A 144179-nucleotide genomic window follows, 5' to 3' on the forward strand; every position below is an offset into this window, starting at 1 on the left:
TATGGAACATGAAATTGAAAGAGAAGGTAGCATCATGTAGAGCTCTCAAGCATGGGTCTACATGGACAGAATGTAAAGTTATCTAAAGATACACGACTCTCAAGAAAATTAAGAAATCTTCTAAACAAAGTATCCATGGGAGGCTCAAAGACACAAAGGTTTTTGTCCAATCATGGAAAATTTTGATTAAATATGCATTGAAATTATTGGAAAGAGTTATGTGACTATACCACTATTTTAGAGGCTAATCCTCATGTGTGAACCCTAAGAGTACGTGTTTGGAAATCATTGGACAACATGGTGATATTTTTAGAAATTTTTCCATAGACGATGATGAATTATAGCTATATAAAGTGATCATGAAAGAGCTCATTGAAGCCATGGTCAATGGATGGGGTGAATCACACATTACTCATTACATGGTTTGTTTGGTCCTCACTTTTTCCAAAATTTTAATTGTAATCAAATTTATTTCTTAGGTTTTTACCTCATGTACCTTTCCTATGGATGCAGCATATTCTTTATACTGATGGTCCATGGTTCCTATCATTGAAAGTTTGGAGTGCTCAAGGATGGAGAGATCATATGATAGAGCTCCAAGTGCTTAATTCAAAAGTACATGCACGGAGGTGGGGTTGATGGAAGAAATGCTTTTTATGACATGTTTGAGTGGTTCTATCGTGGTATGATTGGGTCCTACTATGCTTGCAAATAGATTTAACCCAAGCACTTTGGTGAACTCAAATGAGTAACAAGAGTAGTTTGTGCAAATCTTATCAAGCTTCCCAAAAACACAAAAAGTGGTTAGCAACCATAAGTTGTGTAGGAAAGTGATGGATCACCAAACATACTATACATCAATGTTATCTAAAGCTCAATTTAATATTTTTTGTAGTGTTTTTAGAACATATTCGATTCATTGTTGGCTCATTCTTTTGCTTTAAAGAAGTGTTGCATTCCTTGCTTACGGACCCAGCACTTTTACAATCATGCACATTCAAGTTTCATTCATGCACTAGAGTAATAAAATATTCAAGATGGGGCTATAATTATCAAAATATTTTAAGGCAAAATTTGTGATTTTTTTTTTTAAAGGTGGAGGTGGGGCAGTATGTGGGAGGGGGGGCAAGGGGGCGAGGGGGTAATTATGATGCTTAAAATAAATGAAGCCCTATATAAAGGTAAACATATTCATGACCATAATACCATAGTACTTTCTCCTTCCTTCAAGTTTGATAGCTTTACCATCACCCATATGGCAAGAACAAAGCAAACCAGAGGAAAATTTGATAAAAGAACCAGACTCACGATCCCCATCGAGATATATGTAACAAAATGGTCAAGGAACAATGAAAGAGGAGACAAGAGGAGGAGGAGGAGGGGGAGGGGGAGGAGGGGGAGGAGGAGGAGGAGGTAATAGTATCAATTGAAGACACTGAGGATGAGCAAGTGTGAGGGGAACCATCAAGCCCTTAGGGACAAGCAAAGGAGATCGAAGAGCCTGAGAGCACACCAAAAGAGCAAGCATACAAAATATGATACTTGGATGGATGGGCCAAAGCATAGGAAGATATCAGACAAAACAGGATTCAATTGGCTCAATAGGCAAGGCAACGAAAATTGGAGTAGCAACAACCACCATGACAAAACCATACTATAGATTTCCTTTGAGATCGATAAACTGGTGGAAAGTCCTTGACAAACCTAAAGAAGAAAGCATCTCTTGGAAGAGGTAGAGGCAAAGGTGGAGGTGAAGGTGGAGGTGGAGGTGGAGGTGGAGGTGGAGCAAGAGTAGAGGGTGGCACCACAAAGAAAGGATGGCATGAAGGCTTTGTTTGAGATCAGCAAGTATCAAAAGATTGTGTAGCCTCTAATCAAGAGAGCTCCATTTGCTTGATTAGTTAAGGAGTTCATGCAAGAGTACAAAGATGACCTCTGGATTTAGTCTCTCACACTAGTAGCAGCTCTATAGGAGGCATGCGAAATGGCTTTGGTATCCCTTCTTGAGGACACTAACTTGTGTGCAATATATGCCAAGAGGGTTACAATCATGAGCAAAGAAATGCAATTGGCTAGGTGGATCAGGGGCAACCCAACCTTTAGGCCATAAATGGTTTTGGAAACCATGGTATATTATTGGCAAGTATGCACCGTACATGCTCCACATTGAGAAAATGTGCATGTTGCATCATACAAATGATGTCTATATCTTATAAAAATTTGCAAATAAAAATTACATACTCATTGAAATCTCTCTGCAAATTTTCTCAACGCACATACCGGTGCATAGTTTTTTGATAGCAATGCATCATTCATGTAAAAAATGAGGAAATTTGGATGTCCGATCACAAAAATAATGTAAGATCCTTATGAAAATTTGAAATTATAAGGTCATTACTCATTGAAAGGTCTTTAAATAGTTTCATGACCATTGGCATCATACACCTATGGTATAAGTATACCAATGCACATTATTTTGTAACTACACATTGTGCATGTCCAAAAATGAGAAAATATGCATGTCGCACCACTCAAACAATGCCCAATTATTATTAATATTTGTGAGAATAATGCCATAAAGCACATATACATATGGTGTAAGCATCCCGATGATGAATAAGTTTTTGTCACTTATGTAGTGTGCACTATGCATGCTCGAAAATGAGAAAATGTGCATGTCCCATCCTAGTTTATGTCAATAATTTTTAAGAACTTTAAAATTTTGAATAGCTCTATATAAGGCCCTTGTAAACTTCTATCACCATGAACTATAAACTAAAAGAAATAAATATATAAAATTTGAGTGTTTTTTTAATAATATTTATTATAGCTTGTAAAGGAGATGGCAAAAGATTGTGTTTCTAGGATAGATGTGATTTTATGTTACAAAAGAGAAGCGAGTTGAATTTGCTATGATCCATGATAGTGATCCAAATTTTGTTTTCCATTTTAGAAGACTTGATGAAGATAAGTTAGTAGTAATTATATCAAAGATTCTTAGGCCACATGTCAAGCTGAAGCATGAATGTGGAGATATGGGATGTATGCCCTATAGTACATCTAACAAAGCTTTTATCAAATGGGATAGATATGAGACTTATCCCATAGACATCATCAAGGATACAAAGGACATCTCTTTGGATTTTAGAGTGGAAGATATTCTACCAATGAATTTATTTCCAAATAAGGATGTCGCAAAAGGAAAAGTGTTGGGGTTTAAACAACTAGAGTAGTTTTCATTTGCATGGGTGAGGATTATTAAAGCCACAAATGATGGTATGTATAATAACAAAACCTCCTTAGATGGTCCCTACAATGAGGTACAATATGGAAGGACCCAAAAAACTTGTCTACATGACAAGCTCTAATGTCAATGGTGAATCTTTTATCACACAACTACAGGAGTGATTGTTAACATCCACAAAGTATAGTGGCAGAATGCAGGGTGATTAGTGATTAGAGGTGATTAGGCTTCATGATTTACTTCAATGGTTGCAGCCATGGAAGGAGTACAATGAAAGCTTAGGGGCTTTGAGCCGCAAATAACTCAAGCGGTTTTACAAGCGTCGAGGGGTTTGAGCCATAAATAACCCTGGTGGTTACAAGATCAAGCCGTAAATTGCCACAAATAACCCAAGTGGTTATTTGCCTCAAGGGGTTCGAGCCACAAGTGGCTCAAGATCAGCCTCACCATATAGGCTGTGAGCCTCAAATGGCTTAGGACTCAAAGGTGCAAGGCTAACACAAGCGCTATTTAGTGCTCTTATATGGTTAACATAAGTGCTATTTCCGACACACAAGAGTGGACAGTAGAGGAGAGATGGAAAGGATAGCAAAGATGCCTTGGCACCCTACGAGCCCAAGATCCTTATAAATGTAAAGAAAGAGAGAGTGCTAAAAGGAAAAGGGTTGGCCCTCCCTACAAAAGGTGACTTGTATAAAAGACCAAATGGTTGACTTTGGTCTTCATTGTTGTATGCACAAGTTTGGAATACAAGCTCCCTCTTCTCTTCCAAGAGAGTCTTTGGGTGTTCTCTTGTTTCCTTTGTAATGCCTTTGTGTTTGCCACTCAATCCCCCTTCACTCTCTTCTTCCCTCCTTCTCCCTCCCTTCTCCCCTCTCTTCTCCCTTTTCCCCCTTCCCTCTTTCTCTCGTGGAAACACATTGCAACAATCTGAGAGCCACTTGAGTGACACATGCAGATGGCTCGTGCCTTGTATTGCTCTCACAAGGAGTAGCTTGGAGTGGAGGCTCCATCAGCGTTCCTTCAAGATCCCCACGACATGTGAGTCACCGTCGAGACCATAGTTTTGGTGCCATTGTTGCCGGGGATTTCAAGGTATGCTTTTGCATTGCACTTGCTTTCTTTCATAATCTATCCATTGCACATGTCTTCAAGCTTAACTTGGAGCTTTGTTAGTGGAGTTTTAGGAGAGGAATGAGGAGGGAAGTGTGAGTTGGATGAAAAAGAGAAGGAAAACTATCATTTTATGTTGAAAAGCATTTTTGAGTTTAGGAAGCTTGTTTTTGAGGTTTGTCAATGTTTTAAAATGATAAGAAGGTAGTTTCTTAGATTTCTAAGGTGAGTATGGTGTCAAATCTCACAAAAAACAACCAAGAATGAAAAATCAAGCTAAAAATTGAAGTTGTTTTGTGTGTTGATAGTCACCCCCCTCAAGAAATTTCTCATTTTGCACTCAAATGTTATTTTTCTTTCTTGTTTTTTGCATTGAGTACGTAGACTAGGTAGTTTAGCATCCCCCCATCACAAAAATCCTTGAAAAAAACTCCGAATTTGTGAAGAATCACAAAAAATCAGTCAACGACAAGTGCATTCCTATCCCCACGAATTGGCATCTTAGTGCTATCCCACTGGTCAAACTCCATTGACCTGTGGCCTTAGTGCCTATCCCCATGACCTAATTTTTGAACGCCATCTAACCCATTTCCCTAATTAATGCGTGTCAGAATCAGGTATCCCACAGGACTGATAGTCGTTATAGCGCTATCCCTAATGACCATCGCCTTAGTCTATCCGCACGCGCATCGCCATACTCGTATCCGTCGATCAGCGCCTTAATCTTATCCCCACGCCCGTCGCTATATTCATAACCCACTGATCTAGATATCCCGCCGATCGGCATGTTAAACTCATCCCTGCGATCATTGCCATATTGTTATCCCCATGCCCGTGGCCATACCATTATCTCACTGACCTCATCATCCCTCTGACTATAGTCTTAGCTCATCCCCACGATCGTGGGGATACCACTTGTGTCCTATTCTGCCGACATGTGGCACTACCCATCTTGCCGACCGGCACCTTAGCCTATCCCCACACCCGTTGCCATACTCATATCTCGCTGACCGTCACCTTAGCGCTATCCCTACGACCATTGCTATAGTCCTATCCCCATGACCATCGAGATACCTCAGTCCAAAAAATACAAAATTAAAGTTTCAACAGAGTGTGCCCTTTTAGAGGTCTTATACATGCACTTACGATCTGGAAGAATTTTGTCCAAGAAGCCCATGCCTAAGGACAGTGCTTCAAGCTACGCTCAACCCACCTTTCACCCCAGTTGGGGATCGATCCAAACCGGAAGCTCAATTCCTAGCTCCCACTCCGTAATAGGACCATGACAAGAGGATCCATCTAGCTCTGATGAGACGAAGAGCTTAAACGAGGAGATGCAAGACCCCATGAGTCCAAGGGCTTTCGAGACCCCCTTCACTAGTTTGGCCCCTCCATTTCTCATGTTTCCTATATATAGCGTTCAGGTTAAGAGGTACAGTCACCAACATGTTTGGACGTTTAGGCCGAGTAGATTTGACACACATGGAGAACCCCTTCACCAACATGTTTGTGGAAAGGGAAGGTCAGCAACAAGCAGTGCTTGAACCGCAGCAGATAGGGATTGAAACCACATTTGTGGACCCAAGGCCCATAGCTTTTGCAAGGCACCATCAATGGGAACGCATGGAGGATGAAGACCCATGGATGAGGGAATTCATAGGACAAGACCCTAGCCAAGGAGATGCGAGAGGCTCCCAAGGAGGGGCATCTTATGAACTCCCAACCTTCCAGGTACCCCTGACCTTCGCCGACTATGGGGCACCACAAGTTCCACCCAATCATCCAATGATGAAAGGAACCTCCATGCCAATTCCCTATGACCCACCCCCTCCAAGAGTCTGACTGTTCCCACCTGCACATGTTGCTCCAATGAATGGAGGCTTCGGCGCATTCGCCCCAATGCCAGTTGCCAGTTTCAACAATGCAATGGATTCCACCCACAAGGCCAAGCTACCCCTACGTCCCATTAGGCCCACAATGGCACTGCCCCCACTAGCATCCCAAATGGTGCTATCGAATGAGGCGATCCGCATCCTGGTGAATGTGCTAGGAAGGGGCCACACCACCCCCACCTACACCACTATTTCCAACAGGGATCACAAATCCTTCAAGAAGCCGACCCATAGCCATCTCCAAGTTAATGACCAAATTCCTTGGGGAAGGAGACACAGTCTCCTATGTGGAGCGATTTGAGAAGATATGTGAAGCCTTTGGAGCTCCCGGAGCTCTAGAAATGGCTAATCAATGGTATACTGAAGCCTTTGGAGCTCCCGGAGATCTAGAAATGATCTTAGTTTGGATGGCAAAGCAGGCCAATGGTATAGGGCTCACTCTAAAAGAAAAAGTCAACTAGGAGACGTTGAGAAAAGCCTTTATTGTAGGGTTCACCCCTAGTGGACATAAATGGAGCCTGATTAAATCAGTTATATGAGGTGAAGCAAAATGACAAGGAATCCCTTTGGGATAACATAGCCAGAATCAAGCACCTCAATTCCCGTTGCGAACCATACGAGTGGATGAGCAACAAATGATTGTTGCCCTGCTTCCTCATCGAATTGGCAGACCCAAAGCTGCATGACCACCTAATGGTCATGAATCCTACCTCCTTCAAACTATGCAGCAAGGTAGTTGTCCGTATAAGTGATAATATGATGGATAAGGCTAACTCAAATAAAACCCTGACCCCATCAGAAGTATCACCATCGATCAAGTCTTCTAGTGTGGAGTCAACCAAGAATGAGAACAAAGAGCCCAAGGGCTTGGATATGAGTGAGCTGGCCTCGAATTTGCTGAATCAACTGGGCTAATAGTGGAGGTCAGGAACCTCTAAGGAGGAGCCAAGCAACCCCCACTTGTTTCCATGGAGAGACAACATCTAGTGCGGGGTATGTAATTGCAATCATCCATCCAATAAGTGTCCCTACCTTAGAGCATGGCTAGCCCTCTGTTGCGCACATAGTCATAGATGGGGAATCATAGCTCCCAATGCCAATTTTCGAGGTCCTTGCCATAACCTATGTATCAAGTGAGACCCCATTAGCCCTAACAGCTCCGCCTAATCCTATAAATGCACAAGGTGCTCCTCTGGCTAGTCTAGGACAGTACAAAGCATAGCAGGCTCCACTATCGCTGCCCATATTGGGTCCCCAACCTCCCCCACCCCGTATAGCTCCTGTCAACAATCAAGTATTGGTAGAGGAAGTGCCCAATGATTGGAGGAGATGGATTTGGACCACAGACCCCTTGACTACTACCCTTATGAGGAAGGAAGTGGCACCCTAAGTCACCACCTCCTGCAAGAGGATCAGAAAGTCCCAGTGTTCCAGACTGCCCCCTTGATCGCAAGGGCTAGAGACATAAACTTCGTTGCTCGAAGGCCCCCAATCCAATGCTATGCCTGCCAGGGCCTGCACAGGGCAAGTGAATGCCCCTACAAGGGTTCTTAGAACCCTCTGATGTCATGCTTCAAGTGTCAGGGGCCACATTCCTTAGAGGACTTCCCCTACAGTGATCTTACACCAGTTGCTCCCCCCACGACTAGACCTACACCCTTGTGTGCGGGGTGTGGAATCGAGCTTTATTTAAATACCCCTTGAGAAGACCAACAACCCCAGTCACCTCGCCTACTACGAGCACTAGCCTTAACTTGCTCAGTATTGAACAGGGCTAGGTGGCCACGGTACCCTTGAAGGTCATCACAAGGATGCAAGTCAAAGACATAGGTAGGCCAATGAAGAAACATGGAAGGAAGGATAAAGGGCCCCTATTGCAAGGCCCCAAGGTTTCTCAAATCCCACATGCCCGGTCCCAAAAAGCTATATGGGTGGGTGATGGGGCCGACCAAGTGCTCATTCAAGACGGTTCCGATGAGGAGACAACCACCCTCGCCACCTCCTCTACCTCAGGACGTGCTTCCACCCAGAGTGACTAGGGTGTAGCTCCATGCTCAGATGTAAACAAGCCAGTGTAGGCCCAAGGCCTCGCACCCCCATCCCTATATAAGGAAACCTATCCGGACCCAGTCTTAGAAAAACAATATGTAATAGAGGCTCGGAACCTGGTACAAGACAATCGCCGAGAAAAGTTCGAGCATAGACTCAAGGCGCTAAGCAAAGGGTCAAATACCATCCACCTAGCCCCCCTGGCTAACCACCAAGGGGCAAGAGTGCTCAGGGTGTCAAAAAGGGTAGACAAAGAGGAACGTTTCAAGTTCGGTAAGTCAGAGGCTCCAGATTTGATGTAGCAAATGTTCCAAGAGGACCAAGTATTGCAAAACCTACAGGAAGAAGGAGACCTTTATGGTTTCGAGGATTTGCTATCAGTAGGAGGGGAGACCTCACAAGAACCCTGCGATAGCATCGGGTTTGCTACCTTCATCTCAACCGAGGAATCGCCTCCTTGTTGAAAGGGAATCCTATCCTTTGGCGAGACCTATCCAATTGGATGAATGGATGATCCCTGCCCCTAGGACTTGCTAGCCCTAAGGCTGATCAATCACCAAAGGAGGGGCAAAACTTACCCAAGGTTCCCATCAATAAGTTAGGCCAATACTTCGAAGGTGATGACATGAACGCGGCTATCCCGAGAACCTATCAACACCAAAACGTTGACGCCATCCTAGATGGGGGATTGGGAGTGAGTGTCTATACCAAGGAATGCTAGGTGAAGTGGGAAAAACCTATGCTCGAGCAAACCCATCTAGTGTGAAGTTAGCCGATGGTAGAACTGCACAACCCTTGGGAGTTCTCAGTGATATTAACATTAAAGTATTCATGTTCACATACCCCGTCAAGTTCATAGTCATGGACTTTACCCAACAGTCGGGATATGAAGCCATCCTAGGCAGGCCCTTCTTGTGAACGTCCGTGCTCATACACAATTGGCGTACTGACATCTATTTGTGGGTGGACTTGCACACCTACAAGGCCCACCCATTGTCAAGACAACTCTTCACAGTGGAATTAGACACAACCATCCAGATAGCATCCCTTACCCTATGAGAGGGAAGAGGGTGAGAAAGAGTCCGATGAATTTTTGTATGCACCTCTCCTTGAGCCAAAATTTTCACAAAACTGGATGCAAATCCTGGCCAACATTAATTTTCCAAAGAGAATCGGGTTCTAAGTTATAACACCCAAACTCGAGAAGATGACACCAGTGGTTCCCCCTAGGATGTTTAACATGCTCAAACCCCGCGAGGTGAGCAAGGGGACAACAAAGGTCAAATCAGACCTCCATTGGCTAGCATACATTGGCACCACTACTGCCCATCATGAGTTCTCTCCCAATTGGGGAGCCAGGGTGAGCAAGGTAGCCTCCCCAGTTGGCTCTATAAGTGCCATGAAAGAGCCCCCTTCAGGTCCAAAACTCCCGTTATCCAAAAGCTCGGCTAAGGCCAAGAGGACCACTCCCCCTGAAGACATAGAAGAGGAAGGTGGAGAGAAGGAGGATCTACGATAGGTACCATCCCACTACAAGGCCTACATGATCGAGGATCACAAGATTTTATACCAACAAGCCAAGAGATCCCGAGAAGATGGGTGCTCCCAAGGATATGACAGCCCAGCCCCGCCGGTCAAGGAGGTAAACCTAGCACCGAAAAGGCAAGACCCCCAACTTGTATTCATTGCCACAATGATCTCTTCCCTAATGAGGAGAATGCTCTTATAGCTCTCCTAAGAGAATACAAGGATTGCATGGCATGGAAATATGCAGATATGAAAGGGGTTCCCGTCTCTGAAGTTGTGCAGCACATGATACCCATGCTTGACGGGCCGGTACGTCAATGTCCCTACCCTATGAACCCCAAATACACACTCATAGTGAGGGAGGATATCCAAAAACTCATAGATGCAGGATTCATCTATGAGATCAAGCATACTGACTGGGTGTCACCCATCGTGATAGTTCTGAAAAAGAATAGGAAGATTCGAGTATGCATAGACTTGAAAAAAGTGAATGCCGCCACCAGGCATGACCACTACCCCTTGCCATTCACAAAACATGTCCTGGAAAGGATAGTCATCTAGAAAGCCTATAGCTTCCTAGACGACGGATTCTCTAGATACAACCAAGTGTCCATCGCTCCATAGGATCGACACAAAATAGCCTTCGCAACCGAATGGGGTGTGTACGCGGCCAGAGTAATGATATTTGGGTTGACCAATGCGCCCGCCACCTTCCAACGGTTGATGATCACTGTCTTCAAGGAGTACTTGAGGGACTTCATGGAAGTCTTCTTGGATGACATATGCATGAGCTCAACATGCGATGACCACCTAAAATACGTGAGGCTAGTCTTGAAAAAGTGTTGGTTGTACCGTATACCCTTGAACCCCCTTAAGTGCCAATTTTGGGTTAAACATGGAGTAATTCTCGGCCACAGTGTGTCCCGAAATGGTATCTCCATGGACCACAAAAAAATTAAACTCATCTTGGAATTATGACCCCCCACCAACGCCAAGGGACTACAGTGATTCACTAGCCACACAGGCTACTATAGAGGGTTCATCTTGTTCTACGCGAACATAGCCTGCCCATTATACAAGCTATTAGTATTATTGGAGTGGACCAAGGAATGCTAGAAATCCTTCAAAACCCTCAAACTAGCCCTAGCCATCGCATCGGTATTGAGAGCCCTGGATTGGAATCTGATATTCCACGTTCATATAGATGCCTCCAATTTCGCTATCAGGTGTGTGTTAGAGACCACCAACCAGGGAAGCATAACTTGGACTACCGATGCACTTTGCAAGTCAGCAAACTGAATGAGGCCAAGGTCAACTACACAACAATAGAGAGGGAGGGTCTGGCCATGGTCTATGCAGTCAAGAACTTCAAGCATTACTTGTTGGCCAACAAGTTCATCTTTTTTGTGGACCACCAAGCACTACTATACTTGGTCAACAAGCCATGCATGATGGGATGCATCACCAGGTGGATGTTAATCCCCTTGGAGTTTGACTTCACAATTGCTATCCGTAAAGGGAAGACCCATGTCCTAGCCAACCACCTCTCGAGGATCCCAAATGGCGAAGCTCTAACGGGAGTGTAAGATGACCTCCTTGATGCTTCCCTCTACCTCATTGACATCATCCCTGAATGGGCCATTGGGATCGGTCACTACTTGGCCAATGGCCTACCCCTAGGCCAAGCTCTCAAGAAAGACAAAGCCTGCCGCAAACTCATCAAGGATGCAACATCGTATCAGCTAATTGTAGGCCAACTATATTGCATGGGCAAAGATGGCATCATGCACAGATGTGTGTGTGAGCATGAATACATCAAGGTGCTTGAAGAATCCCACTCTAGAATTGTGGGAGGGCATTTTTCTACTGATGTTATAGCACGTAAGGTGCTCCAAGCTTGCCTCTAGTGGCCGACTCTCTTCGGAGATGCAACCAAATTTATCAAGCGGTATGACCCCTGCTAGCATGTGCAAATCCCACATAAGGTGGACATGATGCCCTTAACTGGAATATTAACTGACCAGCCCTTTGAGAAATGGGGCATAGATTTTACTGGACCTATAAGCCCAGCACATGGCTAAAGGAAACGAGACCATATACATTAGCTTAGCCATAGATTACTTCACCAAGTGGGTAGAAGGGAGAGCCATTGCGAAGGCAGATGCGAGATCCACGACTAAATTCTTATACGAGCAAGTAATCATGTGGTTTGGATGTCCATTAGAGCTAGTTAGCAACCAAGGAACTCATTTCATCAATGAAACTATAGCAATCCTGACTAGCAAATTTATGATTATACATAGGAAATCAATGTCATACTATCCCAGGGTGAATGGCCTACCTAAGAGCTTGAATAGAACCTACTGTAAGATCATAACTTGCATAGTGGAGGCTAGTCATAGTGACTGGAAGCATAAGCTCATCGCAGCCTTATGGGCCTACTATTCATCCTACAAAGTGGCCACGAACTGCACCCCCCTCAGCCTAGCATTTGGAGTGTAGGTAGTTATGCCAATCAAAGAGAGGCTCACGGAGAATGCCTTGGCAGAATGCTTGATTGACCTTGAAAAGCTAGATGAGACGAGGTTGCCCGCAGCCTACAACCTCCGAGTGGAAACGGTAGTTATGCCGATGGAGTATGTAGTACCTAGCCTCTGCCTTACCATCGAAGAGAGGCTCATAGAGAATGCCTTGGCAGAATGCTTGATTGACCTTGAAAAGCTGGATGAGACGAGGTTGCGTGCAACCTACTTCCTCAAGGTGGAAAAGGCACGACGTAAGAAATGGTTCGACTGCAACCTCAAGAACAAAGATCTTGTAGGGGGTGACCTTGCACTCCTCTATAGCATCTGCAATACCAAGCGCAATCTCAAGTATCGAGGCATGGGTCCCTACCACGTGGTGGAGATCACTCCAGAAGGGGCATGCCGGATAGCCACCCTTGATGGAGTAGAAATGGAAGGCTACCTTGATGGGAGCAAATTGAAGAGATATTATGGACCGCTCACACTACCTACCCTTCAACCCATCCATAGAGAAAAAGAACTCAATGCAAAGATAGTCCGGATGCCATCAAAGAAGCTAGGGTGCATAATGCCAAACTTAGACAATGTAAGCAAATGGCATTGCTTAAGGCAATGCTTGAACACTCAGGACTAACTGATGAGCTAACGATAGAACCAGCTAGGTTGCATGTTCAATTGCACGGTTTGGGCTTGCGCATCTAAGCACTCGTGGATTCGAGAGCGAGCCACAAATTCATCTCCCGCAATGTATGGGAGAAGCTACAGGGATGTGCACATTTTTCGAGCAAAAACCTACAAGCAGAAAAGTCTGAGCAATAATATTTGACACCAACCATGCTAGTATATTTATCAAAGGAGTATACAATTCTTTCTTAATTTCTCATTTATGGAGCCATATACTTATTATTTATCATTATAACCCTCATTTTAGAGAACATCATCTATATATGAACAAATAGTGAACACTTTAGAAACTCCTATAAATCCCTCCCTACCCTACTCTTTTTTGAGGATTATGGTAATTCAATCGATTTAAAAGAGTTTCCCTTAGCTTTAGTAATCCCATATTTGAAGTATTGAGAAGCTCTTGTGTAATAATGTATACCATATTCCTTGGATAAGAAGGAAAGCCACCGCCTTCTTTATAGTGTTAAAAACTCTCTTTTTAAAGGTACTCTATGTGAGATTAGCTTAGTCAAAGGCAACCCTATCTCGGAATATCCTTTGATATGCCTTCAATGAAACCTCATTCTGAGGAATTCACAGCACCTTCTTCGGATACATTTCAACTCACTCGGAAGTAACAATGAACCCCAGATACTCAACTCTAACCATGCACATCATGGTTTTCTTTCTAGACTAGCTTTCCTCAAAGTATTGAATACTTTCTTTAAGTGTTCTTGATTCTTAGGAATACTTTTTTAACGAATAAAAAAATCGTTAACAAAGTGTATATTTATGAACTTCATGATGAAGAGGTGTGGTAAATCATTCATAAGCATGACAAATGTAGTTGGAGCATTGGTAAGCCCAAACAACATTACCAAAAAATTGTAATATCCGACTTGATCCTAAAAGTAGTTTAATGCACATCCTTGGCTCGAAACTTGATCTAATGATAGCCACTCTTCTTAAGATATATCTTATTGAAAATTATGGCTCCATGTAATGTATCTAGCAAACCATCAATTTGGGCCATACCTGTGTTTAATAGTGATATTGTTCAATCCTCTGTAATCTATAAAGAGATGGAGGTATCATCTTTTGTCATTTTCAATAAGTCAAATACATAATAGTCCTTTTTTTATTTGATTCTTGTCCTTGAGGTAATCTTTAGACCATTCGACTCAATATCCATGTCGTCCATGTTTGATAAGCCAACACTTTCGAACTCTTTGCGCTCCTTGACAATGTGTATGAATTCATCCACTCCATATGAGACATCACTTCTAAAACCTTTTGCTTTATTGGTACCAATGAACTCATCCACTCCCAACAAGATATCACTTCTCCCCGTTAAATTTATTTGTCACCGTGTTTTCATTGGATGTTGCATCGTTTATCTTATCACTATCAAATTCAAATACAAAATAGTCCTTTGTTGATTTCATTCTTATCCTTGAAGTAATCTTCGGACCATTTGAGTCAATATCCATGTCGTCCATGTTTGATAAGCCAACACATTCGAACTCTATTTTCAAAATATTCCCAAATCTCCAAACCTAAGTACTTTTAAGGAAATGTGGTCCCTACTGAACTCCTTCCTACCATAATATGAATTAGGAAAAAGTTATAACTCTCATATATGTCTAGAAATTTCCAATTTATCTCTCCTATATCTACAAAAATTATAATTATAAGCATACCATTGCATAGATCATGAAATTTTGAATATTTTTCCTTTTTACAACTCCTCAATCTGAGCTAAGGAGCAAAAGTTATGACCTATTCTTTGTAGGCTCTCCAAGGGTATTCCGCCGGCAGAATAGTGTTGGGGAAAGCTCTTCAAACCATATTCCTCTAGTAGAATACACTTAGAGGATCTATTAAAATGATGTTATATATTTTTCTTAGCTCATCCTGAGGAGCTATAAAGAGGATATTTGCTCAAAATTTCATGATCCAACCAATGGTGAAATGAAAAGAAAGGATATTTGAAAGTCATAAAATAAGTCGCCATTTGGACATTATATATGTATATTATATAAAGGTATATTTATATCTATCTATGTTCATCAATATTTCATATTTACTTACATATTCCTTGAAATAATTTGAAATTTTGTGCTTCCCAAAAATGACGAGCTTATATATTTTGATCCCTCCCACCATTTGTCTACTCGTCTCTCGAGGGTTTTCGCTCGAAAAATGGAAACCCCCAAGCTACAGGTACCCCTAAACCTCACCATCTCTTTGATATGCATTATCAATGGCCAACTCTTAAGTACCTTAGGATTTGTGAACTTGGGTCTAATGGTTGTTCGCCAAGTAGTAGACATCCGCTTTTATGTTCTCCCCACAGAAGCAACTAACGAAAAGATAATATTGGGAAGGACCTGTTGTTACACTGTGAATTGTCAAATTGTCACACCTAGTGTTACACTGTGAATTGTCAAATTGAGTGGACGGCCACAACAGTTTCCCTCATGAATGGTGGGAGAACTGTAGTAATTCCGCTTTGTGAACCATGTCCTACTCCTTCTATTGCACCCTCACTGACCCAAGGCAAGGAAGTTCTATAGGAGAGCGGACCTGAAGCTCCGTCCACCTACAACCCACCAAATCCCCACCCTCCGAAGAAAGTCCGACCCCGAAAGAAACAAAGTACCAACCTCGGTGGCAACTAGGTACAATTTCCCATTACTCTACCACTGCTGGTGCCCACTTAGAAAGGCCATGAATAGGAGGTACAAGAGGCTATTCTCTGCACTCAATGCTACTTCAATAGCAACCGACAACTTGAATAGGCCCAAGCAAGGTATGGCTCCCAAATCACTCCAAAAATGTCTCTATCCGGGGCAACCCCACGTAGGAGGAGGACACAATGCCATCCATCACCTCGGCTCCCAGGCCCTAATCCACCCCCTCCACTGCAGCACCCCCCTAAGCGCTAGGTCACCACTAAGCTCTTGGAAGACCAAGATAGTTACAAGGCAAGCAGGTCGTCTGGGTACTGAAGTTCAAATCCCAAACCACAGGGGTTCTGAAGGTAGCAACATAAGAACCTATGTTGACCCTAGATGCAGTACCACAAGAACCTACCATCGAACTGATCGTAACAACCAAGCCTCAGAGTCCCGACTGTGCCCTAATACTATGAATCATACAACTCAACACAAGGATCACTCAAGACAGCAAGGAGCAACACAAGAATCGACCCCTATAATGAGGGGAGTTACACAAGAATCTTCCTCCAAATCCAAAGGCGAACTGTCAAAGGTTGTTTCGATCATACCATCACCAACGGTGCCGCCCAACCCATGCGAGCAAGTGTCTACGCCGAGGGCAATCACACAAGAACCCACGACACAAAGGATCGTCACCATGCCAATGTCTAGGATGAGACACAAGATGGACACATGTTCTACATGGTTGTTAACACGCTATGCAATAGCGCAACATTCATCAACACCGCATTCCACATGATCATCGAGTCCAAGTCTAGGTGAGTCTGTACAGTAGGCATATCACCCCAATGCACCTGCAGCCCACAAGTCACTTCCTTGCACATACACCCACACGTATGCATTGTCAGAATTAGGTGATTAGGGCTAATATGTCATTTCTGCATTTTTTGTATTCTTGAACCTCACAGTCTACCCCACGCCTCACCTGTACACCTCACGTACACAGCCACCTCTTCCTAACCCTTTCCCCTCTCTCTCTCTCTCCTTTCCACTTTCCCCCTTCTTCCCCTTTCTTTACTTTTCTTAGACAGCTATCCCACTGATCGTTGCCATTTCAGTATCCCACCGATCGTCGCCATCCTGTCGGTCGTTGCCATTTCAGTATTCCACCGACCATTGCCATTTTAGTATCCAACCGATCGTCGCCATTCCACTTTCCTGCTAGTCATTGCCATTTCAGCATCCTGCCAACCATTGCCATTTCAGTATCCCACCAATCGTCGCCATTCCACTATCCCACCGGTCGTTGCCATTTCAATATCCCACTGACTGTCACCATTCCACTATCCCGTCGGTCGTCGCCATCCCCCTATCTCGTTGGTCATCTCCATCCTAGTATCCCTCCAATTGTCGCCATCCTAGTATCCCGCTGACCATTACCTTACACCGTCCCCTTGGCCGTGGGGATAGCAAAATGTATATAAAGGAGCTCTATCCCCCTGGGTCGTCGTCGCTCGCCATAGCAGTTTCAGCCAAACTCTATCAAAATTCTATCAAAAATCCCCTAGCCCCCTGCCCTCTATCACACAACAATTCGTCACTCAGTTCATGTCCTCATGCTCCTCCTCTTCCATTGATTCCCTCATTACTCAATTGCCCTCCTTTTTCCCTATGGATCTAGAGAATGAGTTTTTTGAGTTTGAGTTGGAGCTTGGCCTCCACCCCCAATCCCCTATCTTGCAAGTCACCGGTCCCTCCGATTCACAAAGATTGCCCTCGGCCCATGATCTGTATTCCCTCCGACTTCCTAGCTGAAGATTTACAAGCAAAGGAGGATATCTCTACGCAACAAGAGGTACCCACAATAGCAAGCACACCCCCCTCAAGGGCGTCAAGAAAGCCCACCTCGACACCCACACAAGGGGAATTCAAAATTGTGTGCTCACAAATGCACTTGCCGCTTGGAGACGCATCGCTCTAATAGCTCAATGGATGCGCCATCCACTCCCGCTACACATACAAGGGTCATGACTACACCCTCCATTACCACACAGTAGCAGCATATGAAGTGCTTAAGGAGCCGACAGTGCAAGAAGCACTCACAGTGTGACAAATCTGGGATCCGTGGTAGACCGCCTTCCGTGTCACTTGGATATGAGGCTCTTGGGAGAGTTCCTCCAAGCCTATAACTCCAACATGAATGTGGGCATTCTTTGAGATGCAATGTGCACTCCCCACTTCTACCACAACATGGATGTGGTGCGAGCTGCCTTCGGCCTTCTAGTCATCAGTGACAAATACTCAATGAAGAAGAAGATGCCCGAGGCCCTCAATACAATCTGTCAGTATGACTGCAAAGAGCAAGGGGTGCATCCATTTCTCAGAGATCATCAAGCCCAAAATGGAAAAGCCAGCACGGGCCCTCCAATGGTTGACCCAAGTCAGGCACACTAACCACCATCAGTCAATCATGCCAAACATCTTGTTGAGGTTGGCAGAACCCTAGGTCACTAACTGGGCCGATTACTTTTGCAATCAGATGTGAGAAATCCTCAAAACACATGGTGAGGTAATCGGCATCCCAATGCTATACATGTTGATTCTCTATCATATGCTGCAGCAGCAACTGCCTATCGGCTATGGGTTGGCCAATAAGTCAACCACTGGATCGGTACCAGCAGCCGATCAGGAAGAAGCAAAGGCGCCACACCAAAGCGAGCATGAATAGAGCCTGGCACCACTTCGGCCAGTTGCCCCACATAAACTGACCAAAGTCAGTTGCTCACCTAGTATGAGGATCACCAACTGCAAGCATTCCTATGCCATCAGTACCGCCATGAGCACTCAGATCCCAAAGATAAGGGAAAAAGTATACAACACGAGCCCATCATGGTGGACAACCTCCCAGGTGACGAGATGATCACCATTGGCCTCCACCCAAGAGCTCAAGCTATCTCGGCAACCCCCGTTGCACCCCAAGTGTCAGCCTTAGCCACAGCCCATCCACATGATACCACCTCCTCAATCAAGGGCCATTTGCCTTGTGGCTTGTGTGGTGACCATTAGGGTGTGGCTATCATGCACGGAGAGCTGTGCCTGGAGGAGAGTTGAGAGGCATGTTCCTGTTGGGATAAATATGATCAAGGGCTTGCTCTAAGGTGAATGTGTGCATCTAGGGGAGTCACATGTGTGTGTGTGATGATCTCGCACTCTAGATCTATGAAAGCAATAGTCATTCATTGTCATTCTTCAAATCCATGGCCTAAACATCAAGCATCCATCACAGGACTGCTTTAGGACTATAGAAATCTGATAAACTTTGGTCTCCATGCAACCAACAGTAGCGGCCCAGCTTCCTAGTAGCATTAAATTAACACCAAGCATTCGAAGCAAACAAACCAGATTTGAACGAATCTCAAGGAGGCAAGTTGAGTAGGTTGGTTGTTGAGAGGATTCTATAAGCATACATGTCTGTAAGGATTCTCTTGAGAAATATGATAATCTCTCCATATATCTCTTCCTACTATGTACCTACAGTTGCTGATGTCGTTCCATCCTTGTTCAAAATTTGGAGCTATTAGCAATATGTAAATAGGGAGAGTACTGCCTAGATCGCATCTTGATCATACTCAACCTTTCTATTTCATTGAGATGCTTTTGTTTCACTTCCTGTATTTCCACAAGAGACGAATCTGCATTGCAAATTGTATTCAGTTTTCATTTCTTAGAGGACACGTATTCTTCATGTAGATTGGCTATCTACTAATGTGCAAAACATTTGCGCTAATGATTCAACAAGTATATTTGAAGTGGCGATATGGTTTTCAGTGTATTCCTTACAACTACTTCACACCTTCAATGGTGATGTTATTGTTTACTTGTATGTGAGTACATTTCCAGTTGCAGCATATTAGTCTCATATGTGTCTTGTTGATTGCAAAGAGAGCTCGTAGATTTGCTACAAGCTGCTACCATGGGACTGGTTATGTATATGCAGATGAGAAGAAGAGATTTTCAATCACATTGAATTCAAAATTTGAAAGTTTCACGTTGGGTGGTTTATCAAAAGCTTTGACATTGAAGTCATTATGCATTTCCACATTATCAGCTTCAATAACCAACTTTTGACTGTGCTCTTTGCTTTTGTGCACAGAATGTTTTCTGATCAGGAGATAGTCTTACCCCTATTTTCAGTTTGAGGAGGGGGGTACGCTGGAGAAGCAAACCTTGATAGGTTTGTGTGACCACCAGTACAAAGCATTTACAAAGAATGCCAAGGCAAATCTAATTGAGGAAAGTACTTCAAAAAATGCACAATCAAACTTTGTGGTCGAAGATAAAGACTATGCCTTTTGAGCAATTTGTCTTTGAATTTTTGTTTATCATCACTTGGTCAAATTTTGAGGTTCTCTACCTGGAATAGTACTCCAAAAAGAATGTTATGTGTTTTGTCCTTTGTAAATCACCTCTGGTCACCATATGATGTAGGCCATGTGATATGTGTGTTTGGTCTATCCCATTTTTGTAAACCTTGATCCTTGGGCACCTTTGCTAGCATGAGATGCTAGCCATAGATTTATCCTTGACCACCATGAGATGACATGTGTGATCACCATGAGATGGCATGAGAAACTATGTGACTAGATGTATCCTTGACATAGCAAGAGGCAAACCCTTGAGGGGGGGTATGTTGGGATAAATATGATAAAGGGCTTGCTCTAAGGTGCATGTGTGCATCTAGGGGAGTCACATGTGTGTGTGTTTGTGTGTAGTAGAAGCACACCTAGTGCTATGAGGTGTCTAGACCATGACATAGGTGATGATGTAAGTACAAGGCCCCCACATGGGAGGTTCCTTTGATTTAGGAAGTCCCCTTAATATAGGGGGTGATTCTCCTGATGTAGGGGAGGTGCCTATGATCTAGGCCACGTTCTCTCCATTTCTATAAGAGAGAGTCACCTCTCTCACAATCAATAGAACACTTTGCATTAAGTGGTTCTCTTCATCTCTCTAACCATGTTTATCTACGAGCCCTCCTATCTCCAACAGTTTCTACCATCTCAGTAGAATTATGTGTGCTAATTGTGGGAGCTGGGCCATTGCCTCAAATAAATTTTGTTCCATTTGGTCGGCACGAGAGAGTTGCTATGCTATCATGTGGCTATAACCACTTGGTGCCTAATAATGGGGCACGCTGCAAAACTATAGGGCCTCTATGATGCTTGCCCATGGAGAGGCGGAGGAGCCGATGAGCATCCTTTGTCATGTCTACATCAAAGGCAAATACCTGATAATCCTTTGGTGATTTTATCCTTACTTTTGATACAATCAAAGAGCCATGTTGAAGATTTGAACATGACAAGTTTGCTTTGATTTTTAACTGCATTCTTTTGCATTAAATGTGCTTCTAATATGCTTTGAGAGTGGTGAGCAGCTTGAAACTCGTCTACTCCTAAGAGAACATCACTCATTAATTAACACACCTTGCATGGTTTTCACAACACCACAACTTCCTTCACCAAGTTTGTCAATATCCCATGAACTCATCGATGTGTGTAGGGCATCGCTACTAAATAAAACCTTGCCCTTTCTCAATGGGCATGAATTCATCCACTTTGAATAAAACATCACTTCTAAAACCTTTCACTTTCTCAATGTCAATGAGTTGATCCACTCCTAATAAGATATCACTGTGTTGTCTCGATGGTGACTCACCTATCGTGGGGATCTTGAAGGAAAGCCGATGGAGCCTCCACTCCAAGGTACTCCTTGTGAGAGTAATGCAAGGCACGAGCCATCCACATGTGTCACTCAAGTGGCTCCCAGATTGTTGCAATGTGTTTCCATGAGAGAAAGAGGGAAGGGGGAGAAGGGAGAAGAGAGGGGAGAAGGGAGGGAGAAGGAGGAGGGAAGAAGAGAGTGAAGGGGGATGGAGTGGCAAACACATAGGCACTACAAAGGAAACAAGAGAACATCCAAAGACACTCTTGGAAGAGAAGAGGGAGCTTGTATTCCGAACTTGTGCATACAACAATGAAGACCAAAGTCAACCATTTGGTCTTTTATACAAGTCACCTTTTGAAGGGAGGGCCAACCCTTTTCCTTTTAGCACTCTCTATTTCTTTACATTTATAAGGCTCTTGGGCCTGTAGGGTGCCAAGGCATCTTTGCTATCCTTTCCATCTCTCCTCTACTGTACACTTTTATGTGTCGGAAATAGCACTTGTGTTAACCATATAAGAGCACTAAATAGCGCTTGTGTTAGCCTCACGCCTTCGAGTCCTAAGCCATTTGAGGCTCAAAACTTGTATGGCGAGGCCGAGATCTTGAGCCACTTGTGGGTCGAACACCCTGAGGCAAATAACTACTTGGGTTATTTGTGGCCATGAGCTTGTAACCACTGGGGTTGTTTGTGGCTCAAACCCCCTGAGGCCTGTAAAACTGCTTGAGTTATTTGCGGCTCAAAAGCCCCTGATCTTGCAATGTACTCCTTCCATGGCTACAATCGTAGAAGTAAATGATGAAGCCTAATCACCTCTAATCACTGATTACCCTGCATTTTGCGACTATACTTTGTGGATGTTAACATGCCCCCCTTCCTGTTGTTGCTGAGCCACCCTCTGATCAGCCACGCTCGAGGAGGTGGGTGGAGAGGACCATTTGTAGGACTGTGTAGTGGTCTAGTTGGCGGGGAGTGAACCGAGTTAGGTACGAGCAAAACGTCCAAAAATGGGTGGCGTGCATGTCCTTGTACGTGTGGATGTGATGGCCGTGGAGATTATGGACATGGAGGTATAGGCAGAGGTCCTAAAATTGAGTGGGACCGATGTCGGGGTTGAAGACAATCTGATTATTTAGATGGTGGAGCCTATCATCAATCGGCCAATAGGGGAGATCGCAGAGGAGTAAGAGAAGAAGGCGGTTGAAGTGGACCGCTGCAACGACGGCTAGATCGGGTACCGAGCCATACGTGTCATTGAAGGACTTGAGGTGAAGTAAAATCCCTTTTGCATCATCTCTTTTGGGAAGTTGTACTCGTAAAAATTGTACAAAATATTGGGATCCCATTGTTGGAGCTCGTAGAACTCGACGTAAGTCCATCAAGATTCCATGGGCATGTACAAGGGGTGGATTCATCGATCGATGTGGGCATTGCAGTAGTAACACCAAATTTGCTCCTTTTTAAGGAAGGGGAGGTGCTAGTGAGGCTGTAGATTAGCATCAGCATCGGTCAAGGAAATTTTGAGCATCGGGGATGAGGTGGTAACCTCCTCTTGTGCACTTTGGATGTGCGCAACTGGGTGATGAACTGCGTAAGGGGGCATACCTCTAGGATTTCTTAGAGGTGGAGGTGGGAGACTTGGAGTTGTTTCTTCCAATGGTGCATGAGGATACTGTCTGGCAGTTCCTAGAATGATTGCAGGTCGAGTCTCCATTGTACATCTTCCGATGGGGAGGAGGGAGGAGTTTTAGGAACCTTATCATCTTCCATCAACATTGGTTCCTCCTCCACTATCTATGTGGGCGTCGTGTTGACGGGCATATGTACAAAATTGGTTGACTTAAGCAGCATATTGAGGGCCTCTTCTGAGAGGTCGACCAGGGTGGTAGATGAGATGGATGAGGAAGTCCCGTGCTGTGCGCTGGTGGTGTTAGAGGCATTAGAAGAGTACTCTGGAAGATTTGTGCGAGAAAGGGGGGCTGGAAGGGGTTGGGTGGCTTGCTAGGTGGGATCAATGGGAGGTGGTTGTGGAAGCTCAGCAAGAGGGGGGGAAGAATTAAATACTGGGATGGCTTCTTGGCCTTCCTCCTCGGCAACTTCCTCAAGGAATGCTAAAGTTGTAGCACCCGGTTATAGAGTATTATTATGCCAAGGGGATGGTAGGCGGTGGATTGGTAAGCCGCGAGATGCCCTTGCGTTTGTATTGCGGAGGCTTGGCCGTAGGTCTGCATCCAATTGATGTTAGCTTGCAGACTATTTGGAGTGCAAACCCATGGGTTGAGCTCCTCAGGATTGGCTAATTGCATCACATCATCGTCCATAGGATAATTTGTGGACTCCGTGATGATGCGGCACCATGCCTGGAAATTAAGCAAAATTGGATGGGCGGCGAGGGTTTGGAGGTCAGAGGGGAAAAGGAGAGAGAGGCTAGATGGCTTAAGGTCTGAGGAGAAATAAGGCATGGTGAAAATGGGGCAGCAATGATCAGGATTACGGTGGAGGATGGTTTGGAGGGCGTTAGGAGGGAGTGGGGCAATGAGGTCAAGGTAGAAAATGAGATTTTGTGTGCGGAGTGCATCGAAGTGCATTTGGAGTGTTTGGGGGATAGTGCGTGGGGCAAGTGTGTAGGTGGCTAACTGTGTAGAGACCTCCCTATACATCTAAAATTCTTGCTGCTCGCGGTCTTCCAACCTAAGTCCTCTGTGTGTGGGGGGGTACGCAATCGCTCGTTCTATTCTTGCATTGACACAGTCAGCGCCCATTCCTGTGCCAAGAGATCCTACAAGGTTTGGATCTGTGGCGTTCGCAAGCTTCCTGAGTCCGTGCTTGCTATGCCTCTGCTTGCGCCTGTTCTTCATTTGTGGTTTAGAGGCAGGACTCTGATTTGTCGACCTAGTCCATGAGTGTTTGGACCATGGATTTGCTTGCCTGGTGAGCTCATCCTTGAGCTTGGTGATTGACAACTCTAGGTCTCTTCTTTTATGCAGTACTCCTCTTAATAGGCAATGGATGTGATGTGATAGATAATATGAGGGAGAAAAGAGCACAAATACAAAGAATGATGTATAGAGGAACGAAACGGACATATTAGATGCATGAAGAAGAAGCAAGTCCAAGCAAATTCACAAAAGCATCCAAAGATAATAAAAGTTATGAATGAGGAGTATATGGTGAGTGCATTGGTGTTGTAAACATAGATGTACACATTTCATTAACTTGATTGATATCAAGGTAGGTGGAAAAAATGTGTGGCAAAGGAGAGGGAGTGAAAGGAATGTATACCTCCTCACAATGTTTTCTTACTTTCTTCAACATTGCAAGAAAAGGTCTTCAATACTAAAGATCAATCCTCTTTTAAATGGGAAGAGGATTTGTAATAATGTATATCAAACTATTATGGGAGCATCATATGTAACACATTGGGATATAGTTGGTACGGACATAGAAGGAATAAAATTTAGCATTCATAGTAACAAAAGAAAGCCAAAACAAGGAGCAAAACTTTAAGGGAAGAAGCACTTTTGAATGACTTCATAGAGGAAAACGATTTACCTTAATCCCGTTTGTCTCATAAGCTTCCTAACAGTGGATAGGTTATCAAAAAGCACCTTCCAATGGGCTTAAGGAAAAAGGTAAGCCATCTATTTCACTATGAGATTTATTAGCAAATATTTGTATGGGAACCCATTTTGGATGCATTTCCTTGCTTGAAAATGAAGTAGAAGACTATAAGGATCTTCAAGTTTCCACTTTGTACCAAAAGAATAGTATTGTCAAAGTTAATCTTTGCAAACAGTTGAAATGCATGATTTACAATTCTAGCATTCTAGGAGGTCAAAGTCAATCTTTGCAAACACTTTGAATGCATGATTTTGGATTCTTGCAATACAGCCTAGGTGTTGAGATTGACCAGAGAGAGAAAGGCATATTTCTAAGCCAAACAAGGCACATTGACTCTACATTGAAGCAATTCCAAATGATGGATGCCATACATCCCTGTACACCTATTGAGACCGGGCATAATATGTAGCTTTGGATAAGGCTGCATTTGAAGGATTGGGTGACGTGCCTTGTATCTAGCTCATTGGTTTGCCATCAAAGCTGCATGTATGCTTGCAGTATTGCGTTCTTGGCTACTTATGTGTTGTCTATTGTCTTTCTTGTTGGTGTTGCCTGCCATCCAAGAGCATTGAGTCTTTTGTATTGCTTTGTTTGAGCCAATGTTGAGCATTGTTGTAGGCAAAATTTCTAGTTGCTTCACTTTGCAAATAACTTAGTGTTCTTTGTAGAGTGAGGGCCTTTGGCTTCACACTCCTCAAATGTCATAGAGCAACCTCAAAAACTCAAGCAAGCCCCAAGAGCTTGGCACAACAACATTCGGTTTAGAAGTAGTGAACATGATCATGGAGTTTGTGCGAAGAGAAATGCAAATGCCCTCACTATAGTTCTACTCTATGGATGACCTAATCATAACTACCAGTAACAACAAGCTATCTTGGAGGTCAAGGTCAATCCTTGGAGGAAGCTTGAGATGCATGACCTAGTATATTTTGGGTATTGAGATCACAATGAGATTGAAGAAATAGAGCTAGGCATATAGTTGGGTCAGACAAGGTACATAGGCTCCATGTTGAAACAATTTAAGGTGTTAGATGTCATAAATATCCATACATCCATTGACACAAGGCACAGTATGAAAAACATGGACAATGCTCCTTTTTGGATCCCACACTTTACTAACAAGAGATTAGTAGTTGACGTACCTAATGAAATCAACCTGGCTAGATATTTCCAATACAATAGAAATTATTAGCCAAATGGTGTGAAGTGGATATTCATATATCTCAGTTCTACATCATACCAAAGTTGTCAAAATAAAGACCCTTAATTGGTTGGGACTTATGATGCAGATTTTAGAGATTGCCCCGGAAGAAAGTTTCTTTTTTATACACTTTTTTAATGATGCATATCATGGTCCAACAAGAAGCAAGCATTTGTGGCTATATGCATGGTGGAATCTCTTGTTGAGTGTGCATGAGAGGCTATTTGTGGATGGCCTTGGCACAGTCCAAGATGATCCCTTAGTGGTGACAACTAGAGTGTGATTGCATTAGTCAAGAACTTGGAGATTCATGAGAGGTCAAAATATATCAGCATTTGCTATCAATTGTAATGACATGTTCACAAATCCATCATGTTCTCCAAGGATCAACTACCAAACATGTTCACAAAGCCCTACCTCATGAGAACAAATTTTAAGTCCTATCTTCAAAAAACTATTGAAACAAAGCATACAAAGTTCGCTTGCCATGTTGCTAGATGGAGCTTAGACTAATGAATTATCATTGCAATCATAATTCTTACTATTCTTCTCCATTCCACCATAAACCATGATCTATCCATCTCACATTTGTGATTGCCTTCAAACACGACCTCTCCTTCTTCCCATGAAGCACCTACACACAACTTCAATTTATAACACAAACCATGATCCATCCATCCTCATGAGTCATTCCCTCAAGTTGTTTACACACCGCCAAAGGGTGCGCAAGTACAGCCCAACGCGTGAGAACGTGTGGGCGCCCAAAAAGTGTCTTGGACAGTTTGGGAAGGGCGCACCCCATCACACATCACCTGGCCATCGTGGGTTTAAAAAAATTGAGTGCCCACCCATTGGCACCCCCTTTACACACCGCCTAATGGCCGTCCAACAATGGTTTTGTGCCTGAAAAGAAACTGAATGATAGTTTTGAGGCTAAAAGAAACTGTCAATGATCCCCATTGCATAGCTACCCACAAAAAAGAGGAGGACGTGGAGTCAACATAGGATTGGAAGGGTTGGTCATGGGTGATGTGTGTGTAACGAGACACCTGCCCATCATTAAAAAACTCACCTTTTATTGGTTCAAAAGCCTACCGAAGCACCCTATGATGGGTGCCTGTGTACAGAGGCTCTTTACACACACACAGGCTTTTGATTTCCTGTTGAGGCTCTCTATTTTTTGAGACCCTCATGTAAATCTTGCTGATAATATACCTCTCATGGATTTACCAAAAAAAAAAAAGTGTGTAAAGAGCCTCATTATGCACACTCATCACAATCATTGGCTAGTGATTGACCAACGTAATTTGCCCACGTTCGAGTGGCCACACTCCCATGCACAACCACGATCCATACTTTTCCCACAAGTAATATCGGATCTGCTCCAGCTTCATCTGATCAATTCTGTTGTTGCACAGACGAAATTTGCTGTTTTTGCAACTGTTGCTTGCTTCCCAGATCCTTAGTTCCATCTCCATTGCAAATTGCTCCTCAATTGGATTGTTGTCATCGGACACTAGATCCACACTCAGATCACCCACCATGGCGACCCTGCTTGCTGCTTGAGCCATTATCCCACCTAATCACTCACGATGGGATGCACCTTTTCGGGCCTGAATGCTCTTTATGATGTCGTGAGTGGAGGGTCGGATGTGTGGATCAACGAAAGACGCTTTCGGACCGTCCGGCAATTGGGAGAAGGCGGATTCGCGTTCGTTTACTTAGTGAAGGAGCAGCCTGGAGGCCGTCCAGGCGTGCAGCCCAAGAGTTCTTCATGGGTGGCCGGTTAGTGATATTTGGTTTTCCCCTACTTGTGAGGTTTGTGAGAGCGGCGCAACATGCAGACCGCAAGTCATAGATCCACTGGAACACACGATAAATTTGATTTGCTTTTGGTGGGAGCTCTGTGACCTTGGAACCTTTTCTTTTCACAATGCTTATTTTTAACTTAGACCTGAATAAGACATCTGCTATTGTATTTGACTTCTTGACTTCTATCTCTTCGGGAGGAAGACTCTTGATGATTGCTTCTTATATTTGGCAGTCTAGACCAGATTGCTTGTTCGTGGCCCCACAGACTTTGAGCATTCCTAGTTGCATTTCGGGGAAAACTTTGGATCTATCTGAAGCAGTTCAAGCAGCTGTATTGCAGCACCACGATCCACAGCAAAAACGCAGCCATAGACTAAGTTAAGCATCATGCCATCAAAGGCCAGCTTTAGCTTGGATCACAATGAGCAGGCAGCCTTGGAGCAGATAGGAGACTTAGTTGTCGTAACCAATTGGATAACTGTTATCAGTCAGTTGGCATCTCAATTCAATGATGTGTCGTGTCCACATATAAGTCATGTATATATCACGCTCCAAAAGTGGGCGACTTCACAACTGCAGCCCTAAGCTGCTACAGATTTTGTACCAATAAAGAGAGGGGTGGGGGCCAAGCTAGCTGCCTTTGTGGCAGCCAGATTTATGGGTGGATCTGCAGCCCACATGTACTCCACAAGTGTTGACTTCATGAAGCTTTCCTTGCTGTCCACTTGGGAGCCCAGCAGCTCTCAAATCTGCCGACATGGCAGTCCCATTCACTGCCCATGTGGCAGCATTCTCTTACCCATACATCTTGTAGGTGTGGTGCCCCTTGTCGTCCTCATTTTGTGGCTTACAAGTGGGGCAGTGACCAACCTATCCCATTAGTAAATCTCGAAACAGAAAATTGGACGCAAAATTCCAAAAAATATACGTGTAAGGGGGCATTTATCCCAAGAAGTATGAATGTACGTGTGATCAGCTTGGACCAATTTGGGGTAGAAGCTTAAAAAATCACACTTGCACACAACTAGATTTAGATGCTTGTCTAGGAGAGACTAAAATGAAATCGTTTGGTCTTCACAAGCAGTTGAAATGTGGAGGTTGACATTCCTCACTAGCCATCACCCAACCTCTCACACTTCCCCCACTTTTTACAGCCAGTGATGTCAAACATGCAGCTTTGAAGCTTCATAACCACTGAGCAAAAGGTCACGAGCGACTATGTACTAAATTCATTACATATAAATAAGCTGTCATCCACAAGCCCGTGGACATGCTGGCTGACAGCAGACAGGCTGTACAGCCACGTCACCAGGTCATACAGCCACGTAACACAGTCAGCAGACACGTCAGCCGCCTGCCACGTGGCAGTCGGGCAGACCTGAGATAGGGGCGGTTGACACATCCCAGCACTCCTGAAACCCCTGATCTGCAAAATAACCACACACAACATCAGAACTGAGCAGGCTGCTCACCACCCAACCGTGACATCTACGGGATGTGATCCCGAATCAGAAGATGTCCCCCCGAGCCACGAGCTGAGCTACTGGCACGAACTCCCAATCAGATCCCAACCAGCCTGGTGTCCCATACCACCAGGTGGCGCTGTGAAGCCCTGGATCTGCCACTGGGCCTTGGGCTACGCTAAGATGCAGGCGCGCGTCCGCGACACAATCCAGGATCAGACCTAGCACCTGGGAACGAGACTTGCTCCCAACTGCACACTGAGAACTGAACCCCTTGGGCCTCTTTTATAGACTCGGGCCCCGGCGCCAAAAATAGCGAAGACCTATAAATAGTTCATACCCTTGCCACTCAACCCGAGAATCAAGCCTGCCTAGCTCTAAGCCCCCCCAGGCTAACCTGAGCTAGTTCTGTGTAACTAGTACACGTCAGATACCACTCCGTGCACATGACAGCGGTGCAGCAGCCTGCTTGCAGGCGGTTCCAGCATGACTCCAGACAGTGGGGACCAGCCTTCTACTCGGTTATTTTAGGGCCCAAGGGGGGCCTATAAAAGCAGCCCCCTTTGTCCCTCATTTCTCATCTACTCCCCAGTCCTTCAAGCCTTCAGAGCAACAGAGCCAGGCCTCCCCGCAGCAAACCAGCAGGGTAGCCTCAGCCTCTTCAGGGATCTAGTGAGGATTCACCTCCTCTAGGTAGTCTAGTTTCCTTCCAGTTTTGCAGTTGAGGGTTTCAGCCCCTCCTTACAGTTGTGTTCAGCCCTTTGGGCATTCATACATTTCAGTTATTCTCTCCCTCTGATTCTCTCACTCACATCCACAGCATCACTTTGTGTATTGAGTGCATCATCTTGCAGTTTGCAGTTAGTGAGCAGGAAAGAGAGTGAGGAGTCTATCTCCCGCCACATTATTATCAAAGCTTCAGATTCTTTCATGAGACAGAGGGGTATTTTGTCTATTTTTTGTATTTGTCCCTACCCCGGGTAGTACCATACTCCATTAGTCACTCCCTCCTTGCGCATCGGGCCGGCTCCCGTCTTCACCCGTAGGTCTTTACACTTACAACGTGCAATGAAGAAGGGATCCCCTCCCCCCCGAAGAATCAAGAGGTTCAGGTTAGTCAGGGACAACCCCCATCATTTATGGTCTACACAAGATCCGGTAAGGACACCATGAGCACCAGTGAGCAGTCCAATAGAGGGAGGGAGGGTTCAGTGCCTCAACCACCACCACCACACCCACCACAGAATCTTGTAGACACTTCCATGTCTGCCATGACAGCCATGTTGTAGGCTATGATGCAGATGCATCAAAAACAGTCTGAGGATCTCTTCACCCGCATGGCCCAGCTTTAGGAGATGCAGGAAGATCGTGAGCAGGCCGCCAGAGAGGGCGAAAGGCTAGCTCGGGGGGCAAAAGCAGAATGCGATTAGGAGGCTCGGGAAGCAAAAGAAGAACGTGATTGGGAGGCTTGGGAAGCAAAAGAAGAACGCGATCGGGAAGCTCGATCTCTCTTGTTGGCTCCTTGATTTAGATCCGCCTACATGCAAACGATATGCTCTTACTCTCACCCTATTGTGTAACCCCTTACTTGCCAGGAAGGCATCAATCTTGGCAAACCGTGCACGTGGGGCTTGTTTCAGCCCATATAAAGCTTTGTTCAGCTTGCAAACTTGAAGTGCATTGCCCGAAAGTTCAAATCCAAGAGGTTATTTGACATAAACCTCTTCCTGCAAGTCCCTATTAAGGAAAGCTGTTTTCTGTCCAACTGATGGACATTCCAAACAAAATTTGCAGCCATGGCAATAACTGACCTTATGGGGTGATTTGACATAAACCTCTTCCTACAAGTCCCCATTAAGGAAAGCTGTTTTATGTCCAACTTATGGACATTCCAAACAAAATTTGCAGCCATGGCAATAACTGACCTTATGGTGGTCATCCGGGATATACGAGCAAAAGTCTCCTCATAATCTATGTCCTTTTTTTGTGCATAGCCTTTGGCAACCAGCCATGCCTTGTACGTATCAATGGACCCATTTGGTTTCCTTTTCACTTCGAAAACCCATTTGGTACCAATGGCATGTTTCCCTAGTGGCAAATCCACAACATCCCTTCTCAATGGATTGCAATTCATTGTGCATGGCATGCATCCAATGCACATTATCCTTGGCTTCTTCAAAAGAGTCAGGTTTTTCTTCATCAAGAAGAGTACCTGCATAAGCTGTCTCAACAGAAAGAGCCCCCCCTACATGCCTTACTGCACTACGAGTCCTGCTAGGCAAAGGTGCCTCAAGCCTACTCTCCCTGAGAGTCTGTGGCAACCAATTCGGAACTGTTTTGGCTGCATGAATTCTTGCCTGACAACTTCAGCATGAATTCTTGCCTGACACTTCATCCACACCCTGTGGAGGAACAAAATCAGCATGTGGCTGAATCTGGGCATGTGGATCAGGAGGAGGTTGTTGCAAATTCTGATTTTCAGCATGAGCCTCAGTTGGGGGACCAAAAGCTATAGGAAGCATCCCCTCAAAAACATCATATGAAGAAGCTGGAATAGTAAATTCAGTATGTGTATGTGCTGAATTCTCTGAAAAAATAACATCTCTACTCACAAAAATCTTGCGAGAGGCAGGATTGTAGAGACAATAGCCTTTGGTTTGTGCACTATACCCAACAAAGATACACTTTAGTGCCTTACCTGACAACTTATGTCGAAACTCCATAGGCACGTAGGCATATGCAACACAACCAAAAACTCTGAAGTGATCCACTGAAGGCTTTCTCCCATGCCAAGCCTCATAGAGAGTGCTTTCCTTCAAAGCCTTTGTGGGAGCTCAATTCAAAACATAATTGGCACACATGAGGCCTTCAAGCCAAAATCTGTGAGGCAACTTCTTACTAGTAAGCATGCATCTATCCATCTCCATGAGAGTGTGATTTTTGCGCTCAGCTTTGCCATTTCGCTGAGGTGTAAGCCTCACTGTAAGCTGATGCGTGATGCCTTTCTCCTTAAAAAATGCCTCAAATTCATGAGACATATACTCCCCCCCTGTGTCAGTGCGAAGTGTCTGCACCTTGAGTCCTGTCTCGTTTTCAACCATGACCACAAAGTGTTTGAAATGCATAAACACTTATGATTTTTTCTTCAGACCATAGACCCAAGAATAATTGGTGTAGTCATCTATGAATGTAACATAATAGAGATAACCACCAAAAGCAGGTGTCCTCATGCGACCGCAGACATCACTGTGTATGACTGTAATTTACGAGTAGCTCTTACTGCACCACCCTTTTTAAAAGGGAATCTATGCCTCTTGCCAAGGATGCATCCCTCACATGCATGAGGAGGAGATGACTCCAAAGGAGGCAATGCATCAACCATAGCATGCTTCTGAAGTGTCATCAAGCTGCGATAGCTCATGTGCCCATATCTGGCATGCCATAACTCTGCATTTTGCATCGCAGCAGTGGGAGTGCTCACTGAAAGTGCAAGATCGGATCTTTTCTCATAAATGTCAAGTTGAAAAAGATCTTGATACAAAGTGCCAGATAACATCAAAGCACAATCATTCTCTTTGTCTCGGACTGCACAGTTAGCATTATCAAATATGACCTGAAATCCTCCTCGATTGAGAGAGGACACTGAAAGTAAATTCTTCTTAATACCTGGCACATAAAGAACATCAGTAATTCTGAAATATGTGTCATCCATGGAGGTGAGTATGATGTCACCCACTCCACACTTAATAAGAAGAATTGTTTGCACATGTCACCTTCTTTTTAGCGGGTGGTGCATACAGAGATGCAAAAAGACTCTCCCGTGAAGTGATGTGCTTAGAAGCACCACTATCAAAATACCAAGTGTTTAGTGTCTCATTGACACTGAAAGAGCATGCATCCTTTGAAGGGTCATAGCTGCAAGTGAAGAAAGCATACGGGTCATCCTCAAGAGTGGCTGTAGTGTTTAGAGGTATTGATCGATTGATTAGTGGGAAGAAAGTAAATGATTTGATTTCACACACACATGCCATCATTGTAAAAATCCTATTTGACTATTTTTTGCTATTTTACACATCAATTCAAGCCTTGTAAATCCTCTTGACTATTCCTGACATCATTTTCCACCACAAGCCTTGTAACAGATTGGATTATATATTGCACTTCTTCTTCATTAATAGTTAAATTTCACTTGATACAGTCAGTGTATTGTAGTTGATTTAGATAGTGATTTCACAGACACTTGGAGTACATTTCTTGCACCATGTCTACGACAAGCAACCTCAATTTGGAGGCATCTGCTAAGCTAGACAACTCCAATTATGGCACATGGAAATATCGAATGGAGACCAAAAAAGGCATAGTGCTCTTCCACAAAGTTGGTTGTAACATCTGTTTAATGAAAGGCAAAAAGATGAAGGGCAAAAAGGGGCCAAGTTAGAGGTCCTTTAGGTGGAAAATGTGGAAGGACTATATAAGTCTCCATCCACTCCCTACTATGTACTTTTGGATGTTGCATCTAATCCTATCTACTACCTCCTTCCTCCTACGTGTTGCCTACTCTCTCTCTCTCTCTCTCTTCCACTCCCTCTACCCCTTTCCTCTCCCTCTTCTTCTCTCTCTCTCTCTCTCTCTCTCTCTCTCTCCCTTTTGCTCCTCTATTTCCCTTTCTCGAAATCTGTCCCTACCCCTTTTCTACATTGGTATCATAGCCTGATTCTAGCACTTTTGCTTCCTCTTTCCCCTTCATTTTGAGCTACATCAGCACCCCTTCGACAGATTACTATGAAGGCATAATAACGTACAACACACCGGCTGACCGGTGCCACACACCCCTTCATCAGCTCTCTGTAGGCTGACTCGAGCATGCCATACAAGCAACACGAGCCTACTAGTGAGCTCTAATTTGGCTGGGGCACAGATGGATAACAAGTCATAGAGCTCCAATTCGGATGTGGGACAGAGGACGAGCAGGTCGCTGTACGAGGGCTACCCTAAATGGCAGAGTTGTGCTGATTGTTGGCCTACATCTGCTCGCCTGTCGGTCGCCATCCCCTCACCATGAGTAGCCAACAAGAATAACGCAACAGTCCTGCCATTGCCCCGTCACCGTCATCAACTCCCATTACCGTCACCCGTCTATCCTCTCTGCCTGTTCGTGCTTGTGCGCCTCCCGGTTGCACCTCTCATCACCTATCCACGCCATCTCTATGCCAGCCTGCGCCCGTGCGTTGCCCACCTGCAAACCTTAGCCTCTAAGGTTTCAGACTACAATGGGTTAGAGGGTTTGGTTAGTGTAGGTCTGGTTAGGTCTAACTAGTTAGTGGGTTGGGTTACTTTGGTTAGGTTTAGTTAGTTTGGTTGGGTTTAGGTTCAGTTAGTTGGGCTAGGTTGGTTAGTATTAACTAGGGTTAAATGGTCAAGCTAGGTTACCTTAGGTCAATGTCCTAAATGTCTTACCAGTCTTTAGGTTAGGAGTCCTAAGTGCCCTATGTGACTTAGGGATCCCCCCCTCAAAAAAAAAAAAAAAGGGCAAAAAACTCATAAATTTCCAACCTCTTTAAGGGGGTTTCCACAGCCCTATTTTGGCTTATTCAAACCCCGTTTCAAAGCTTCTTTGGTGACCTTTCTTCCAAGCCTCTCCATTGACTTTTTCGTGTTTTCCACACACTATCTCAGGTGCTCATTACAGCAGGGATTTGCTATCCATTTCTCTTTGTCTACATTCGAGCTTATCTCTCCAGGACCAGTCATCATGCCACAGAAGCGTGCCCCTCGTGATGTATTGCATGACAATGATGAGGCTGCTCAGTATGAGCAAGTTCTTGCCACAGTGGTTGCATCCACCACTGGTGGTACGGAGGTTCCTTCCACTCAGCCTCTCTCTCCTGCATCCCGAGAAGTGCAGGCAGTGTAGATGCAGTTTCTGGATGTCCTTTCCTCTATGCTCCAGGGTGCTTTCCGCCAGATAGGACAAGAGTTCAGCCATTAGCTTACCATAGCCATGGCTATGCAGGATACCGCTCTAGCCCAGATGGGACATCATATTAGTCAGCAGATCACATCTGCCATTGCTTTGCAGGATAAGGGTAAGCAGCCCGCACCAAGGGGACCATTCGGACAGTCAGGTTGTTTTGTATGCTCCAGGCTGGGGTTTTATGGCAGATGCCCGTCGTGCCTATGAGCATCAGTCTTCTGGACCATTGCTTGTACCTCGGCATGGGGATTATCTGGACTTAGATTATGCATTTTCTGTGCCACAGAGCATCTTCTTGCAGGATGTCAGGCCATCTTTTGGCTCTCAGCTTTCTGCATCTAGGCAGGCTGAGCCGTCTCTTTTGGGCCGACCCGTTGGTGTGCATCCGGCTAGTGCTCCTTTCACTGCACCAACGAGTATGCCTGGAGATGGCTTGGGTTTATATGGCAGCCCACACCCCTGGGAGAGAGGTTAGTACTCTTCTCAACCCTTTGGTATGCCATCATTTTGGAGAGATGCATTTGGTAGAGAGACCCAGCTCGGCGGGCGTAGTGTTCATGCACCTATCGCTCTGCTAGTGAGCACATATAGCCAGGCGCAACTAGTGCATCATATGGCAGCAACTACTACGCAGTAGGGGGTTGGTGGTGGGCAGCAAGCCACTTTTGATGACATGTTGGCATATTCTTTGCATTCATATAAGGCCCAGGGACTTGAGGCAATCAAACTTGAGATGCCCTTCTCCGATTATGTGAACCTCAAGCGTGATGATGCCCGCACTTCTGGAGGTTACACACACAAGAAGTGACCCATAAACTTTGCATCTCTGTCACTAACAATTTCCAGAGGCAAACCATGATGCTGAAAGACATGTTCAATGAATTGCCAAGCAACCTGCGATGCTGAATACCGAGTCTTAGTGGGTATGAAATGGGCCTGTTTTGCCATTCTATCCACCACAACAAAGATGATGTCCCAACCCCTCTCTGTAGAGGCAATCATGTGATGAAATCCATTGCTATGTGCGTCCATTTGCCCTTTGGAATGGGTAATGGCTGCAAGAGGCCTGCGGGTAACTTGCTGTCCACTTTATTCTGTTGGCAAGGCAAGCATTCAGCCACGTATTTAACCACATCTCTCCATATGCCTTCCCAGGTAAAGCTCTGCTTGATTCTTTCATATGTTTTAGTGATACCTGCATGTCCAGCCATGGGAGAGGAGTGCATTTCTTGCAAAACCGTCTGGCACTAAATAAATCCTGTCTTGGCACCACAACAGCCCATCATGCAATTTGAAATTCAGATAACCCTAACTAGAAGGCCTCTACAAATCTGAAAATATGGGAGCTGCTTTAGAATTCTGCATATACTATTCCTGAATGCCATGAATCCACTCCTGATACATGGTAGAGATAGCAGACAAATTGCAAGCCCACATCGTGGACAAGGCATCTGCAACCACATTTTCCTTCCCTTTTCTGTACTCAATGTCAAAATCATAGGATTGGATTGCAGCCAACCACCTCTTCTGCTTATATGACAAATTTAGTTGGGTGAGGAAGAATTTGAGTGTCCTATGATCTGTTTTCACCTTAATTTTACTTTCGTACAGATAGTGGTGCCATTTCTTGAAAGCGTGCAAGATAGCCAGCATCTCCTGATCATAAACATGGAAATTTAGTTCTCTGGCACTTGCCTTAGAACAGCCCCCAATCCTTTGCCACTGGTATCTGCCTCCACAATGAAAGCATACCTCAAATCTATCTTCGTGAAAAACTGAGCACCTTTGAGTGCATCCAACAGGACATCTATCCTAGGGATTGGAAACCTGTTCTTGATAGTGGCCTTATTTAGATCCCTGTAATCAATGCACATGCGGTATGAGCAAAAGGAGAAGTGCTATGAGAGATGAAGTTCTTCTCAAGCAATTCTCGCACCTGTACTTTCACTTCCTCCCACTCAACCTTAGAGAGTCTATGTGGGGCTTTGTTGATGGGCTTACTGCTAGGCTCCAGAACAATGGCATGATCCACATCCCTCTTGGGAGGCTATTGGGATGGCATATCAGCAAATACATCAGCAAACTCAGATAGCAACTACTACATATCACAATCCTCAACATGGGGAATGCTACCCCCCCTGAGATACTGACACATTCAATGCGTAGAGGGCATGCTCCTTCTTGAGCTCTCTAGCTAACTGCCTTGCTGAAATGACCTGCAATTTAGGAGTGGCAATGCCATGCGATGCTACAGTTCTACCCTTGTGGACAAAGCTGAGTGATAGGGCATTTAAATCCATGCTGATTTTACCCAAAGATTTTAGCCAATTGTAGTCCAGGAAAGCATCTATTGGGCCCATATCCGATGCCAAGAGATCCCCAGCAAATTCATAATCCTCAGAGAGCTTGATTCTTGCATCTTGGCAACAAAATTTACTGATCCAATGCTGTCTGTTTGCCACCTCTACTCTCAGCCCATGATCAATCTCAGTAGCAATTGGTCCCACCTTCTGTGAGGTCTTAGAATTGATGAAACTATGAGTGCTACCGCTGTCCACAAGCATGTGAACAAGCCTGCCATTAATTTGTCCTTTCAATCATATAGTTTCAGCACTTTTGGCACCCATCAAGGCATGCGAAGAGATAGCATAAATAGCTTGCTGCGCATCCCAATAGATCTCCTCTTCAGCCACAGGAGTAATGCCATTTGTATCCTCTCGCGCAAGAAAAGGCATAGCAACCTGATGCTCCACATGAAAGACTTTAGGCCAACGGCCTCGCATGTTACATATGGGCTGAGTGTCATCGGAATGTATACCATGCATATTATGCTCATTAGCACCATCGGGGTCAAAAGGGAAATCAGCCCCCTTTGTGGCTCCAACATCTGGAGTTTCTTCCATGATTTGTGCACCCTTTGAATCATCATGAGTGGCATCCAAAGTCTCAGAAGCATCCATCAAATCCTCATCATCCGATATCTCAATAATCATGCTAAGTTTTGCAGTACCACTATTATGCATTTTGCAAACTTCCCGATGCTCAGGAGTCCACTTCTCACCACATTTAAAGCATAAGTTTGCTCTCTTTCTACTGTCCATAATAGCCCTGGTGTGTTGTTTAAATTCTGATTTTTTCAATCCCAACACTTGGCTTAGCTCCTGGCTTAGCATATGGCATCTTGCTGCCTGTAACTGTGGGAAACCTTGGAAATGGTGTTGCTTCTGATTTTCTGTCATTCCAATCATTCACCTTAGGCTTCTTCTCAGCCTCATTTGCATTCCCATATGCGCTGCCTGCTGTCATCTTATATTTGCTGGCATATTTGGGCTCAAATACCTCTGCCAATTGGGCTGCACACTCGATTGTTTGAGGGTTGTGTGCCTTCTTATCTGCAGCTAGAGAAGGACTTAACCCATGGATGAAACGCAGCAGCTTTCCCTTTTCAGATATGTTCTGCACAAACAGGGAAAGCCTCCAGGTGCGCTGCAAGTACTCTTGGACCGTACTGGTCTGCGACAAGGCATAAAATTCAGCCAAGTATTGATCCAAGACAAGTGGGGATTAAAATGTAGTGACCATCAATTCTTTGAAACCCCTCCAAGTGGTTGGTCTCTCAGGCAAATCCCTCATGCATCGCCACCATCTGTGGGCATAGTCCTGCATATGCATACCCGCAAAATGGATGCACTCCTCCTCAGACTTGGGGTAGAAGCGGAAATAGTCTTCCAGCTTCGTGAGCCACTCCTCTAACTCATTGGGAGTGCGAGTGTCCCTTTTAAACTTATGCACTGTGAGTTTGTCCTTGATATCCTTGGCTACATGCATGAGATATTTACAGCAGTGGGTACTTTACTCACACCTAGCATTGCTTACCATCCCGAGACTGATGGATAGTCAGAAAGGGTGAACAAATGGGTGGAGGAATATTTGAGGCATTTTTGTCATGATACTCAGAAGTCTTGGGATAAATGGTTGTCACTTGCTGAATTTTGCTACAATAGTACCAAGCATCTCTCCATTGGCATGAGCCCGTTTGAGGCAATGTACGGATGCAAGTTTGGGAGGCCTTCTTCAATTGGTGACATGGCTGTGAAAAATCAGCAAGCACGGAATGACTTTGAGAGGATGGATGCCGTTCTGCAGTTGGCAAAAAGGAATATGCAGGATGCCCAAGCCAAGCAGAAGAAATATGCGGATGAACGCAGGAGATATTTGTCTTTCAAAGAGGGAGATTATGTGCATTTGCGTCTCTATAAGAACTGCTATGCCTCGCTGAAAGGTAATACCAACACAAAGCTTGCTCATAGGTATTACGGTTCTTACAGGATCATCCGCAAGGTCGGAGAGGTAGCATATCAGTTGGAGCTACCCAGTACCTCCAAGATCCATGATGTCTTCCATGTATCTTTGCTGAAACCACATGTTGGAGAGCATGTCCATGTTCTTCCAGAGTTGCCACCTATGGATGAAGAGGGCCATCCTCTATGTCCTGGAGCGCATCATGGGTTTCAGAGACCATGTACTCCGGAACAAGGCCTACGTAGAGTATCTTATCAAGTGGTGGGGACTCCCTGAGAATGAAAATTCATGGCAGCCAGAAAGCATTGTCTAGGACCACCACTATCTCCTACCGGATTGATTAGTAGTTGCTGTTTGCTGCACTTTTGGACAGCCATGCTGTGAAATTTTGAGGGCAAAATTCTATGGGAAGGGATGGCTGTAATGGACGGAAAAAAGGGGCCAAGTTAGAGGTCCTTTAGGTGGAAAATGTTGTGGAAGGACTATATAAGTCTCCATCCACTCCCTACTATGTACTTTTGGATGTGACATCTAATCCTATCTACTACCTCCTTCCTCCTATGTGCTGCCTACTTTCTCTCCCAATCTCTCTCTCTCTCTCTCTATCTCTCTCTTCCACTCCCTCTACCCCTTTCCTCTTCCTCTTCCTCTCTCTCTCTCTCTCTCCCTTCTGCTCCTCTATCCCCCTTTCTCCAAATCAGTCCCTACCCCTTTTTTACAATCTGCTCCATCATGTGCATTAGGAGCTGATGCATTTGAGACAGCCAAACCTGAATCCTTTTCTTCTCTTTAGCTATTCGCTTCTTGCATTCACCAATGTAATGTGGCTTCTTGCAGTAGTGACAAATGCCCTTCCTCTTAGGCTTGTCTGCATCACCTTTAGCCTTACAAGAGGGCTGTCCTGAATCAGCTTTATGCTGATGTGTGGGCTGATTTCCATGTTGCTTTTGCTGCCCTTTCCATTTGGGCTTGAACTTAGAAAGCATGGCATGCTCGCTAGCCCGTGTTGCCATGCTCTTTCTTGTCTACTCTTCCTGCAACAAGAGTCCTACCAACTCGTGAAAAGAGAGAGGATTGCTGCCCCCCCTCAATGACAAATTCAGCGAGGTATGGAAAGCAATATAAGACTCAGCAAGAAAATTCAGAGTGGTGGTAATCATCTCTGAATCCGGAATAATCTCATGTATATTCAGCAATGTATATTCAGCAACTGTTCCCTCAAATCCTGAAGTTTTGTGAGGTGAGCATTCATAGAATCTCCCTCATCCATATGTGTATGAGATAGCTCTCTCTTCAGGAAGGAAACTTTGGCATCATTTCTTGCTGCAAACATGCTCTATAAAATCTCCCAAGCTTCCTTCGAGGTCTTGCATGACCGAATGTGAGGAATGATAAACCTCTTGACAGAAAGAGAAATAACTGAAAGAGCTTGTGCATCCCTTGAATCCCACCTTTCTGGTTCTGCTGTGGGAGCCACTGGAGTAGCAGCTGCTGCTCCTACCACTTGTCTTGCATTTTGGCCTCTACCCTTACCTCGAGCAGTAGGAGTGACAGGTGTAGCCACAGTTTCTGGCCTTGTCTCATCTCCGTTGACATAATCCCAAAGATGTCTGCCAACCAAGATGTTGCTAACCATAAAACTCCACAAGGAGTAGTTGGTGCCATCCAACTTATCCTTTTGTGTGAGGACTTCAAACACCTCATTGGGGTTGTTTTGAGCCATTTTTGCCAGAAAAAATGCAGCAAACTAGACAAGTAAAATCCCTTCCTAGGATATAAAATGCACAACCAAAGTCTGCCAAAAAATTCTGCCCACAATGACAATTGCTGTCACAGCCTATCAAAGGCTTGAAATGCACCAAAATGCTCTGCCAATGCCCAAAAAATCTGCAGAGTATATCTGCAAAAAGTAGCAAATGTCTGCAATATGACTCAAACTGAGTCCAAAACTGCTTGCAAAGCTCCCAAATGATCTTTCCACTGTCAGATTGCATCCAAAATGCAAAAGCCCCAAATTCCTGCAAGAAATTGCACCTGAACCCAAAGCCCCAAATTTTGCAATTATCTGCAAAAGCCCCAAAATTTTTCTACAAGTTTGCAGGCAGAATCAAAAAGCCCCGAATTTTTGGAGCAGAACCTGCAACCTGACTACAATGTCTGCAACAAACAAGATGCCCCAATGTGCTCCTAGAATACAAGCCAAACTGGGAGCCAGATTTGTCGGATACAGAGTGGGCCGGGGTGGAGTGGCTACAGGTTCTCATGTTATCACGAATGATCCGTGGTAAGCCATCTGTCCCTCACCAGATCATTCGGGCGGAGTTTAAGTCACCCCCATTATAGCTAGATGCTACATTTCAGGTCATTACATATCTGTACCGAGTCAGCGAGTATGGGGATTACACATCCGGGTGTAGCAGGATACCATGGCTAGCACTGTCCTCTTCTATGGCACTTGCAACAGGGGGAGATCAGAGGTGTTGGTATGCACGCATAGAGAGATGGTTTGCAGGACTAGGGCTCCACATGGATAGACTACCCCCTTTCAAGTACAGCATGGATGCTTCTTTCTCTCCCCTCTTATCACACGAGGTCAACCAGGTTATCCGTGAGGATCTACTACAGCTACACACATTCCGGACTTGGTTGGGCTCGAGTGATCTTTCAGTGAAGCTGGGCTTCTATAGAGATCACTTCTTACATATCACAGCGGAGGGTTTCATTGATCCACTAGGATACACGCAGATTCACCTACCCCACTCGCTAAGGATCTCTCTTGGGTGTTCCGGGTCTCTTCACACAGACTTCGTATCGAGAGCGGCCGAGCAGAGCGGTTACTCAGGGAGAGGCGCATATGCACACTGTGTGACATGCAGGAGGTTGAGACAGAGGGGCATTTCATCTTCAAGTGTCCTGTTTACTATGAGATCCGAGGGCGTTTCTACTGTCTCTTCAGAGATAGTTATGGGATGTTGGCCGGTGTCCTCTCCTACCCAGACTAGCGATGTTTGGCTGGTTTCATTCATGAGATGCTCAGACACCGCGGTAGGATACTCCGAGCACGGAGATAGGAGCAGACTTCTCCCTCGATTGATACCTCTCAGAGCTCTATCACGGAGTTCTTTCAGCCAGATCACATAGACCCCCATGAGGCGAGACCTCAACATGACCGTGACCCGGAGCCTGTGACCCGACAGCTCAGACAAAGGGTTGACTCACAGATCACACTTGGGGACATCCCTTCCTTGTTTAGGGTCGGAGCCCGACTGACGGGGGTCACAGTGGCCTTGGTTAGACGTAGAGCTACGACCAGGAGCCTTTGAGGGGGCAACATCATTTTATTGCTGACCTCATGCCTCCGCTTACAGCCTTATCCTTCCTGATGTCTTGTTGCTGACGATGATGATGATGATGTTTATGAGATGCCGATGATGATGCTGAGATTGATATATATATATATAGCCGGTATATGACTATGTTGTACTTAGGACTTAGTACTTCCATTTTGCATTTTTTTGCATTCTACACTGGTGTGGATGCTCGTTTAGTAGCTCCACTACCACAGCTCATTGTATTCAGGTTTTTTTTGCAGTCTCATAGACCCATCGGTCTTCCGAAGACTTTAGTAAACTTTCTTTCTTTCTCAATTCTTTTTGACTACCTTTGTTTTTCAATACCCATTTGTCGCATAAGCATCATCAGTCACTCCTGCATAATCAAGCAACAGAAAAAAAAATGACTTGCAAATTGCCTCCTAAAAAATGGGAGGGCCTATGATCTATCAGTTTGAGCATATGCTTGTGGAAAGCAATTGATCCATCAAATATGAAGCAAGCATGGGATAACAAAACATTGGGGGAAGCCAATTACGAATATGAAAACAACAGCTTGAAGCAATCAAATTCTGATCCATTTTGCATGGAATTGATGCTTTGGATTCTGTTAAGTGTCTATTTTTCTTGATGATGTGATCATAAGGTTTGCTTATCCTTCTAGGGTCCCTTTGTTTTTTGGAAAATATAAGTTCTGGAAGCTTTATTGATTGTTCATCGAATTTCACTGCAGAGGATGGCTTTTATGCTTTGAAGAAAGTGATTATTCAGACAGAGGAGCAATTAGAATTGGTGAAGAAGGAGATTTACATGTCTTCCTTATTCCATCACCCCAACTTGTTGCCCTTGATCGAGCATTCCATAATTGCAGTCAAGGTGATGCTTCTCTATTGTAGCCTTTGAGTTGTATGTATTTAAAGTGCCATTCTTATTGTTCACTTGCAAGAAGGGTAAGTGGAGTTCTAGGTTCTTTCCTTTGTGTATTCCATGATTATGTACTATTTAGAGGCAGAGGATAACTAGAAGGCCTTAAAAATGTATCATAGAATCCTGGTGACATTTGAAAGTCTTATCTTTCCTCTATGTGAATATCTAGAAATTTGGCAGCTGTAGTACCTTGTGCAGTGGGTCCACTGGGCCCTGGCTCCAGTTTGCTGAGAATGGATACCCATTACAATATCACTGCTCTTATTGTGACGATTGCATGCAACTGGTTTTCAGATCAAACTTTTTGCACTTATGAGAAGTGGTATCTGTGACGGGAAAGAGTGTGGCTGAAAGATACACAAGTTTGAAGCATATGGTGCTTGATTACAGAACCTTTTTGAACTTATGATAAGTGGTATCTGTGACGGGAAAGAGTGGCTGAAAGATACACAAGTCTGAAGCATATGGTGCTTGATTACTGAGACTCTTAGTGACAAGCTCTAATCTCTTAGTCTATAAGGATATGCTTTTCCACAGCTATTCATTACCAATCTGTTCTCATTGTCTTGAGTCCAGGAACATGCCTTTATGCAACTAGTTTGGAATTTCCTGTGGAGTTATGGAAGCCTAATGTCCAGAAGTGCAGCCGGATGAGTCCTAGATAACTCCAGCTTTCTGATAAGACAAATTTCTCCTTGAGCATCAAACTTAGTTCTCTTCTAGCTGTCTCAACCTGGATTTGGGTTGACATGATGTGGGGCAAGGTTTACATATCTCTGGAGGTACCGTTTGTCTTCCAAAGTCATTTAATCTGGACACATTCCCAAGACAGTTTTTCATTTTCATTACGTTGATAATTTATCATATCTCCCCTACAGTCAACTGGCATGCTGCCGTTTTACAAACATTTTGCAACTCCTCGATGATGATTCTTGACTTTGCAAATAATCAGAAGTCACCTTGGCCAGACCTCTTCAAGATTTCTATTGCTACTTTGGGAATTGGCAGTGGGCTCATGATCTCCTAGCTTGGTGAGAATGGATGCTCATATCATACACACTATGTCACTGCCGTTTATCATGATGATTTCTGATGAACATGGTACGGGCTGGATAAATATGCAAAAGTGGAAACATGCAACTGGTTTTAGAATTGAAGTTGGAACCTTATTTATTTATGGAGCACATTCTGAAATGGTATTTGTGGTGGGAGAGAGGGGGCTGTAAACCATAGTCATTTGTAGCTGTAAACCATAGTCATTTATGGTGGGGGAGAGGGGGCTGTAAACCAAGTCAATGCATATGCTACATGATACGGAATAGCTCTCAGTGATGAACTCTTATCTCTGGCTTCCTTAATTACCTGGTTTCTGATGGTCCTGAATTTAATATGGAAGCCCAGTGCCCAGAAGTACAGCCAGAGGAGTTCTAGATAACCTCCAGCTTTCTCTTATAAGATAATTGATCCTTTAGGCAATCAAACATACTCAGACAAGGTCCCCCTAGCCTCCCTCAAATGTGACTTCAATGGATGTCATTCTGGAGGTCTGATTGATCTCCAAGGCCATCTAAAGCTTGAAGTTATTGTCTTTGAATGCTTATCATGTGGTAACTAGTTAAAAAGACCCACAAATTCATTCGATGAAAAGCTCCACGAATTCAGCACTAGGTTCCAGAGCCAAACGGCTGGATCCCCCACAAGCACAGACTCACCTCTGTGTATATCCAAAAAAACGTGAACAATTCATTACAAGAGAGGTGGGAGGGAATCAATGCCCAAAATTAGCAACTGCTCCTTTACCACTACTAGAACTAATGACATGCCATGAGGTGGCATCTTCCAGAGCCCTCCAAACCATGGTCACATGCAGCAATGAGCATCTCCTAGATTGTAGCTATGCTCCATAAAAATAAAGTATTAAACCCCTCTTGGAACATGCACAATTTATCTAAGGCACTCAACCATGGCACCCGTTAATTGTTAGCTCTTGCATGCAAAATAATATCTTAGACTAATCCTAGTCTTTGTGGGTCTCCCCGCCATGCAAACTAATGCACGTAACATAAATTATGTGGTTGACTAGGGTCAAACCACTATAGTCAGGGAACCTTGACCATAGTCTAATCTCTATAATCACAGTCAGCTCGGAATACTTTGGTTGATTGAAGTCAACCATTCTCGGCCGACTCCTTGACTGAAGTCAAGCCTCATTAATTGGAGTCATTGCTTTGATGACATCCCCTCGGCTTCTAATTGGTGACCTCAACTAAAAAGCCTCCTTGTAAAGATCCAAAATCTGTAGACAATCTGACAGCATGTCTTCACCCATCCACTTGGCATTCAATGCCGAATAGTTTTTGAATTTGACAAGGTACCTGTAAGTCACCCTGTCCTAGGGACCTTTGTGTACCATATGGTTCACAATTTGTTCGGGTTGGAGCATCTCCTCCAACTCATCTACCTTTGGTGGCTCTTCCAAGGTAGGCTTTGGGCCTTGATATCTTTTCTAAAAAGACTCACATGAAAGGCATTGTGGATCTTCCAGTGGTCTGGCAGCTGCAGCCTGTATGCTACCTCATTGATTTATGCCTCGACTCGAAAGGGTCCATAATACCTGGTAGGTAACTTTGCATATGCTTTTTCTTTGCCCTTTAACCTTCGGAGCCTAGCTTTCTTAAATTTCAAAAAGAACCCAATCTCCTTCTTTGAGATCCAGTTGTCTTCTGTGCTTATCTACAGCGCTCATGCTTTTCGTGGAATCTTTCAATTGTTGTCCACACTTGGTTGAATTTGGAGGTCCCGTACATACTGATCAGCTGCAAATATCTCGTCTTTTGTTCTAAAGATCGGTGATAAAACCACCTTTCCATATATGATCTCAAATGAGGCTTTTTCTATGGAACTGAACCGTATTGTTGTAGGCAAACTCCACTAATAGGAGGTACTTTTCCCATTCCGATTTCTGATCAGCCACATAGGTCTTCAAAAGGTCTAATACAATTGAGTTTGCTATCTCACTTTGACCATCTGGCTGGGGGTGGAAAGAAGAAGAGAAATTCAGCTTGGTCCCCATGTTGTCAAACAAAGCTGTCCAGAATAGGCTGGTCATTCTAGGGTCTCGGTCACTAACAATAAACTTTTGTCATACCATGATGCTTAAAGTTTTCAGCTAAGAAAATTTGGCCATATGGTCTGCCTTAGTGGTCTTCCATACTAGCATAAAATGGGCCTGCTTGTTGAACTTGTCTATAACAGTCCATATCCCACTAGGGCTCAGAACCAAATGGCTGGACCCGCCTCAAGGGATTTTTATTGTAGTCAAGTTGCCGAGTATAAGCACAGACTGAGCTCTGTGTGTGTGAACAATTCATTACAAGAGAGGTGGGAGGGAGGGGTGTGTGTGTGTGAGAGTGTGAGAGAGTGAGAGAGTGCGAAGGTGAGCGAAGGTGCTAGCTGAGAGCGTGAGGTCGTGAGCGAAGGTGCCAAGATATCCTCGTAGGCCTCTCCCCCTCTGTCCGTACGCCCGTACGGTCGCCGTACGGATCTTCTGGACGGCCATACCAACTGCTACGAGAGGGTCGCAATCCCTGTGCAGATTTACGTGCAAGCCCGTACAGCTCCCTCACCTCGTATTTTTCCGTACGTACGTACGATTTTCTGTCAGTCCTCCGTACAACGCAGTACTTTCAGCGCCTTTAGCATCTCTGTATAACCCTGCCTTTCCTGTACAGTTTCGTACATATTTCCGTGCAGTACATCTTTGTCCGTACAGAACCTCCGTACAGTTTTCTTGCTGTTCCGTACAGTCCATCCCGTACAAGCTCCTCCGTACAGGTTTTTTTGTACAGCCTCTGATATTTTCGTGCAATACTTCTTCGTCCGTACAGTATCTTCCGTACAGTCTCCTTGCTGTTCCGTACATCCTATCCCGTACAAGCCCTTCCGTACAGCCTCTGTTGTACAGTTCTGGACTTTTTCCCTGTGCCTTTCCGTACATTTTCTCTGTCTGCTTCATCTTTCACTCTATTTCTTTCTTGCTTTGCCATATTTCAATCATGGCTTCAGGTTCCGACATCTGTACATATGCTAGAAAAGAAAGACCCACAGAGGCCAAGCACCGTCCTTCTCAGCCTGCATCACAAGATGATGAGCTTACTATGGAAGCTCAATATGTGTTTGATACACTTAAGGATGACTTTCAGCAGTCACGACAGGAATGGGGCAAACCAGTTCCAGAGGTCACATACAAATTGAAATTTCCTTCCCTTGTGAGTCCTCTCAGGAAGCTATCTCAAACCGCGGTAATAATTTTCTTTCCAGGAAGAATCCCAGCAGCCAGTGATGTTGCGCAATGGATCAAGTCTATCCTTGGAGGATGCTTTGTAGAGGGTGTCTATTTTGCATCCAGAGGCTTTTATGAGGTGCACTTATCAGATGCCTTGTGCAAGCAGAGGCTCCTTGAGCTTTCTCCCCTCTTCTACAGGAAGCAGATGGTACATGCCATGCCTTGGTCCCCAAACAAGGATTACCAAAGTCTTATACGACATCATTGTCCTATATGGGTTGAGGTTGTTAACTTCCCGGATTATATGCATGAAGAATTGCCTGGCCTGGCTACTTCATTGGGACAGGTCATTTGTCCTCCACGCCCCATGGGAAATCGTAACAGATTCTGCATCCTCTGGGACACTGACACACCTACCCCTCCTTCTATTGCAGTGGAAGTTGAGGGTGTGCAATTGGGGAAAAAGTTTTTTGACTTGAAATGGGGTGTGTTTGCAGGCGCTTGCTTTGCCTGCCACAAGTTTGGGCATCTAGCCTCTGAATGCCCAATGGTTCTGGATCAACCCCCTCCTAATGCCTTGCCGCCACAAACACGGGAAAAGAATGAGAATTTGCAAGCTAAGGCAGCAAATCAAAATGGAGTAAAGAATGCTAAACGAGTTAATCAGGTGCAATCACTTGCTAGAAAAGGAAAAGGAAAAGAAAAAGAAAAAGAGAAGATGAAGGAATCTGTGGGGACAGATCGGGATGGTTTTCAACAGCCTAAGAAGGTGGTTGTATTGAAGCAACGCCCCTTTCAATCTCGTCAATGGGATGCTTCTTCTCCCTCACCAGGACAGGCTTCCACTTCAGCTCCTGTCCTTCAAAATTGGGTGGGTGTTTTGAAGAAGGGCATCCCCATATGTGATTCTGAAGCAGGGGAGAATGCTATATCTTTCATGGATCATGAAGGCATGCAACCCATGCAGGCAGAGGCTTTGCCTCTCTGATATCTTGTTTCATACTTATACTTCCTGTATATATCTCTTTCATGCATCAAACACCTAAGTGCTTTACATACAATGTACAGAGCCTCTGCAATGTCTCAAAGTGGAGGCTTTTCTGGAATTATGTACATAAAATGCAGCTAGATATTGTTTGTTTGCAAGAGCATATCAACACTCTAAGGCTGGTCATCATGATCACTTTGGCGGCTATGATATATATTATGCTGGTACCACTACCTACTCAGGCGTATGCATAATGGTTAGACATGAGCTGGAGCCTCAGTTAGCATTCAATGACAGCAGTGGCCGATGGATAGTCATACAATGTAATGCCAATGGTGACATTCTTGAGTTTGCATCAGTCTATGCCTCCCAGACCTCTGCCATGAGGGCTCTTTTATGGGATTCTTTAAGCAAGTATCCATGGAGATCCAATGCATTTATCTGTGGAGATTTTAATAATTCCCCTCTGCCGAGAGATAACACCACTTCAAGATCTCATATGCTATCATCGGAAAGACAGAAATGGGATAACATGCTTCTTTCTGTGCAGGCTGGAGATTTATGGCTGCTTCTACAAGGGTCAGTGCCCGGATATACTTTTCATCATAATGCATTTACTACATACTGGGCAAGGCTTGACAGATGGTATTTGTTTTATCCACAACAATATGCAGATTTTAGCCTTCATCTCCTCATAGATTTCTCTTTGGGCTTGTCAGATCATGCCCCATTATGGATAAATCTGCAATTTGGTATGCCACTGGATGATTTGCCGACTCTTTCCAGCAGATTACTGCATGTTAATCAGGCTTATCTCCGACATCAATATTTCCAGCAAATGATCAGATTTGCAATTCATCCCTTGCCTTTGCATGCCCAGGAGGACATGAATTATGCTTGGGACAGTTTTGTCTCTCGTATACAGAATGTTATTAGGGAGTATGGAAACTGGCACATGGCTACATGGAGGAATGAGGTCAAATGGGCAAAAAGGACAGCACAACAATTGACTGAATTTTCACATTTAAGGCCTCGCTCTGAATCAGAAAATGATTCCCTCTCACAAGCCCGGATCAAACTGACTGATAATGATCAGAGGAAATTGCACAAATGGCAGATTAGAGCAAGAATGAAGCCCCTCATGGATAAGGGCTTCTCATCAAAAGCCTTCTTCCAGGGCCTGCATGCTACTCGAAAGAAAAACTCATGTCTAAGGGTAAGGAAGCTAGATGGCTCTTGGACGCACTCTTTCTTTGATCTCCAAGATGAATGCCAAAATTACTTCCAGAAATTGTTCTCTACCCCTTGCTCCCCATCAAATCAAATGACTGATGCGAGGACTGAATTTCTTCAATATGTTTCTGAGATAGTGGAAATGGATGATGCTCTTACATTCGAGAGACCTTTTACTGACACAGAACTTGATAATGCATTGTCCCATCCCATCTCGGCAAATACAAGTCCCCTGGCTGGGATGGTCTTACAGTGGAATTTTATATTTCTTTTTGGGATGATTTGAAAGATGTTCTCTTACAAATGATCAATGTTGCCTGGCAAGAAAATCAATTGCCGCACCTTTGGAAGCATGGCATAATCAAACTTGTGCCTAAAAAAAATCTGTGTGATCATCTGTCAGATTGGAGGCCTATTACTTTGATGCCTGTAGTTTACAAACTCATTGCCAAAATGATTGTGTATAGGCTTCATGGGATACTGAATGCGGGCCTTCATCTTCATCAGTATGGGTTTGTGCCGCGAAGACAAATCCATGACAATATCTCCAATGCATTGACTACAATTGAATATGCTAAGTACTCGAATCAAGATGTGCTCATATTGCAGGTAGATATCACTAAGGCATTTGACATTGTTCAATGGGATTTTATCTCTCAAACCATGACAAAGTTGGGCTTTGGTCCCAAGATAGCAAATGCAATTTATTGGCTTTATTCTGGCTCTACCTCTCAGTGCATTCTTGGGAGTCATCTATCTCGGTCATGGACATTGGGTAGATCAGTCAGACAGGGCTGCCCCCTCAGTGCTCTCTTCTATGCCATTGCGACCCATCCCCTCTTGATGTATCTTGATCATCTTACAAACACAGGACAGATGACTGGTCTTAAAATCCTTGGGGCTGCATCTTTTTTGGCACATGCATATGCTGATGATTCCTTCTTTATGCCACAGAACTCTCCTCGGGAAGTCCGCATGCTTATGACCACATTATCATTGTATGGATTAGCAGCGGGATTGCATGTCAACTTTGACAAATCCAAATTGCTTCCCTTGAAACAATGTGACTGGCATTCTATTCTCTGGCCAGGTCAGGTAGTGCATTCTAAAGATGTAGTCAGGCATTTGGGATATCCTATAGGATGGCATATCACCAGGAAGCAGCAGCTAAAATGGATCTTCCAAAGACTTCAACATAAATTGGAATATTGGAAAATTTCTACTTGGCCACTTCATGTCAGGCTCAGAATAGTACAGTCTATTGTAATGTCTTATGTTCAGTTCTTTTTGCCTTTGCTCCATTGGTCCTCTAGAGATATTTCAGCCTTTATGTCTCAAGCTATGGAGCTGTTATGGAGGACAAAAACTGCTGTGAAAGCATTGAGACTGCTGAAGATGGAAATGGTGTGCTCTCCTAGGATGCATGGAGGACTTAATGTTCTCAATATCAGATATCATGTACTTGCAAGGAAGGCGACTATGCTCCATACTTTTTTCCGTCAACAACAGCCATGGACTTGTATGATAGCATCCATGTGTGTCAACATGAGGACATCTGCTTATGGCCAAGGGAGTCAATGTCCAAAATTAACAACTGCTCCTTCACCACTACTAGAACTAACTACATGCCATGAGGTGGCATCTTTTGGAGCCCTCCAAATCCATGGTCACATGCGGCAATGGGCGTCTCCTAGATTGTAGCTATGCTCCCTCTATGAAACCTGCACAATTAATCTAAGGCACTCAACCATGGCACTCGATAATCAATAGCTCTTGAATGCAACATAATATCTTAGACTAATCCTAGTCTCTGTGCGCGCCCCCACCATGCAAACACCAGCACCATGGTATCCAATATGGGCAAGAATCCACCTAAAAAAATCTTGGATTGCCGAATTAGCCTTCCTTGCTTCACCTGTTTCTAGCTTCCCAAGCAGATTTCGCCATCTTATAGAGGCACCAAGAACTGTTTTCTGTTAATTGGCTTCAGTTATTCCCAGTTGAAATTTGCAGCCGGAGATTCCCTAGCCTGTGATTTGAGTTAAGTTGATTTGTTACACAAATCTATGAGCACCTATAGTGGACGATTTGCAATTTGAACACATTTGGAGACAGACTTGTGTTGAAAATAAGGGTCACCTCTCCACTGGTGAGCCCCCAAAGATTGGAAGAAAAGGGGGTTGGATTAGGTCTGCCGTGTGGGCAGCATATAGCTCTCCTTGCTGGATTAGTTTTAGGGCAGCCCCATGGACCACCCTGGTCATCACATATGGCTGACATTAGGCCCTGGTTTAGGGCTGGTTCTGAGCCCAGTGTGTGAGTAGAAGAGCTGGGAGAACCCTCAGCAATAGGTGCCTGCAAAGGGTCTATGTACAAACTGATACAAGAGCCGCACGTTAGCAGGCCTGGCCGCTAATTAAGGCTTACAAAAGAGCTGGTCAGTACCAACAGCAGTCAATGAAGGGCTGCAGGCATTAGTCAGGTCTGCAGCTGCAATGGTCTCAGAAGACAGCCTGCAGTAGGTCAGGGCAGGAGAAAGGCCACAAACATGTCGGCGACGTTGGCAGTGTGCCAGACTGAGTCAGCAAATCAGTGGGCCGGTCGACCTTTTACCAGATTGAAAGTTTTCAAGCCAGGTTGGTCTGTTTGGGGAGGGTCTGTCCCCTATATAAGGAGTCCCAGATTGGGGTTCCGTCATCAAGAAGGTATTCAGCCTGCAGATCATCTTGGAGGTTGAAGAGAAGAGAAAGCCCTAGTGATCAGAAGCAAGATCTATTCCGAGATGAAGAAGAAAAAACTCAATTCCGTGCGCTTATTAAATAGTAAGAGAACAACACAGATATGAAAGAGACTCAGATGTACTACCAAAACAGAATATATAATGGTAGAAACCAAGTGCAAAAACTGCCAACAGTTGTACAAACACGTTCAGGAAACAAGCATTGAGGGAGGGTACCAAATCTGGCTCTGAATTGCTGTAACCTATGAAGTGCACTGCTCCTCTTCTTGTACGTTCTTGTGTTGTGTAGGCTTCAGTAGCTGCTCAAACATAGAGCACTTCTGCAATGTTCTGCTTATTCTCTGGTGCACCACCAAAGACTGTTCTACCTTGGCGTAGATCTGCCCCTATAGTGAGCACCTTGTTGCTTGTGATTAAAGAGGTCAAAGACGGGACCTTCTCCAAAGCGAAGGGTGATGTCCTTGCCGAGAAGGAAGGATCTTCCACATTCAAGTGTCTAATAGGCTTGCAGTTAGTGTAGGAATCTTCTTCAGGTCATCTACAACCTTTCCATGGCGACCAGCTCAATCATACCAAATGTTGGCGAGGCTGAAATATGAATGGAGCGAATTATCCAATCGGGAAAGTGAAGGTTCAGAGACATTTGGTGGCGAGGAATGAAGAAGTAAACTGTTGACATGGTGGATGCTTCCAGGCAGATTACGATCCAAGCAAATCCAGATCTTGTGTGAGCATGAAGACTGAAGAACACAATGGCACTCTTCATGATTGTAGGGACGATTGTGGATGTGGTAATTCCACATATCCAGCTAGCAGGCATCTCGAAGTAAGTTTGGGAGATCTTGAGACCAATAATACAGGGAGGATCATCGTGCTCGACAATCAGTTGTTCGCCCTGACATTGGGGGAAGGAGAGTCAGCACACAACTTCCTTGTTAAATTGAAGATTCTCAAAGATCAACAAGCGGCAATTAGGGTCAAAAGGTGGGTAGTAACCAATTGGTGATGCTTATGGTCAGTAAGCTTCCAAAGGTTGGTGACGACTCTCATAGCTGCAGAATGAGTTAGGCTAAGCACTTTTTGAAGAATTTGGGCCCGATTTTACTTCAAGAGGAGGCTCAAATGAAGCTGTACAACAAAGTGGGCGCTTACGATCGAGCTTTCGTATGTTTCGCAAAGGAAATCAATAACAGAAGGAAAAGGATTGAAAGGACTATGAGGACTCAATAGAAGGAGAAGGCAAGAAAAAGAAACCGCGGTATGGCATGACTATGGTAGTCCTCTGTATGTTATCGCGAAGACAAAAAGAAACCCCTGCGTGGCATGACTATTGTCATAGTCCTCTGTATCCAAGGACTATGAAATACTGAAGGGTCTATGAGATGGAAAAAACCAAACACAATGAGTTGAATGGATTGAAACTCTAAGCGAGCATTTGCCCCAAGACAAATACAAACATAAACACTAGTACAAAGTGTTTAAGAGGATGGGAATGGATAAGCGGGGCTCATTAGAGAGAGGCTCCGATGGTGGTCAATGCTGCGGCAGCATGAAACCCATGATAGAGCGTTGACGTCGGTTAGTATGCATAGTATGCTTATGAGAAATGACAATGTAGTAGTACCTAGTCGGAATGATGTCCAATAGAAGATCATTCATCAGTGCCATGATAGCCCATGTGGAGGACATCTAGGTGCCAAGAAATTCATCTACGAGCTTGTAAAAACGTGATTTTGTTTGGCCAAAGATCAATAAACCAATTGATGAGTATGTCACATGATGTTTCTCGTGTCAAGTGAGTATGGCAGAACACGTGAAGGTGTCTTGCATCTTATAGCGATTGGAAATACCATCAGGCACATGGGAGAGCATTTCCATGGATTTTATAGTTGACCTGCCACAGACACAAGGAGGGTATGATTCTATCCTTGTGATTGATTGTCTTACCAAGATTCCTTACTCATGTCCACTGCCCAAACAGTGCCTTGATAAAAAGGTGCTGGCCTGAACACAAAGATGTCTATGAACAAGAAAATTTACTTATGTGAAAGTGAATGAGTGACTATTCTATATATCTTTACAATAGTTCTAGTGAAAATAAAGGTGCAAAAACAATGTTTCCTAAAGAAATGCTATTTGTAAGATCTGTTAAAAACAACACTGGGAGACTTGCTCAGTGGTTTTTGCTCATACAAATGACGCATTTGTTAGAGAGACCCAAGCCAAATAGTAGGAGACAGCATTGTTAGACTCTAAGAAATATAACACTGGATAGAGACGTGAACAAAAGGAACCTCTAACTGGGGGAGGTGATCCCGACCCACATCCAGATCTTAAGGCTTATAAAGTGGATCTGGTGTAGCCTTAGCGAAAAGGAATTACTGATCTCTGGGTATGCCAATTCACCTGTCCATGAGGGGAAGGTAGGTCATTACAAAAGGAGGGCTGTACCCTTGAATGCTTGTTGCATGTAAGCTGAGAAAGGTTTCTAGGCTGTTTTTACTATTGTAAGTGACATTTCTAAAATTTTGATGAGTTTAGGCACTTAGGGTGTAACCTTTTAGAACAATGCACTCGTTGAGTTCTAAGTTGAATCCTTATTTTGCAAGTTGAGGAAAAGGAGTTGTGTGAACATTTTGGGTAAGTCTCCTAAACTATTTGAATCATTTGTTTACAAAGCAAGCTATTATGTGCTTGAACATTTATTGATGCAGGGTCCCCAAGAAGGAACATGGAATCAAGAAGCTTATCTTTTGTTTCCAGTCCATTTAGATGGAACTTTACTTGATGTTTCGACAACCATGCAAGCAAAGAAGGAGTTTTTCTCTTCTGTAACTGTACTGCATATTTTCAGACAGGTTAGTGTTTTGGTTTTAATGACCTGTACTATTGCAATTGCTTTAAGACAGGTGGTGTTCGGGAAGGAATATTCTGTACACTTACTAAAATTGGATTCTGTCTTTGTAGGGGCCCTTGTGTCTCATGCGATTGTATTTGTATTTAATGAACTCCAGATCTGTAGAAAATCCTGGAGAGTTTCAAAATTATGTTGAACTTTGAAGTCGCGTTGGCTATATTCTTCAAACTAATGGTGGATGAAGGTGCATTTAGGGAGGAATTGATGATACATTGCTATTTTTGAAAGATGGTTCTAATCATCCAGTTTCTCACGACTTTCAATACTGTAATGGTGTAGATCTGCAGTATCTCATCATTGCTGCAATTGTAGCCTTTCTACTTATGATATGATCGACCCATGTGCGATTTCTGCAATCTGCTCAATTTTTCCAGTCTGCCAAACTTGTGCCCTTTAATATCCTAACCTTTGTCATGGAAACTCTTTTCTGTACATATTCCAGGCAAGGTCCCAACTGTTATTCGTCCCCTTCTGTCTTCCTTGTGTTGCATCTCCAATATACTATAGCAGTTTAACCTTTACGTGAGAAATGTACTTTTGTTATATTTCATGTTATCCTCTCCATCTGTGGTCTCCTATTTTTGAAGAGGAAGTGGAGGGGAGACAAGGGAAGGGATGTGAGGTAGGGAAGAAAGAAGGGTGCAGAAGGGAGGCTAGGAGGGAAAGGCATAATTGACAGTAGGTTCTGTGAACTGTACTCCTTGAGGCTGTAGGATCCCAGTTGTTGGGGGCAGATGCGGAGGCAATCAAGGTAACAGTCTTAACCCACTTACATACGCCTTGTCAATAGCTAGCAAGGGCGATGGCACACCATGGTGAATATTTATTTCCTAGGTGAATGTACTACGATCAATGGATGTTTAAATAATTGCCAGGGTAGAGACAAGTCTGTATAGCTCTGAAAGCATTGGCAATAGTGATCATATCCCTGAATCACAAAAAAAAGTCATTGCAGGAGACTTGATTGTCCTCTTAGATGATATGCACATTTTTGGCAAACGAAATAAAAATGCTCATCCTTGCGTATCTACATTCAAATATCCAGATCTTTACTTTGATTAAGTAATTGAGGAGATCGATATTAGGAACAACAATGGGAGAAGACCTACCATCTACCATTCCATATGGATCCAGTTTTCATGTTTGTTTCCTGTATGATGCCTAACCTGGTGGAGATAAATATGTGCTATCCTATTGTATCGTTAGTACTTCCCAAGCACTGAAAATCAGAGATGGTAATACAAATATGATGGAAATGTTCAGATCTTGTTGTCACATTCTGTCTTAAAAAATTATTTTTAATTTGTTTTTGAATAGTCCACGTTGGTAATTCAAGCATTTATTCAATACATTGTTCATAACACATTCTATTTCTGCTGCAGTAGGACATTGTCTTGCAGCATTTGCTTGTACAGTGGCATTTCTGTACTAAATATGAATTTCTTCTTAGTGACAGACGTTTTTTAAAATCAGTAGCATCTAGTCTGTTCTGGTTATGCTCTACTTCCTTTCAAGTGCAAGGAAAATATTATGAGTGCTGATCTTCTACCTTCATTTTCGATCTTTAGAAAGACAAGACTATTTTAAAGTGCCATGTCAAGCTTCCAGCTCTTCAAGTAATACCTATCCCATGTGGAATCTGTTGAGGCTCTCTGTAACACATTAAATGCTTGTGGAACATCAAGAATGTGCACGAGTTGCAAATTAGAACCCCTATGTGTGCGCCTGTAATGACAGCTCGCTTTTTCAATGATCTTTATAGCTTAGCCACCCTTACAGGATTTGGGAGAGCAAACTTGTTTTCATTTTAAGATACTCTATTGTATCCACTTCTATGAAAGAGATTTAACTGAGCTAATAATGGAGGAACTTTGCAATACTTTAAAAGGAAGCTGGATGGTTGGTATATACTTTTCCTCTTTTTACTGACAAGGCTAATGATATGATCAAAGCTTAAAATAAATTAATGCTATCTACAGCTCCATAGGAAAGCTCATCAGAAAGCATCGACGATAGGGGTGCACTCATTGATGCTATGTAAGATAAACAGTCGTCCATTTATGCATGGTTCTTGAGAGAATGCCATTCGTGGTGCCAGTCATTGGTACTGGAACTTGCTGATGGATTCGCCTTCCTGTGATATGAGTTTGATAAATTCCGAATGGAATTTAGTAACAGAATTGTCTGAGATGACAAATGACTGATGCTGAACAAGGGGCTTATAGTTGCATCTGCTGTCAGTTGTTCTTGGATTTCTGTGACTTTGGTAGACTTTTCAAACTGTCAAATTGGATTTGATTTCTGTTCAACAGTTAGCTTTTATCTGGTACAATCAAATACTGTTATCCCTTTTTGTAATATTTCTAATGACACCGAGTAAAACTGTTCAGACCTAGTTGATGTTGAATTTTGGTCAATGTGGGTTAATTCTGTAGTGAAGCAGCTGCCCCTATGACTGATTCCTGTGCTTATAGCAGATTTGTGCAGGAATAAAACATATGCACACGTTTGGTCCTCCTTATGCACACAATGATCTGAAGCCCGGCAACATATTGCTTTCAAACAGGAAAGGTCAAGCTCCAGTGGCAGTGATAATGGACTTTGGTAGTGCAGCACCTGCCCGTAGGTCTATCCGGTCCCGATCTGAAGCCCTTGCTGTGCAGGTGAGTATTCATGAACAATGTTTTTGTAGAGACTGCTTGCATCGGTCATCACTATGCCTGGTCTTGTTCTGCCAACAAGGATTCTTGACAAGGTGCATGCATTTAGTTGTAGATGACTCGTGAAGTACTGTCTGGGTCAAATGATTGGCACTTAGATAATAACTCTAGGAAAGGTTTTTAAGCCACTAACTTCCAGTTAATGTAAAGAAAAACTGCACTTGGAAATGCATAAATGTAATGATTTTGGGAATCTATTAGTATATTGAAAAAGCAAAAAATTTAAAACAGCCTACCTTACCATGAGATGGAATGGCCGAGACAACCATCAGAAAAGTACTGCAAACATTTCCAAACACCCAATACTGCAAATGTTTTGAAGTTCGAGGGGCACATTGGAGCTCCCAACTCCCTAGAGGGCATTCTGAATTTCCAAGGACTTGGATGCCACCGAGTTGTAGTTATGCCAGAAGAAATTTATCATTGTCCTTTCCTCCTCAATTCCCAAGCCTGCTTAACAGCTGAGCGTGATAGGCAGGTACATTTGGTTGTTGGGAGGGTTGTCTGATTACTAGGGGACTCGCTGAGAGGGTGGGGGACTGACTTAGAGAGAGAGAGAGAGAGAGAGAGAAAGAAAGAAAGAAAGTGTATTATTGTCCACTAAAGGCCAAAATGGGCCCATGGGACATCAAGAACTCTGCATACAAGATAGCACAAAATCAACGTGCCACAAAGAAGAGGCATCGTCGAATATCATCTAAGTGCTACGCAATACAATGCAAGTGAAAGTACATAATGTCAAATCTGAGCCTAAATACAAAGTAAACTAGATGCAAGGAAACCGCCCCTGGGTGCAAAATGGGGGGATGAGTACAATATGCCAATGCAAAGATACAAGTCCAGGTGTCACGGAGTCTGAGAACCAAAATAATACTAGAAATCCTGTCCATCGACTCTGCCTCCTGCTATGAGAGTACAAATCTGAGCAAAGGTGAGGTGAGCGGCTGGTGGGGCGAGATCTCCATGAGTAAGTCTCCTCCGAAAAGCTGCCATCATCCTGGATCGTCTGGAGATGAAGCGACGAGTACGTCCCCTATGTAACAAGATCCTGCGGCGTCTACAAACCATCTCATATGTACATCCACAGGGTGGAGGCATGTGTCCTGTGTGAGCTCTGACCTCCTCGTGCTCCTCCTGGTCTCTGTCCTCTGGTATAGCGTGTGCCTGAGCTCTATCAAGCTGGGCTCTATCACGCTTCGGTCTGTGCTGATGGTCTTTGAGGTAGTCTCGTCGAAGCATAGTGGCCTCCCTGACATAAAGAGCTAGGCAATGCTGATCCTCGTAGTCCATCACTCGTGAGAGAGGTCCAAAGCCATCCGTGAAGAGACAGTGGAATGGGGGGAATGAAGGGGATAACAGTAAGACTATGGATGGAAGGGACTAGAGTCGGGGGACCTATGATGTAGTCGATCACGCTAGTACCACGCCCAGAAGCAGAAGAGAATGTAGGCATGGAAGACTGTGGCCACCTGGACAAGCCGTTATAAATGACCATACTGTGCGAGGTGAGGAGCTCTAGTAACTGACGTCCTTGATCTGTGGGCTGTACTGTGCAGTCTGATGAAGTCCGACAGAGGCTATCATCGTGAAATGCTGGGAGTATGACCGGATCCTCCATGAAGTCATAAGTGAGGGCCTGTCTGTCTGAGGTCCTCGCGTTGAAGTCTCCTAAAAGGATGACTTCTCCGCGATGTGAAAAATCTGCAATGTCCGCTGAGAGATCCTCAAATATGGACTGGCCTGGTCCAGTGGAAGAATAGATCGACTGCGCCGGGGGGAAGTAGCAAACTGCAATAAAAAGATCTCGCTGAGGGGCTCTGCGGCGGATGCGTACCCACAAGAATCGGGCATGTGAATCCGCTCTCTCCACTGTGATGATCCGATCGAGATGCTCTCTGTACAAAATGGCCACTCCTCCAGATCCTCTCACTCCAAATGTTCGAGTGTGCTGCCTGAAGGCAGATCTCCATGTATACCCTGTCACTCGTGGCAAAGGTCTCTCTGGACTCTCGTGTGTCTCCGTGAAAAAGATGATATCTCTCCCAAAGAATGCCCCCCGTAGATTGCCTGGCTGTGCTGTAAAAGAACCATTGCAGTTCCATACAGCGATGCGTAGACTATCTGACGGGTGGTGTGTCCCATGGGCCCTGTCCCGTCAAGCGGTCGTAGCAGGAGGTGGAGGTGGGGGTATATCTGCTGGTTTGTCATCTCTAAGCACTGTGAGAGAGAGAGAGAGAGGTGTTTATTAAAGTCTTTGGAAGACAGATGGGTCTATGAGACTATGAGAAACCTGATAAAAAACAAGCTGAGGGGGTGGAGCTACTAAAACGAGCATAACACCCATACAAACTAAAAATGCCACATAATCATAATAACATCAGTTTATCAATATCAATATCCAGATGGTCATCTCCATCCTCACTACTACCACATGTCATCACAGTACAAGACAAGATCCGATAGCTGCAGTCCTTCCCCCCTTCCCATCTGAGGGACAGTGAGGTGGTGATAACATGAAATCAGAGATAGAGTGCTGTCAACTGGCTGTGGCTTTGCGTTTCACAAAGGGTTATGGTGACCCCTGTTGATCGCGCTCCAACCCTGAACATAGAGGAATGTCCCCAAGTGTAATCTGTGCGTCCGTCCTCTGTCAAGTGTGTCGCGCTGCCGGCTCTAGATCACGTCCGTGCCTGAGGCCTGCGAGGGGAGAGCCTACATGGTCTGGCCGGAATAACTCAGTGATCATGCTCTGAGAAGAGTCTGCTAGTGTGCCCCCCAACTGCACGTGCATACCAGCACCTCTGGTCATCCACAGTAACTGCTATGGCCGTGGATGAGGATAATGCTAACCATGGTAATCTACGACGCCCTGAAGTGCAGTCGCCATAACCTCTGACACGCCATAGGTATGTGATGACCTGGATTGTTGCGTCAAGCTATAATGGGGATGATCCAAACTCGGCTAGGATAATCTAGTGGGAAATCGACAGCTTACTGCGAATTATCCGCAATAGCATAAGAACCTATTGACGCTCCACCCGAGCCCACTCAACATCTGAGAGATCTGGTCCTTGACAAGAGTCAAATTGAAGAGCCTTGGTCTAAGGGTCCTGGAAGTGTGAGTGGATGTAGGATGAAACAATCTCAATCGGTGATCCATCAAAGGTGAACCGCTCTCTATGCATGGCTGCTCTAGACATATTGAAGATCATAATCTTGGTCTTACCAAGACTAAGCTTCAAATCACGTGACTCGCAAAAAGATTGTAATACATCTAAATGTCTCTGGAGGCCCCTCCGTAGAGGAAGATAGAAGTACCACATCATTTGATTATAGTAAAATCTGAATCAAAGCGCCAGCTAGAGAGCACCTAGACCTCCCTAGTGTCTGCATAATTGTTAATGTCTTCAGAAGACCGAAGGGTTTATGAGACTGAAAAAACTAGATACGATGAAAGCTAAGGGGTCGGGCATGTTGGCTAGAGATCATGCTCTTACAACCCATGCCTATTCCTCTGACATCACATACCACTAGACCCCATTCCCAAGGAAGCTTCGACACATCGTCTTGTTAGTTGCCATGTAGATCGCAAGACTCTAGACTCTCAATCCAGACCAGACCATCTAGTGGTGTGTGCACACTGGATGAACTCACAATAGCCTTGGCCACTCTTATATAGAAGAGCATTCTGATTTATGGAAAGTGTCCTTGGCTAAAATTAGCCAACCGGCCCTTTGCTAATGCCGAAGTCCTCTAGACCCACGTAAGTGTGCTTGCCTTAATCCCAGGGCCCTCTAACCCTGCTGGATGAATTCTACTAATCAGAGGATAAGCATCTAGATATATAACATGCTTTCCCTCTTCAAGCATTTACTCTTAAATGAAATTTGGAAAGTTCTTATGCAAACTAGCAACAACTGACTCCTAAGTTGAGTCTTTCTTAGAACTATCCTTGCACTTAAATTTGGACTATGGAATCGACTTGTTCTTGAATTTGGACTCTAGAATCGACTTATTCCTAAGTTCCTTTTTCCTGAAATTGATACCTCTTTCAGGCTCATGTGGACCATAGGTCAATCTCCACAAGTTCTTGGGGTGACGACATGAGGCTATCTCCAAAACCCAGCACCTCTTTTAGTCTGTCGACATGAAAGACTGGATCAACTTTTACATGCAGAGGCAATTCTAGCTTGTATGCTACCTCACTAATTTTTTTGAGGATTAAGAAAGGTCCATAGTACCTAGGGTATAACTTTTCTACCAACGCCATCCATAACGTCTTGCATTCCTTCGATATTCACAAATACATGAGCATTCCCTCAAAAAACTCTCTGGGCAACCAGTGTCTATCAGCATAAAACCCTACTCTATCATGAGCACTCATGATAGATTCTTGTGCAATCACTAAGATCTCCTGCATATCCAACAAGAAATCCTTAGCTGCATCCATTTGAATACCCTTCAATCCAAACTTCATGGAAGATTTGGGTTGATTGAATACGTAAGTATGAACGGATTGTAACCAATAGACATATGCTTGGCACTATTATAGACCATTAGGGATATACTTTTCCCAATCAGATGGCATCTTGGAGACGTTTTGCCAAAGCATATCTTCCAAGACCTAACTTACCCTCTCTGTTTGCCGATCAGATTCAAAACGATCGGCGGAACCCATAGTATTTTCCAATTTTTGAAACACTACTTGCCAGAAGTGCCTAGAGAACTTCGGATCTCTCCACTGGCAATGTCGTAAGGCAACCCATATAATTCAAATAACTGGTTAACAAATTGGTGAGCCAATTGAGTAGCCTTCACGATTGTTTTTGTAGGTAAAAAAATTGCCATCTTTGTTAACCTATCTAGATATCATCATGCCCTTGATGAGTCCATGATAATCCCACATTGAAGTCCATGGAAATACTTTGCCATTTGCTTTCTGGGATATCTAGAGGATGCAACAATCCTCTAGCCTTTAGGCATTCCGTCTTATTTACTCGACACTACTTGCAATTTACCACATAGTTAGTAATCTCGGCCTTCATCTTAGGCTAGTAAAATGCGCATTATACTAAGTCATAGGTTCGCTGAAACTCGGGTGACCTACGGTTGGAGCATCATGACATTCATATAAGATCTTCCTCCTAACCTAGCATCATTAGGAACAGTAAACCATTCCGAATGTAGAAGCATAGCTTCTTTTAATGATTTAATGGTTGAATTTAAAGATGTCTTTCCATTTGACTTGCCTCATGTTTTACTCCATAAGAGAACTCCGTAAGAGAGAAGTAGATCATAAAATAGATTTCCATTTGACTTGCCTGATGGTTTACTCCGTAAGGGAGAAGTAGATCATAAAATAGATATATTTCCTAGATCTAGCCCTTTTTGTAAACCCCCTTGTAGATTTAGTCAAGCAACTATCTAAATATCTTAGGAAAGGTCAAATTCCACCAAGTAGCTCACCTTGGTCTTCACCAGCTTTATTGGTAAAGAAAAAGAATGGTACTATGCGCTTATGCATAGATTACTGAGATTTAAATAAAATCACAATAAAAAATAATATGTTATGCCTCGCAGCTCTTTGATCAATTTCAAGGGACTAAATGTTTTACTAAATTCCATTTAAGATCTGGATATCACCGATTCCGAATTAGGGAAGAAGACGTGCATAAAATATTTTTTTGGACTAGGTATGGGCATTATTAATTGAGAGTAATGCCATTGGGCTTAACTAATACTCTAGCAACATTTATAACACTTATGAATACGATATATAAGAACATTTGATGAAGTATTTTTAGATGATATCCTTTTCTATAGTAAACAAGAAAAAATATATGGAACATGTTGGGTGCGGGGAGCAATGGAACTGAAGTGGAATGGGAGAGAGTAAACAACAGTTGAAGGAAAGAGCACTTGCAAATGGAATAAGAGGAAAGCACAAGAGTGGAATGGGAGAGAGTGCGGGGAACTGAAGTGGAATGGGAGAGAGTAAACAACAGCTGAAGGAACTAAGAGTCCTTGAAAATTGATAAAGAAGAAAGTACAAGAGTGGTCAATATATGATCCCAAGACAACTGGTGGACTTGGACTAGCCCTAACTAGCCTACAAGGCCATACCTGGGCTAAGTGCTAACAAAGCCCCCTCCATGTTATGGCTAAAGTATCTTGGATACATCTCAGGAAACTAGATCATGGTTGCACATGTTTGTCCAAGATGCATATAGCAACCTATGATGGTACAAGGAGATCAACATCACATAATAATAGTACCAAGTGTAAAGCATGTCAAAATGCCTCAAACTTGGGTCGTGGTAGAGCCTTCATGAAGAGATCTACTAAGTTATCCTCAGTGGAAACGTAGGACAACTGTATATCTCTAGCTGATAGTTGCTCTCAAACATAGTGATAATGTATCTCAATGTGCTTCGTACATGCATGAAACACAGGATTATGTGCAATAGCCAAAGCACTTTGGCTACCAATGGAGATGATAGTAGAAGTGCTCTGACTAACATGAAGATCTAAAAGTAACTTGCATAGCCAAACACACTCTATTGTAGTTGTGAGGGCTGCCCTCTATTTATCTTCTCAACTGGAAGTAGCAAACGTAGGTTGCTTCTTGTTGAACCAAGAGATGTATAAAGAGCCAAGCATTAAATAGCTGCCACTGTGTGACACGTGGGTGTCGTAACAACATGCCCAATCACAATCCATGAATGCATGTAAAACCAGTTAAGATTGATCACCATAGAACAGTCCCAAAATTCAAATGCTGCGTGGCCTTCAAGTAATGGAAGACCCACTTCACTGCTGGCCAATGCTATGTGCTGGGCTTGTGCATGTACCCACTTAACTTGGAAATGGCATGACTGCAAATCAGGCCTGGTATGGCATAAGTAAATATGGCAACCCACACCTGTTGGTAAAGAGTGGCATCAAATGACTTGGGATAGCAAATTTGAGTCATTTCTGGATGTTTGTTTTTATGAGCTTGGAAACTACTTTGAATGTGAGCACTGCAAATCATCCACAGAGTGATGGTCAATTTGAAAGGGTCAATCAGATCATTGAGGATACGCTTCGGGCATATGTAAGTTGTCACGAATTTGTACTTTTCTCAAGAAATAAAGAGAGAATATTTTTACTGGCTCCACTGTCCAGTCAAATAAAGTTGACTTTGGTTAACTGGAACAAGTTTCGTTTTTCCTTTGCTTTGCATCGGCTAATGAGCGCTGTGCAAGGGACTAGAATGCATGTTTTTGCTAACCTCTAATGGGTTGAAGTGTTGGATATTGTTATTGGATGTGTAGGACCTTGGAGTGTGCTACAGTCCCCACTTTTAAGGGGGAAAGCACCAAGGCAAGTGTTTCCCCACTTGAAAGGAGGGCCCACTAGAGCCAAAAGCAAAATTCAGCACCTACTTTTGAAAAAAGCACCTTCTTTTTGGAGAAATCTCTACAGCCCAGCTTTTTGGGAAAGTCTCCTATTCTAGGCTAAGAAAGAATGCCAAGCCTAGTTTATAAATTGAGAGCTGGTCGTTGAGATCTGTACTCACCGTGCTCTCTTGTGAGCCACTTTGTACTTAGTTATTCTATTGCAATAAAGACCTTCGGGGGTTCCAACCCTTATTTCTGGCCCCTAGTGTAGTGTCTTGCTCTTCTCTCTCCCTCGCCCCTCTTGCGATCTCTTTGCTAAAGTTCTCTCTGCTGTCTCGAAGTTTCCAGCCACCGAACGAAGCATATATTGAAGTGCGAATTGCCCTTGAATGGTGCGAGTGGATTTCTGTTGTTGTATTTGGTCCGAGCCACCTATTATTGAGATTTTTTTGAAGTACGATCTAACTAGAATTGGTGCGATTGATTAAAGAAGCTGACTTTGAATTCCAATAAAGGTTTCAATGGTATCAGAGTCCAGCCTTGTCACTTTCTTTGGTGACAATGACCAAAGTATTAGCAGATTAAGGAGGGACACCAGCGATTTGGAGAACACAGCAATTACCAAGCTAGAAAGAGAGATTTCAATGCCAAGATTCAAGCAAGAAGCTCCCAGTTTGATCACGATCCAGTTTAGCCTGCTCAGCCTAATCAGTTGCCTCAAATTTGTAAACAAAGCACGTGCGATTTGACCCCCGAGAAGCCCCATAATTTTGGCAAAATTTTGTTGTGAATTTCAAGCCCAGATGTCCCAAATCTTGGCAAGTTGATTCAGCCCTATTTGCTGTCATAAAACCTGAAATCGTTTTGCTGATTTACTGCAGGAAAAGTTGATTTCTGTTCAAGTTTTGGAGCTGACCAAAGTGCAATCCAGTTTTGGTCACTTCCTTCTCAACGATCCAATGCTTCCTAACCAATCTAGTTACGAAATAGCTTGGCCCTTATCTTTTTGAACTTCTAAGCACACCATGGTTTCAGAACATGGCAATTTGGCCACTAGGCGGCCCTGCCAGAGAGGACCTATAGGGCCAGATGATGATCTTGACAAAGAATTTGTAAGAGCTAGAATTCAAGAGTTGTATACTTTGAAGAAGATCCCTTGATTTCAGCATCTTTTCGAGACCGAGCACATGTCTAAGCAAGTGACGTCTTTAAAGAAGCAAGCCGGAGGCGTTCTCCTAGCCCATTACAATGACAGCGTCATAGCTCAAGGGAAAGGGGAAGGAGTGACACCCATCTGGAAAGGGAAGGAGAAGCAAGAAGCGCAAGCTAAAGTCATCTAGTTTCAGTACGAGCTCCTCGATCACTTCATGTAGATGGCACCCAGGAAAGGATTCAGAGACCAAAGAGAAAAAGTTCAAAGAGGGAGGCAAGTCTGCTCGCTTCGTCACTTATGATGGAGCTTATAGACACATAAGAAAGCTATGAAGTCTATATGCCAATTTGATGTGGCTTTTGGCACTTTGAAGTTTCAAGAACCCTCCAAGCTTTGAATGGTAAGTCTACATCTCATTAACATGGCCCATGCCTGGTGGAAAGCTTAGTTGGTTGCTGATAAAGGCAGTTTCTTCCAAAACAACTTGTGATGAGGTGCACATGGCATGAGAAGGTCTTTGCATGGACGAGGACGAGCCTATTGAAGCTTACAACAAGAGATTTTGGGATGCATATCTGCAAATTCAAGAAACTGCGGATGAGGTTCAGCTTTGGAAATATCGGGCAGGCTTACCATCCAAAGTACGAGCTTTTGTGAACATTCTACCTAAGACAAAGAGTCAAGTTCAGCTTCACCTGGAGTTCTCATGCACATAAAACATCATCCTTTTTTTGAGAAAGCGAAGAAAGGGGGATGAGAAAAGAAGAAAATTGTACCAGGAGGAAGGGAGAAGTCCTCTATGCCACCACTATTTGAAAAGAAAGAATCTCAGCCACAGCAGCTGATAGGTGAATTGAAACCCTGCAAAGGAAAATCTTAGCCCACTCGAGAACAGATCAAGACCTTCCGAAAGGAAAGAATGTGTTTCGGATATGGGATGATGGGGCACTTGGCTATTGACTGCTCCGAAAGATCCACAACTCATAGGAATAGAAAAAGTCAAACGAATAGCCAAAGACTTTGGCGGGAGGAGTCCCTGATGTACTAGGGAGAGTGGCAGATCCAAAGGCCAGAGAACTTTGTCTCTCGTGGAGCAAAGTAAGAGATCAGAACGTGTGTTGATTTTGTTTGATCCAGGAGTGATGGATAACCTCATCTCACATGACCTAACTTGGGACTAAGACAGAGTAATTAGGGCAATCTTTTGATACTGGGCATATTTTTCAAGGACAGTGAATACTAGTGACGACTCCTATTAAGACAGATTTCAAGGATAAATGCTATCCAAGCATGGCCCGAGTTGAGAATGGTACATGATTGCAGGGCTTCGTTTATATTATAGGAGATTTATTAGACATTTTACTAATATTGCAGCCCCAAGAAAATTGCAGTTTTTAAGATGGGGCTCTACAAAAGACAGCTTTCAAAACTCTTAAGGAAAATTTTATTCTTGTTGTTCTTGACTTGCACAAGCCCTTTGATGTGGACAGTGACTCGTGTGGAGAATGTGTTGGCGCTTCCCTTCATCAAGATGGTCATGTTGTGGGCTACGAAAGTAGGAGATTGCGAGATGCTGAGAAGCATATGGAGATGTTGCCTTTAATTCATGTGCTTATGATTTGGAACACTATCTTTTGGGAGCTGATTTTACCATCAAGACAGCCACTAAAGTCTTAGGTATTTCTTGGCCCAAACTCAGCTCTTAGAAAAGCACTTGAGATGGGAATTTTTTTTGTCCTTGTTTGTACATACTCCAGGGGCACAGGACAGAGTGACGGATGCCCTATCTAGAACGCCTCAAGCAAATAATGTTACCATAGCTCATCATAGAGACCGTGAGGAGATGAAAGAGTACTATTTATAAGACCTAGATTTCGGGGGGATCATGGAGAATATTCAGCAAGGCCAACAACTAGCCGCCAACAACTAGCCAGTTTTCTCTCAAGGATGGGTATCTTATAAAGGACAATCATTTGTGTGTACCCCTTAATATGCAGATGAAAGTTATGGAGGACCACCCTATGTTTGTCACCTAGGTATTTCCATCATGACTCAAGCTATTGAAAGGTATTTCATTTGGCCAAGAATGCGAAAGGACATCCTTCAGGTACCACAAGCTCCATGGGAAATCATAGCCATGGATTTCATCTTTGATATACCAAGATCCAAGAATGGAAATGATGGGATTTGGACCATTACTGACAGATTTAGTAAGCAAGCTCACTTCATTTTGTCAAGAAGACCATCAAAGCAGACCACATGGCAACGTTATTCTAATGCAATAAAGACCCTCGGGGGGGGGGGGGGGGGCGGGGGGGGCTCTTGCGATTTCCATTTCAGCTCTTTGCTAAAGCTCCCTCTGCTGTGACGACACCCACCGATGAAGCATATATTGAAGTGCAAATCGCCCTTTGAATGCTGTGATTTGATCTCTGCTGCTGCGATTTGGTTCCAGCCATCGATTTCTGAGATTTTTGAAGTGTGATCTAACTAGGACTGCTGCAATTTGATTAAATCTGAGTTTGAAGTCCAGTAAAAGTTTCATAAGTAAAAGGCAAAGATCATGTATAAACATTCAAAGGCCTAATTTTCTTTTTTTTTCACGGGCATAGGCACATATTTTTCCTCCCAGCCAACCTCAATGGTAGCAAGCTCACACAATTTCATCTTACGTGAAAGCTCCTGCTCGCCAAATCCCAATGAGCCCCAATTCCCTAGATAGATCTAGTATGCCACATGTCTACATTTTAGGGTACCTCCTAAATGCATCATTTACCCCTCTCTTAGGATATCATTGAAATCACTTGCCCCTTGGCACATTTAATGCATTTAGACCCCTTAGCCTTAGATCCACCTAGTCTAGTGCCATATCACCCTCACCAAGGACCTTGACCTTGATTCCTTTTTGATCATTTACATGAAGCCCAAACAAATATAATACCAACATGGATCCTTTAAAGGAAAAGATCGACTGACTCTTCCGGGGTCATGTTCCCTTGACTTGAGCGTAACATTCCTTCCCTCTTTAGGCATCAGCGTCCTCAATGATAAAGTCTCGGAACACTCTCCATAACTGGTATATGGATTCCCAGGTAGCTTCTGATAGAGGTAAACCACGCCATGCAACCAACACCGTGGGTATCTTCCGATTGCGTACTTGCATTGTTCCTCGGTTCAGGATTCTTGTTGGTTTGCGTCTTGCATTATCCTCTATCTCCTGAAACAAAACAACACCCTCGATTAGTGAGTCACTTGTATGCAAAATTTTCTTTAAACGAGAAACATGAAACACTAGGTGCACCTTACAACCCTGTGGTAATTCTAATTTATAGGCCACCTTGCCTATTCTTTTTAGAATTAATCACGGCCCACAATATCGAGGTGAGAACTTAGCACACTCTCCTGCAGTCAAAGACTTGGAGTGCGAAGGAACTTTGAGAAAAACTTTTCCTCCTTCCTTAAATTCTCTAACGGATCTGTTTTCACCCGCATACGCCTTAGCTCTCTCCATAGCTTGCCGGATGTTAGCTCTCGCAAGTGCTAGCATCTCCCACATCTGAACCACAAGGGCACTTTCCGAGGTACTCCAACTGTAGTTGGATTCGCTGGTCTATAACCATAGTTCAACTCAAACGGACTGAACCCTGTAGAGGAATGTTTTCTATCATTGTAGGAAAATTCTAACAATGGCAACCACTTGTCTCACGTATGTTGCCTCAATGACACATATGCTCTAAGCATATCCTCTAAAATTTGGTTGATTCTTTCCGTCTGACCATCCGTTTTTGGATGATCCCACTACTCATTCCCAACTCAGTCCTTAGTGTCTCAAATACCGCAATCCAAAAATGACTGGTAAATTTAACATCCTTGTCTGACACTATGGACTTGGGTAATCCATGCAAACGAAATATATGTTTAATAAATAAATCCGCCACTTGCGGGGCACTAACAGACTCTCTAGTTGAAATGAAGTGAGCCATCTTGGTAAGACGATCAACTATCACAAGGATAGAATCATATCCACCTTGTGTCGTAGGCAGACCTACAATAAAGTCCATGGAAATGCTTTCCCACCTACCTAGTGGTATTTCCAAAGGTTGTAAAAGTCCGGGTGGCTTCACCCGTTCTGCCTTACTTACCCGACACGAAAAACAACGTGTCACATATTCATGAATATGTTTCTTCATTTTCGGCCAAAAGAAATCTCGCTTCATGAGATCATACGTTTTCTCGACTCCTGGATGTCCCACACACGGGCTATCATGGCACACGGGCTATCATGGCATTGTTGAATGACTCTCTGCTTGAGATCATTCTGATTAGGTACTACTACCTTGCCATTTCTTTTCAGCATACCATCTCTTATGGTATATCTTGCATAAGTTTGGCCTTTTCTAGATGCCAGGTCATCCTTTTCCCCGAGTTTAAATACGTGAGCCTTAGGCCAAAGGCTCTGGACAAACTCGTCCACCTTTTGAGTTTCTCTTATCTCAGTCATTAGAGCACTCTCTAATACCGTGAAACTCATATTATGCATAATGCGTGACAACGCATCATCAACTTTATTATCCTTCCCTCTTCGGTATCGAATCGTCAAGTTAGACTCCTGCATGAGTTCTACTCACCTAGCTTTTCGGCCTCTCAAGTCAGGTTGTTTACAAAAATGTTTTAGAGTAGCATGATCAACATCAACAATCAAAGGCTACTAGCCTTCCCTCTTGGAGGAGAACTGCGCCTACCACAATGCCACTTGCATCGGTTTTAAGGAAAAACAGTTTCTGGGGATCAACTATTTTTAACACCAGTCCTGAGACCACAGCTTGTTTTATGGTGTTAAAACTCTCTTGTTGATTCTATCCCCATATAAAAGGTACTTTATCTGAGGTCAGATTAGTCAATGGCGATACTATTTCGGAATATCCTTTGATATGCCTTCGATAAAATTGGACAAATCCCAAGAATGATCGCAAAGCGGTCAAACTCTGAGGGATTGGCCAAGTCAGTATCGCAGCCACTTTCTTTGGATCCATTTCTACCTCCTCAGGAGTAATATAATGAATCCTAAATATTCAAGTTTTACCATACACAGTACAGTTTTCTTTTTATTTACATAAAGACTGGCTTTCCTCAAAGTATTGAACACTATTCTTAAGTGTTCGTAATGCTCAGCAATACTTTTGTTGAACACAAGAATATCGTCAATAAAATGTGCTACAAACTTTCCGATATACGGACGTAATAAATCGTTCATAAGCATGACGAATGTAGCTGGAGCATTGGTAAGTCCAAATGGCATTATCAAAAACTCATAATGTCCAAACCTGTTTCTAAAAGCGGTTTTATGCACATCCTCGGCTCTAATACGGATCTGATGGTAGCCACATTTAAGATCTATTTTATTGAAAATTACTGCCCCATGTAACGCATCTAGCAAATCATCGATCCGAGCCATCGGATACCTGTGCTTAATAGTGATATTATTCAATGCTCTGTAATCTATATTATCACTGGCGAAGCAAAAGGTGAGAAACTGGGTTGAATCTGCCCCAACTTGAGGTATTTTTCCAGTTGTCTTCGTACCTCCGCTTCTTCGGTAAAACTTAATCTATAGGGAGGTCTATTTACAAGTTTTGCCCCTGGGATTAGTTCAATCTTATGCTGAACATTCCGCTCTGGAGGTAACCCATAAGGTAGCTCATCCCTAAAACAATCAGAGAACTCCGTTGCTATTTGATCAGCCAGCTTGGCCATCTCTCCATTTTGGGCAACATCAGTGCTAGTCGAAGGACCATCAATTGGCTCTACCGATGCTGTACAAAGAAACAAAACTATTCTTGAGCTTTTTGAACTTCCATTACGAAAATCAACGGTCCTTGAGGTATATCTTTTTCACCTCGTAAGACATACAGCACATCATTCATCTTGAATTAATAAATGTGCTTTTTCTAATCTATGGCTGGATTCTTCCTAGAATGCCAAGCCTTACCCAGGGCTATGTCTACATGAGCAAGCTTTGTCATTTCAAAATCAAGTTTCTCAGCATAGTCATGAATTTGAAGCTCCAACTGGGTAACCCTTTGGGCCCATACTTCAATTGAACTTCCATCTTCCATTTTGATTGTATATGCATAGTCAGATGGGCTAGTCTTTAATTTCAGTCTATTTACAAGTTTGGAGTTAATTACATTATGCGTTGACGCTGAGTCAAACAACACAATGACATCATGAATGGCTACCTATCCTTTCATCTTAATTAACTCCGTATCATTAAAGGCTGTATACCCCGTTGCTACGGGTTTTGACAGGACGTTATCAGGTGCACTAGTTACTAGCTTAGCAACAAACACACATAACAAAACAGGCACTGACCTTTGAGAAGATCCCGCTAGCTGAATCTGCATCTGTTTTGCTCTGGGACTTCCCTCCAATTCCACGTCGCATTCTGAGATGACCATCTCAGCCATTCGACGATCCTTGTTTCGTGGACATTCTTTCCACTGATGAGGCTGAAGGCATCCAAAACACAAGCCTTCTCTCCTCGCTTTTTCTCTTTGCTCTAGGTTCAAAGAAGACTTAGACCAAGCCCGGGCTGCCATTGGTGTTACTTTTCTTTTCATTCCAATGGTGGTACTTGGTTTAGGAGTCTCAACTGGCTTTGCCTGCTTGGCTTGACCACTAGGTTGTGAGGCACTCCCTTTGCTAATCCACTTCTTCTTAAACCAGGTTTTCTTCGGGTACTCATATCGAGTCCCAACCTGCACAAGCCCACTTGGTGTGTTCCCTTTGGCATCTTCATAGTTCAGGGCTATGGCAATTGCTTCATCTAGCGTGTTCACATACTTAGCCCGAACTTCCATCTTGATCCGATCATTTAATCCAAAGATAAAATCTTTTCCTGGATTGACTGAGGTAGAGGTTCATAAACTTTCATTACACTTTCTCGAAACTTATCAATGTATTCCGCCACTGATAAATTTCTCTGACTTAGGTTTCGATACTGATTCCAAGCTCGGGATGCTTCGTCAGGAGGTAAGAAGTGTTTTCTAAATTCTTTTTTAAACCCCTCCCAAGTAGTGTATGCCACTCCATCTTTCTGCTGTTTTACCCACCACCTATACGCTGCCTCATTAAACATATGGGTGGTCTCACGGATTTTCTTCATATCATTCCTGATTTCACAAATGGCGAAGGCTTCGTCCCATTTGTGTAACCATGTCTCTATGATATTGGAACTACGGTCAGACATGCGACCAAAATACTTCTCTGGCCTATAATTGGCAATATTAGGCACCTTAGCCCTCCTAGGCTCGACCGTATGAACACTGGATTCAGGCTCCATTGGAGCTTTACCCTTCTCATCACGAGATGGTCTAGTAGACATACTATGAACCATTTTCTTGAGCTTGGATTGCCCTACATTTGCTTGTAACTGTTGCGCTAAAATTTGTTGCAAGGCATTCTCCAATAATGCAATTCTGCCAGATAGTGTATGGCCTGCTGGGCGCGACACCTGCAGGGTCGGCCGGACTCCCGACTCTACAGGATCCACCCTAGAAGCTTCTTCTTCTACTTTTATTTAGGCCGATGGGTGTTTTAAAAAAAATAAAAATAAAAAATCAATCAAACACCGCCTAAAACTGTATTTACAGATTGCTTTCCAATCTCATAACCACAAAAGGTATCTAAACAGGCATAACCATCAACTGAAAATAACTAAGAACCAAACCGAATTTCTTTTCTCTATACTAGGGAAATATCTGCAATCAGAAATAACTCAAACACCGAGGCAAATTAATGAGCATATACTCCATCAAAACTTAGAAGGCATAGAAAGCTCCCTAGTCATTCATGTAGCATGGAGAGATCAATTTGTCCCTGTTTAAGTTGTTCCAAGTATTTGAACCAGATGAATATTCCTGTTGTGGCTCAGCTACACCCTCGTTGGAGGCCCAAAACCCTCAGCTCTCACTGCTAATTTGCAACGTTGTGATTAATTGTATGCCACCATTCTGGAACGCTATAAAGCTTCCTGTAGACCTTAACAGTTATCGTCTGCTATCTGCATAGTTCTCACTTATAACCGAGATCTCCAAATAACAAAATATCACACGTAAAATATCACAAGAAAGTCCCGTGACAGCATAGTAGCTCTCTGCAGGTAGTCGTAACTCCAGCAACCTCGCCTGTGAAAAGAGTTACTAGAAAGTCTGAGTTGTTGCGAAAGTGGCTCTTGTCGTGCGCTGCTCGTCAACGCTTACTCAAACTGATGAACTACTCGATGGCCTGAACTAAACGACGCAAACGTTCTCAGCTTCACTATTTTCATCTGCTACATTGACATCCCATGAAACCAAGACAAGCCATCTACGCTCAGGTTGTCTCAACTCGACCGATCGCCACTTATCACCAAACTGCTATACGTAAACACTAGCCCCGATTACCAACGGAATCATGATATGAATAAATATAAAACTAGCCCATGTTCATAGGCTCCTGTAATCCCGTCTTCCACACCTTCAAATCAATGACGAAATATACGATACCACATTATTACAACAGCTAGTCCCTCCCCGCGATGCCAAGGAGTCCTAAAGGTAACCACCCGCAACCCTTTGACTAATAAACTGCCCTGCGGTGTACCGCATATTCTGGAATAACGTGGGCAACTAAGACATCGTCGTGATATCTGCTCCTCCTTTTCCAATCCTATAGCTCTAATACCAAATATCACATATAAACATTCAAAGGCCTAATTTTCTTTTTTTTCACGAGCATAGGCACATATTTTTCCTCCCAGCCAACCTCAGCAAGCTCACACAATCTCATCTTACGTGAAAGCTCTTGCTTGCCAAATCCCAATGAGCCCCAATTCCCTAGATAGATCTAGTATGCCACATGCCTACATTTTAGGGTACCTCCTAAATGCATCATTTACCCCTCTCTTGGGATATCATTGAAATCACTTGCCCCTTGGCACATTCAATGCATTTAGACTCCTTAGCCTTAGATCCACCTAGTCTAGTGCCATATCACCCTCACCAAGGACCTTGACCTTGATTCCTTTTTTATTATTTACGTGAAGCCCAAACAAATATAATGCCAACATTGATCCTTTAAAGGAAAAGGTCGATTGACTCTTCCAGGGTCATGTTACCTTGACTTGAGCATAACAACAAACTAATTAGGAAAAGTATTTAGCCATATTAGAATTTGCATACAATAGTACCAAACATTGTACGTATGTATTTCCACCTAGAGCCCTAGTTGTGGTGGGACTAGAAAAAGAGAAGATTCAAGCACCCAAAGACTTTCTTGAAGATATGAATCAAATGCTTGAGCTAGGTAAGGATGGCATTAGAAAGGATCAAGATAGAGAAAGAAGTTATGCAAACTGAAGTTGGAGTTTGAAGAAAAATAGAAAGTCTATCTTAGGGTGCTAGAATCTTTTGAGTACCTAAAGATGGTTAAATGTCTGATGTTATCCCCTAGGTATTGTGGACCATTCCTGATACTTAAGAGAATTGGAGAACTTGCTTACAAATTTCCTTACCAGAAGGTAGAGTAAATCAGGTTTTTCATGGAAGTAGGCTTAAAATGAAACAAGAAGGAGATGATAATCTCATTGGAATTGAAATCCTAGTTAAACTCATTGAACCTACATCTTTACCACATGAGCCAGGAAAAAACTTAGAGAGGTTAAGTGGAAGGATAGGCTTGAAGAGAGCTCAACATGGGAAAGTGTAAGCAGTCTCTAGAGAAGGTTTCCCAATTTTGTTTCGAGGTTACTGCCCCTCGCTCTTGTAGACCTTCCCCATTAACTCCTCCATTTGTTTATTCTCCCTATCCCAGCTCCCAGTTTTTCTCATTTCTTTTCCTTGTTCCCCCTCCCCCTGTTCCCATTCTCTTCTTGTTTTAGAATTCGAGTTCTCTTTCCCCTGCTGTGTACAGGCATGGTCAGATATCCCAAAAGATCAAATTAAAAATTGTGGGCTACACCCTTGGATTCCCTTGAAGTTGTAATAGATTATTGCTTTGCCTTCTGAGCCCATTTCTTTGTGCTTTATTGTGTTTTCTTCTTTTTCTTCCAAGGCAGTATGAAGGGAGCAGCTGTGGGGTGTGAATAGGGTAGCTTCACAGATTCCCAGGCAGCTTGGGATGCTAGGGGAGGACGGAGAGGATATGGTGGAGTATCAGCAACAAAGATAGAGCCCAACAGTGGGTGACTACACTACACAAAGGGTGGACAGCAATAGGCAGTATATGCACACTAAGAAAGGGGTGCTATGACGATTGCAGAGAGTGGGTAAAGAGGAGTAGATGAACAGCAATAGGCAGGGTATGCACACCAAGAAAGGGGTGCTATGACGTTGTAGAGAGCGGGCAACACAAGGAGGCAGTTTGCAGTCAGGGAGGGGGTGCAGCAGCTGAGCAACACCAGGGAGCTCTCCCCACAAGGAGAGGCAGTTAAGGCAGCCGCCCAAGTTCTTAGGCTTGATATAAGATTGGAACCTGAGCTAGGCACTATGAAGTGATAATATACAAAGACTCAACATAGAAAAAAACATTTTTTAATTTTAAAAGTGGTTTATCAAGCCCAAACAGGCAACCCAACAAACCCTTGATTTATGGCGTTTTGTATATATTTTGAAAGTAATTTTTCTTTTCAGCAGGTGTATCAATATCAGAAAGCTGATTGGCTATGTTGGATGCAGGAATGGGCCTCTCAACATTGTTCAGCTCCATACAGAGCTCCAGAACTATGGGATTGCCCAAGCCATTCTGATATTGATGAAAGAACGGACATTTGGTCTCTTGGATGTACTCTCTATGCTATCATGTCAGATTTTATTTTGCAACTCTCATCTTTCTTGGCAATACGTTGCTGTGCTTTGAGAGATGCTTTTATAGGCAACTTTTCCTTTAGCATTTTGGGCCCAGTTGTCTTGAATTTGGTGTTGCAAATGCTTTTTCAACTTTACTGCAAATCCTGTTTGAGTCTTTACTCTGGAAAAGACATAGTCTTTACCTTCCCTGCCTTCTCATTCTTCACGAGTCATCATTTTCCTAAAGGACTACTTGCTATTTAAAGGAGAAGTCTTCTAGGTCAAACAGATTTAAAATGCAGGAGCACACCAGTGGTAAATGGAAAAAGTGTCGAGTCTTAATGGCAAATGGTAGTGTTTTGGTGTTTGTCTCAGATGCAGAGTATATCATGGTATCCTTGAAATTGGATGAGTCAGGTTTCCAAACCTTAGCAAGTGGGAAGCATGGGCACTCGCTAAAAGACATAAAGAATATTGCAGCCTTGCATGCCCATGCTCGCTTCTCCTGTCAGACCAGAAAATTTATAATAAAAGCTGCCAAAACTAGTTTAGACATCAAGAAGTTATTATGTACGCTGTTTATGTCCTAATTTTCAAATGTCGTAGCTGTCTTGTGAGTTAAATCAGGTGTAGCTTGAATGAATATCACTGACTGTATATAATTATGTATAATGTAGAGTACAAGATTGTATAATGAACAAATTCTTGTCTTCACTTTAACATCACATCTACACCATATCTAGCTGTAACAATGATAAGGAGTAATTTACATTCAGGCTACCTCTTCTTGCTTCTGGCCAGTTTCTCCAACTTTGGTTCGCCCTAACGAGAAAATTGCTGCTAGACCCACATCAATCTCCTCATTAGCGGGAAACCCTTTCCAGTGAGGGGGGCCTCCGTGAAGATCCATTTATGAGAAGGCTACCATTGTCCTCCCATCTTGGGGGTATTCTGGAGACAAATACAATGTACGAAGCCATGGCAAGCAAAAACTGGTTGACCACCAATGCTCTACCCACTACCTTCTCGTAGACTCTAGGAAGGCTTAAGGGTGGACTAGGCCTTCTTCGAAGCTAACATGTGGTAGCTGGGATTCGATGCAGGAAACTTCAATCAGCTTCTCATTGCGAGCCATGCAGGGGAGGATCTCTCTCCCACACTCAGGGCTTGCCCCTTTCTTATTCCCCTCCACTGCAAAGGCCTCGGAAATTTTTCTCCACCTGCACACCTGGATAAGATGCAATTTTCAATCCAACAAAAGAAGGAGCTTCTGGACCTGCAATGCATAGACAACATGGCCCTCTTTGTGGAGGCTTTGGCTGATCGCCTGAAGAAAGTGAGACTTTTGTTGGACGTTTACTACCTAGCTTATGGAGTTGGATCAACTGGAACAAGTGAGTTTGATTTCTCACAAATACAAAAGGGCTGGGAAGAGACCTTTGGTTTCTACTTTATCTCTAGAGGTGAGTTGGAGGGTCTTCCCCAAAAGCTTCGTATTGCAAGGAGCAGCTAGTCCCTGGGGACCCAACCAGTGGCCTCCCAAAAAATAAAGATGTTGTACAAGATGCTCCTCTTTTGAACTCTGTGTTGTAGATAATATCAGACTCAAGAACTTGGCCAGGGTTTGGTAGGATGTGTCCAAGAGGTGATTGTTCTTCACTGATGAATGTCAACCATGGGGATCATCTCATCTATTGTAAAAGGGACCTTCAACTGGCTCGTCTATCTATCTATCTATCTCTATGTGTGTGTGTGTTGTTTGGCAGGCTTTTCTGGTTGTTTGGTAGAGATATGCCCCCACGCCAGATTATGATCAGCTCTTTTGCTGGTGTCATTTTTGTGCTTTGAGGTCCTTATATCATGCCCGTAACATTCGGATGTACGGGCATTCTGCGATGGATGTTTATGCTTTCTTTCATACCTCTTTACATCAGTCCCTCCAAGATGCCCACTTTCTTGAGACCTTCCCTTGGCCCAACTGGAAGTATTTCATCACTGCAACTATGAATGTACAGTTACTTTAGCAAATGAAATCGTTCTTTTCACACACACAAAATGTGTGTGTATATATATATATATATAAATGTAAAATAAACAAATGAAAAAATGAACTAATTTGAAAATAATAATGATAATTGTTTTCTTGTGGTTGTGTTGGTGTTTGTTTTGTTTTCTTATATGTACGTTGGTTTATCTTTGTTCCCTTATGTTTATCCCCCCGCCCCCCCCAGGTTGTGTTGTGGTAAAATTCAACCCTCTCTCTCTCTCCCTCTCTCTCTCTCTCACACACACACACACGCACACACACACACATTTCTTATTCTTATTTCTGCTTTGTTTCTTTCTTTTGCTATCGAAGTTTTCGTTGTTTGCGTTAGGATTTCACTTTCAGTTTACCCAAGAGATTTCGAAAATTTTCAAAACCCAGATGGCATCTTATGCTTGGGTACTGATGAGAACAGTAGCATACTTTGCTTATTAAGTTATTTTTATTTGTTATTTGTCTCATTTACTCATAAATTTGTCTAAATTCGCTTACAAAGTCCCTTATTTTCTGTTCTCTGTTCTATAAAAGATTTTAATTTCCACCACACGAGGAATGCTATGAGTACTCGGCATGTTTAGGCTCCACAGCATGCAGTGGTGCACTATCAGCTATCCTTGGTGAATCATGCTGTTGCTCCTTGAGCCTCTTGATGGAGCCAAGCTTTATTAAGTCTGCACACAATGCTACTACATCACGACAACTTGGCCAAAAAAGGCATGCATGTTGAAAAGTAACGTGATTTCTACCTGAGATTTTTGGCTTTTGCAAAAAGAGACTTCTATTAAGTATTAAAGAAAACCGTTAGAGCAAGCTCCATACGGGATACACCATGCAATGCATGAAAAGCTCAAGAGCCAAAAAGAAAGGATTGGGGCTGATAGTGCAAGTGCCTAAGAAGAAGGCTCACCCTCATAAAACACCTGGGGCCCAGTAAGGGATAACCATGCAATTGAGCTCCAAGCCATGAAGAAAGGGAAGTATGAAAAACTCTACTATGTCTGGGACCAAGTGTAGAGAAAAAGTGTTTATTGACTCTCCCTCCCATCTGTATCCAAAAGGACTCCCGTGCATGGAAGGCATACTCTGCTCTCTGATCAAACAATGTTTGCAAGTGAGCCCTTGCTTTGCAGCAAGGCGCTCCTGTTTCCAATCATGTGATGGTTGTCTCTGCTCCTCCCTTTGCAAGGCTACCAACTGCCGGTGGATACCAATCTCCCGCCTGAGTACCTCACCTCACTGAGCACTAGCGACAGAGTGATAAAAGTCGCTGATACTGGCAAGTGCTGTGGCCACATGTGAAGGATCGGCCACCCCCCCTGCATGTGAGAAACCCAGATCTCCAAGATTGCCTCTGTGAGAGTCTCATCTGTGTATGAGGCATCGGGGATTTTGATATTGTGAGACCGTCCTCTCAGATGGGGCTCTGAGATAGACAAAACTACTGGAAAATGGTCGGAGGTGGAAACACCAGGTGCAATGCAAACTGTCCCCCCTCTATCAAGAGCCCAGTCATCCACATAGAATCTGCCAATCCGAGCATGGATAGGCATCTGCACCCTACGGTTCGACCACGAAAACAAAAGTGACTGAGACTGAATATGAAAAGCATCATCTGACCAAACATCTCTGCCACTGAACCTGAACAAGAAGGCATCCCAAGCTGCTCTCTTGAGGGAATGAATACCACCTTCTCTGCCCCCTTGCTTATCGGATGGTGCCTCAACCATGTTGAAGTCACCTCCAATAATCCACGAATCTACAATGTTAGCCCACAAGAGCAACTCTTTCCAAAAAAGAACACGGTCCCCTCTGTTGTTCGGAGCGTAGGGGTTGAGGAAACCAACCTTACGTCCGTCAATCAAAAGTAAAATCCACTGGGCCCTGGAGGGGGTGATGGTACCGTGTCCAATGAGCAGAGGGAGAATAGAATCTGAAACTGATATGCATGTACCTCCTCTGATTCCCAAGGCAGGAAGCCAAAAAGTCCGGCCTAATAGCAGCTTACCTGACTTGGAGCAATCTCTGGCATCCAGTTTGTGTTCCTGAAGAAAAAGAATGTCTAAGGAACCACCTGACACACCTGGATGGAGCTGATTCGTGATCAGCTGTTTGCGATGGCGATGAGGGATGCCGCCCAATCCCTGTATATTCCAACTGGCTATCCTCATCAGCAGGAGGAAGCGGGTTGGAATACCTTACCCGACCTGGTGGCAGAAAAAGAACCCTTCATCAGAGCTGACCTCCTGCCATACACACGAGGTCCAAGGGGAGGAAAGTCCACAAGTGAGAGAGAGAAAGATCTATCAATAGGGATGCCGATAACTGGCTCTCCGAAAGTGGAAGGTACAAAATCATCATCTGGGAGGTCAAAGGGGTCCTCAAGAGCGGAAAAGGAGTTTCGCTAAGCCAGTCTTGGGGAGGGGGTCTGAAGGATTCCTATCGAAGCAGGGAGAGAATGTAAGACCTCCTTCCCTCTATCCATGGAAGGAGGCACCTGTACTGGGTCCTGATCAAGAAGTGCTGCGGACGAGGTGCCAATAACCTGGGCTGTTGAGGGAGGTACAGCCTGATCTTGGGGTGGAGTGGAAGAAGGCTCGTGAACACTAGGCTTCAAGGTGTTAGCCTCTCGAGGCTCCAAGGGGGTAACCTCCGAAGCGGTGGAAGTATGTTCTGCAGTAGAGGGCACAACTCACTGTGGGCCAGAGGTGGTGCGGGGTGCAAGAGGGACTTGAGCAACCCTAGGAGGAGGGGGAGCCCATGTCTGAGGCGGTGCCTGTGGAGCGGTAGGTCCTACTCTTGCTCTCTGTCGTAAGCTAGTACGAGCTGGTTGCTTTCTGGGCCTCTTTTTCTTCTTTGGGCAATCTCTGGCGAAGTGCCTCGAGGATCTGCAAATCTTGCACTGGTCGTGCCGACCTGCAACCTCAAATCTCTAGCGGAAGAATGACCCATCGGGTCGTTGTAGCATGATGTGGTCATCTGAAATATTAGGGTCTTGGACAATGATCTTAACCCTGGGTACCCCATCCATCCTGACCGCCTCAGCAGCCGAAGTGGGCTCGCCAGGAAGAGGGGGGATCTTTGCTACCACACCAAACCTCTCGCCAATAACTGAAAGAAGCCGGTGATAACTGAGGGGAGACAGGGGAACTTGATGAAAACAGAAACTCCTTGCTTGTCCTCTTCAATTGGGTCAAAGCCCCAGTTGAAAGGGAAACAAAAAGATCCTCCTGTAGCCTAGAAGTAGAAACCCAGCCTGTAGCAAGTCTCTCGTGACGTCCAAGGAATCTAGGCACACTTGAAAGAAGCCTCGTCCCAACAAATGAACATCCTTAAGGTGGGGGGTGAGCTCTTGGGAAGTGCCACAAGCATCCAATCTCTAGCCTGTGATTTGGAGGGGTGTGAACCAAAGATGTGTGCGAAGAGAGTCGTGGAACACTCATGTTCCAAGTCCTTTTGCAACTGCTGCAGCTCGTCTTTTGAAAATGTGACGGTTCTCACGGCCGGTGTGTGCGGTAACGGATTGACTGAATGGGTGCCCATTCGTCAATCGAGGTGGGGAAGGCCGACTCAAACACCCATAAAAACTCAGTCTGCTTTCCTGATGCCCAGGAGACCCCCAAAAAAACGGGGGTACACCTGAAGGGAGAGGGTGAAGGAAGGAAGGAGAGAGGAGAGAGAGCAAGTAAGAAGAAGAAGGGGGTAGGTTGAAGGAGGAGGGAGGTTGAAGAAGGGGGGAGCTGGAAGGGGGGAGAGGGAGGGCAGCAAGGGGGAGGGAGAGACGGGAAGGGGACAGCAGGGAGGGCGAGGAGTGAAGAGGAGAGAGGGAGGGGGGGAGAGGAGGAGAGGGAAGGGGGGAGCAGACAAGCAGCGTGCGGGGGGGGCAGGTGCAAGCAGCAGCGCCAAGGGGGGGGGAGTGTAGGCAACAGCGTGGGGGGGGGGGCAGCGCAGGCAGCAGCGCGTGGGGGGGGGGTGCAAGCAGCAGCACGGGGGGGGCACGGGAGCAGCAGCGTGGGGGGGAAGGGGAGGGGAGGAGAGGGGAAGGGAAGAGGCAGCTAGGGAGGGAGGGGAGGGAGGAGGCAGCAAGGAGGGGAGTTGAAGGGAGGGCAGCAGGAGGAGCGGGGAGCAGCAGCATACTGATTTTTTTTTTTGGCTTTTGTGAACCAGAATATGATAGAGATCAAATATCGAGCGAAATTTGCACGGCTGATTTCTCCAAGGGCAGCCTATGCAGCCCAACGACAAGGCCCGCCCCACCCCCCTCTCCCCCTCCCCGTCCTCTCCCCTTGCTCCACATTTCTTATACCTACCCTTACATCTATGTCAACCTCCCCCTCCATTCTAGCATCTCCTACAAGGCCCCCTCCCATTAGGAGCGTGAAATATACACTCCATGAAGGGGTTTTTCTGACAGCCCACTCCTACGAGCATATGAAGACAACCCACATAAAAAACAAACAAAATCTAAGATTGGGCAAAAAAAGTTGGTAACAAAATTCCGCCGACAAAAGGCTCTTTTCCTGGCAAGAAAACAGCACATTGACGTGGCTCTTTCCCTGGCAAGAAAACAGCAAGGTCCATAGATCCTGTTCACACTATTTTGGAGCTTTTAGTGGGATACCTTCTCTACATATAGGATGCTTCAGGGTGCAAAGTGGGAATGCATGAAATTGGCCATGTAAAAGGCTTTTAAAAGCCTACCACAGGTAGATCCTTCTTTGAACAACACGAGAGAGTTTATTACAAAATGAAGGAGTGCATTTCCTTATGCATAGACAAGATGGACACACAGTTGGCTATGCAAGAAAACCAAAAAGGAGAACGGTGCCATGAGAATTCAATGGATGAATAGGAATCATGCATTTAAGGCCTTGGAAATAGAAATTCAATCACTCTAAAATGGCGTTACTCATAGGACAAATTCGGACACCTTGGGAGTCCTCAAATCTGAGAATGGAGCCTTGATAATGAGCTTGGAAGAGCTCGAAACAGCATGGACAGATCTTAGACGACTCCAAGAAGATAGAGGCAAAGATTGAGGGTTTTACTATAGAATCTCATGCCAAGGATGCTCAATTATGGATACAAGTAGTGGATGGACACAAGCCTTAGAAAGTCATCCAAGAGACTCTAGATGAAAAGAGCAGGCGGCAAAATAAAACCCTTAATATCTTAAAAATGATAGGGGTTAGAGAAGATGCAATTAGCCCTTTGGAGATGGCAGCCAAGAAATACATGCATGAGAAGTTTGGGGTGGACCAAACCCACATTAAGAATTCATGGAGGGTGGGAAAGCATCCCATACATGCCAAGGCAAGACAAGAGGTTCTCATGAAGAGGGAAAGCATGAAAGGGACCCCAATATTCATCATTGAAGATCTTACAATTTAATGCAAATCCAGCAGCAAAAAGAGGGCATCAAAGGGATGATAAATTCAAGGGAAAAGGACAAATGGGCACTGTATACGGACAGCAAAGCCTGCTAGAGTTTGTGAGAGAGGGTTTTTTGTGGGTGTGCCCTCCCAGATAGAGGCATATGGTTAGGGTAAAACTGGCTGGTTATAGGCCTATCAAAGGCTGGCTGACAGAGGCCAAATAGGCCTGAGGTATGGGCAGGGTTGGACGCAGCTAGGGCACCCAACCAGGTTGGGTCAACCGAGTTCAGCAGGTCAGCCAGACCTACTAGTCAGGTCAAGATGACATGTAGGTCGGCCAATTGGTCAGCTTCTTACTGGCCAACCAAGAAGGGTACGAGCCTATAAAAGGTTCTGCTCCTTGCTCATTCTCTTGTCTCACATTGGGGTCTTTTGGAGCATTCTCTCTCTCTGCCAACCCTTAGGCTGAGTTGTACCCTTGGAAATATATAGTTTCCCTTGCCTCATTACTGTGTCTATCTCTACACTTCTGCCCGTGCACAACTCCCCCATGGTATCATTTGCCATGGTCGATGAGGGACCAGGTGGATCTCATTTGCTGTTCTAGATAGCATTATTCTTTAAGGATCCAAGCTTTCAGGTGCTATCTCCGAGGTGAATCTAGTAGGCAAGCTACTGGATGGTCCATGGTTGCATCTTCATCGGCTTGCTTCTTCATATTGTTATCCTGACCATGAGCTATAGAGAGGGTGTTAGTTTTTGGCATCTCATAAGGAGAGAGGGCTTCTTTGTGGGTGTGCCCGCCTAAAGAGAGGAACAGGGTAGGGAAAAGTGGCTGGTTATAGGCCTGTCAAAGGCTGGCTGGCAGAGGCCAAGTAGGCCTGAGGATGGGCAGGGTTGGGGCCCAGTTATGGCACCCAACCAGGTTGGGTCAACGGACGTAACCCGGCCCAGTCTGCGGTCAGCCCGACCGGCTAGTTCGGTCAGTCGGTCAGCTTCTTGCTGGCCGACCAGGCAGGTAGGGGCCTATAAAAGGTGCCCCCCCTTAGTCATTCTGTCATCACACATTGGGGTCTCTTACAGCACTCTCTCTCTCTCTGCCAGTCCCTCAAAGTTGCATCCCTGGAAATAAATAGTTGCTATTGCCTCATTTCTGCATCTATCTCTTTCTGTCCCTCTCTTTCGTACGCTTGCGCATGTGCACAACTCTCACAGAGTCATCATTTAGGAACGTTGATCCCCATCCCAAATAGGGTTATGCAGCCTAGGGGACTAATAGTGCTTTGTCCTTTGCTTTTTAGAATGGTAACGATACCTTATGGTCATCACCAGGCAATTTTGGTGAGACTTTCTGAGAGAAAGATCTTGTAGTGTACACAAAGACACATCATAGCCTAAAGAGGAGCCTGCCCATAGTATATGGGTACACATGGCTGTCTTACCTGCTACACGAAATAAGTGGTAATTCTGTGAGTCAAATACGAGTAACAGATTCGTGGAGTATCTTTCTGAAACGAGTGGAGGGGATCGGTGTCACTGGTCACACACCTATCGGAGACCCACACCGATGGATGAGTATGTGGATCAAGAGGAGTGGTAGTCTTCTAGTGCTCACACCTCTAGACACACTTCATGGTCATAGGTGCAGATGAACACATCCGCTACATATGGATGAGATTGTTGAGGCCCCATCCACAGACGTATACATTGCAGCATGCTACGTTCCACCACAGACATCTGTTTATGCCAGGATTACCTCTGGGAGGGGACACGTATCACCTTTCCTAGCATTTTATGAGGACGTTCAGAGATACACAGAACTGGGGGAGGTCTTACTCATAGGGGACTTCAGTGACGTGACCAGACTATTCACAAGGCTATAGCCTGTAAGTGTAGATCAAGGCTGTACAAAAGCCCAATCTGATCCGATAGCAAGGAATACATTGGTGGAGCGCAAATTTGCTGCATGATCTTCAAGAACATCGCAAGGCTGCCATGTGATAAAGCCTTGCACCTCACTTTTAAGGGACTAGAAGGTATTGCAATCATGGCCTATGTTTTTTACATCATGCTCCACCAGCACAAGGAATGAACTTTCCCTGTCATGGGAACCAGCAAGGCCTAGCTGCTCAGACCAGCAAGGAAAGACCATCTCTCCAAAGTGGTAGCCACCGGTAAAAGGGTTCATGCCTATAACCTAAGATGCCGAGAGGAAGTTGTGAAATACTTTTAAAAAAGTTATAAGTGATAGTACAAGTACTTATCTGCTTTAAACAAAGTTATAAGATAAGTGGTAAACATTCTATCCAGAGCAGAGCATTCCAGTCCCAAAGCTTGCATGGAGAACAGATCAGGTGCCATGCATGCACACCTTGCACAAGGGACAATGCTGGAAAAAAGAGAGAAAATTAATCAAAGCCAGCCAGGGTTGTCAACAAGGCACGCGACAACAGCAAAACATTGCCTCAGACCACAAGGAGCAACCTGTCCCTGGAGGAAGTGCAGCAGAACCAAGACTCTAATTTGTCATGAAGAACTCCTGCCTGATATCCATCCCCTTCCTTCCGGCACATCAGGATAGTGTGCCCAGCCAGACGGAATGACGAAGACACTGACGTCTCAGGGGTCCTCTGGTTCAAGTGCTGCAACTCCCTTTGCGGCTGTATAACCTCCAAAGAAAAGGAAAAAGGTGAGGCACGAAGATAGGAGGCACTTGCTCTCCGGTAGGGAAGGTAACAACGGAAGACTTTCCACGTGTAGAGGAGGGGAGACGCCCTGTCCAGGCTCGCAGTTAGGGATGAGTAACTTGATTTGCTGCATGTCATTTGAAAATTATGAGAATGTGAATATTGTGTGGGAAAAAAATAAACAGATAGACATACATAGTATACCTGCATCATGGACGGAAGGTCCTTGGTCGCATTCGCCTCCGCCTCCTTGGCCTCATCCCCCTTTGCCTCGGCCCCCCATCCGCTCCACTTCTGCCTCCTTTGTTTCCTCCGCCTCCCCCTTGTTTTTGGCTTTCTTACTCCAATAACTTTAGGGATTCCATAATTTTTGTGGTTTTCCTAGAAAGATTGAGTTCTTGATTCATGGATTTTCCAAATATATCTGTCTTTGACAAATGATAATTTATGTAACCTCTAACTCAACAGAAACATTCAGAAGCAATTGTAAGAAAGATCTTGGTCATAATTCCATGATGGTTTTGGTTCAAATATGGCATTTGAAGAAGATTGTCCCAATTGTGGTTCTTGTATCCTTTAGCTTCACATATAGATTCCCATTGTGAGGTACAATCTTAGCCCTATATCTTTTCTAATATGCAATTTTCCAACTTTAAGAAGCGAAGAATATAGCGTAAAACTTGTGAAGAATACACAGGGAAATCATAGGGATGTTCTCGACAGTTTTTAGGGTTATATCATTGTGTGAAGTGGCATCCACTCAAGATTTATTGTATGTTGGTCAATTGTGCAAGCCCTCTGTTACGTGAGAGTCTACCCTTCTAGGAACCAATTGCTTCATCCATTCATATGCTTCATCCATCTTGTAATACATTCTTATACTTCATCCAATCTTGTTATGCGAGAGTCTACCCTTCTAGGAACGAATTGCTTCATCCATTCATATGCTTCATCCAATCTTGTAATACATTGTTGATGAGCATTGGGATGGAATTTGAAATATGCCCAACTAGAGGCTAATGAAGGGACGATCAAATTGAAGAAGGAAGTGATATGCTCTTGAGGTGCTGTAATTTGGTGGAAGATTGTGCGTGCCCTCATTATGGGATAAAGACACTCATGCTTGATTATATTGGTAGCCTTTGTCCAACTATGAAGCCTTTGTCTAGCTTGTAAGCAAAAAAATGATGGCTGCATTGTTTGTGTTTCTTCTTGGGTAAGTCCTCTTGTCATTTTGTAAGAGAGAAAAATAACTGTTATTAATGTCTTGGAATGACGAAACTGGTCACCGAGTGGAACAAATTGTGGGAAATATCAGAGGAAGAGCTGGGTGCTTCTCCTCATAATTAATAATAGAACAATAGTGAATTACAAACTCAATTTGAAGTATATCAAGAAATAGGCATCTAGCATCGCTAGGGCCTATTCTTTAGACCATATCTATGATAGATTGTTGACAATCTGTGGTCCCTTGCCAGCGATGAGGTAACGTGTGTCGTGTAGCTGCCAACCTACTAGATAAATCTTATTTTCCCCTGTAGTTGGATGTGATTAAGTGAGAGAAGATATATTAGCTATCTATATGGTAGATGAATAGTGGTGCTCTTAGATTTTCGGGTGTATATTTATGCAGTTTCAAGTGACAAACTGAGATTTCATGAATTTCTTCAGAAGCAATGACTGTCTGTAAGACTGTGCAAGTACAATTTAGATGAGTTCAAACACAATGGTCGAAATTGCTCCCTCAATAACCCTGTGAACTTGATGGAATACTCGCAAAGTGTCTTTTTTTCGTAAAGTGAACGTGTCTACCCTCATTGCAGGCAACCACAAAGCGACACACATAGGGCCTATAGACAGCTGCCATTGGTCAGCAAATGGCTTGCTAGGTGGGTCAGGTTGAGGGCCATAAGTGTTCACTCTAACAAATTGGATGGCAAGTTGACTAGCTAGGTCAACTCTAGGTCAGCCACATGGGCTGAACACTGGTTGGTAAGCTATCGATCAGCAGCCTCCAGCCCCTTGGGGGGTTATATTGAGTGTGCCGAGCAGCTCCTGCGAGCCCTCCTCCCTCCTTCCATAGCCTCTACCTCCCTACCCTCCTCCGCCTCACTCCCTCGCCCTCGCCCCCCCTCGCCCTTGCCTTACGCCCCTCGCCCTCGCCTCACACCCCTCGCCCCTCGCCTTGCCCCGCCACCACGCCCTCGCCTCACCCCTCGAGCCTCGCCCCTCGCCACCACACCCCGCCCCTCAGCCCTCCGCCCCCGCCTCTTGCCCTCCGCCCTCACCCCTCGCCCCTCCGCCCCTCCGCCCCTCGCCCCTCCGCCTCGCCCCTCGCCCCTCCGCCCTCGCCCCTCCGCTCCTCCGCCCTCCGCCCTCGCCCCTCGCCCTCGTCCCTCGCCCCTCCGTCCTCCGCCCTCGCCTCCGCCGCCGCCCCTCTCCCTCACCTTCGACCTCCGCCCTTCGCTCTCGCCTCCGACCTCCGCCCTCCGCCCCCCTCCGCCTTCCGCCCTCCGCCCCCGCCATCGCCTCCTCTTCCTCCGCCCCGCCTCGCTTCGCCTCGCCTTATCCTCCTTCGTCACACCCAGGCTCCATCCCTCGTCTATCTCCCCCCCTTTTTGGTGGCAGCCTCTTCTTCATCGGAGGTCTCGCAGTTTGTCTTGGCGGTATGGCGGCTCCCTGCCCGGCGGAACCCCGGAGGCCCAGATGGACCCTCCCTCTCCAGATGCCTACCGCGTGATCTTGACAGAGCAATAGTCGTCTGGGGTACAACAGGTTGCCAATGACTTTGCCCTCACTTCCGTCTATGGCAAAGTCATTGGACACTCTCCCTCCAGACCAGCCATCAGGGACTGGCTCCAGTCCACTCTTATGCTAGAGGACAGCCACATCGAGGAGGTGGCCCTTATGGGAAGGGGCATCTTCTGGCATAAACTCTCCACTGTGAAAGTTGCGAGCAACCTGATTGCTGGTTCCCCTACATCTGTGGGTGGAAAGATCATCATGATAGTCCCTTGGTACTGAGGATTCAATGCAACGGACTTTGATGCTCGTTTCCGCATACCTCGTCACCCAGTGACGCTAGCTTTTTCAGGCCTTGCTGCTGAGTTGCGGCCGATAGTCAGGGACCTGGGTTCTCACTTTGGCTGGGTGATGCATGATGCTTTCGCCGACGCGGTTACTGCGGCAGGAGCTCCCAGAGTCCGTGTGGCTGCGGCAGACCCTGCGTCCCTCCCTGCAGTGATTGAGATCGTGACAGATGCTGGCAGCATTACTCAGAGCATGGTAGTCACAGGACAGCCAGGCCAGTGCTTGAGGTGTCACGGATTTGGGCACCTGGCTGCTGCTTGTCCACGCTTCTCCAGCTCCTCTCGGCCCCCCCGCCCCCCCCTCTCAGCCCCCCCCCTCCCTCCGGGCAGCCACGTCAGGAAGAGCAGAGGCAGCCGGAGTCCGGTCCAGAGGTGGCTGGCAGCTGGACCGAGGTCAGAAGGAAAAGAGGAAAGAATAAGAAGAATTCTGACAGAGGCAAGGAGGCAGAGGTTACCCAACCTGCAGCAGCGCCTCAGAGATCTGACAGGCAGCCGCCCCAGGGTCCTGGGAGAGCTTCTTCTTCATCTGCAGCCCGCCCTCCGCAGCCTCAGGTCCCCCTCTCTTCCGATCCCCAGCTCCCTTCCACTCAGCCCCAGCCCCTACCCCAGCCGCAGCCCCCTCTTCCCGACCCGCAGCATCAGCCCCCGCCTCTTCCTCTTCAGCCCCCTCCTCTTCCTCTTCAGCCCCAGTCCCAGCCCCAGCCCCATCCTCCCTCCCCCGCCCCTCTCAGCTCTTCCGCAGTGTCAGCTGCACCGGTGGTTCCTCAGCCGCGGGCAGCCCCCACTCCCCCTCCTCCGCCCCTCCCGCTAGTCGCTTCCGTGGAGTCTGAGTTGCCTACCCCTCAGCCTCCTTCCCCTTTCCCACGCCAGGCAGGGCATCCCGAGTTTGCACCACCCCTAGAGCAGTCTTCCTTGTCTGCTAGCCCGACCCCCTCAGTTGCAGACTCTGACGGGCCTCAGCTCCAGGAGAGAGAGCTTCCTCGTGACTTCTGCAGATCCGGTCCCTGGGATTACTTGGATGTGGCCGACCTCGGGACCTTCCCTGCTTGCCTCGACATCAGTATCTTCCTGCTCCGTAAAGGGGCGGATGGGAAGATCGCAGCCTTGGCCCCAAGGGATGGCCCCAGCTTTGCTTTCACCTTTCTCAGCGACGGCACCGAGATTTGGACAGACGACTCAGTCTGGGAGGCTCTCAGAGAGCAGACGCACGCTCAGATTTGCTCCTGGATAGGCCCGTCGGGTGGACAGCTTCTCGAGACTCAGTGGTCCGAGGGTGACGTGCGCCTGCGGTGGCGTTGCGCCGCCAAGCGTTTCAGATTGATTGTGATCCTCAGGCCCCCTCTGTCGTGGCCCCTCCCCCAGGATGTCAGAGCCTGGACTCCTCAGAAACTTCGCGCCTTCTACGGGATGACTACCTCAGAGATCTCGAGTTGGCTCGAGAAAGCGTTTGTCCATGGCACCAAAGGCCTCACGCCTTTGCTAAAAGTTTTGAAGAACGGGCAGGATGACCCCGCCTCCCCCTCCAAACCTTCACAAAAGCGTCAGCGCCTTCATTCCAAAATTTCAGCCTCTTCATCGACCTCAGCCGCGAGCAGACAGTTGTTCGCAGCCTACCAGTCCTCATCATGAGCTTACACCTTGTCTCCTGGAACGTGATCGGGTTTCATTCTTCTGGCACCCGTGGTCCTAGGAAGCTCATCTTGAGACAAGAACTTCAGCCAGCAGTGATTGGTCGCTTGGATATACTCCTGCTCCAGGAGCATAAGCTTTCAGTGACTCATTCCCGTAGCTACGGGAAGATCCTCCCTGGACGCTCTCACACTTATTTGGAGCCCTCGATCGGTGCACAGGGGAGGAGTGGCGGTGTCTGTACTTCCATTTGCGAGTCGTTTGCCCAGGGAGTTTTTGGCCATGGTACGTTGATCCCAGGCCGTGCACTTTGGGTTGGCCTAGAGTTGGAGGGCTCCAAAATAGGAATCCTCAACATCTATGCACCCACAGACCTCCGATGCAGAGCCACTTTCTGGAGGACACTCACAGAGATTTTCCCAGACATGGATTCGTGGATTGTTGGAGGTGACTTCAACAATCTGGAGACTTTGGAGGACCAGCAGGGCAGAGGACCAGAGTTTACATGTATAGCTCAGGCAGAGCAGTCCGCTCGAGACTCCTTTATCTTCGCGACAGGAGGTAGGGACAGCTGGAGAGACCCGTCCTTCCGCCGATGGCACGGGAGTTTGGACTTCTCGTGGGGCTTCCGCAGGGAAGGAGGCAGACTCCTGGAGAGACTGGACAGATTTTATGTCAGTGATTGGGCCATCAGCAGAGGTGGTCAGGTGGGTGTAGTGCCAGGGACGACACTCTCCGACCACGCGCCAGTGCTCTTATGACTAGACTCGGCAGCTCAGTCCCTTTCTCCCCGTTCGTGCAGGATTCCTGATTCCATCTTCTCTAGGGAGGAGGTGCGCAGTAGTATCGGTAGCCTTTGGGACAGAGATTGGGGCGAGTGCGTGGATCTGGTAGAGTCGGTGGCGCAGGCTTTGCAGGAGTCCAGCCAGATTTGCCAGCTCGCAGCCCTTCAGGTTCGCCAGGAGTGGTGGGGCAGAGAGAGAGCTCTTCGTAGGGACCTCGCCTCCATTCAGCGACTCCAGCAGGCAGCTCCGGGTTCGGAGGAGCTTCGGATCCAGGCCCTTCGAGCCAGAGCCCTTCTTGAGGAGACTCTCCAGCGTCGCTCAGAGTTTTCTTATCACGCCTCCCTCTCCTACTGGGCTCGGAAGGGCGACCGGATGAGCAAAGAGTTCTTCAGGACGCATGGCCAGAGGGCAGCAGGTGATCAGCTCCGGAGTCTTAGGACAGCGGAGGGGCACATCGTTACTAATCCGGAAGAGGTCTTGGGGTTGGCTACCGACTTCTACAGGACTCTTTTCCAGCAGGAGCAGCTTGCCCCCCGTACTAGACGTTCCCGCAAGGAGGTGTGGAGGCACATTCCAGCCCTTGTTCAGCCCAGCATGCAGACGACGTTGATGGCACCGTTCACTACTGTCGAGATGCAAGAGGCCTTGATGGCCATCGATGGGCAGAAATGCCCTGGCGAGGATGGGCTCTCTCGCACTTTCTTCACCTCTTTCTGGGATCAGATCCATCAGCCCCTCCTAGCAGCCCTCCAGAGGATTTTCAGCAGCGAACATATGCCAGAGAGCCTCTCTTTGGGATTGATTTGCCTCATCCCGAAGGGAGGAGACCGACAGGAGATCCGTCAGTGGCGCCCGATCACTCTCCTCACCACTGCCTACAAAATCCTTGCCAAGATGATCAGCGCCAGAGTTCGGCCACTACTTCCTGACCTCATTCATGACACTCAGACAGGCTTTGTCCAAGATCGCAGTATCTTGGATAATGTCTTCACCTTCTCAGAGGCGACGGAGTGGGCTCAGCACAGCGGGTCGCACTTAGCCATCCTACTTCTCGACTTTGAGAAGGCCTACGATCGAGTGGACTGGTCCTTCCTGGAGGGTACTTTGGAGAGACTGGGATTCCCAGTAGGATGGATTCAGGGTATCTCAGCGTTATACAGGACAGCTTCCAGTAGGGTCATCATCGGCGGCAGGATGGGAGAGCGATTTCGATTGGAGAGATCAGTGCGTCAGGGTTGCCTCCTCGCTCCTTACCTGTTTCTCTTCTTCGTCGAGGCGATGACATACTACTTTCGGGCGAGGTTGACCGGGATCTGGGGTGTTCGCCTTCCCATCAGGGAGGACACGGAGCTCCTGGACTCGGAGGATGCAGATGACACAGCGCTGTACGTTCAGGATGATGAGATGATGCTGGAGAGGGTGAGACTGGCCTTAGAGGTCTTCTGCTCGGCAGCCGGTGCGAAAATCAACTGGAACAAATCAGTTGGTTTTCTCACAAACCCTGGGGCATGCTCACAGTGGGGGAGGTTTTTGGGTTTCAGATGGATCCCGCGGGGGCAGACAGCTAGATATCTTGGCTTTCAGGTCGGCCTGGACATCACGCCAGCTCAGCAGTTTCTCCCGGTGCTAGATTCCATTCGACGGAAGCTGGCTTTCTGGAGCACTGCTAAGCTCTCTCTTGCAAGTCGTGCTCTTGTAGTCAACCAGGTTCTCCTGGCCACGGCCTGGTATGTGGCCTCTTGTTGGTGCTTCTCGAGATCCAGCGTGGCACAGCTCAGGAGGATGGTCCGGAATTTTCTGTGGTCTGGAGGGGATGGTCTCAGAGATACCAGAGCCAGAGTAGCCTGGCAGACAGTCATTCTTCCGCAGGTTGAGGGTGGCTTGGGGGTCATTGATCCTGAGCTTCAGAGTCAGGCCCTGCTGGGCAAGTTAGTTATCCGTGGTTTGACCCCGGGGGGGCAAACGTGGAAGATGTTACTTCAGCAGGGGATCAGTTCTTGCGTCCCGCGCCGAGGTGGAGAGTGGCTACCGTCCCTCCGGTGGATCTTCACCTCTGCACCGCTTACTCACCCCCGCTCCCCGCTCATTCGTAGCCTTCTCACGGTTTGGAGGCGACTCCGTCTCAGTCTCCTCCAGTCCCCTCCTAGTAGTCAGGAGGAGATCGACCGCCAGCTGCTCATCTGGAACGATCAGGTCAGAGATACCTTGGGCCTTTAGCTGGGGGAGAGGTCACATATCCTGTGGGACGGTTGGATGCGGGGGCCAGCCCGGTCCCTTCGAGTTTGGAGGGACACTTACAGACACTTGGAGACCGTTGCTCTAGCAGCCGCAGCTGGAGGTGTCCGTGGAGCTCAGGCGAGACGCACAGAGATAGACGGAGCGATTCTTGCCGGTTGGTTGGTTCCACCCGAGATTCAGATCCTTATGCCTGGTGATGACCGTTGGCTTGGACAGTTCACCCCCCGTGGCATCCCACTGGTGGTTGCAGGCCGGATGGACGACACCTCTGTTTCCTTCTTCGCGGTTTTGGGGACGGCCGACTCAGGAGAGAGGGTGTGCTCATCGACCCCCTTCTCTCGTGGCAGAGGGTTCGGGTCGTAGGCCTCGTGGGGAAGGTTTGGCGGATCGATCCTAGTATAGAGCAGGATCAACTGCGGTTATGGCGACTCTGGCTTTGGGAGGGGCGGGCCCTGTCACAGCTTGATTGGGACCCAGGTGAGTGGAGATGGCCAGAGGTTGTGGCAGGCCAGGGGCCAACTCCTTTCTTTGCTTACAGCACGACATTGGGCAGGAGAGTTCTCGGGAGGATGCATAATCTCACTCCAGATGTCGGCCATGACCTGGACAGTCGAAAGAGAGGTACCACCGAGGATCTGCGCGCAGCACGAGGTCCAAATGTGCCATCCAGCGATGTTGCTAATAATCTCCCAGACTGGTTGCCTCTCCTGAGATCCTGTGTCCGCCTCTGCCAGGTGCGGCAGGATGCCCTCAAGCGGCCCCCAAGTCCCCTATGTGATAAGGAACATGGGGTCCTGCGGGCCTGCCTCGAACAACTGATGAAAGCCAGGAGTGGTGCTGCACCAGCAGAACGCGCCCCAGGTGATCAAACCTAGCTGCGGTGCTGCGCGAGTAAGGATCCCGAAGGTCCACCTCCACACTTCCTGGGCGCGAGTGCAGCTCCACAGGCAATGTTTTGGTGACTCCTCGTCCTCATGACAAATCTGACAAAGTCCATCCTGACCAATCTGCCGCAACCAGCTCCCCACTGGAAGACCCTTGTGGGCAAGTGGCCAAAGGAAGTAGGAAATCTTCCGCGGCCGCCAGCTCTCCCACAAGGCCTTCCAGAAGGCCTGCAAAAATAGCCTGGAGATACCCTGAGCATACCAACTGGGCCGCTGGGTGGGCGGGCGGCTCTGCACACACACTCAGAGGCCAGTGGGACCAGATACAGGGAGATTCCCGGGCTGGCCGGGAGAAGCGGAGACGTTTCCTCCGAGATTGGGATACGCAGGGCCTCTTCTTCGAGCATACTTCTTAGGGCCTTCAGTGGCACTATTCACCACCTCTCTGGCTGTTTATTCACACGCGCCTGATCCCTCCGTGAGAGAGAGCTTTTTGTTTCCATTTAGGGCTGCGTCCGATTTGTGAACGCAGCCCCGTCAGCTGCAAAACTGACCTCATGTATCTTGTTTTTTCGAAGTAATATAATCAGCACTGTTTTTTCGGCAAAAAATAAAATAAAATTGAGTGTGCCGGTAGGGGTCATTGGCTACGTATCCAAGCCATTGAAGCTCACCTAGGAATATGCAGCGAGGAAGAGGAGTGCCTTTGTATTTTACACTTTTGGAGCAGCTACCGATCTTGACTGTACTGCCTATATGGAGTCTAGACTCTATTTGGATAGCTTCTGTTGGTCATGTAGCCCTCACAATCAAAGGGGAAGGGACTACAGGCCTATAGGCTACCGTGAGTTGAAACTCATATGGAGAGACTTTGAGAAATAGGCTGATTGGAGGTGTCACCTTGTCATTGGTTGAGTGAGATTCAGCTTTGGCATGCAAAGGGGACTTGTGTGCTAAATAAGGTGGAACCTTGAACAAAGCAGCCAAGAATTGGGTATATCTACTTGTCTCCCTACTAGACATATCATTACCACCAAGGCTGCTTTTATAGTGAGTTGAAATCTATGAAATGATAGGCACTACATCTTAAACAAAGATAGTAAAAGTTGAAGGGGTGGTGTGATCCACTAGGGGGAGGCATGGGAGGACTACATGCATGAAGGGCCCAATCTTTCATGCTTTTATTAAAGCTGGTCAACCTTGCCCTTCATCTATTGATGTGCTCCCTCTCTCTCTCCCTCCCTCCCTCCCTCCCTCTCCCTCCTTTGTAAGATTGGATATTTTCTCATCTTATGACGGTATATCTGAAGATAAAATCAACTCGTTGTTGACCTCCCCAAGGTGGCGAGACATGCAAAGCCATTGCACTTTGTGTATATTGGTGCAGAGTCCAGGGATAGCCACAAGGTCATGCCAAAAATATGCAGGAGAGATGGATGCATAGTTATCAACGAATGCTTCAAAGTGCAATTGAGGAAGCGCTCCAAGTAGAATATTGACTTGTCGCCAGAGCTAGGGAGACACCAAATCCTCTCTATCTCCCAGTAAATAAGGTCTTGCTTGATCATTGATTGACCTACTACCTAGAAAGTTGGACACATTTTGGGTTACCCGGCGGGCATCCTATAAGCTTATCTCAACATCCAAATCATGAGTGCGGGTCAAGGGAGACTCCATTGTATCTCCAACCACCAAGGTTTTCTGTAGGGGCCTCAACCATCAGAAACGACAAAGCCAAGCATTAGAATTTGCATGCCCCTGTAGAGAACCATATCACACCTATTTGGAAGAAGCAAATAACATACGTCATTCTGGGGTGACATAGAGAAGACCCTTGCCAATGGCCGATGGATGGAGTTTGTTGGGGGCAGCCAGCAACATTTTTGAAACTAGGTCAATGTTTTGAGAAGAGATAGGCGTGCAATTCAGCGAGTTCTTGAAAAAGATTTTCATACAAGTCTTTTTGGGGCTTCAATGCACTTTCACTGCGGTGATGTTTAGCTCAAGCCATGCATACAAGACACAAAATGTAACTCTACAGTGACGTTAGACGGTGTGTACATTCGATTACAGCTCCAGGAAAAACGAAATTTCTTACAAATACATGCTCTTAATCAGCACATTGAGGCCTCAAAGAAAGTTTTGTGCAATTGCAAGTAGTGTGGAAATCCTTTGAGGCCTTAACAAGGCCTTGCTGCAGTGATGTTGCTTTCCAAATGCAATTAAAACACCCAAATGGAATATGAAGGTATGGAAAGAGATGTTTATCATAGTCTTCAAATGGTATCAAATTATGAATAAATCTGGAGGCCTGCTCTGATCACCTTCATGCCGTCATCTGTCTTTTTTCTGTACTATTTGGGGGAAATAGTTCTGTTACATGATTCTAAAATTCTTCTAGAGTGGGGTATCCAATGTAGCAATTTGAAGGTACCACTCGAAAATGTAACAAATTATTTTAAGCCTCCAGCTTTGGGAATCATTGCACATATGGTTGATTATATTGGCCCATCATATTACTAGGTAATGTTTATACGTCTTAAGGGCATTAATAATATCTTATTTTTTGGTTCTCTCCTCTTTAGAATATTTGATTATGGCAACGCATGTTCCGATAGTTTGTTCATTGTTAGGTTGTCAAGTGAAGATGCTTTTTTGTTTGACTTTAGGCTAGGAGTAGAAAGTGTTTACATTTACTGAAAATTTCTGTGAAAATATCAAATTTCTTAACATGTATATCATGAGACCATCTGCATGGCCTCTATGCTTCTTTATGCTTTCTCCGATGTCTATTTGTGCTGTATTACAAAGAACCATCAATTTTCCAAGGGTTTCATATGACAATGACACAATAACAACCTTTTAACTGTAGCATTGAGTGGCATTTTGGCAGTCACAAGCCGTTTTTCCTCTTCCAGGTATCATGTATCACCTTTTGAGTATTCTCTGGGTGATTCTGGGGGAAGCTTGCAGCTGGCAGCAATGAGTGGGCAAGTAAAATGGCCTGCAGGCCCTAAGCCACCGTATCCGGAATCACTACATCAGTTTGTAACGTGGATGCTCCAATCACAAGTCGAGCTTCGTCCAAGCATTGAAGATGTGATCATCCATGTTGACAGACTTATTGCAAAGCTATAAGCTCTTCGTTGAAAGAGGGTAAATTCCTTAAGGTGCCAAATGACTTTGGATTTTGTGATTACAAATGGACAACAAAAATTGTCTTCATCATGTGCCCTGTGCTAATTAATTTTAAATTCTCTGAATGACTTCTTTTCTGTTCTTCTTGTGTACCATTGCAGGTACCATATTGGAAGAATCATCATTTGATAATTCGTATCTGGTATCCTATGGGTTACTGGGGGCTAGTTAGTAGCTTCAATGGGGCAATTTTTCTGTATATGGAGTCCTTTTGATTCTGCTGATGTCTATGATAGGTTGTAGCTTCATATGAACACCAGGCAGAGGCTGGTTGTTCTGCTAGGATTTTATCTCGTTCTAGGTTACCCTGTGAGAAGCTTCTTGTCCTTGTTTACACTGTTAACCTAAAGCAATTATATGATCTCTTATTTACCTTACAAGACACTCTATTGTCACTTGAGGGTAGGTGATCCCACCATACACAAGGGTGGACTGCTGCCTCCCTTGTCTTGAGGTATGCCTCAATTTGTTGCGGGTTTGTAGATAGGTGGGTAGTACTCTCTCTCTCTCTCTCTCTCTCTCTCTGTCCCTCTCTCTCTACAGATAAGCATTGAATATTCTTGCTTTACTTTTATTTTCTTTTATTGTTACTTTTAGCCCTTCTGGTATTTACCTCAAGCTAAAGTATTTCCTTGTATGGATTGAATATTTTACAGGTCCTAGGCCTATAAAAGCACTTAATAGTTTCTTGCTTGACGGTCCTTGTCACTAACAATCATGGAGTGGTGATGGGTGCCTTTAGCCTTTAATATTTGGGAGTATCAACATACAATCCACTCGATCTTAAACTGAGAATGTTCTACTATATGCTGATTTCTCAAGGGAATAGATTCCGTCACATTGTTCTACTTTTCCTTTGATACTTTATTAAGATTGCATAGGCATGCTTAGCATAGTTTTTTTACTAACAAATATATGGAAATAACTTCCACTTGTAATTTGGGATCAATTAATACGAATTAGTTTGGAACCTTAACCTTGATAGAGTAGTTATTTTACAAACACATTTCATATAATGTGGTGCCTTCCACTTTTGAGATACCCCCAAACGCTTGCAAATATTTTGTTTTATTGAAAAGGATTGGGCAAGGAGATATCATTATGTTTGGAAGTATTCTTCGATTATTTACTTGGGGTGGGATGTCAAAGTACCCCATACCTGAAGGGATACATAAGATTTTTAAAACTATTGCTTTAGACGTGGTGTGAACCCATAGGCTAGCTTGATGGCCCTTTCAAGTCTCCACGACTCTCCAATATAGTAACATATCAAAGCCCAATTCGCGTAGATGGTAGTTGAAGCTGTTTTGGTGTAAACTACAGATGGTAATGGACTGTTGTAGTATTAGATAAACAGTCCCTTGAGCCCATTCCTTCATAACCAGGAGGATATTTTTGGTTTTTAGTATAAGGGTTTTTGTGAGATAGTAGTTAAGTTTTGAAATCGTTAGTCACATTGCTAGTTTTGTCACCAAGCGCATGATTATAGAAAGCAGCTCCAGTCTCCGACCACCACTTTCGACGTTATTATGAGTGGCGTAAGGTAGGCCTAAGGTATTGCATATTGCATTAACGCATCTTCTTGATCCTTGCAAAAGAATCACTCCTATCATACTTGAGGTTGGAGCCTAGAGCCATTTATGCAATGTGACTAGTGCCGAGAAGCCAAACGCTAACTCCAGCCTTGGATGTGGCTTCCATGACCAGCTACTTCTCATAAGTGCTAGCCTTGGCCTTGCTCACTTAAAATCTCTCTCATGATAGTTGGAGCTTAGAGCCATTTAAGAAATGCAACTAATACTGAGGAGCTTTGGAATCCCACCTCTGTCCAACCTTCCATGACCAGCTAGTTCTCTTAAGTACTAGATTTGGCTGTCACATTTTTTACGACATCTTTTGAGATATCCTCACGTGGCTAAGAAGATCTTCTTCTATTGAAAGGATTACTTGAGGAAAATTATGACATGTTTGTTTTATTCTTAGTGTTTATCTAGAGTTGGAGTGTTACAGTACCTCATACTTAAGGAATTCATAAGATTTTTTTTAACCTGGTGGTTAATGCTCAAAGGCTTAGCTCCAACTCATAGGCTAGCTGGCCCTTTCAAGTCACCATGACTCTCCACCATATTCAAGACATGTTGAAGTTATTCAAGTGGCTAGTACTTGAAGCTAGTTTTAAAGCATTTTTAGACGAATTAGTTGCTACACCATTAGATCGTGCAATCCCTCGAGCCCATCACTTTATAACTAAGGGGAGGAATCCGGTTCACCATAAAAAGTTTGCAAGATATAGCTTATGTTTTTCAAAACCGCCTTTGATGCACCTAGTGCTTTGCAATACCACATTGGATGATGTTATGGTTGGCGTGAGGCAGTGCCTGTTGCATTAATCTACCCTATAGTCTTTTGAACTTGCTCCTCGGCCAAAAAAATCAATACTCCCAACTTGTAATCTTTGAGTTTTGAGCCTAGAGCTAGGCAGTGAGGAGGTTTTTAATCCACAACTCCAATTGCAAATATGGATATCACCTAGAGATTCAATATGGAGTTTGTTGGGTGTCATTTGTTGTCTAACGTAGATATTCAATATGATTCATCTAAAGACTCTTGGCCGTTGTGCCTTGATCATGCTGAATATGATCACCTATTCAATATTCAATAGGTGGAATATGCTCAACCAAGAGGGCACTAACTATGAGGAGACATTTGCAGTAGTCACAAAGATGAAGACAACCTGCCTTATTCCTTCTCTTGCTTGTAGTATGGGGTTACATCATCACTTTATGTCCTATACTAGTAGGAGATCTCATAGTGATGATCCTCTATTAGTTGTTGTCACCTTTCAAAAGTGTGCAAACTTCTTCACGATTTTTAAAGACTTTATATAATTCAAAAAGCAACAATGTATGAGAGCAAATGGAAGGAAGATTAGGTAAAGAAATGCATGTGCTCCCAAAATAGTTCTTAGAAAGATGCTAATTTGAGCCCATTTATGGACAACATTTCGGAAGTACTCATAATTGCAGTAGAGCATGCAAAAGTCCAATGGCACATGCAATGTTCCTAGAAAGATGCAGGGTTGAATGCATTTATGGAGAGCACTTTTGTGAAGTATTCAAAATTGCAGTGGATGAATTGCGAAAGGGAAACTTGCCATCTGAAGAATACATATCAAACTCCTAGAAAGATGCAAGTTTGAGCCCATTCATGGATAACATTTTTGCAAAGCATGCAGAATTGCAATAGACCATGCAAAATTGCAATGAAACATACAACATTCCTAGAAAGATGCAAGTTTGAGCTAGTTGGTGGACAACACTTCTGTGAAGCATACAAAAGTGTAGTGGAGAAATTGTGAAAGGGGAACTTGCCATCTGAGGAATACATAGCAAACTTTCCAAGTATCATCACATTTATTTACCTATTTCAAGATGATACAAAGATTAAATAATCTATTTATTTACCTATTTGAATGGTTAAATAATCTATCATATAACATGAAGAAAAAGATAACTCTTTCAGAAGCTCTCATAAAGGCAAGGGAGTTATGTGTCCAGTGTTATAAGCAACTGTTAACAAAGGGCAAGAGACCTACAATGAAATTGCTATCAAAGTAGGAAAGCATTTACTATTTGCGATGATTCTATCTTTTAATGTATAGTAGATGCATGCATAGTATTTGAATCAAGAAAGATATTCTATGAGGCATTGGAGCATATGGCAAGAAAGAGACAAATAATCATCGGGTGGACAACGTCTATCATTTAGTGAAGGCCTTAAAGATTTATTATGGATAAAATTATGAAAACGATATGCTGTTAAATCTTAAACAGTAAATGTGTCTTTGGAAGGATAAGAATAGTCAGATTGAGAAAATGGTCAACCAACTAGTGAAAGATGAAGCTTCTTACTCAACATAATTGTTTTTTACTTTAAATGAGGAATTAGCTGATAAAATATGCGATGTTGATAAGAAAAAGTGCGTGCCCTTGGTCAAATGGATGACAAGACTTGGTCTACTAGGTGGATGAAATCACGAGGAAGTGATGTGACACCAACAAAGGATGTAAAAGCCAAGATGCCAAAAGTTGTGGAGACAATGTATGCAGATATAAAGAAGAAAACCATGGAGAGCACCATGAATGATACAACCAGTAATGATTTTAGCTTCTCCTATGATATTTGTTGTCAAAGGATGTTGCAAAATTGGTTTCAGTTAGTTCTTGGATGGATGGTTTTCTAGATTGGCTTTGAGTGATGGCAATTAGGTGGCAGTTTACACATAGTCACATAGTAAGTTGCAGTCTGGGAATGCAAAGTAATGCATTAAATCGCAGAAGTACACCATGTAGATAGAGCCATAATGACTTGATTGGACTGTAGGCCTAGAGAGCTCTGTCTCACCATGTGCCAAGACCGACCAACAATCACGTGAGTTTACAAAGAGCATATGATGTGGCCTTGATTGATATCTAAATAAAGAAAAAGGTTTTTTTAGAGCCTTCTATACAATTGTTTCGTATTCATGTGTAGGAAAAGAAAGGTTTGACTAAGCAATCAGTTCTCTCCTTGATATATTTTGATTCCATGGTTTGGTGGTGAACTATTCCCAGGTTCTGTTAAACCCCTCACATTATTATGGCTTTAATACACGCAGGTGTGTATGAGTCACTAGTAGGACTTGAGACTTTTACATTATTCACCTCAACATCTGTGATCCCCATGAAATTATGTTGAGGTATCATCATGACAACTAATAATTATCATTTTTTATATAGATAATAGTTATGGGCCTTGGGCAGTTGCAACTAGGGTGTATGCCAGATGTAGAGTACTTTATGACAATGAGGAGTGATGCTTGGAAGAAGCTATGTGTGTTCTTCTCTGATGAATTACAAGACCTCGCTATACAAATTTAATTACAAGGTTATTTGGCATTGCAACAAAGATCAACATTGGTCCTTTTTGTCATAGAACCATAGAGGGACCCATTATAGGCCAACAATCTCACATCTACCTTTAGGGATCTACTTGCAAAGGTATTTCATGGTATGGTGTTATGCAATGACCTAAATTATCAAGCAAGCATTGGCATTGAGTTCTTACAACCTATAGTGGTTGGATTTTTACATTGGGGTAGTGATCCTCCACTTGAAGCTCTAAAGAAGGTCCTTGAGCTCTCATTCCAAGAGAAAGAAAAGGCTCAATTGAGTGTGGACTGCCAAAAATCAAAGCATCCCTCCTTGATACAAGATATGGTACAAGTGTATTGGATGGATGGATGGAGGGTGGCATTGATAGAATGTTTTTTATTGTTCAAACATTGTTACAGAAGGTCATCAATACTAAAAACCAAGTTGATTACTTCAACATGTACTTCGGTAGCATAAAGTATTCACAAAATGAAAATTTGCATGAACTTGAGAGCAATGCTCAAGAGAAGGTACAAAAGCTCACATGTGGAGCTTGAGTGATGAGGACGATAGCTCTACATTGGATGGACGTAGTGAAGACCCAACTTACAAAAAAATGATCACAAAGATGTGGAGGGATAAGGTGTTGCAAAGAGCCATTGAGGTTCCACTCATCATAAGGGGAGGCTATAGTGAGGAAGCAATCCATGGTGTTATAGTCAAAGGGAAAAAGAATGTTGGCAAGGGATGTAGAACTTATAGTAGGCACTGAGCTTGCAACTCAAACCTCCATGACTACAAAGACCACACCCATGAGTATTGGGAGTATAAGCATTAGTAGTTAGTCTATCAGTATAGGGGAGAATTTAAAGTTTATTGGTCAAGAGCCTATTAGTACAAGAGAGAATATAGAGGCTATTAGTTGCAAGGAGTGAGCCTACAACTCAAGCCTTCATAATTGGTCCAGAGGTCACACCCACAATCATTGTGTGTACAAGAATTGGTAGTTAAGCTATTAGTTAGGAGAGAATGTAGAGCCTATTAGTGCAAGGGAGAATGCAAAGGCGACACCTTAACATTTCACAAAGAATCATGGCTAATGTCCTTCATTTGAGTCAAACTAAGAGATTTTCAATGTTTCATATTAAGGCTTCATGGTCCTATTAGTACAACAGAGAATGTAGAAGCTATTAGTTGCAAGTAGCGAGCCTATACCTCAAGACTCCATAATTTTTTTTCGGCAAAAAAATAGTGTCTTTATTGCTTTATAACATTTAGTACATCAAAAGATTTCCCCTGGACTATCACTTCTGTTTACATCAGTGCTTACATCATGGAATAACAGAATACTAACTTCCTTAAAAACAACTAAGAGGGGCTTCTCAAAGGTGGAAGGAGAAGCTAGAGGTTTCCTCTTTGGAGTCTGAAGCAGCAGTAAACAGTAGGATCTGTAGAGTGACCATGAGTAGTAGCAAGGCCCTGAGAAGGGTTAATAGACATAGTAACCAAGGTAGAACCACTGCAAGACCCTGGGTCTGATCAGAAAGGGTAAAAGGGAACTAAGCAGAGAAACTAGCACAAGGAAACTGAATGATAGAGCCAGGAGAGGAAGCAGGTGGCTGATCTGAGGTGTCCACAGCCAAGGGGGGGGATTTGCTGGAGAGGCTAACCATAGTAGGATAGAAGGGAGGGACAACAGCATCTGTTGTAGCCAGTGGTAGGAGCTTTGCTTGAAGAGTCATCAAGAGGTAGAGAGAATGATCTTGGAGAAGGGGGTATCTGCAAGGGAGCACCAGCTGCTGTAGCTTTCCTATGTAAGAAGGGGGGTAGTTTGGCATGTTCATCTGATATGAAACAAGAACATTTATGTCTAGAGATGTCTGCACTTAGTCTCTGGTGTTCAAGGTTGTATGCACTAATAAAGAAGTTAAGTCTTCTCTTTCTTGTCCCACCATGAAGCAAACATAGCATCAGTACAAATATCTTTATGATTAAATTGAAAATTCTTTCTAGAGACCCAAATGAACCAGAGAACATGGGCCCTTATTAGAAACCAAGGCTCATGCCTTACTTTGCAAGCATCCCCTAGTAATATGGCTTTCTAGTTTATAGGTTCACCACACTCCATCTGAATGAACTTCCATACTCTTCTAGCATGAGGGCAAGCAACAAATAAATGAAAGACATCCTCCACAAAGTTTAGGCATCTCATACATTTGTCATCTCCTTTACCAATGCTGAGCCCTCTAGAGTTAGACCACACTGCTTTGTGAAGGATTAACCAAGCAAGACAAGACATTTTCTCAAGCCACATTCCTATTCCATATTCTGTGAAATCTGAAATACCATTTAGATCTGTCATCATTCAGTTTCCACCTGTTGTTAAGGGTTCTAAATAGATCCTACAGTGGCGGAGGAGCACCCTACCCAGCTAAACTCTTTGTGTATGCATAGTACTGAGCCTCCCTTCCAACTCACTTCTCCTTTCCATAAGTCTAGTCTTTCCATGATCAATCTATGATGTTGGTTGGGAGAACTCCCTTTTGATTTCAAGCCAAGATTACCCTAAGATAGCTACTACTGAGATCTAAATGGCCATAAAAGGATATACCTCATATTTCTCAAAAGTTGTGCTCTAGATGAAGTGATGCTTTGATAATCTTTAGCCCTAGTCCCCCTTCTTCTTTGGGCTTCAGAATGACCTGCACAATTTGATGAATAGAGGCAATGGTTAAGAAGCAGAGGTGGGATTCAGTAATGGATAGATTTCAAGACTTCATAACCCACAATTAGTGGGAGTACAAGCATTTGTAATTAAGCTATTAGTTAGGGGAGAATGTAGAGCCTATTAGTGCAGGGGAGAATGTAAAGGTGACACCTTAACATTTCACAACGAATCAACTAGGTTCGGAGCACCACCAAGCATAGTGGCAACGCTTTGAGTGGGGCATTTTGCCCATGTGGAAGTCTAAGTCACTTAATATTGGAGGGATTCGCAAGTCCTCATCTACACTATAGATGCTCAATAATATCTCCTCTACATGAGATATTAGCTCCACTTCAACCAACAGCTCCTCTACACACCAAACAACTAACTATACAACTAGCTAGAATCTTGGTGTAGGGCCACCAGCAATCACGCTATAGCCACCTAATCTATCACGCTAATGGCCATTGGGAACACTATAAGCTTGCTATTTTAACACTTCCCCTTAAGCTCAACCTAAACTCCATCACACCCGACATTCTCCAAAACTTTTGGTGCTCCTTTACACCCAATGACACTATGAATATGTAAGCCACATGCTCATCTGCCCTGACATATAGCAAATAAAATTTCCTTCTCCCTCATGCAATGATAATGCAATTTTATATGATTTGTTATTGCATGATACACATGGTTTTTTGCCAGCTGATGCTACACATATTGCCAAAGATAATGTGACTGCTTTGGCAATGTCTTCTCCTAAGTCACGTAGTAGCTTTCTCAACCAAGCTATCTCACATGAGACCAATGCTACACCTCTGTACTCAGCCTCAGTACTAGATAATGCAATAGTTGGTTTGCTCTTACTACTCCAAGTCACCATGCCAATACCAAAACTGAATGCATAGCCACTGGTCGATCTTTTGTAGCTACTTGTCCAATCTACATTGGTGTATTAAAATGCTTCTATGGTTGTACCAATTTGTAGAATAGTCCATAATTTAGAGTAGCCTTTGCATAATGTAGCAAATGTTCCATTCAAATGTGGATTCCTTGGTTGCTATATAAACTTACTCAGCACTCCTCTATCATGACACAAATTTGGCCTAGTCATGTGCTATGGCAGCCACATCGCTTCCTATAATTTATCAAGTCATCCACATAGGTGACTATCACCACCATTCCTACATTTGTCTTTCATACATATGAGGAATGATCAACCTCACTGATGACTTGAATGATACTTGGAATCTAGTGCCATTACCAAAGAGAAAGATACCCATTAGTTGTACCCTCTCTATTAAACTTGACCTACAATCCTTGCTCCACTATTTGACCAACAAAAAACCAAGTTTTTAGTAATACTTAGCAAAAATAATATATCAGCCAAGTACTTTCTTTGCCCATTTTGCATGTTCAAAGGAATATGCCAATGTGCCCAATCATATGATAAGTATCATTCCCTATCTCAACAAAGCTACACCTCTAAAGCTGTTGCTGCAAATCAGCAACAAATCACTCTCCATGACAGCCCATGTGGTTTGATGCATGTGAGTCCACATACTATACATCTGTAATCCTTTCCTTATGTGAAATGGCATTCAACATATGTTGCATTACAAATAGATTTTCTCCTCTCTTCATTCAGGAGGATGCACAACATTTATTTGTGCTAGATCTCTAGCCATGTAGGCCCTTACCTTGAAAGAAAACAACACAACAACAGAGATGTAGTGGAAGAGGGGGATCTGATCTCTATAATAGCACAAGTATACACAAAAGAGATAATTTCTTCATTCACAAGAGAGGTGGAGGCATGTGTAGCTCCTCAGTGGTGACACTACCAATGTCTCTCCTCTATACAATACAATAGCTCACTCCGAAACACTAGCTACTCTACACACCAAATAATGTTGAATGACTAACTATACGGCTGGCTGAAATATTTGGTATAAGGCCACCAATAATCATGCTACAACCACCTAATCTATCATCCCAATGGCCATCAAGCCCACTACTAGGTGGGTGATCATGTGGTGAGCTCGCTATTTCCACAATAGGATGGTCACCTTATTTAGCTTCTAATAATCCACATAGACCTAGACTATTCTAGATCTTTTCTTGGGTACAAGCATTGTTTGGATATAGTTATAGGGAAGATTTTGGCATAGTAGACCCCTTTTAGTTAGTTTGTTAGTCACCTACATGGTTTCCATTGTAGCCTAGCATTTGGCCTCAAGGAATTTAATGCTCTGATTTTGATTGGTGTACCCCCTTGAAACTCAATATGACCAACCAAAAACATTAATTCGGGTGCACCCCTATGATCTGACTCTACATGCTAGAGCTTTTAACATGAATGTTGTTGGGGTCCTTATGCATCCTAAGGTTTGTTATTTGGACGTTTACATCTTGGATCTTACATTGAAGACAAAAGATATGTATTTAGATTAGAAGCTCTCTTGGTGATTGCATAAATTAAAGTTTGAGTTGAAGGTTCACGAATAGCTTATATCAAAGAATATACGATTGAAATATTTGCCCCTACCATTGTTCACATGTGTGAAGGTCTACCTCACAAGTCTACACATTGAAGACACAAAAGTTATGTTTTTAGATTAGAAGCTCTCTTGGTGATTGCATAAATTAAAGTTTGAGTTGAAGGTTCAAGAATAGCTTATATCAAATAAGATACTATTGAAATATTCACCCCTATGGCTTAACCTTTAGATGAGATCATTGATACCATATGCATACTTATATTCTTGAGGGGTGGTCTCAACTTACCACATACCTCTATACACATGAAATTAGATGGCAAGACACACAAGATAGATATGTAAGAAAACAAAAAGTAGAGAAAGATATATAAAAAAAGAAGAAATGATACACTTACAAAGTATTCCATAAATCATGCTCCCCCCCCCCCGGCAACCCAAATTAGGATTGTCCCACTTTTCTTATGCAAGATTTTGTAGCTTTTTGGTGTTGACTGTTCTTTTTAGGAGGTTCTTTGTTTCTAGCCTTCTTCCAATCATTCTCATGAAGACAAGTAATCATGACTCAATGCAACTATCTTGTGGCCTTTTGAATCACCTCCTTCCAATCTTTCAAGCAACGCACCAGTTCATTTAGCATCCACCTTGAGTCAAAGGTGAGATGCTTAGAAACTCTTCATGCAACCATTTGAGAACATTCTTCTTCTTTTCCTTTGGTTATGATCTAAAGTCCATCATAACTTTGTTTGAATTTGGTCTAGCATAATTGCCACATTCATGGAGTACAACATTCTTATTTGCATCCATAGTGAGGACCCCATCACCATCAATGGAATAGTGAATAGAGGAATCATCATCATCATTAATGGAATAGTGAATAGGGACATCATCTCACCATCGATGGTATAGTGAGAATAGGGGCATCACCATCACGTGAGTGCTAGCTAGCACCCAATCCATGTTAATGAGAGGTGTTAGTATGATAGGAGCGATGGCTCCCAATGCCTCATGCTTGTGAGGCCTCCATTGTGGCATAAGACTGAGATCGAATGGTCTTTGACCTCTCATGCTCTTGCTCCATCTCCCACATGATTTGTGCATGCTCACAAGGATCAGGCATGCTAAGAAGCTTTTGCACTTTATTAGAAACTAAAAACTTCTTCTTTGCTAGCTCTAGTCCCTTCCACAGGCTGCTTACCAAATGGATTACTCTCATTGGAACAATCACTCCCCCTAGATGCCATGTATAACACATGTGAAACTAAAACTAAAACCATGTTCACTCTTATTGGACCCATAACCAAAAGAGCGGAGAAATGGATGGGAAATTTACAATAAATATTTTCAAAATTTTGTGTTAAACCTAAAACATCTATGTAAAACTATGTAAATTTTTGTAAAATTGTGTGATAATATTTAACAACAAATTAACATACAATTATTAATTTTTCTTTGAGCCATTATACAAGGGAAAATGGCAACTTTTTAATTCTAGTAGAACACCCAAAGTCCCCTCAAAAGTTTGCAAAGTTTTCAAGGAGGGGAGAAAGAGGGAAAAGGGGGGTGGAGAGATGGTTGAAAGGGAAAAGAAAGTAAGGGAGAATGATGGGAAAGGAGGAGGGATGAATGAAGGAAAGGAGAGTTGATTATGGGGCAAACTTTAGGGGGTGGGATGTAGGGAAAATGATAAAAATAAAAAAACTAACAATGATGATGTAAACTTTGAGAGAGGTGAGATGAATACTTACTTGGACTTAAGTCTTGGATGCCTAAAAATGTAAAAAACACATTGTTTTTAAAGAGAACCATGGGAAAAGCAAGGTAAAGAGCAAAGAAAAGAGAAAGAGATGAAGAACAAGCAAGGTAAAGAGCAAGAGAAAAGCAAGGTAAAGAGCAACAGATGAAGAACAATGAACTTACTTGGACTTAAGTCTTGGATTCCTAAAAAGGAAAAAAACACATTGTTTTTAAAGAGGACCATGGGAAAAGCAAGGTAAACAGCAAAGAAAAGAGCAAGAGATGAAGAACAAGCAAGGTAAAGGGCAAGAGATGAAGAACAAGCAAGAGGTACATTCTTTCCCTCACATGTAGCATCGTCTATTCATTCCAAACCACGTTTTTCCTTCCATGCATGCGAAAAAAGAGAGGTAAATCAAGAAAAAAATACAATGGAAGCCCCACAAGCTTAGCAGTGTACGGAAAGCTTACCTTGAAGTAGAAACTAGGCTAGGTAGAAGGGAGAAATGGGAGGAACAAAGAGGATGGAGAGAGAAAGGGAGAGCTTGAGAGGATGAAGAGGTAAAGAGAGAGCTTGAGTGTGGAGATCTTGAGAGGATGGAGAGGGTGTAAGAGAGCTTGAGTGTGTAGGAGAGGGTGAAGAAATCTTTAGCTTGAACAAAGGCATCATGTCAGGTTTGTGTAAAAATCTTTTAAAAAATATTGTTGATATCAGCACCTAAAAAGTTCCTAAAAATGCTCAAAAGAAATTATATTATCATTTTATAACTGAAGGCAATAACTATTTTGATGGTTTTATTGATGTTTTTTAAAACACAGATAAGTTCCCAAGACAACTAGTTTTTTGATAGTTATATCAATGCTTAGGGTAATTTTGAATACACTTTTAAAAAGCTCATATTAGTAAGAGTGGAAATCCACTCTAAAGGTATCAATGCATGAAAGATGCATTGAACCTCCTCCATTCAAAGTTTCATCTTAACTAAATGTCATTGAGCCATTTTAAAAACTTATCAAATGGTTTTAAATGGTTAAATGGATTCCAATGGTGCTAGGGCATTGCACCTACCACTATTTGTATGTGGCATTTATTTATGTTAAGAAGTAGCACATAAGGAAAAGCTTAGGTCACTCTATGTGCTTACCATATGGAAAATGTATGAGGATAAAGTGACAAATATCATGAGGAACCATAGAGTAATAATATGTATTGTTCTAAATTATCGTCTTTGATAATAATAGGCCATTGCATATATTTTTATTGTAGAAGCTAATAGATATTGGACTTTCAATTGCCTAAGTTGATTTGCCAACCCATTGTATATATCTGTAACTTCTAGAAGTATTATAGATACTTGAGGTGCAAATCACATCCAACAACACATATAATGATTATAAGTGATCAAACTAAGGTGATTATTAAGGCCCATGTGAATAAGTTAATGAGAGCATTATAAAGAAAATTCCCTACCATGCTCTCATATAAAAAATTTAGTTGCAATCGAAGTCACTAGACCCCTAAAAAGGGATCTTATACTTGAAAGCTTCAAAATAAGCGTTGATACTTCAATTTTTTTGACTGTTTTAATGAGTTATTAGATGATGCTATCCATTTTTGATGCTTTTTTGGATGTTGTTCTATATCAATGTTTATATCGATGGTTAGGGTTTTGTATCTAGGTATTTTGATGCTTATGATATTTGTTTTAATGTTTTTGAATGAAAACTATATTTTCTTAGATTAATAAATCTTTGTTTTACATATTTTATAATAAGGTTTGATGGGATTAAATTTTTTATTTGTAGATGTCATCGAGCACCTCAAATGTGGGAGAGCAATGCCGAAGTCATTTTGATTGCATACATGAGAAGATATTATATGAAAGTGCATAATGTAAAGGTTCCATGAGTAGACTAGTTTGCATAGCTAATAAGAATATTTGAGACTTTGGATCTTTTAGACCACAAAAGCGTGTGCAAAATAGAGGATTTGCACTTACTTAAATAATTGGCCTTGTCAAACATTCGATATTTATTTCAATATATGGATATTATATCTTAGTCCAGTGAAAAGGAACCAAATGAAAGGTGATGCTCTACATTACATTATCAACCTTATGAATCACAATTGAATCAAAACTATTGATGTTTGCTAAAAGAAGCATGAGAAAAGAGGAGAAGAGACATCAAGGAAGGCCGAGAACATGATATGTCCCAAACAAGAGCAATCATGAGTAAGATGATGCAATACACAACATGATACATGCATATTTTTCTCCAGATCTAAGAAATGAACATGAAGAAGAGGACCTTCTAGGAGACAAAGAGCATTTTGAACCACACCTCATGAGTCTTGAGGAGGATCAGTTAAGAGATGTGGCAAATACAATGTTACTCGCATGATCTAGCACATCTCATCTCACAACAATTCTTCTCATGTTGAATCTATAGGCTACCTATGTATGGTCTAACATAGCATATCTCATCTCCCAACAATTCTTCTCATGTTGAATCTATAGGCTACCTATGCATGGTTTAACATAGCATCGCCTCTGTTTTCAAGTAGGGAACCTTGCGGAATTATAATAAGAGATTTGTTCAAACATAGATCCAATCTGGACATTTGTATTTTTGTGTAGGTTACTCCATACATTGCCTGCAAAGGGTAATACAATACCAGAGTCCACTAAAGAGGCAAAGCAAGTTCTTGTAGCATTGGGTATAGATTATAACTCCATCCATGCTTGCCCAAATGATTATATTCTTTATAGGAATGCATATGAGCATGCCACAATTTGTCCAAAATATGGAGCACCACAACATAGGTTGATGCACAAGGGGATAAGATACAAAAGGAGTTGTGACAAAAACATTTTGTTGTACTTTATTGGCCCAACTTATGGGCTAGCATGCTCAAAATTGCTCCAATGCATGGCATGTTAAGTATCTTGATAGATGGGAAGGCATGGCACCTCATAGACAGCAATTGGCCAGAGTTTAAAGATGAGACAGCTTGCCATTTACATCTTGGATTGGCTATGGATAGTGTTAATCACTTTGGACACCAATCCACATCTTGTTCTACATGGCCACTAATAGTTGTAAACTACAATATTCCTCCATGGTTACAATAAATAAAGAACATCTCATGCTAGCCTTGATAGTTCTAGGCAACCATAAGGTGAAGAACATGGGGACGTGTATCTTGCACTATTTGGATGAGTTTCAAACTTTGTGGTATGGCACTCAGGTGTATGATGTCTAACAACCTATAGGCAAAGGATACCTAATATTATGAGAGATTATATTGTGGGCCATGCATGACTATCCTAGGCTACACAATTGCGTAGGTCTAACAACACAAGGATATTATGGTTGTCCATTTTCTGGACATAGTTTGGAGAGTCTCTACTCCATGCATCTTGGAAAAGTTGTATATGAAAACCAGCAAAAGTATCTTCCTATGGAAAATATCTACCACATCTATGCTTTATTTGAGCCTCATAGGACAAAAACACCTTCAATGATGAAGTTAGACGATAGGTTAGTGGATTGGCATGATCCTAACACACCAACACCTCCATTGGAATGGAAAATTTTATATTTTCTATGCCCTTCCTTATTTGGAAACCTTTAAAAGTCAGCTATGTTTTGGATCCAAGGTACATATTCAAAACTATTTCTAAAGTTCCATGAAAGAATATGACAAGAGATAAAGAGAATTAAAAGCAATGAGAAGACTTGTGGGATAGGGGGATAAAGAGTAGCATGTGGCCAATATAGGTGAAGCTGCCAAAGGCACCATGGGTCCTTACTCCAATGGAAGATAGGTATGCCAAAAGTGCAATTGCAATCATAAAAACCTCAAAAGAGTACATGCATTCTTTGAAGGGTGCTTTTTCTACTACTAACAGAAGACTATGTGGTCTAAAGTCACATAATTGGCATGACAAGATGTTTAAGGTAATTATAATCTACATGGTATGTTTCATATTTTCATGTTTTAAGCACAAAGGATGGTGTACTTATGAAATGTTAAAAAAAGGTAATAGTTCCAACACATTATCTCTCTTAGATTGTCTTCAATTTGAGATGTGAGTAATGTCGCAAAAAAAAGTGGTAGGTGGTTGTGTAAACTAGCATTATAGAGCGGTGTTTTGAGGGTGGTGATTTGAGAAATAGTGTTTGGGAGAGTGATATAGATATGGATAGGGATATGTGTGATGTAGATAAATATGATCTAAGGAATGAATTGTGCTACAACTTTGTAAATCCTACATAAGGCTCAAGTTGATAATAATTAATCATGATTACACGATTGTATTCAAATAATCCCATCTTGTTGAGTCTTACCTCATTGAGCCGATCCTAAAGTCTCTTTTCTTTCATTTGAGCTAAGCTTGATGCTTAAGAAAAATTTTCACGAACTCCTCTCACCTTAAAAAAAGTTGATGTTGCAATCATCATCTATTATCTTTCTCTTGGTATAGAGTCTTTCATATATATCACTCTCAGTAAGGCTCTACACTTAGCTTAGCTCTCTTAGGGTTAGGACACAAACCAAGCTCTTGGTTGTTTCCTAGGGGAGACCAATCTCAATACCCTTTGTTTGGAGGTACTCAGACATCAACCAAAATGAGGTTGTGATTCAGTAATTCATCCTTGAGTTTATAAGTTCAACTCGTCAAAGCATCACTTCTTATAGGGAGGCTTTCTAACTACTAGAAATTCATTCTTGCATAGTGCATGCTTCTCTTAATGCATACATGCCCAATACCTATATGTCTATGTTTTGCTTCTCTTAGGCCATTTCCTGGTACTTGTTCAATATGAAAAGCTGGTAGATGACATTCAACATGTCATTTGCTTGGCCTAGCATCGAAAGTTGAGTCATCCCTTATTTGAATTTGGTCTAATCAGTACATATTCCTCTTGCCCAACCTTAACATCAAATATCCACATCTACTCCATGCATGTCTCTTCCTTGTTTTGGGTTCACCTAAATGATGCTCGGCAGCAACTTAAAGACTCATAATGATAAATTCCAAAGGAATAATTGCCTCTAGGCCAAAGGCCATTCGAAAAGGTGTAAGGTTTGTAGTTACATTATAAGCAGTACAACAAGCCCACAAAGCAGAGTGGAGGGTAGTATCCCATTCACCTTTAGCAAACTATATTGTATTTGTGGGAATGAGCTTCAAGGTCTTGTTAGTTGACTGAGCTTCACCATTACCACACGCAGAATAAGTAGTGAAAACTGTGTGCATGATTTTGAATTCCTTTTAAAGTAACTGCATCACATCATTGAGAAAATGTGCACTTTGATCACTGACAAGCTATAGAGGAAATCCATACCGACACATAATATTTACATAGACAAACTTAGCTGTGTTCCAAGTTGAGTTGTCTCGGAGTGCCTTAGCTTCTACCCACTTTCTAGCATAGTCTCAGTGGCAATGAGTATATACTTGTTTTGAGTGAACTTTGTGGGTTTAAAAGGAACAAAAAAATCTAAACCCCAACATTGAAAGGCTAACTAGGTCTTGGTGGGTTGCAAAGACATAGATTAATTAGCCAATAATTGTCCAGTCTGTTGACACCCATCGCATTGCATACACCTAGTTTGAGCATCTTTGAAAAATGTCTCCCACCATAGATCTGCTTGTAAGAACTTTTGAGCGGTTAAATCACCTTGAAAGTGCCCTCTTGACAGACCCAAGTGATCCTCTTGCAACACCACTACACATTCATGGGGAACACCCCTTGGCAAATAATCCCATTTGCACACTGTCAATAGAGCTTCCCACCAATGAGAGTGTATTTCCACACCTTGAGAGTGAGTTGCATTCGCTTATCTTGAGGCATAATGTCAAGGAATGTGCCATTAGACAAGTAATCTACCAACTCGGCATATTCATTCTCACAATAATCGATTGCAAACAAATCAACATCTGGTAATTCCATGTCAACTCCTTGAGTTTGCTCGGGTGCTACGAACCTGGACAAACAATTAGTGCCCACATGGGTCTTGCCTAGTTTATGAATAATCTTGAAATCGAACTCCTGCAACAAAAGCATCCAACGAACAAGCCATCCTTGAATGAAAATCTTGTTAATAAGATAAAGTAAGGCTTGATGATCCACATAGAACACAAAGGGATTCCTAATCAAATAATTTCGTAGTTTTTGCACACTGAAAACCATCCCCAAAGCTTCTTGCTCGGTGGTGCTATAGTTTGACTCTATAGGTGTAAGTAACTAACTAGCATAATATACTGGATAGTCCAACTGGCCATCCTTCTGAGCTAGAATAATACCCGATGCATAACCAAAAGCATCCACAATGCACATGCACATGAAAAATGACATCCCATCTTGGTGATCTGAAATTGGAGTAGCCATTACTTGGTTTTTCAGATCATTGAAAACTATAGTCAACTTGAACTTAGTATCCTTTTTTGTCAATTCATACAAGGGCGCTACAATCTTAGTTGCCAACTCCTACTATGCCTTCCAATTGATGTCCTTACATGAAGTATCAGTGTCTTCTATTGTTATCACTTCCCCTTTTGATCGAGTAATTATTTGGCCATCAACTATTTCTAGCAATTCAGTTACAACTTCTTGGCATTCTGGATCTACTTCTTTTCTCTCCATGTTATTCTTTAAGAATTTAAATGTTCTGCCCAAATAGGATAGTCAGATGCAAATGGTTCTCTCCACAATAGAAACACTTAATTTTAGACGAATCACTCTTCTCTTTACCATTCTTACCTTTGTCCTTTTGTTCAGCACGTAGAGGTTTTCCACTCGATGCTGCGTTATTAGCTGCAACCTGGCTTGCTGATACTTGTATATTTTTTCCATTAAACCAATAGTCTCAGTCCTCATGGCCAAACTTGGTATAGGTATTCTAGTACTTAGTCTTATATTCATCTTCCACATGTCCACCTATGGAACACTTGTTACACCACATTGATTAATAAGAATTGTCATCCTAAGCAAAAAATCTTTGATGGACTTGCCTTTATTCTCCTTCAGTTCAGTTAACTTTGTTCTCACATTCTCATTATTAATCTCCTGTCGAAACCTCCACAAGAAATCTTCTGACATAGCATAAAAATCAAGGAAATACCCAATCAGAAACTAATTGGACCATCTTTGAGCATTCTTAATAAAGGTACATGGGAAATAGTCCATATACTCTTCATTTGCGGTGGCACCATTGATGTGGCAAACACGCAATAAACTTTGCAAGTGACTGTAAGGATCTTCATCATCTGTACCTTTGAAATTCTGGAACTTTACCTTGATGTTGGAGATGTACTTAAACTTCTCTATTCCAAAGCCTTAGTAGGCAGGTCTACTACTTAGAAGAACTGACTCACTTGCTCCCCAACTTCATAATTGTGAGGTCGTTGTAGACTCCTAACTTGGTTGGTACTGTCTTCATGCCTCAAGGGTACAACTTGATGTATAGGTGAATAGGTTCTCTATGTGCTGTGAGAGGAACTCCAGCAAACTGCCTTAGCTGTTCTTTTTTCACCTTGGATCTACGGTGGTGTCTCTCTCCATCAGAAGCATGCTTGTCTTCATGATGATGGAGTCGTTGTCCATCCATTATAGCCGGTCTTCTGGTTTCATACCTTCCTAGGTATCTTTCAGGTATGATAGCCGAGTATCACCAAAGATTTTCTTGCTGCTCTTTGAATTGGTCTTCATGTTTATTTTTTTGTTCCACCAAGGAGATGGCTATCCATTCAAAATGCAAAATCACCTTGCATAGTTGGGATTGCATAGTTGGGATGTAGCCACTACTTTTGGCTCACATACTCTTCACGTATGGTTGCCTCGCATAGTTGGGATGTAGCCACTACTTTTGGCTCACATACTCTTCACGTATGGTTGCATATCTTCTTCGTCTCTTCGAGCATGTGTCATCCATTGCTTAATTCAAAAAGCAATTAAAGAGCAAACCGAGAACTTTCTACATTCCACACCTTGGTCTTCAAGCACTCTACTAATTGATGCCATTGGCCTAGAGTTACTTGAATAAATTTCCTATAGTAACCCATGATTCGCAACAAGTGCTTTGCTTCATCATGGGTTATCATCATGAACTCTCCTTTTTCCCACTACACTAAGATTACTGACTTGGTTCTCAAATTTCCTACCCTGATAGCTTGTCGACTTGCAATGCACTTGACCTTCCCCAGTAGGATCACCAAAATGTTGACGGTCTAATCACTCACCCAACTAACTCATAAATGCTTGGTTTAATTCCAAACCCAATGCTGCGCTTTGTGAAGATGCTCGCTCTTACACTCCTAAGATAGGTGTGCTCGGGTGCAAAACAAGTGCCAATAACTAACACTCGAAGGTCAAAGCTAGCTAATGGGGAAGAACTGTGTGATGATAGGAGAATACCAAGTTGCTACACACACTTAAAACTTAATGAAGTATTGCAACAAGTAGAACCAAGGAGACATTCAATTGCTCATTCATTGAAGCAAAGTGACTTGATACAACTAAACTGCCTTGGCTTGCAATGAACACTCCCAGTCAGAGGAAGGGAACTCAGCACACTGCTGTCTTGTTCTCCTCCTCACCTATTACATCTTCATTTCTACCTAAAGAACTACCTTCTATTTGAGTGTGCACTGGTACTCACCTATAGGTCAATTTGTAGGAATTGATTGCACCTCTTGCTGCAAAACGGGTGCTCAATCGCCCCCCAACTGCCCCTTGCTCCTAAATGAGGTCGATGCTTGGTGACCACTTACAAGTTAGCCTAACAATCTCACCCTCAAAGGTCTGAGACCATCTTGAGGGGGATCTATCTACCTACTTACCCTGAGAGGGGAGAACTAAAACGTGGCTTGACATTGCCTATTGCCAAAGTTGGGATCACCACTTGTGGTTCTTCAAGGTTCTCTTGCTAGGCTTCTTTTGCTCCACCCTAGTGTAGGCCCCCTTGAAAGGGTCTACCAAGGCAGTTTGGAACTCCTACTATTATTGTTGTTTGGACATGCACTAAGCTATATCCTCACAAAACTCCCAAGCTCTCTAATTATGTGTTTCAAGAAAGATATCCTCCAAAAGAGTCTTAGGGCTCTCACCTTGAGTCAAGGCATCCCCTCATCTATCACCACCAAGATTTTTGAAGTCTATGAGGACTCCAAAACTATGCCAAAACATCAAAATGATGGAGCAAAAGAAGGGCTAGTACTCCTTTGAGAGCCTCGATAAGTGGAGTGTCATTGGGAAGCATGGCATTTTGCAATTGGGATTTTCCAAAATTTACTAATATGAAGTTACTAGGGTTTCTTACCCCTAATTCTAATCCTAAAAAGTTGATGGGGGAAGTTGTATTTATTCATTCTTTACAAGCTTACATAGTGTACATTTAGTTAATTGTGTGCATGTGCTTCTAGTTGTGCCCTTTCTCCTATTCTCCCTCCTACTTTGTCACATACTCTATTAATCCCATAAAAACTAGTGTATGAAATCCATTGTACGTGGTTGCGAGGATACAATGAAGAATCTAAAACATACAAATTATGGGATCTAGTTAAAAGAAAGCTCATTCTTTTCAGACAAATGATCATTGATGAGACAACCTTATACTTCGACCAACCCACAATTGTCTTAGTACCATCTTCCTTAATATCTGTTATTTAAAAAAATCACTTTACAGACACCTTTAGGGGAAACATTCAATCCACTATGACTACACAAACCAAAGGGAAGAAAAAGATGCAATATAATATGGATATTGCCACAAGCATTATCATAGACATTTCATAATATTCCAATGGGCAATTGAGAAGGTCATTAAGAGAAGAGAAAGACAAGATGAATCAATCATGACTTGCATCATGAGAATTATAATGGCAGCCCTTGTTAGCTTTTGTATGAGATAACGTTACATCATATGTATGAGGAGAGGTGACTATTGGTGCAAGAATTACAAATTTCTTGAAAAGCACAACATGCATGTATTTATGCATCTTGTGAGCTCCCTCCCTCCTCGTCGTGCCCTGTCTACCCCCCCCTCACTTTCTGCGCGACCCTTCCTCTCCTCTCGCTAGCTACTGCCGTGCAGCCAGCCGCCCCCTCTCCTCCTCCATGCTCCTCCTCCTCTCCGCCATGCTCCCCCTCCCCCTCTCCTCACCGCCCCTCCGCTCGTCGCTCCCCACGCTCTCCGCTCCATGCCCCCACCCACCTACCTCACCCGCTCTGCTCCTCGCTCCAAGCTCTCCGCTCCACGCTCCCCACCCACTCGCCTCACCTGGTCCGCTCCACGCTCCCCACCCCTTTCCGCTGCATGCTCCCCACCCACCCGCCTCACCCGCCTGCTCCACGCCCCCACCCTCTCTGCTCACCTCACTCCCTCTCCACTCACCTCACCCGACTTCCACTCCACTCACCTCACCCCACCCTTGCCTCACCTCACCTCACCTCACCCGATTTTTTTTTTTTTTTGCGCTTCGCTTCCCATTCCTCCCCCCTTCCTCTTCCTTTCCTTCCCCACCTTGGGAGTTCGCTGTTAGTCAAGCGATATGGCGGCTACGTGCCCGGAACCCGTGGCCCAGACGGACCCCCCCTCCATCAGCCTATCGCATCACTTTGACAGAGCACCAGGTCTCCTTGGTGAAGCAGGCCGCCACGGACTTCTCCAAGACATCAGTTTATGGGAGGGTCATTGGCTACTCCCCTTCACGAGTAGACATCAGGGACTGGTTGCAGTCCACCCTCTACCTCGAGGACAGTCACATTGAGGAGGTTGCACTCATGGGATGTGGCATTTTCTGGCTTAAGCTCTCCTCAGCACAGGCTGCGAGCGACATGGTCAGACGATCCCCTACTTATGTGGGTGGGAAGATCATTCTCATGGTCCCTTGATACAGGGGCTTCAGTGTAGCGGACTTCGACGCCCGCTTTCGTATTCCTCAACACCCAATTACCCTTATCTTCCCAGGTCTCGCAACCGAGCTTCGCCCGATCATCAAGGACCTGGGGGCGCACTTTGGTTGGCCTATGTAGGACACCTACATTGATGCGGCGGCATCCCAAGGGGTGCCACGTGTCAAAGTGGCAGTCCTTGATCCACAAAGCATCCCCTCGGAGTTCGAGATAGAGACAGACACAGGTGTGGTGACACAGTGCATTCTGGTCACTGGTCACCCAAACCAGTGTCTGAGATGCCACGGCTTCGAGCACTAGGCTCGCTCATGTCCTCGCTTCATGGGTACGGAACCTCAGAAGACCCCCAGTCAGGCAGCTCAGGATACTCCGCTCTAGTCAGCGACATCCCCTCCCGAAGGGGAAGGCTGGACGGAAGTCAAACGAAAATGGAAGGGCAACAAAGCAGGCCCCAAAAAACCTTCCCAGCCACAGCAAGAGCCCCCTCAGATGATCCCTACTCATCAGCAGCCCGGTAAGGGAAAGGAGAAGGGAAAGGAGAAGGTCAGCTAGCCTCCCCCTCAACCCTCTCCCGCCCTCCCCCCCTCCCCCCTCCTCCTCGATTCTCCAACCCCCACCCCCTCCAGGTTCCCCCCCCGCACCAGTGGTTTCCACGCCACTCTCTTCCTCGAGCATGATACAGAAGGAATCCCTTCCTAATCCACCTGCACCACTTGCAGCCCCGAAGCCAGCACAGACCTCACCCTCGTCCATCCCTCCGGGCCCGACGACGGGGAGAGGCCCTTCCCCACAGGTGGCTAGCTCCCCTCCCTCCGGTTCAGACTCCTCATCTTCGTCCCCAAGCCCAAGGGCTGCTCCTAGAGCTCTTCCATTGGAGTTCTACCGAGCAGGTCCTTGGGACTACTTGGATGCAACGGGTATTGGCTCCTTTCCCGCATGCCTAGACATCAGCATCTTCTTCCTCCGCAAGGGGGCGGAGGGTAAGGTGTCCATTCTGGCTCCGCACGATGGTCCTAGCTATTCCTTCACTATCTCCAGTGAAGGGAGTGAGCAATGGACGAATGAAAATGTTTGGGAGACGATACGTGACCAGACCCAGGAGCAGGTGCAGGACTGGATTGGTAGCAGAGCAGTGGAGCTTCTTCACCAGCAGTGGCAGGAGGGTGATGTTCATCTGCGTTGGCGCCACAGCGCCAAATGTTTCCGACTCCTGTTCATTATTAGGCCACCGCTGGAGTGGGCCTACGCGGAAGGGCTTCGTCCCTGGAGGACTTCAAAGGTTGCAAGCTTCTATGGCATTTCCCTGGCAGAGGCGTCGAGCTAGTTAGAGAGAGCTTACCACCACGGGACGAAGGGCCTTTCCCCTCTGCTGAAGGTTTTAGAGGATGGGTCCGATGATCCGACCTCCCCTTCGAAACCTTCACAGAAGCGCCTTCGTCTCCACACAGGACATCCTCCGACCACTTCGACTTCGACCGTAAGCAGACAGCTATTTGCGGCCCACCTTCCGTCCTCATGAGTTTACGCATTATCTCTTGGAACGTTAACGGGTTCCACTCATCAGGCACCCGTGGCCCCAAGAAGATGGTGCTCAGACAGGAGCTCCAACCAGCCTTGGTGGGAAAGGTAGATGTGCTCCTACTACAAGAACACAAGCTTTCGGCGTCACAGACCAGTATTTGTGGGAAGGTTCTCACAGGACGCTCCCACACCTACTGGGAACCTTCAATTGGTGAGCAGGGGAGAAGCGAGGGTGTCTGCACCTCAATCGACGCTTCTCTAGTTCAGCATGTGTTTGGTTTTGGCACTTTGATCTTAGGACATGCGCTTTGGGTGGGCCTGCATATTGAGGGATCCCACATCGGTATCCTCAATATCTACGCACCGACTGATCTCAGACGTAGATCAATTTTTTGGAGATCCTTGATAGACCTGTTGCTAGAGATGGACTCTTGGATTGTAGGAGGGGACTTCAACAACCTTGAGACCTTAAAGGATCAGCAGGGAAGGGGCCCAGAGTTCCTCAGCATAGCTCAGGCAGAGCAGGCAGATTGGGACTCCTTCCTCTTTGTAGTGGGAGGTCGGGACAGCTGGAGGGAGCCGTCCTTTCGCAGATGGCCTGGGAGTCTAGACTTCTCTTAGGGCTACAGGAGGGAGAGAGGCAGACTCCTGGAGCGGCTGGACCACTTCTATGTTAGTGATTGGGCACTTGGCAGAGGAGGAGAGTCAGGAGTGGTTCTAGGGACGACACTTTCAGACCATGCCCCAATCATCCTAGTCCTGGACTCGGCCTCTCAGTCCTCACCTCCACGTTCATGCCGGATCCCAGATTCCATCTACACCAGAGCAGCGGTTCACAGCAGGATAGTGGACCTTTGGGAGCAGGAGTGAGACCCCACCAGGGATATGGCAGCACAGGTAGCTCACGCACTTGCTGAGTCTAGCCGCATTTGCCAGCAGGAGGCGATTTAGGCCAGACAGCGGTGTTGGGCGTGGGAGAGGGGTCTCAGACGTGATCTCGCCTCGATTCAGAGGATGCAGCAGTCTTCTCCTGGCTCTGAGGAGCTCAGACAGCAGGAGGTTCGGGCCTGAGCCATGCTAGAGGAGATTACCCAGCATCGCTCAGAGTTTTCATTTCATGCTTCCAAGTCCTTCTGGGCTAGGAAAGGCGACAGGATGTGCAGCGAGTTCTTTAGGACTCATGGACAGAGGTCAGCAGGGGAGCAGCTCCATTCCCTTAGGACGCAGGATGGTAGTGTCAGGACAGATCCAGATGAGGTCCGGGACTTGGCGACAGACTTCTACAGATCATTATTCCAGCAGGAGCCCCCAAACCCTCGTGGCCGCATTTGCAAAGAGGAGGTGTGGAGGTCTACACCGAGACTCGTGCAGCCCAGCATGAGCGACACCTTTCTCGCACCTTTCACTGTTGCGGAGATGCAGGATGCGGTGAGTGCTATTGATGGGCAGAAATGCCCAGGTGAGGATGGCCTCTCTAGAGCTTTCTTCACCACCTTTTGGGAGCAGATCCACCGACCCTTGCTCGCAGCCTTCCAGCACATCTTCTCCAGTGGGCAGATGCTAGAGAGCCTTGCGACAGGCCTGATTTGCCTCATCCCCAAAGGGGGGGACCGCCAGGAGATCAGACAGTGGTGCCCAATCACCCTCCTCCCGACCGCCTAAAAAGTCCTCGCCAAGATGATCAGCAATCGCATCCGCCCCCTGCTACACGACTTGATTCATGACACCCAGACTGGTTTTGTCCAAGATCGCAGCATCTTGGACAACATCTTCACTTTCTCAGAGGCGACGGAATGGGCCCAACACAGTGGCCAGCACCTTGCCATACTCCTTCTTGACTTTGAGAAGGCATACGACAGGGTAGACTGGTCCTTCTTGGAAGGTACACTAGCTCGGTTCGGTTTCTCGGACGAGTGGATCACAGGTATTGCTAGCCTTTACAGATCAGCCTCCAGTTGGGTTATCATTAGCGGCAGGATGGGGGAGAGATTCACACTCGAGCGCTCGGTGCATCAGGGCTGTCCATTAGCGCCTTACCTCTTCCTATTTTTTGCGGAGGCCATGACACACTTCCTTCGAGCTCGTACCACTGGTCTTCATGGGATGTGTCTCCCTATTCGAGAGGATGCCGAGCTGTTGAACTCCGAGTATTCAGACGACACAGCCCTATATGTGCAGGATGATGTCGAGTCACTGGAGCGAGTGAGACTATCCCTAGATATTTTTTACCTTGCGGCTGGGGCAAAAATCAACTGGCATAAGTCAGTTGGTTTTCTTACAGATCCAGGAGCCAGCTCACAGTGGGGTATTTTCTTGGGGTTTCGCTGGATCCCTAGAGGACAGACGACACGTTACCTGGGATTCCAGGTAGGCCTGGACATCACACCGGCTCAGCAATTCTTGTCAGTCCTAGCCTCCATACGACGGAAGCTTGCTTTCTGGAGCACGGCTCGGCTTTCCTTGGCAGGCAGGGCCCTTGTGGTCAACCAGGTTCTTCTTGCCACTGCTTGGTATGTGGCCTCTTGTTGGTGTTTTTTGAGGTCTTGTGTAGCCCAGCTGAGGAGATTGGTGCAGAACTTCCTATGGTCTGGTTCAGACGGTTTCGGCACCACTAGAGCGAGGGTCGCCTGGCAGACGGTCATTCTTCCCCAGGCAGAGGGCGGCCTTAGCATTATAGATCCAGAGCTGCAGAGTCAGGCACTTCTTGGCAAGCTAGTCATCCGCGGTCTGACCCCAGGAGGACAGACATGGAAGCTCTTGCTACAGCATGGTCTCAATGGGTGTACTCCCCAAAGAGGGGGTGTTTGGCAGCCTTCTATTCGATGGATCTTCACTTCAGCTCCTTTGACTCAGCCCCGTTCCCCCTTCCTCCGTAGCCTCATTTCGGTCTGGAGGAAGTTGCGACACAGCCTTTCTCAGGTTCCCCCTAGCTGCTCAGAGGAGACAGACAGACAGCCCTTGATCTAGAGCAGCCAGGTGATAGATGATATAGGTCGTCAGCTTGGAGAGAGATCTCATATCCCTTGGGCGCTCTGGGTGCATGGGCCCATGCGCTCGTTTCGGGTTTGGAGGGACGACTACAGTCGGATGAGCCCAGCGAGCTGGCAGCAGCAGTAGGTATGACACGTGGGATCCAGGCTCGGCGAGCGGAGATTGATGCTGCCATCCCTACATGTTGGAGGATTCCCGTAGGCACTGGACAGCTCTTCCCGAGAGATGAGAGGTGGCTAGGACAGTTCACTCCACGAGGCATTCCTTTGGTGGTGGCAGGCCTCTTCTCGGATTCTTCGGTACATTTCTTCTCCATCACTGATGACAGTCGCCTACAGAGAAGAGAGGCCGTGATCGACCCCCAGCTTCCCTGGCAGCGCCTTCGCATTGTAGGGCTGCAAGAGAAGACTTAGCATATAGACCCCCTGATTATGCAGGACCAGGATTGGAGACTCTGGATATGGGAGGGCCGTTCCTTGTCAGAGGTGGAGTGGGACCCAGGGGAGTGGCTTTGGCCACTGTCGGAGACCTCAGAGAACCCTACCCCCTTCTTTTCTTACAGTGCACGCATGGGCCGGCATGCTCTTGGGGCTCTCCAGCGTGGGCTACCCACACAGGCACATAGGTGGTATGCCCAGGGGATATCCTTGGTCTTTCTTCGCACTTTCTGGAAGACTCTTTGGGCTAGTTGGCATCCGAGGAAGATCTCCTACTTCCTTTGGATGGTGGCACACAAGGGGCTTCCAGTTGGTAGCTGGCTGAGAGAGATGGGGCAGGAGGGGCATTGTCAGATGTGTCTTCAAAAGGAGGAGTCCCTGAAGCATTGCCTTTGGAGCTGCTCGCATGCGCAGACGGTTTGGAAGGGAATCATGGGGATCTTAGCTAGGGCTACACCTGAGCTAGGACCGATCACTTGGAGAGCCGTTTGTTGGTGCAGCACTGAGCCGGGACATCACTTGGCCTATGAGTTCTCTAGACAGGATCCCGTCTTTTTCATCACGCAGGCCACTTGGGCATACATGGACAGCTTCCCATGGCATTTGATAGAGACAGATGCAGGAGCAATGCCTCGGCACCCAGTTTGGGAGATCATAGGGAGCATCACAGGTTGGCATATCTGGACTTCCAGATGCGCGCAGACTGTAGGAGCTCAAACTTCTTCTACTACCTAGACCTCGCAGATATCTGGAGCATGATCATTCACACGCTCAAGGGTCAGTGGGATCAGATTCAGGGAGAGTCCCAGGTAGGGAAGGAAAAGAGGCGACGTTTCCTTCGCGACTGGGACCACCGGGAGTTATTCTTCCAGCACTCCACTCAGAGTCTTCAGTGGCATTACGCCCCTCCACCGTGGCTGTTTGTCCACTCTTCGATGATTATGCCCTAGGAGGCTTGTATTTAGCTTTTTGACTTCTCAGGCTAAATCCGTTTTGTGATTACAGCCCGCTGGCCTTCAGGCCTTCTTGTACTCTCGCTTTCAAGTAATATAACTAGCACTACTTTTTGTGCAAAAAAAAAATGCATGTATTTATGCATCATAATTAATATAAAGGTTAATGTATAGCTCCTCTCAGAGCTACCATAAAGTACCAACAATGGTATTGACATTTAGTTTTTGCTATGTTGAAAAAAGTAAAGCCTGTGTATGACATTTCTTGAAATACTTATTTTTAGATATCTCATTCACTTTCACTTTTACATGAATCAATCATCAACAAGTGCAATTTATGCTCTCACCACTAACACAAGACCTTTTATCGACAATATTAATACCAATCAAACAAGTCAAGTCCCAAATTATCACCAATAAAATGATCTTTATCAGCCTTCCTAGGATGGTTGAGATGGAGATAGTGGATGGAGACGGAGACGGAGACGGGGACGGAGATCTACAGACTAGATTCCCCTACCCACCACTTAGACCTGACTTTGGAAAAGACCTTGAAAAAGACTTTGATGATGACATGGAAGAAGAAGACAGCAGTGGTGGCCTGTCACGTCCGGATCTTTGATCCCATAAAAAATGGCCTGCTGATTTGACATTCGAGGACGCTTTCCCTGAACTTGCCAAAGAGAATACTTTCTCATCTGAACGTTACCAGTTGATTCTGAAAAGCGATACAGGGGCCCTTAGGCAAGACAGAGCATCTTCCATCTTGAAAGAAGCTCTAGCACCACATGATAGAAATGGACGATCCCCGTCAGCTCTCCAAGTTGGGAGAGGGGGGGCCACAGTATCTTACGTGGCAGTAGTGCAGAAAGCTAGAGGCACATTCTTCTCCCTTCCAGCATGAAAGGATACTACTTCTCTCTTTGCCAATCCAGGATGGATAGAAGTCGAAGGCATAGAAAGACGAGATAGTAATGCAAAGCTACAAGAAACCAAGGAACTCCATCGCAGAACTCAAGAACTTGAGCGAGGTGAAAGAGGAAAGGGAAGGGCTAGCAAACGAAGAAGGAAGTAAAGAAGGAACCATTCCTTCCAGAGGTGTTCCAAGTGCAAGCGCAAATCAGGGGACCCCAAAGCGAGGATGACTGGGTGCATGGGGGAGAAAATGAAGGAAATGAAAAGCACCTTCAAGGTGAGAAAGAAAAGAATGACCCACAGGCCCGAGGCAATAGCTTCACACATGCTGAAGAGAAAGAGGCTATTGCTGGAAAAATCTGCAAGAGGTAAGCAAATCACTACCTTTATCAACGAAGATCTTCTATCTGAATCTATAGATTGGCTTAGCACTCATGCTCTGATATGATTTCTTCTAGGACCCCCAGACCTCCTTTAGCTTTCATTGAGAGTTGGGTGAGAACAAACTGGGTAAGACAAGGCATAAGTGTTACCAATGTTAGGTTTTTGAGGAAAGGTTTTTTTGTCTTCCTCTTTAAGTCTCCCAGCATGGCCTCCAAGGCTCTCAACTGTACTCTGTGGACTATCAGACACCAACCTCTCTACTTAGAGAAGTGGAAGCAGAACTTTAATCCTAATCTACCTAGGTCCACCATTACCCCTATGTGGGTTGAGCTCCCAGATTTGCCCCTCTCTCTCTGCAACCAAATTGCCTCTCTTTGCAGTGGGTTGGGAGAGATAGTTGGAGTTGAGAAAGAAAACTTTATTAATCCTAGAGCTAATCCTCAAGTTTGTATCAAAATGGACATTGTTGAAGATCTACCCAACACCTTGGTAATGGTGAATAGGAATGGTAGTGTGTACAAAGAGCAGTCTTCACTATAAAAATCTCCCAAATTCTTGCTTCCTCTGTGGACTGTCAAGTCATGCAGTTAAAAACTTCCCACAGAGGAGATCCAAAGTTAAACCCAAGGATCCTCCTGCACCTATCAACAACAAACAAATTGAAAGATGGATCCCCAAGGTCCCAGCTACTCTTGAAAAAATCCTTCTTAAGAAGGAAGGTCCTGCCAAACCCTTACTCTCTCTTGACAAAGGCAAAGGGAAGCTAGATGACTCTCTAGCACTTAACAATGCATTTGATGCCCTGGCAAAGAGTGAAACTAAAGATTGGATAAAGAAAAATCAGAATATGGATCTGGATTCTCAGATAGAGCCAGGTTGGTCAAAGGATTTTGAAGAGGACATCAATAGAGAGGATAAGATGGCCTCTTCTAAGATCAGTGAGGAAGACCTAGAAGATAATCAAGACATGGTCACAGCTATGGAAAAGGATACTGTGGTTTAAGGAAAGACTTCTACTCAAGTGCAAAGCAAGCAAAAGCTCTCTTAAGGAAAAAGTGCTTCCCCCCAAATCAACAACCCCAATCCCAAGTCCAGAAAGGGAACCAAAAAGAATGTCAAGTAAACCAATATCCATCCTCTCCCTCAACGTCAGAGGACTCACTGACCCTGGCAGAGGAGAAGAGTTAGCTTATTGGCTGAGAACAACCAACAATCTTTCCCCTACTTTCCTTACTTTACAAGAAGTTAAAATCTCTAGACTCTCTCTAGAGAAGAGACTTATAGGTATTGATAAGAGAAGGAAATGGTTCTTCACTCAGCATGAGGAGGAAAAGGGTGGAGTAGCAATTGGGATACTCTCTAATTATTCCCATGGAATCCTAGGGGTTGAACTGGATGCCCTAAACAGATGGATTATGCTCAAATGCTCTCTACAGGGTCAGTCTTTCACTGTGGTTTCTTTATATGCCCCTAATAGTACACAGGACAGAATGGTTAGTTGGAAATCACTACTGCTTGCAGGAAACAAATGTGTTGTGGTGGGAGACTTTAACATGGTGGAAAACTCCACTAACAGATGGATGGGTAAAGGAACAGTAATCAGAGTCATGGAACTGACTCTTTGGGAGAATCTGAAAGAAGACCTAAGCCTTGTGGACATGGGGATGAAAGGTACTTCACTTGGTCCAATAGCCAAGTTGGAGCCAACAGAAGAGAGGCTAGATTGGATAGGATCTATGCTTCTCAAGAACTAGTAAGGGAGACTAGCTCTCTTCAGAATCAGGTCTTCTCCTCTCCTTTTCCCCGCTGATCTCACAAGCCAATCCTTCTCAAATGTGATTTTGGCCCAGGACAAAAAACCACCTCATGGTTTAAGGCTGATCCTAAATTCTTTGACCTTAAAAGTGTCCAAGAAGGAGTTAAAGCAATTTGGTTGACGTCCTTCACTAATTCTATCTCAGTCAGTGACTCCTGGTGTATAGCAGTTGAACAGACCCAAACACTGCTCAGAAAAGCAAGAAAGGACAGAGCCAAAATAAGGGCTAAGAGAATGCATAGCATTCAAGACATGATTGTTTCCTCGGAGAACTTAGCCAGACAGGGGGATCCATAGGCCCAGGCTGACTTGGTTTTAAAAAGAAATGAACTTAGAATTCAAGAACAGATTCTTCTTAATGATTCCAAAATATACTTCAAGGATTGGTGGGCTGGTAAAGCCGAGAGAACCAAAGAGTACTTCAAGCTTATTAGAAGGAAAAGAATTCATGAAGAGATTCCCCTTCTTAGAAAAGCTGACAACTCTATTGCTTTATCTACTGAGGACAATATTGATCTCATTCATCTCCACTTTATCTTCCACTATACAAGTAGATTATACAAGTAGATACTAAAGTTACCAAGGCCAGGGAACTATGCAAGGATGCTAGAAAGAACACTTTGCTCAGCTTTGATAACAAGTACCTGGAAAAACCTCTGTCTATTGATGAACTCTTTGACGTTGTCAAGGTGATGGCAAATGGCAAAACACCAGGAGAGGATGGACTACCAATTGAATTCTATAAAAAAAATTGGCCCGCTATTGGTTCTTATCTCCTACTATTATGGCAAGAGAGTGTCAATAAGGGGAAGCTACCTACTCATATTAATGGGGGTGTTATCAAGCTTATTCCTAAGGAAGGGGATAAGGAAGAGCTAAGAAACTAGAGGCCACTCACTATGCTTAACTGTAGCTATAAAATTTTTGCTAAAGCACTGGCTTTGAGAGTAAAGAATAGAATGGCCAAGTGGATACTTCCAAGACAGAAAGGCTTCATAAAGGGCAGACATCCTCTTGAAGCCATTATCAATATCTAGGAGGGATGTGAGTATGCCAGAGAAACAAAGCAGGACGTATGTTTTCTGAAGGTTAACTTTGATAAAGCATATGATAGACTTGAATGGGACTTCATCATCCAGACTCTGGCTGATATGGGCCTTGGCCCCCTTTTCATCTCATATATCATACTCCTTCTCACTAATGCTTCAGCCAAGATTTGTGTCAATGGGATCATGAGTCAACCCTTTGTCCTTAAAAGGTCTATAAGACAGGGTTGCCCCATTGCTCCTTTACTCTTTGCAATTGCTACTGACTCATTAGGGTGGCTACTTCAACATCAAAGTTAAGAAGGTAAGGTGAAAGGCATTGAGTTACCCTCTAGCAAGCACCTTATATGCCAACAGTCTGCTGATGATACAAACTTAACCCTCAGGAATGAGACTTAGGTTTTTAAAAAGGCTATGGAGTCCTTAGAGATCTTTTGTAAAGATTCTGGTTCCAAAATCAACCACTCCAAAACTAGATATGCAACATGAGCAGGTTTTCTTGGAAGAGATGGGCTGCCAGAGAATCAAACATGACACAGTCTTCAGATTATTGGGTATCCCCATGGGTTTTGACATTTCTCTCAAACAAAGATGGGGCTGGTTCTTGAACAGATTTCAAAACAAGATTGAGAAATGGAGAGGGCTCCAGGCTAGTCTAGCTGGAAGAAGAATTGTTCTCAACCACTGCATATACCCTATTGTCATTTTCTACCTCACTTCTTGGTCTTCTTCTAGAAATGGAATTGACAAGCTCATTAGAATTTGCAGATCGTTTCTTTGGGGGGCCAAGATAGCCAAGGTCAGATGTGATTTTTGTATCAAACGCAAGCAGGAGGAGGCTTAGGTGTGATAGATATAGAGGAGGCTTCTTTGAAACTATCCTTAACTTGGATAATTAAAGCAATCCTACATCCTCTTGAGGATTGGCCTTCTAAGGAACATCAACTCCCTAAGACCTCTGAGAGCTCCCAAGTCGAAAAAATACCCTATGCTGCTATTAGCTGTTTGTAACCTTGAACCCTGAAAAGCTAAAGGCAGTCAGCTTTGGATCTCACTATGGACAGCTTTTGAAGGAATCAAAAGCCAAATTGTCTTCTCTGGCAAAGGAGCTTTTATGACATTAGACTCATTTTGGGTCTCTATTATCTTCAAGGATGATGTTCTCTCTGATGAAGACTTTGCTAAGGCTGCTTTACTCTTCAAAAAGGGACTACAATGCTGTGGTCAGCTTTTGAACAGAGTTGAGCTAAGATGGAAAACCTAGATTGAGATTAGGAGAGATTTCAGTTTAAATAACCAAAGCCAGACACTTGTCTTGAACAGAATTAAAATCTAGGAGGGCAATCAGCAATGGAAAGGGGGATCTTTCTTGGTTTATAGTAGAGAGTTCAGTTGGATTGAGAGTACTTTTTTCTTCCCTATCCCCACTCCAAATAGGCACATTGGAGATCTTTGCATGGTCCTTAATACTAGGTGGAAACTGTAGGACTCTATGGGCAAATGGAAATTCAGATTCTGCTCCATTTGGTCAAGCTCAATCCTTGATAAAATGTTTGCCTTGCTTTGGCTAATAATGCATAAAGTTGTGTGGACTAACAATAGAGGACTGAGGATTAGAAAGGGAAATGGCAAATGCATGAGGTGCCCCTCTACAAATGAAGATATTTTTCACCTCTTTGTTGCATGTCTTGTGGAAAATAGTATAGCTTGAAACAGGGGAGCCAATAAATTGGAAGGCCATATTACTAGAAGACTCTACAAGGACAAAATAGTAATTATGGACACCTATTACAGCACATGCACTTTGGTTTATTTTGATAACCAGAAACAATTTCGAGTTTAATCAAATTGTGTCGCATGCTGACTTGCTTTTTCTCAACTGGCTAAACAGGGCCATAGAAAAATTACAAAAATAATAAACCAATTCAGAACTGAGGTTGCCTTCTTTAATGTTGACCTTCAAGACCATATTCAAAGCTATTTTGGGATTGACAACACCACACCTTTTGAAATCCCCCCTGAGTTTACTGATTTTCTTAAACAAGTCTCCCCTCCAACTGTAAAGAAGGAGCCAGTGTCACCCAGTGAAGCCCAGGCTGCTGCCACAGATGACTCTGATAGCTCTGGTGATTCACAGAACTTCAACTACTATGACTACTTTAATGATGATGACACAAATGATACAAATGATTCATATGTACCTCTCTTTTAACTCTGCTGCTACTATGACAATTTCAGAAGCCCTCAAGCCCATGAGTATCTGTTAGAAATGTTTTGTTAAAGAAACTTCTCCCCAGAGGGGTTGGATGTTCTATGCTAAAGAAATGTACTGTGAATATTTATGATGATGATATAATATAATACAAACTTTTTTTCTGCCCAAAAAAAAAAAGAGCTTTGTCAATAGTACTTAAACTACTACTGGCAATAAAGAAGTTTTTACTACCAAAAGTTCTTCCTATGTTCCCACACATTTTTTTCTTACAAAAATAGAAGCACATCATCAATCTCTTCTATGACTCCTATGGCTTAAAGCTCCTATACCACACACATGCTGATTAAGTGCACCATGAATCAAATTATGTGAGAGCAAGAGAGTGCATCATTTGACTCTCTTGCGATACTATGCGCATTTGGGATTAGTTGGATCACACAAAGAATTGTGTGATAGCAAAAGAGAATGAGCATGAGATTGCATCATGTGACTCCGTTGTGGCTTAAAGTTCAATACTATGCACATTGGGATTGATTGGAACCACAAATAAACTTGTGTGATAGCAAGAGAGGGTGAGAGTGCATTCGGCGACTCTCTTGCGATACAATAGTTGAAACATGAATAGTCATGTGATAGCAAAAAGTGAGAGAGAGAAAGAGAGTATCGTGTGCATCGTGGTTCAAAGGTTTAATGTTATGCTGCTTGAGACTAGTTTAATACTATGTGTAGTGGGACTAGTTACAAATATAGTTGTGCGATAGCAAGAGAGTGATTGCATCAAGCTGTTCTTGTGGTCTAGAGCTCCAATACTATATGAATTAGGGATTATTTGGAATGTCACAAGGCTATTAACATGTATAGAGAGAGAGAGAGAGAGAGAGAGAGAGAGAGAGAGAGAGATTAACATCTGCAAAAGACCTCACGGGTCTATGAGATAAAGTACAACATAAAAAATGTGACTAGCTACATTTGGATAACCGAAGAATAGAGTTATTGTAAGGCATAACTACATTCAAATACTATCATAAGGTGGCCTTTATAACATTAGTTTAAGACTCAAAGTCTTTGGTTTAGCTTTGAAATCCCTAATCAATGCTTGCACATTTCGCTAAACTGCGCATTTGCCTGCTTTCTTTACTTGGTAAGTTCACCATTTCTTTGTTTGAGCAGGGTTGAAGTGAGCATATCTAAATCTTTATGCATCAGCTTATGTGTTTGTCTCAAGATCTTAACTCTTACTCACCTCCCTCTGAGAAGTGACTTGTGCTTAAGTGTCAGTTTGACAAATATTGCTTAAATCATTCTCGTCCCATTCAGCTTGTGTTATTTTGTTCTTAAGACATATGATTATATCGTCTATGACTTTCTCTTCATCATCGTGAAGACATCCATCTTTTAAACCCCAACACGTAGGATCATTCTATTATTCATCCGCATTCTCCCTCTTTCATTTCCTTATAAAGATCAACTCTATTAACTTTGCTATTCAGATTAGTAAAGATCATCTCTCGCTTCATAGATCCCACTTGAGTGGTGATCATGTCTTGCACTTTGAAAACCACTTGCAATGTTGATGGAGACGCATTACATTTTTTATTACCTCATGGATGGGTTCTTGCTTTCCATTACCCTCCATATCATTAACTCTCCTTTCTAGAGCTGGTTGCCAAAGCTTGAGCTCTTGAACTTCAAGCTCTAGATAATAGATACGCCCTTGTGGATTTGAAATGGTCTTCATTTGGTGATATGTCTTTGCGCGAAGAGTCAAGCAAAAGCTGCAACAATTGAGAGAGAGAGAGAGAGAGAGAGAGAGAGCTTCAACATTGCCAATTCACAAATGAATCAAAATTACTTAGCTGGCCATACTTTCTTCTTTTGTAGTGTTAGATCTTCCATGCCTACCATTTAGATTGCTCATGTGTCATTATCTCTTTGTCATGATAACTAACCATGACAAATGCATGTCTATTACACAATTTTGAGTAAAAAATAGCAATCATAATGGCTAAGAGAGGTGCTATCATATATGCAACATCCAAGGGCCTAGGAGATTCAACCACCCTTCTTTGCCCTCGTGTTTAGTTAACAAACAACTCCTCTCTGGTATTGCCCTTGCAATAACCCTCCTCTGCCATCATAGTGGTTGCATATAATTAACAAACAACTCTGGCCTACATGAAAAGGCACATAGTCTACCTCATGATTGAGTCGTTCCTCAAATTCATTATTTTCCAAGTGTAAACAACCTCATGAAAGTTTCATAACATTGCCTACGCCCATATGCAGACATAGTGGGCAAAATGCAAAAAGCTCATGCCACTCATTCCGAGTGTACTTGGGAAAACAAAAAAACATACGAGGCTTTATGATTGGTCTAACAATCTAAGGCTTTTGCAGTTCGGATGATGCAATTCCAGCTAGTGATACTAACAGCACAACCACCGAGGCAAAGCTCATTGCTGTTTCTCCTCTTTTTGTTTTGACATTCAAAATATTAAAACAAGATCAATAAGATGCAGATGGGATCCCCCCACGTGGAAAGATTCAATGCCACTAAAAGATCCGTATATGTCACAAGAAAACGTTACCAAACAAGACATAAACAAGAAGCAACAATGAAGGAAAACTATGTCATGTCTCCATGCTTCAAATACTTCCGAGGGGGACATTTGCATCAGTAGTAGGCTCGAGCTGCCAAAAGTATTTAAGGTTGTTGATCACTCTCTCTCTGCTTCTGTTTTACCCTGATCATTCAAACAAAACAAAGGCTGCACATGCTTTCTTGCGGAGTCACGTTGATATATACAATACATGAAGCCATATAAACCACTATAGTGAACAAGAAATTCTAGAGTATCAAGACCCTGATTTCTCATCCTTGGATGGAGAAGCCACTTTTGATTCACTTCCGGCACCTTCTGACTTCATGACTTCTGTAAGACCTTCCTGATACCCAAGCACGAAATTTTGAAGTGCATCTTTATAAGTTGACATTTTTGTCATGTAGATGCGTTGCAATGCAGGTCTCAAGTGCTCTGACCCAGCTTTTGCTGCTACAGCTGTTCCAATACAATAAGAGACACAATAAATCAACATAGACCAGCAATCATCAGTATCTATATGATAGCACACCATAGCCGATAAGTACCTTTGATGGGATACCGATCAAACAACAACCCTGATCTGATTACTCTATTTAAAGAGCCTATTCTGAGGGAACGCTGCATTGCAGTTGAAAATTTCAATGTCCAGTTTGAATTTTTTAAAATCGGATAGCACTTCTAGACGGGTGTGATTTTTTGGTGAGCTTTTTGTCATGAGCTTTTTTTCAATTTTCATGAATATTGCGAGCTTTTCATTCACCTGAGAGAGAGAGAGGGGGGGGGTCATGGAGTGGGGTGGGTTGAAAGTTTGGGTTGTGGTTGCAGTTAAGAGGAGAGAGGGGGGGGAGGGGAGATAAAGGAAGGGGGGAGGGACGGGCGCATGGGTAAGGTGGCATGGAGAAGGGAGGTGAGGGGAGTTGGAACATATATTCATTATCATAGTGGAGAACGTAGAGGGAGAACTTATAAGGTATGCAAAGAGGAGTGCAAGGAGGAGAGAGAGGATGAGGAATGTGAAAGTTATGTTCATCTACTAAATGTAAAGGGGAAGGGAGAGCATGTGGGAAATTTATTTATTTTAAAAGTGTATAATTTGAAACTTTTGACCTCATATTTGGATTCCTCGTCGAATTCCGGTCATTTTGAGTACCAACATAACCATATTCTGATAAAAATTGGAAAAATTGAAAAAGCGCAGACTCAAAACAGGCCCCAAACAGGCCAAAATGACAAAAACACCATTTTTCCAATTTTTATCAGAATATGGTCATGTTGGTACTCAAAATGACCCTAGCGCAGACTCAAAACAGGCCCCAAACAGGCCAAAATGACAAAAACACCATTTTTTGGCCAAAATGACAAAAACACCATTTTTTCAATTTTTATCAGAATATGGTCATGTTGGTACTCAAAATGACCGGAATTCGACGAGGAATCCAAATATGAGGTCAAAAGTTTCTAGCGCAGACTCAAAACAGGCCCCAAACAGTCCAAAATGACAAAAACACCATTTTTCCCATTTTTATCAGAATATGGTCATGTTGGTACTCAAAATGACCGGAATTCGACGAGGAATCCAAATATGAGGTCAAAAGTTTCAAATTATACACTTTTAAAATGTACATATCTCCCATAGTTCCTCCCTTCTACTTTGAATATGGACATATCTTCCATAATTTTTTGCCTCCTACTGCCACTCATATACTCCCCCCCCTTGTGCATAGTATACACTCTTCCACCCCTCCCACATGCTATGAAAATGAACATATCCTATATTCTCTCCCCCTCTTTCTAACCTCCCCATCTTTCTTATAACAAAAACATGTATGGATTTCTAAAAAAAGCTCGCAAAAACAAAGCAAATGGTAAAAAAGCTCACATTAAAAAGCTCGCCAAAAGATTTCCCCCCTTCTAGACTCCCTGGATTGTCACAAAACCCAGGCTAGACACAATATAAAGTAGAGCTTGGCAATTTGGAAGAACCATTAATATGTAGCGCGCACACAGACACACACACACATCTTTCTTTACTCGTTTCAAAAAGAGTCACCACCCATTGTGAAAGTGCTTCCAAACACCCCTTGTGCTATTGCAACTCAAAGACATGGATTATTCATTTAAAGAATCTGAAAATAACTAAATGACATGCTATTTGTATGTAGGACTAACCTTTAAAATGCATGCACTACATTTCCAAGAGACAAATTAACATCTTCATAATTCAAATTGAACATGTTAAGCATTATGTTGCTTGATATGTCCAATATGCTGTACTATATGTTATCAACATATATTGTATTTTACTTACGTGAAAATATGGTATAGATATATTTCATTAACATACTAGCACAATCTTTCTAATATTAGCATTTAGATTTCTTCAGGACACCAACTCCTCTCCTCCTGAATTAGAGGTTGGGCTCAGCTGAAGCTACTTTGAACTCTATCCTCTATCATTTATCTAGATGAATCCAGGAACATTCCAAACTCTATCCTCTATCATTACCCGATATGTCCACATCCAGCAAGTTGTTCACAGCACAATGGCACATATTCTTTGGAGGATGAAAACCCATGTTTTTGGGTTCTTGCAAAAACATCCCTCCCCACTTAGTGCGCTGTGACATATGTGGAAAGATGTCCAAAACTTGACTCTTAGGTGCCGGACTTTTAACTAGATATGCTTGGATCTATTGCATTGCCAACAAGTCTGAAGCTTTTACCAAGTTCAAGGAGTGGAAGGAGTCGAGTGAGAAGCTGAAAATTTCAAGACCGACTGAGGGGGAGAGTTTACCTCAGAGGCCTTCAAAGCCTACTAGAGGAAAGAAGAAAATCACAACAATGGGCTTGTTGGAAAGGTCACCTCCCCATCTGAGAGCCCCCATATGAGGAGAGCATGGGGGAGGGAGACCTAGGGCATGTGCCCAAAAGAAAAGGTAAGGGAGGGGGCTGCCACATGGGCAGCACATGCGCCTCAAGGACTGTCTGTACGGGCTGGAACAGGCCCCTGACAGAGGCGCACAGGAAGGCGGCAGACTGAGGCAGCATGTGGCGCAGCAAAGGCGCACACGTGTGGGCAGGACAGGTTGCAGGAAAGGGGCACAGCAGAGGCAGGTGTACCAGCAGGAGAGTCGGCCATCTTGGAGGGGCTGGTTGGGCTGGTTGGAGCCAGCCAACCAAGCCTTATATAGGCAGACAGAAGGGGCTGGGACCCTGCCTTGGAAGGAGGGCTAAAACCCTTGGAGTGTGGGCCAAAGGCCCTAAAAAGGGCTGCCTACAGCCTGTATTCCTACTGACCAGGGTCGGCCCAAACAGACCCCAAAGTCGGGCAGACTGATCGGTTTTTGCAACAGCCCTTGGGGGCTATAAAAGGAGGGCCTCCAGGGCCCCATTTCTTATCTTCTGGTGTAGCAAAAGCAGGAGTAGCAGACACCAGCACACTTGGAGCCTATCCTGGAGGACCAAGGGAGTAGGAAGGCTGCAGACCTACCTCAGCAAGGTGCTGCCCACCTAGGCTGATTCATAGGCAGTAAGGTGGAGAAGAACACACTGGACAGAGAGTCTACATACGCTCGAGGTGGAGCACGCGGGCTTAGAGATCTAGAAGTGATTGACATCTAGTAGGAGAACCTTTTGGTATTGTATCCTGTCCTACTTGTGGACGGACGGAAATATAAAGTGTTGCTTCTATATTTGTCTCCGAGCATTGTCTATTTACTGGCTTGCACATCAAATGCACATTAAGTTAAGAAGTTTGTGATTCCACACCCCACACCACAGTGTGTGAGCTCCTCGAAAAATTCTATCAGTCTTCCGCTGTGCGTACCCTCTGTTGGGTCAATTTCTAACATGGTATCAGAGCCCAAGTAGGAGGCTCACAAGTGTGGGAGCCTGAAGGCAAGGACCTTGCTGAAGGACGACCCTGATTTAGAAGCTCTTGGGAATCAACTTCCACGACTGGAGGACAGTGCCCTTGCGAGGAGGGTGACTCAAGTTCAATCAGGTGCGTTCAGAGTTCTAGTCTACTGAAGATTGAGTTTGGTTGACTTCGCTGTGTGGTTTAGCAGCAGAGATGTCAACCTCATCAGCCCCTGCTCTCCCTTCCTCCTCCCCCAGTTCTCTTTCTTTCACTATCCCTAACTTTGGAGAGTCTGGGAAATTGGACGGAACAAACTACCTGATCTGGAAGGTGAAGATCCGGAGTCATTTTGTGGCTCGGAAGCTATGGAAACTAACAACGGGAGTGGAGGCGAAGCCGGAGGACATGGTGGACAGACAGGGGAAGATACTCATGGCAATAGACAACGAGGAACTCGAAGCTTGGGAAGACAGAGATGCCCATACCCTGGCATTGATCATAGTAACTACGGCGGACTCTATGCTTCCTCACATCCAGATGGCCAAGACGTAAGTAGAGGCGTGGGTCACTCTGAAGGATCTGTACGAAGGATCTGTACGAGACAGACAACACATCCCGGATCTTGCTTCTTCAGCATCAGCTCTACAATCTTGATATGGACGAGGGAGATTTGGTACATAGCCACTTGACGAAGGTCAAGGAGGTGAAGGATCAACTACTGTGACAATAGGACAAAGGACCAAACCTTTGACTTTTGAGGAGTTGGGTCCATTACTGCTACAGAAAGAAGCTAGGGAGAAGCTCTACAACAACGACAAAGACGACAAGGCGTTGCTGGCGAAGGACTACGCTGGCGAAGGAAAGGGCAAGCCTAACGGTGGCAAGTCCGAGAAAGACGACTCTGATGACAAGGACACTTCTAAGAGGAAGCAGAAGAAAAAGTGCTTCTATTGTGACACGCCATAACATTTTGCGAAGGACTGCAGAAAGAAGAAGGTGGATCAGAAAAACAAAAGGAAGGAGTCCGACTCAGATTCAGAGGGTGATACAAAGGCCAAAGCAAATGTGGTAATCAAAGAGTTGTTCCAGGTGACATCTCCGTGTGTTACTGAGATCAGATATGTTAACCTAGAAACCACAGTGAGGATGTTTGATATTGAGATGTGGGTCGACGAGGAGTCACAAACCTTTGTGAAGGTGACAGATAGCATGGAGTGCTTGGTATCTTCCAAGGGCGTGGCTGTTGACACTGACACGAGGGTGGATTCCATGGAGTACCCTGGGGTCTCATGTTCAGATGGATGCTGTACTTCAAAAGGAGACAGTACAGGATTACATAGGCTATTGGTGTGTGCCTCGATGAGGTGCATGGTTTTCTTTCAAAGCAAGCACACACGCAATACATGTACTTGATGTTCTTCATTTGAGCCTTTATAGCTTCTATATTTGTCTCTGAGCATTGTCTATTTACTGGCTTGCACATCAAATGCACATTAAGTTAAGAAGTTTGTGATTCCACATCCCACACTACACTGTGTGAGCTCCTCAGCAAATTCTATCAGTCTTCTGCTATGCGTACCCTCTCTTGGGTCAATTTCTAACATGGTATCAGAGCCCAAGTAGGAGGCTCACAGGTGTGGGAGCCAGAAGGCAAGGACCTTGCCGAAGGACGACCCTAATTAAGAAGCTCTTGGGAATCGACTTCCACGATTGGAGGACAGTGCCCTTGTGAGAAGGAGGGTGACTCAGGTTCAGTCCGGTGCGTTCAGAGTTGTGGTCTATTGAAGATTGAGCTTGGTTAACTTTGTTGTGTGGTTTAGAAGCACAGATGTCGACCTGTACAGCCTCTTCAGCCCCTGCTCTCCCTTCCTCCTCCCCCAATTCTCTTTCTTTCACTATCCCTAACTTTGGAGAGTCTGGGAAACTGGACGGGACAAACTACCCGATCTGGAAGGTGAAGATCTGGAGTCATTTTGTGGCTCGGAAGCTATGGAAACTAACAACGGGAGTGGAGGCAAAGCCGGAGGACATGGTGGACAGACAGGGGAAAATACTCATGGCAATAGATAGCGAGGATCTCAAGGCTTGGGAAGACAGAGATGCGCCCCTGGCATTGATCATAGGGACTAAGGCGGACTCTGTGCTTCCTCACATCCAGATGGCCGAGATGTAAGTAGAGGCATGGCTCACTTTGAAGGATCTGTACGAGACAGACAACACATCCCGGATCTTGCTTCTTCAGCATCAGCTCTACAATCTTGATATGGATGAGGGAGATTTGGTACATAGCCACTTGACGCAAGGTGGTGAGGGATCAACTAGCATAAATTGGTCAGAAGGTGGACTCGTGCCATTTAGCCTTGATGGTACTGATGAGGCTACCTCGGAGTTTCAAAAGCTTTGTTACGACTGTGACAGCAGGACAAAGGACCAA

General features: G+C 44.2%; 2 protein-coding genes across 4 annotated transcripts in view; one reads left to right on the forward strand and one right to left on the reverse strand.

Moving 5' to 3' along the window:
* The first annotated feature begins 27517 nt into the window (after positions 1–27517).
* On the forward strand, positions 27518–101100 carry PK3 (serine/threonine protein kinase 3). Of its 2 annotated transcripts, XR_015543432.1 has the most exons (8): positions 27518–28026; positions 43858–44000; positions 56012–56155; positions 58692–58877; positions 78185–78309; positions 99945–100182; positions 100326–100711; positions 100881–101100. XR_015543432.1 is itself a non-coding variant. In XM_087396451.1 (7 exons), exons 1-6 carry the CDS (start codon positions 27834–27836, stop codon positions 100162–100164), a joined length of 1011 nt encoding a protein of 336 aa, XP_087252577.1. In that variant the 5' UTR covers positions 27518–27833; the 3' UTR covers positions 100165–100182; positions 100326–100829. The 2 variants fall into 2 exon arrangements, 1 of the variants encoding a protein (XP_087252577.1); XM_087396451.1 differs by lacking the exon at positions 100881–101100 and having other exon boundaries at positions 100326–100829.
* Positions 101101–137899: 36799 nt separating this feature from the next.
* EMB2735 (embryo defective 2735) overlaps positions 137900–144179 on the reverse strand; it is a 12268-nt gene continuing 5988 nt past the window's right edge. For both annotated transcript variants that reach the window (XM_087396476.1, XM_087396467.1), the window contains exon 4: positions 137900–138342. In XM_087396476.1, coding sequence (XP_087252602.1) covers positions 138140–138342 — 203 coding nt within the window. In that variant the 3' untranslated portion in view covers positions 137900–138139. The remainder of the gene's footprint in view (positions 138343–144179) is intronic.

This window comes from Dipteris shenzhenensis, chromosome 2 (genome assembly GCF_047967505.1).
Source record: "Dipteris shenzhenensis isolate YYH24624 ecotype China chromosome 2, Dip_SZ_1.0, whole genome shotgun sequence".
In the NCBI taxonomy this organism is placed as follows: Eukaryota; Viridiplantae; Streptophyta; class Polypodiopsida; order Gleicheniales; family Dipteridaceae; genus Dipteris; species Dipteris shenzhenensis.

Bases quoted from the DNA above. Each gene is read 5' to 3' on its own strand.
- PK3 (XM_087396451.1), top strand. From the start codon at position 27,834: ATGGGATGCACCTTTTCGGGCCTGAATGCTCTTTATGATGTCGTGAGT. The intron at 58,878-78,184 runs GTGAGTATTCAT...TGTTGGATGCAG, and splicing joins CTGAAGCCCTTGCTGTGCAG to GAATGGGCCTCTCAACATTG. The intron at 78,310-99,944 runs GTCAGATTTTAT...TTCCTCTTCCAG, and splicing joins TGTACTCTCTATGCTATCAT to GTATCATGTATCACCTTTTG.